Consider the following 144,179-nt stretch of genomic DNA (forward strand, 5'->3'; position numbering starts at 1 on the left):
GATCGAGAAATTTTAGAAGATTCATGGATCACACGAAAAGGAACACACATTTGGAAATGAAGCAAGAAGAGGACAAGGAAAAAGGAAAGGAAAAAACGAAAGGAAAAAAGAAGAAAGACAAGGCAGAGTCAAGCAAGAGTGCCAAAAAGAGCTCCAAAAAGTAGCACTTTTGACTATATTTGAAACATGTAAAAGAGAATGTATTTCCGATTACTGTTTCCCATCAATAATTGACAATCAAAAATCATGTAGCCAGTATACTTTCTTTATGATTTTCATTAAAAACAATGCTATAAATACTTTAATGGACTATGTATTATATATATTGTGTGATATGCGTGGATATGGAAATCATAATTTTATTGTTGGTGCTTCATTTAGATTGTGGAGAGAGATAGTAAATTGCTTTTTTTAGCTTTGATTGTATAACTTTATTGAAAGGTGCTTCATTTAGATTGTGGAGAGAGACAGTAAATTGCTTTCTATAACTTGGTTTTGTATAACTTATTCAAATTGAAGGGGTTTCGGAACAATCACCAATAATGTCGATGAAAAGGAGGTTGCAGGGACAATCTTTCCCTCTTCAAGGAGAGGGAAGTTCAATCAAGAAGGAGAGAATGTATAAAATCAAGCTAGCAAGTGTTCCAGGGATGTCTTTTGTAAAAACAACAGTCCTGTTGAAGGGGAAGACATTAAAATAAATGCAAAAGTCTGCAGATTTGTTACTTTTTTATTTCCTTGAGAAGTGTGATGTTCAGCAGGATTACCATTTGTTTTATGACATGTGGAATAAAAAGCTCGATTATGCTACAATTTTGGAGAGCCACATAGATTTTTTAGTAGATGAGCTAGCAGAATTTCAAAAAATTTCAGAGAAGCAGAAAGTAACCATATCTAGGAAGTCGTATGTCCATGCCAAGGAATTGATTATAGACAAAAAGCTTTAGATTCCCATCAATAGGAGGTTTGATAGCTTTCCCAAAACATACAAAGTGGTTTGTAATATTCATGGCGAAGGATGCAGGCTATTGGAGGTAAGCCTTGCTTTTGCTATGTTTTTAAATCTTTGTCATGAAGGTACAAAAGACATGCCAAAAGAGGCCATGGAAGATCCTGGGGAAGAACTTGATATTGAAGACAAAGGCAAAAATATAGAAGAGGCACAAGAACTATATGAGGAGGATATTAATCTTGAGGAAGAGAGCAAGGAGGTTGCAGCCTTAGATCTTGTAGCCTTAAAGTCACAAATAGTAAATGGAGCTATGCCTATTGAAGGATTGGATTTTGACACAAGTAGTCTAGCTATACCTATCCTTCCTTCATTCAATATTCAAGGTCAAGAGTATTATCTGCTCTCTGATATACGTGTCATCTTTGACCCCAGAGAAGATTATGCCTTGGCCCTAATTGCTCAAATATGTAGCATAGATAAGGATTTTGGAATTGAAGATGATGAATTCATGGTACTAGAAGATACATTTGATCCCAACGAGGCGCTCTCGATGTGCTTTAATATTACTGTGGATGAGGAGGATATGGATGATGAGACCTCTAACAAGATCAGAATGCAAAAGTTGGAGGAGCAAAAGGATATTCAGCCAAAGGTGAAGGAGCAAATAATTTCCCCCTCATCCTTCTTGATGTAGAGGGTGCTTTCACTTGGACTATTGCTGAAACCCTTGTTGGACAGAAAGGCATCTATCTTTGCATACCAAGCACGAGGAGCCTGTTTCAGCCCATATAAAGCTTTATTCACCTTACACACCTTACATGCATCATCTGATACCACAAAACCTGGAGGTGGTTTCACATACACCTCTTCAAACAAGTCTCCATTTAAAAATGCTATTTTTATGTCCAACTGATGGACTTTCCAGTCCAAATGTGCAGCCATGCCAATAACAGTTCTGATGGTTGTCATCCTGGATGTAGGAGCAAATGTCTCCTCATAATCAGTGCCCTTTTTCTGAGCATATCCTTTGGCAACTAGCCTTGCTTTGTACCTGTCAATGGACCCATCGGGGTTTCATTTGACCTTGAAAACCCATTTTGTACCGATGGCATGCTTACCTAGTGGCAAATCCACAACAACCCAAGTCTGGTTTTTCTCTATGGACTGCAACTCATTGTGCATGGCTTGCATCTAATGCACATTATCTGTTGCTTCTTCAAAAGAGTTAGGTTCCTCTTCATCAAGAAGAGTCCTTGCATAAGCTGTCTGAATTGAAAGAGCCCCCCCTGTGTGCCTTACTGCACTATGAGTCCTACCAAGCAATGGAGCCTCAAGCCCAACTCCCTGAGAGTTCGAAGCAACCACAATTCGGGACTATTTTGGTTGCGTGTATCTCTTGAATCTCTTTCCATACAACTTCATCCACACCCTGAGGTGGTACTAAATCAGTCGGTGGCTAAATCTGGACATGTGGATATGGAGGAGGTTGCTATAAATTCTGAGTTTCAATAGGGAAACCAAATGCTATAGGAAGCATCCCCTCAAAAACATCATTTGAAGAAGCTAGAATCTGAATTCAGCATGTGTATGTGCTGAATTTTCAGAGAATATAACATCTCTACTAACAAAAATCTTGCGTGTAGTAGGATTGTAGAGATGATAGCCTTTGCTTTGTGAACTCTATCCCATAAAAATGCATTTGAGTGCCTTATCTGACAACTTCTGTCTAAACTCCACAGGCACATGAGCATATGCAACACAACCAAAAACTCTAAAGTGGTCCACTGAAGGTTTTCTCCCATGCCATGCCTCATAGGGAGTGATTGTCTTCAAAGCCTTTATAGGAGCCCGATTCAAAATATAGTTGGCACACATGAGGCCTTCAAGCCAAAACCTGTGAGGCAACTTCTTACTTGTGAGCATGCATTTATCCATCTCCATGGCAGTGCGATTCTTCCACTTAGCATTAAATTCTGTTGAGGTGTAAGCCTCACTGTAAGATGATGCGTGATGGCTTTCTCCTTCAAAAATGCCTCAAATTCATGAGACATATACTCTCCCCCTCGATCCGTGCAAAGTGTCTGCACCTTGAGTCCTGTCTCAATCTCAACCATAGCCACAAAGTGTTTGAAATGCATAAACACTTCTGATTTTGCCTTGAGACCATAGACCCAAGTGTAGTTGGTGAAGTCATCTATGAATGTAACAAAATAGAGATAACCCCCAAAAGCAGGTGTCCTCATGGGACTACAAACATCACTGTGAATAAGCAGTAATTTTCGTGTAGCTTTCATTGCACCATCCTTCTTGAAAGGAAGTCTATGCATCTTGCCAAGGATGCAACCTTCACATGCATGAGGAGGAGGCGACTCCAAAGGAGGCAATGTATCAACCATATCATGCCTCTAAAGTGTCATTAAGCTGCCATAGCTCATGTGCCCATACCCACAATGCCATAACTCTGCATTTTGCATCGCAGCAGTGGGAGTGCTAAAATTGATAATGCAAGATCGGATCTTTTTTCATATAGATCAAGCTGAAAAATATCCCGATACAAAGTGCCAGACAACATCAAAGCATAGTCATTCTCTTTGTCTCTGACTGCACGCTTGTCATCATCAAAAACAACCTGAAATCCTCCTCTATTGAGTGAGGACACTGAAAGCAAATTCTTCTTTATCCATGACACATAGAGAACATCTGAAATTCTAAAATATGTGCCATCAGTGAATGTGAGAATAATGTCTCCCACTCCACATACTCAATAAGAAGAATTATTTGCACAAGTCACCTTCTTTTTAGTGGGTGGAGGATGCAGAGATACAAATAGACTCTTCTTGGAAGTGATGTGCTTTGAAGCACCACTGTCAAAATACCAAGTATGAAGTGTCTCATTGACACTAAGAGAGCATGCATCCTTTGAAGGATCATAATTGCAAGTCAAGAAAGCATATGGCTCATCATCATTAGTGGTTGTAGCATCTGAACTACCCACCGTAAATTCTAAAGTGCAAGACAGAAAGGCATAGTGCTCTTCCACAAAGTTGGCTGCAACATCTCCCCCATCATGAGAATGTGGACCTAATGCACCTGACACAGCCATATCGGAATCCCTTCTCTTCTCTTTGGCTATGCGCTTCTTGCATTCTCCAATATAATGACCTGGCTTCTTGCAATAATGATAGATGCCCTTCTTTTTCTACTTATTTGTATCACCCCTTTCCTTATTATAAGAGGGCTATCCTGAATCAACGTTATGCTGATTTGTGGGCTAATTAGCATGTGGCTTTTGCTGCCCTTTACCCTTGAGCTTGAACTTGGAAAGCATGGCATGCTCGCCAGCCCAGGTTGCCATATTTTTGCATGTCTGCTCCTCTTGCAACTGAAGTCCTACCAAATCGTGAAAAGAGAGAGGCTTGCTACCCCCCTCAATGACAAATTCAGTGAGGTGTGGAAACTGAGATAGGACTTAGGAAGAGAGTTCAGAGTGGTGGTGATCATCTCTGAATCTAGAATGACTTCATCATTATTCAACAATTGTTCCCTTAAGTCTTGAAGCTTTGTGAGGTGAGAATTCATGGAATCTCCCTCATCCATATGCGTATGGGAAAGCTCTTTCTTTAGAAAGGAAACTCTAGCATCATTTCTTGTTGCAAACATACTCTCTAGTATTTCCCAAGCTGCCATAGATGTCTTGCATGACCGAATATGAGGTATAATGAACCTCTTGACAAAAAGAGAAATTACTGAAAGAGCTTGTGCATCTCTAGAGTCCAATCTTTTCTGCTCTATTGTGGGAGCTCCTAGAGCGGTTTCTCCAACTACTTGTGTTGCATTTGCACCTCTACCCCTGCCTCTAGCTATAGGAGTGATAGGTGTAGCCGTTGTATCTGGTCTTGCTTCATCTCCATTGACATAATCCCAAAGATGTCTACCAACCAAGATATTGCGAACCATGAACCTCCACAAGGAGTAGTTGGTGCCATTCAACTTATCCTCATGTGTGAGAACTCCGAACACCTCATTGGGGTTGTTCTGAGCCATTTTCACTGGATAATCTCAAAAAATACAACAAACTGACCAAGTAAAATCCCTTCCTGGGATGTAAAATGCACAAGTAAAATTTGCAAATAAAAATATGCCCTTAGTGAGAAATACTATCACAGCCTATCAAAGGCTCAAAATGCTCTTCAATTATCCTACAAATACTCTCAATCTACGTGCAATGTCCCTCAAAATGAGTCCCAAATTGCCTGCAATACTCCCAAAATGCTTGTATACTGCCAAATTGCATCAGAATGCCAAAAGCCCCAATTTCTTCAAGGAAATTGCATCCAAATGAGGGCAAAAATGCAAGAAATTGCAGTGTAAAGCAAAAAGCCCTAAATTTTAGCAAGGGGCAAATTGTCTGAAAGCCCCAATTTGCAATTTATCTGCAAAAGATTCAAATTCTATAGCCAATGTGTGCAAATGAGCACACCCATAATCCCAAAATGCACCTGCTTGAATCCACAGCCAAACAATGGCTCATTGCACAAATGCCTGACAAAAGAAAAAAACACCTGCAAGATTCACCTACAATAAGAACTCTCTAAATGACCAAGGCACCCTTTTATAGAAAGACTAGAATAGCCCATACAATACGGAGTGTATGGCTGTACGGACAATTAACAAGAGCTGTATGGCCCAAATGTCAACGTAGGTACAATTGATCAGAATAGTACCGATGATCGTACTATTGTACGACCAAATATGCATTGATAGAGGAGCTGTTGCAGGTACGTACAGAAGGACTGTCAGAGCAGTACGGACAGCGCAAGGAATAAGTATATGGACTGATGTAGGTGTACAGTCAATTGTATGACGGTCTACTGTCAGTTGTACAGATGCACGCTCAAGTTTTATAGGCGGCTCTATGCAAGTTGTATGGATGGCTGACAGAAGTGTCCATACAATTGTACAGTATAGCTATATGGATTGCAGGGGTAGGTGGTATGGCACAAGACCACCGTACGTCTATATAGACAGAGACGCGAGTTGCTGGTTGGAGCATGTGGTACGGGGCAAGACCATCGTAGTCTTTACGGATAGCAACGTGAGTTGCTGGTCAACTTGCACTAACAGAGGCTTGTAGTTGATGCATAGGATTCCTGTAAGTATAGAGTGTTTGGGAGCTATGGGAGCTAATAGATGCAAGAGAGGAGATGGTTTAGGACTTCAAGCTGCTCTGATACCAAATGATGAAAATGGAGAGAGAGAGAGAGAGAGAGAGAGCAGGAAGCAAGAGAGTGTGAGAGCTGAACGTCGAATATGCAATAGAAGAGTGAGTGTAAAAACAATACAAAGAGGGGATCAGGTTTTGTCTAAGTGACAAACCTTATCCTTCACTAACCGTAGTTAGTAAACTAACTCTGGTAGGGGGAAAAACCTCTAAATGAGGGAAAAGTGCCCCTAACCCAATTATTGACTTTTCATTGGTCATTGCCTAGAATTTATCAATAATTCTAACACAAGGATGAGCTCACCGCAAGCAAATCCCTGGTGGCAAACACTCATGGACTAGGTCGACAAAGTAGAGTCCTGCCTCTGAACTACAGAAGAACAACAACCGCAAGCAAGAACTCAAGAGGGATATGACCACCAGATCCAAACTCTCTAGGATCTATTGGCATAAGAATGGGTGCTAACGCTATCAATGTAGGAAAAGAACGAGCGACTGCATACCCTTATCACCTTGAGGACTCCAAGTTGGAAGACCACGAGCAGTAAGAATTTCAAATGTACCGAGAGGTCTCCGCATAGTTAGCCACATACACGCTCACATCGCGTGAGAGGTTCTTTCCATGCTTTAGCCTACACCTCTTATTGGAATATGACCCAAGGACCTATGCTACACGTGAGCACCTATGCTACAATGAGCACAACATGATTATAGATGACCAACACCCTCATAACCTTGACTTGGGAGAGATAGTGACAACATTTGGCATAAATGGTGGTGAGGTTAGTGCCTAAAGCAAAAGTGGAGCACGAGTTTGACTGTGTAAAAAATAAACCCCCATATGCCATGTGGCATGCACCCCACCCACCGTCGCCCATGGCCCACCCACCACCTACTCGCTCTCATGTAGAGCGCCCCATGCTCCGACATCATGTCAAATTTGCCCTTACTCCAATGCTCCCACCTTGATCTACCTCCCTTCCACCTCGAAATGCCTCCTCCATGCGAACTGCATATGCGAAGATCCCCATGCAAAAGAGAGAAAGAAGAGAGAGAGACGTAGAGAGAGAAATGAGAGAGGAGAGGTAGAGAGAGAAGAGTGAGAGAGAGTAGGGAGCGGATAAGAACTAACCATAGTTTAGTTGGTGATCTAACCATAGTTTAGTTAGTGATCATAGGTGAGGTTAGGTTAGCTTAACCACTTTTCCAAAAAAGAGAGGATAACCCATAGGTTAGTCTATTAAACTATAGCTAGGGACATTAGGTTAGGTTAGATTAACCAATTCTCTTTTTTAAAAAAAGAAAAAAAAAGAGGAAGGGACTTTTATCAAAAGTTTCCCTTTCTTCGAGGGCCATATCTTGGTCAAGCTTCATTGCATGGTTCATCTCTGGACTGAAAAAGACCATTCACAAAGATACGAAAAAAGTCATAATCTATGTGCATTTCAGTGAGACGCTCATGAAGCCATGCAATTGAAATTTCAAGGACGACATGGCCTACTCAATGACAATAATAACTATAAATCAAGCCATCGCAATAAATCAAGTCTTCCAAGAAGGGAAGTACTTTGAAAAAGGATCGCACTATCGAGGACCGAGTGGAAGCCATGTCCTTAAGGGTGAATAAAGAAATGATGCATCCCATAGAGAAAATCTTGCATGTCTCTCAACCATCGCAGTACCCAAGAAAAGAGAATGTATGGGTCCCAAAACAAAGCATGGAAATGCTAAGCACATCCATCCCTAGTGCTCTTTAGAAACAAAGGAAGTCTACCCCAACACCAAAGTGGAGAAAGCTTGATATCAAGCCTTGAAGGAATGGGTAAGACATGAATAGGAGAAATTTGAGACAGACCAAAGAGCAATAGCCAAGGGTAGGGAGCAAAGACTGCATAGCATTGGCACAATGATTGAAGTCATCACCAACCCAAGGGTAATGGATCTACATGCTCATCCCTAACTAGATGGAGCCACCTAGCTAGCTTAATCAACTACCTTGTCATGATGCCAATTGGAACCTTATTGAGAAATTGTCCTACAATGTGGGAAATTTCAAGGGTTGGATAAAGGGTTGTTGAAAAGCTAAAGTAGATGCTTTAAAGTTGTGATGGGATGTTGTACGGGTTTGGATACCCTCTTTTCTCTCTCTTTGTCACTTAGAAACACCCATAATAGCTTAAAACTCTTACATGGGCTCAAAAAATGACATTTCTCAAACTAGGGAGGTAGAGAGATTGTGTTGATATACGCTTATGATTCTAAAATTTTTGCATAGGTACTAAAGAATAATAAGACATTGAGATGCAATTAGGAGGCAAGTTATTAGAAATTATGCCAATAACAAAGAGTCCTTACTCATTGATGCTATGTACAATGTGGTTAATGAGACGATGATGTTGGATCTATTAATGCTAATGTAAGTCACAATGAAGCTCCACAACCACAAGTAGATGCAGCATCCTCCTTGCATAATGTTCATGGGATTTTGAACCAAGGAGCAACTATAGACTTTGTTGAGGCATCTTGACAAACTTAAAGGAGAGTGAAAGTTAGTGCAAGTGAAAAACATAAGTTAGTCAAACCTATAATGGGAGTTTGCAATCAATGTGGATGACTATATTGAATGGAAATGAAAATATTGTAATGAGGTGAAATCTACAAGTGTCCCTCATATAAGGGATCACCTACATGGATATGTAAACAAATTTGGAGAGAGAGAGAGAGAGAGAGAGAGAGAGAGAGACAGAGACAGAGACAGACAGGGAGGAAGGGAGGGAGGGAGGGAGGGAGGAAGGGGGAGAGAGAGAGAGAGAGAGAGAGAGAGAGAGAGAGAGAGGGGGGGGGGGGAGAGAGAGAGGGAGGGAGGGAGGGAGGGAGGGGGGGGGGGGGAGAGAGAGAGAGAGAGAGAGAGAGAGAGAGAGAGTCTTCATCCATGCTTGGGTTGGGTAAGAAGAGAGAAACGGAGATTACAAAGGGATAAAGTGGCTCAACTCAAAGAAAAAATCTTATTCAAACCTAAGGATATTCAAGATGCTTGTGCTAGGTAAGAAGAGAGAAAGAGTGATTACAAATGGATAAAGTGGCCCAACTCAAAGAACTTATTTTATTAAAACCTAAGATATTCAAGATGCTCTGTGTGTGTGTGTGTGTGTAATCAACACATGCAATTAAAGTAGATCCTTTAGTAAACTTCACACATGAACTATGGATGAGGCAATAAAATAAAAGACCAAAAGCTCCACTAGATTATCTTAACTAAAGAATAGAGGTATGAGATAGATTATGGACCATGGTGCACCTCAACTTTGTGTTTTTGGCACTTGTAATGACCATCTTCAGCTACCGAAGACACAAAGGGTTGCTACTACATGATTCCAATAGCCTGACAACTATGCAAGACATGACACTTTGAAACATTGGCTCCCTTCAAAGAAGATTACGAGCTCATAGACCAACAATGGTGAAAGAGAGATGGAAAAATCATTGTCTATTGATTTTTTATCCACGTTGTGTCATGTAGGAAGTGGCAGCTCCACATGCATTGGATAGCCGATTCACATGCTAACATACTCCAACCTTGTACCTCACCCAATCACTCTTTGCAAGAAATAAAAGCTTCACATAGGTGACTAAACCAAAAACTCTGGACTTTTAAAGGCTCCAAACAACCCCCCATGAAGGATTTTAGAAAAAATTCCCCCCTAAAGCTAAATCAGGGGAGAGAAAACAAATTTACGACAAAAGTTACTAGCGACTATCGAATAAAATAACCCAAACACATTTTGAAAAAGTTCTAGAAAGATTAGATTTCTCACTAAGAGCCAAAGCAAACCCACGACAAGGCAGCTACTCACAAAGAGCCAAGTTTCCTCTCAGTGAACCCTTTTAACAGCGAGTCATGAAAAATGACAACGAGCATGAGTTGTCGTTTGCAACAGGCTATTATGATTTTTCACTAGTCTTAAATATTGATCAATTTTACAATCTTTTAGAGACATTAATGATAAATTTTTTCATAACTTTTACAAAATAAGCATAGTTTCAAACTTCTTTTGAAAAATGTACATATTGCTAATTGAAAGATGGAAAAGTTTCTACTTTTCACTTCAAATGAAAAATTGAAAAATAAAAAATAAGATCAATGATACGATCTAATATTCTTTGAAACTACTAATAATTCATGCATGTCTACGTAAAGTATAATACATTACTTACTTAGAATTACAAAAATGTGCTTTTTCTTCTACGAAAACTTCATCCCAATCATTGGAGTTCATCCTTATCATTGAATTAGAGAATATATGTGGTGTTAAGATAAGTAGGTATATGTCATCCATAGACAAAGAAGAGGCTTGTTGAAGAAAATATTTCGATAGATGTAGAAAGAAAATCAAATATCTGAATGGTCAAATTTTAGACCGTTTTGAGTAGTACAATTTAGTGGTCTACTTTAATTTGACCTAAATATGAATCATGAAGATGAAAACTGTTGTCCTTTTTAAAAATGATGTAAATCTAGATTTTGGAATCCACTTTGTTGTGATAAAGTTGAACGGATAAAAATTTCTGTCAATGAAACAAAATTTTCATCCAAAAAAATGAAAATTTCTAACATGAGTGAATGCAAATGTCATTCTAGTATAAGGAAAACATTTCATCATGTAAAACTTTCATTGACGAAAAATTTTTGTCGATGAAATTCTTTTCCATTGATGAATTTTGGGATTCCAAAATCCAGTGGGATTCTAGAATCCCAAATTTCATTGATGAGGATTTTTTTCTCCCCGTCGATGAAATTTGGGGGAAAAAATTTTTGATGAAATTTAGGGGAAAAAAATTTTCCGTCATGAAATTTGGGTTTCCAAAATCCCACTAGATTCTGGAATCCCAAAATTCATTAATGGGAAAAAATTTTGTCGACAGATTGAAATTTCCGTCAACGGGAAAAAATTTCTGCAGACGGAAATTTTTTGTCGATGAAAGTTTTACGTGATGAAGTTTTTCGAACGATATTTTTGTTCGTTCATAAATCAAAATTTATCTTTTTTCATATGAAATTTTTATTCTATTGACAAAATTTTACTTTTTTCAGACAAAAAAATCATTTACTTCACACTTGTCAACATAGTGGATTTCAGAATCCAAAACTTCATGAATTTTTCAAAAAGACAATTGCTAGCATACTCATGCTTCCAAATCTATCATTTTTAAACTAAAAGCTATATTTTTGCAAAGGCTAGAGCTGTGAATCGAACCAATAGACCGAAACACAGTAAATGATAAATTGTACTAATCAAGAGCATTTATAATTTTACCATTTGAGTCATTGAACTTTTATCTAAATCTAGAGACATAATTGCTTTGAATAAACCTCTTCTATGGTTGTGGACTCCATATATACCTACCCATCTTAATGTTAAAATATACTAAAATTCAACCATTTGATCAACTGTGTATAAAAAAGAAAAGTTGTTTTGTTAGACAATGCACTAAAAGTGTTTCACCAAATTGTATTAGATCTTAAAGTCACATCATTTTACAAATTCTCAATTTGTGGATAGCATCCTATGTACAACAACTATGTGTACTTATCCATGAGAGCAATGTTGTTACTTATCTGGAAGTCAATTCATAAAAAATTCTTTCAACCAATGGACTTTAGCGAACATATCATCTAGAGGTGCTTAAACAATGCGATAAAGGAAAAAAAAAAGGAATTCATCGATGTGTGGACATGCTTGATTTATAGGATGTAGAAATCCTTGTATATGGATTTGAGTTAAAAATATATGGGCACTTGCATGAAAAACAATTGGTATTTTAAAGCAAAAGCTCTAACCACTCTCTTAGTTGAATGAAGGAGTTTCTTCTTCTTTGTATTTTGTCGTGTTTTTCAAATTAAAGAAGAGCACATTTTTTTCAATTGATAATACTAGACATTTTTGGGTTTTAGAGTAAAATGTAGGTAATATTTTATGCATTCCTTTTTCATAAAAGTACTAGTTTGTTAAAATGTTTGACATGAAGTGTATATTTCATCCCTCTAATTTTGACAAAATGCACATTTTGGGGGATTTTTGCCAAAAATGGAGTTGACTTGTCGTTTGCATGATTTTGTTGTTGTTTTTTATGACTCAGTGTTTTTCTAGATTCTAAAAATCCCAATCATACTCATCCACATCTACTTTTTCTAGATGAGCCACCTTGTTCTCTTTCATAGAGTCTTCAAAGCACAAGCTTTCTCCTTTGAGGTCATAATTTGCTCATCCTTTTCCCTTTTGTAATAGTATCTTTCCATGTGCCCCTCCTTACTACAATAATAACAACAGGTTCTAGTGTCTTTGTTTCAATGTTCACAGTTTTTCTCTTATTGAAATTAAACCAATCATCCCCACTCTCATCCTTTGGGATGTGGCATGTTCACATCAGTGGATCCACAATAGTTGGGGAGACATTGTTGAAGGAATAAGCCTCTCAAGCTATGTGGAACCTTGTGTCCAAGAGAGGAACCATGTACAATGTGCCAAGCAAAGAGTCAACAAACTTGTGGAGAATCCCTAAGAAAATGGGTTCGCCTAGCCCAAAATGCTCGCCAATGTCAAGCCTTAATTTATTTGCCAATCAAAGAAGATCACGACACCTTGCTTCTCCACTAAAATAATCCTTCCACTAACTCTCATGAGGGAGGGAGGAATGGGACCCTATTACAATTGGTCACGAAGCAAGTCAGTTAATCCCAATGGCAACTTGAAATTGAACATGCTACATCCTAGAGGATCTCTAGTCCCAACTTCTTAGGCCCACCTAACCCCAAGTCACAATCCAAATGAGTAGTGGGTCAGGGCTTCAATTCCTAGATTTGTACAACCACCAAACACATGAAACCCTCCACCCTGACCACCAATGTACAGAGTAGGATTGCCATATACTTTGCAAATGGTACTTACCACAATGAGGCAATGAGGATCCTAGTACAAGCACTAGGAAGTTGTGCCACACCTCCAACAACTATGGGAAGAGACCAAAACCTTTCCAGAAGTGAATCCCTCACAATTTCCAAGTTAATCCGCAAAGTTCTTAGGGGGAGGAGACCCAGTCTTCCATGCAGAGTGTTTTGAACAATCTACGAGACATTTGGTGACATCAACAATTTTGACAATGTCAATTCTTTTGGCTTGAGTCTTGATGGCAAAGGGGATCAATGGTTTCGATCCTTGAACCTCAAGGAGAAGATCAATTGGGACACCTTGTGCAAGGCATTCATAGTAGGGTTTGACGCAAGTGGAACAAAATGGAATCCTATCAACCGGTTGTATGAGGTCAAGCAAAAGGAAAGAGAGTCTCATAGAGACTACATTGCTAGAATTATACATTTGAACTTGCTATGTGAATAAATGAGCGATGCTTAGCTATTGCCTTGTTTTCTCATAGGTATTTGGGATTTGAAACTGCATGACTATCTATTTGCAATGAATCCCATGTCATACAAGTTATGTCATAAGACAACAATTAGCCTAAGTCCACTTTTTTGGAAGCTAAGGAAGTGAGCATAAGACTAAAGGGAATGAGCATGGAGGAACTAGCTACCAATATACTAAATCAACTTGGCCAGTAGTGTAAGGAAGACTCCAACAATCCCCATATATTTACCCACCACGAAGAGATAATGTGTGGTGTGGGGTATGTACAGGAACCATGCCACCAATGAGTCCACCAATCTACCATGTCCACTATGCGCATTAGGGAAATCATGATACATTGCAATGCATTATCCTAACTAGAGGCAATTTAGGGCACATAATGTTTCATTACCCCCACTAGTGTTGGGACCTCAACCACCACCACAAGTCACTCCCATGATTCAAGTGCCCATCAAGTGTTGGTGGAAGAACTACCTAGTGATCATGGATGTTTTTATCGAAGCTATGCTTATTTATTAATATAAAATCTTGGCAAAAGTTTGTTGAGCCCATTTTTTTAGTTTCACAATATTGATAGGATGCAGTACACTCTTTATATATTGTCTTTTGAATTTTGAAGTAAAATTTGAAAATCATAGTGAGAATTTAAAATTTTTTGCATAAAAGGTTCAAATCCTTGCGAATCTTTCAGACTTTTATTTTTATTAGGATATTCAAACTTTCATTACCAATATAAAAGTTTAGCTTCTTAACAAAAGTAAGTTTAAAAAATCATCCATGCTAGTGATTGGAAAGACCATGGGAAAGAGCTCAGTTGAATCAACTACTCCCAATACAATGAGAATGCAAGCCATTCTAGCACCATAGTCATTATATGACTACTATATATGAGTTTAACACATGGCCCCTAGCTCTTATAAGGTGAGGGATATGAACACCTTGATAAGGATACCAATGATTCAATTCCATATCTGTCAAGGTCCTCAATGGAAAACAAGTATCCATACAAAGGAGTGGCTAATCTGCAAGCATCATGTTTTAAATGTCAAGTGTTGTATGTGGAGCTTGATCTTTTTCAGAGGCTGTTTTTTGGCCATACTTTGGACCCATGCATGCTTATACCCATTCCATGAAGGGGACTAGGGGGGCAATGCCACCCCTAGGACTATCGCTAAGGGGTTTGCAAGGGGGGCTAATGCCATACGTTAGGCCCCCCTTGGTAGAGATTCGCGGACAGTGACCCCAAAGTAAAAAATACATGAAAATTGGTGCATGAGTTGTGTGGTCAAATTTGTAAGATAAGGGGTGTGGTTCACATAGCAGGAGAGCAGTGGATATATTTCTTGTATCTTGTCTCTTCTCACTTGTTGGATATAAAAATACAAGACTAGCTATTTCTCCATGGATGTAGCTCAAACCACATATATCGGTGTGTCTCTTTCTCTTCCATTTTGTGCACTTTTTGCATTGTGTATTTTATGCATTCTTCTTATTGCATTGTTGATCTATTATCACATTGCTCCTAACATTAAGAACCTCATTCCCTGGAGTGTCCCCACAATGACGCCCCACCACACTAGTTGTGGTGTCCCCTTCAAACACATTAGCACCATTGTGCACTGGGTGTGGAGTTGACCGCCTCTATAAGGACTACTGGTGGATGTGAAGACCAGTAATGCTAGCTCTAGACCTAAGAGTGTGAGACTTAATCTATTCAGCATCATTGAGAGAGGCCAGGTGTCATCTGTATCATTGAATATACTTTCTAAGTTGCAGGCCAAAACCTTAAATAAAGAGTTGCGTAAGCAAGTGAAAAGAGACAAGGCTCAATAGAGTGTGCTCTAGTCACTCATTGTGCTGCAAGTGGTCTCTGCATCCCTCTCTTAGTAATTCAGACCAACAGCATGTCAGCTATCTCCTCCACCTCCATCTCGATGTGTCTTGGGAATGACTCAAATGCATAGAAGTCTGTGAGATGACACTATGCTCTATCAGCCTCTCTATCATGTGGCCTGATCACCTCCTGCTGCTGTTTGATTTGTCGTAGTAGGGTCTCCTTATGTCAATGCATCTCAAGTAAATATAGCCCAATGCATACCTGATCCTGGAAGTGGCTCAATCGTAAGAGTGGACCAAAGTGCTCCCCTTCTAATAGAGACAATGGTATCATCCCCTAATATGTTGGGCAGACACATAGGAAATGCTCCTCTGTCTCAGTCACTCCTAGTGTACAAAGCATGAATATTCGTTGCTCCTTGGGTATGCCTGCTGCTCTCCCCGTCTCGATCCTCAACAAATGAGATGAAACACATCTCTGTCAAATGGCAATCCTTACTGCATGCGAGACTCCTTTGTCCTCTAGATACGGGGATCTGATGATGAATCCCTCTTCTGATACTCTTAGGAAGTGGTTGTAGTAGAACTGGGACTTGAAGGGGAGCTCCTGGTCTCCCCCCCAAGTCCGAGATGTATGACGCTTGAAGGAGATCTAGGCATATGATAGGGTTGATCTTATATCACGATATCAATTCAGGGAGTGCGTCCATGTTGTACTGAAAAGGGGGGAGCCTATCCATCTGGATATTGTTCCTAGTATACCATGTGGATATCTATGCATACCATGTGTTTGCTCCGCTCTCTGCTAGTTGTCTAGATGATCGATAATCTACATCGAGGCAAGTCCCAGACCCTGTGGATGAAAGTCACAATCTGAAAGATGGCATCAATTTGTCTAGACGATCAATAATCTCCATCGAGGCAAGTCCCAGACTCTATGGATGAAAGTCACAATCTCATGGGATCAATTCAGGGAGTGCATCCATGTTGTACTAAAAAGGGGGGAGCTTATCCATCTGGATACTGTGCTTGGGAAACCAAGTGGATATCTGTGCATACCATGTGTTTGCTCTGCTCTCTACTAGTTGTCTGGATGATCGATAATCTCCATCGAGGCAAGTCCCAGACTCTGTAGATGAAAGTCAAAATCTGAAAGATGGCATCACTTTGTAGAAGAGTCATGGCAAACTCTGCCTATAATATCTCATGTGGAACTGAGGGCTTACTCCAAATCATGCTAGACCCCATAGTCACCTGTACCCGCTCAAATTTCCTCCACTCGATCTTCGATAAGTCACATCCCTAGAAGGGTGTTGCATACATGGCCATCGGTTGCACTAGTGTGTCGAAGAGCCAACTCTTCATTGGTGGGTCTTGAAAGTGTGTCTGGAAGAATTGTCTCTAGTCGGGCCAAAGCAACCCATCCTTGTGTGAGTAGTGCCTGAGCTGCATGTGTCATCATGAAGAGGGGTCCTACGAAGACTGCTCCCGAATGTGTAGGACTGCATTGTCTCCACTGGCTCGTCATCACAATAGATGAAACCAAGTCAACGAGTCACCACATGTGAGGTGTTAAAGGCCATAACCTTGGTCTTCCCTAGGTTTTGTGTGTGTGTGTGTGTGTGTGTGTGTGTGTGTGTGTGTGTGTGTGTGTGTGAGAGAGAGAGAGAGAGAAAGAAAGAAAGTTTATTAAAGTCTTCAAAAGACCGATGGGTCTATGAGACTGTGAAAAACCTAATACAATGAGCTATGGTAGTGGAGCTACTAAACGAGCATCCACACCAATGCAGAATGCAAAAAAGCAAAACGGTAGTACTAAATTCTAAGTACTCTAAGTACAACATAGTCATATCTCGACTGTATATATCCGATTAATCAAACTCAGCATCATCATTGACATCATCATAATCATAAAACCCCATAACTATCTCTGAAGAGGCAGTAGAAACGCCCTCGGATCTCATAGTAAACAGGACATCTGAATATGAAATGGTCCTCTGTCTCAACCTCCTGCATGTCACACAATGTGCAGATGCGCCCCTCCCTGGGTAACCGCTCTGCTTTGCCGCTCTCGATACGAAGTCTGTGAGAAGAGATTCAAAACTATCTAAGAGAGATTCTCAACAAGTGAGGTAGGTGAATTTGCGTGTATCCTAGTGGATCAATGAAACCCTCCTAGTGATCTCTGTAGAAGCCCAGCTTCACTAGAAGATCACTCGGGCCCAACCAAGTCCGGAATGTGTGTAGCTATAGTAGATCCTCACGGATAACCTGGTTGACCTCGTGTGATAGGAGGGGAGAGAAAGGAGCATCCATGCTGTACTGGAAAGGAGGTAGTCTGTCCATGTGGAGCCCTAGTCCTGCAAACCATCTGTCTATGCGTGCATACAAACACCTCTGGTCTCCCCCTACTACAAGTGCCATAGAAGAGGACAGTGCTAGCCATGGAATTAGCTGATATGGTGCTATGCCTTTAATGAGTTAGGAGATCTGTCCTTCTTGAACCTTCTTGAAGGTTTTGTCCAAGGGTAACCCGTTCTCCAGGTAGTGGCCTATTTAGGCTACCCATTCTGGAAGTATGTCAATGAGAAATAGGTGAGCATCTAGGAGGTCATCCTTGAATCTTGTTGGAGCTTCCCCATTGGGAATACTTATTTAAGAGGTAGTCAGCAAGAACGTGGGTCTTTCCTTTATGCGCCGCGACTGTGAAGTTGATCAAACTCTAGAAGGATGAGCATCCACTTTGTTATGCATCCCATCATGCAGGGCTTATTAACCAAATATAGTAATGCTTGATGATCAACAAAAAAGATGAACTTGTTGTCTAGCAAGTAATGCCTGAACTGCTTAATTGCGTAGACCATGGCCAGGCCTTCCCTCTCTATCGCAATATAATTAACCTCGGCATTATTTAATTGCCATCAACACTATCTCACCCATCCACAAGGCAGGGGATCCCATGAACCCAAAGAACTACATGACCATTATGATTGGACATATCATGTCTAAGATTTATGCATCAGTACTTGATTCTGAGGTCAACAGATTTGCAGAGTGTCAAGGACTCAGAGTAGCAGGACAAGATGGTTTCAGACGGGATCATGGGACCATGGACCATATTCTCACGCTCAAATGTATCATTGAGGAGGCGAGGGCACGAAAGCAGAGGGTTTACTATTGCTTTGTGAATTTTCGCAAGACATTTGACACTATTCTGAGAGCCCGCCTCATATCTCGCCTATAGGATTTGTATTATGACCAAGAGATCATTTGGACTATCATGGCACTCTATGAGCGAGTTTCAGGCAGAGTCTGGACAAGATCTAGATGGATAGACGATATCATGAGCACTATCGGGGTCAAACAAGGGTGCCCATTATCACCTACCTTGTTTGGCTTGTACATCAACGAGCTCGAGACAGTGATGTAGGCATAGGGTGGGACAGGTTGCTCTCGTAGGCACGCTGATCCAGATATTGCTTTACGTAGATCACATGGCTCTCTTGACTTTCTCAGTAGAGGGGCTCCAGAGACACCTTGACACACTACAGTCCTTTTGTGAGTCTCATGATTTGAAGGTCAACTTGAGTAAAACCAAGGTTATGATCTTCAACACATCTCGAGCCGTCATACGTGATGAGCATTGTGCATTTGATGGGTCCCCTGTTGAGGTAGTTTCGTCACACACCTATCTTGGGGTCATCTTTTTCGGACCCATCTTCACTATGAGACCCGCGATGCATGCACGCCTGAGCAGAGGATATGCTTCATTGGCTAGACTAGAGAGGCAGTGCTTTCGCTCTTACTTTCAAGATCCATGGACCATAGGGTTGCTTTTTGACTCCTTGCTCTGCCCAACAGGGATGTATGTAGGTAGCATATCCCCCTATCGGTGGGTAGCTAGGTACGTATGTACTTACAAAAGTATGAGGCTACATGTTAATGCACGAGAACGTGCATGCACATGTGTGCCAAGTAGGCAATACAACACACGAGAACGTGCATGCACGTGTGCCAAGTAGGCAATACAACATTTTGGAGTAGGACTTAAAATTTCGACAACATAGCGTACACATAACTATTTCCTTCCAATCTAACTTACAATGCCTAGGCATGCTGAACATAGCTCATCCTCATTTAATCCTTAATGCTGAAGTAAAGTTTACATATTATGCTGAAGTAAAGTTTACATATTATGCAAACAAAGGACTATATCATAAATAACACATGAAGCTACTTCATATTATAGATCTACTCCACAAAAACATCATGAAATGTGGGACAAAATCGTTTTGACATGTTTTAAGAAAACGATCACACCAAGTAATTTTTTCAAATTAGTGCTGTATTCAAAATCATGCAAAGTAAATATTAGCATTTGCATATTTTACCAGCAAATTTTCTATCCTGTACATTCATTTCTAAACGTTATGCAATAAAAACAATTCATGCTGCGATACTCACTGTCGTAAAGCCTTGGCAATTTATTATTAACTATTCTACTTTATATTGCTGTAAAGCTCTACATTCTGATGTCAAAGTTGGAATTACATGAAGATCTAGGACCCAGGTATCAAAGCCTCTTACACAACTCTAAAAAAACATGATCAACGAAGACTAAACGATATTATCTTTTTCAGAAGGGCAGAAATCAGCAAAGAAAAACCTGCCACACTCTCTATTGTGATGTCCTTGAAGCCCTTCACATTTCCTCCTTTATACATCTCACTATCTGCTCAGGAAAACTAAGCCTAAGTCGCATCAAATTCTTGGAGTCAAAAGGACGCTGATCCCTTCATGATGCCTCTGTCAGAGTTTGGTTCTTGGACGACTCTTTTTCAATCAAGAGAACTTCATAATAGGACGCAGTTAAGCAAAGAATAACTATGCCGGACAACAACAGCCGTAAAGGCAAGTACCTGGATAAAAAACAGTTGTTAGAATAGATTTGGATTTCTGTTCCAATACAGAGTAAATAAAGGTCCATCCTTGTCCAGGTCAAAGCAGCAGAGAGACAAGCCACAAAATATTAGGGATGGTTCCAGCTTACCATGGAGGAGTAAGCCCATGTCCAGAAAAGAAAATATCCACAGCTAGAGCCTACAAAGGCAAGAAATCAGCTATGTAAGCAATGAATAAATATTTTGTACCCCAAATATGCAGAAACCTTCTGCAACCAGCTGATTAATTTCTGCAAAAATTGAGCTCAAGCCTTCATGGACTCTCTCTCTCTCTCTCTCTCTCTATCTCTCTCTCTCTCACACACACACACACACACACAACCCCAAAAAGTTCTTTCAGAAATTGCATGGCAACAAGAGAGGAAAGCACAATGGGAAGACATGATACGATTTGTCAAAAGCCTGATGGGGAAGAAAAAGTCAATCACAAATAAGTCCCTCAAGAACTTACAGAGGCCACATACCGACTCTATGAGAAAGTTCTAGCAGGTTAGCACAGACAATCGTGGATGGATCGTGCTCCAAGGGGAAAGCTGTCATAAGTAGTGACATAGGGGTTAAGAAAGACTGCCCCCTCTAGCCAAAACTTTTCAGCCTCTTTATAGATGATTTGAAAAAATGGACGAGAATACACAGTAGGGAGGGTGTCCGGATTGCTGGATATGCTCTGCTACTGCTTATCTACGCAGATGATGTAGACAAAAGTAGCAGTGATCGGGACACGTAATAAACAATTTGATGTCATGTTTGAAGGAGAGTCCTTGGAAACAGTCAATATAAGTATCTAGGACTGGAATTCATGAACAACAAGGCTGGTGAGAGCAACCAAGATGTTTTATACATTAGGCTACACAATTGGGCTTATAAGCACGCTGCACGATAAATGAACCAGTGGTGGTAAGAGTTTCGGATTTGCGGTGACATTACAGGTAAGAACTAGAATAAAACAAGGCTGATGTGTTATGGTATGACTGTAGTAAATGCTAAGAGAAACTAACAAAACAATTGTTCTCATGCATATATGAATGTATGCCACGCATTGGTCGCTTTGGAGTTGATAAGCTCAAACAAAATAAAGGCCTAGGTTTGCCTTATACTAAACTGGCATAAGATGTCATTGTTCATCGAATATAGCCCCTCCCATCCATTTTTCAAATTAAGTCTCCCTCCCTTCTCTTGTTTCTCATTTTTAGCCTAGCTCCAGATCCCTTCTCTTGTTTCAATTCCTCCTTTCCTTAAGAAAGAACCAGAGCGCCAAGGAACAGTGGACTCACCAAACCGAATGAGCAAATAAGAAATTGAAGCTTTGGAATCGTGGACATCAGCAAAGCAGGCCAAGCAAGCAATGAAGGAACTACGCTCCAAACATACCTGTTCACAAAAGCAACATATGAGAATTTCCAGAAAGCGACACTCAATTTGCCAATTATCAATTAATGGTAGGTAAGTACATTCCATCGGCATCCAGACATATGGTATACCATTTGTGTAGCAAGACCTTAAAACCCAGCTACTCTCTGTAAAAATCATAATTGTTGCAAGGTGGAAAGGACACCACAACATACTCATCATATCTCTGTGAGACATGAATCGTTTTATCAGCAATTTTGAAATTTCATACTTCCATGAAAATGTCAGAACTTTTCGAGACTGCTTCATATAGAATTCCTTTTGATAAACAACTTGAATTTTTTCATCAACGACAAAAAGGGAGGTCCAAACGTGAGCCAATCATCTCAAGGTGTAGCTTTGCTCCTTTGAAAAGATGAGACAAGTAGCACATGGAAACCTTTTGAGTTTATGGTAATTTTAAGATTTTGGATAAAACCACAAGCTTCCATTCCCCATTGTTTTGGTGTTTGATAGGCACAACTCTTCTCTTTTACGATGCGACTTTACATCACTCGTTTTCTCAGAAGATCGAGGATGATCCTAACGTGTTGTTGATGGTCTTATATTGACTTCTTGTATGCTAGGATCTAGAAAGACTACAACAAAATTTCAAATAAATCAACATAGAAACGCCTCAAACAACAGCAATACAGCTCATAATCCAATTTCTAAAGCATTGTATTAATTTCCTCAAGCATTACAAGAGTACAAAAGTATAAGATAATCCATCTAAGGAGTCTTGCTCTTCTCAAAACCAAGGCATCCAAGAATGAGATCTGCCCAATCAAGATTCAATATGAAAAATGATTTCTCATAGTAGTGAAGCTCCAAACTTGGAACATTTAGCTTCAAACTTCAAACATCTCTATCCCAAATCTCCCTATGTACTCCCCTTGCCAAGTTAACCACACATTTGTGGTCACTTGCTGCTATTAGAAAAAAAAAGTCTCCATTCCAATCCCAAATTGCACCCCATTGCCTTCCAAGATCCAAATCTAGGTCATGAGATCCCTAACCTACAGACAAGAGCCTCACTCTTCTGATCAAAACTTACCAAGATCCCCGTTGTATTTCTTCCTTACATAGCCAATGCCCAAAAATGTCCAATCTCTCTAAAAGGCCAGCATGTCTACACTACCTTCAGCAACTTCTAGCACATCCTCAACGGTTCTAGAACAGGAGCACCTCCTCTAGCCCTTGTAGCCCCTACAACAATCAGCCACAACCTCTTCAACGGGGGACAATTACAACTGTGCTCTTTGAGCACTTGGTGATTACGAAAGCCACGAGTAATAAAGTAGATAGCTACCATCACTCAAGTCGTATACTATGGGCTAGTCCCTCCTCTAGCCCTTGTATCCCCTACAATAATCAGCCACAACCAAAAACATCAAATAGACAAAGAAGCAAAAACCCAAAGAATAAAAACAAAATTAAAACCCAAAACCCAAACACCCCCCCAAAAAGAAACCAATGGTAGCACAAGAGAACAACGATTAACCAATGCACATATAAGAAAACAAATGAAACACCGATGCCAACATAAGGAATCAATTATTATCATTATTTTTTTAATATTTAGTTATTTCTTTATTTATTTTCAATTCAAAAATAATAATAAATCATGAAATAAGGGAACGGAGAAAACCAAAACTAAACATATATGTAAGACCAAATGACCTTTAAAAATAGAACAAACCTAAGAACTAAAAAGAAAACAAGCTTTGAAGCTCCCCACTTTGGATTTTTATTGTACATTCAAGAAACCTAATCATTTCTGCGAAGTAATACGACTAATTTACTAAAGTGAAAGATGAAGACACTCTTACTTGGGCAAAACGAAGAGAAACTTCAGAATTGGGAAGTAATCACTCCATCTTTACCCATATCAGATATATTTGAGTCAATGTGAGGCATTCATACCATATTCAACACAACATACTCAGGTGGTTGTATTTTATCATAGATATTAACGTCTATATACCTAAAGAAGATTGAATAATGCTAAGATTCAAGGAACTACAATAGCTTCCACTAGCTATACAATTAAGTTCACAGAACTCTAGAGTATAATTCCTCCACCGAAATTTTTAAGTCTTAAAACGTCTGGTATAAATAAGTCATCTATGAATCTCCTAACGGGAATACCAATGCTTTATTGGAATAAAGAGTCTCCTAGAGTTATGAACGAATTATCTAGAAGAAAGTTTAACCAACAAAGGACATCTACAACTTTTGTGCACCTTTTCTTTTTCCAGTCAAGACCTTGCTTCTTAGATTTTATCCAACTAGAATCAGCTGATTTTTCAACTCTTAAAGCTTTACATCTATCTTTCTCATATCTATAATTAAAAACTGTAAAAAAGCTTTCCTATTCGTGACTTCAAATCCTCCAAATCTATTTTGGTGTGTGTAGTGTCATAAAATCATATGTTTCAAGAAAGATTCGAATATCCTTCTCTTCTACACTCCAAGAGGAGTTGAAAAACTTTATGAGTAGTATAACTCCCACTAAATCATTCAAAATTCAGCTTAAATCTATTGGGACATCAGCTCTCTTAATAGGTTTCTCGTGATCAATAGATTGCTCCAATAGTCTACATGGGTGTGTGATCAACATAATGGGTCTTATACGTATGTGCAAATGGTCTTGTTCAAGTTAGCACTCACACTTCCAATGTCAATTGACGGCATGGGCAACATAGTGAGAGAAAGATGTAGGCATCATATTTGTTGCATAACATGGTAGGTACTGTTGCAAAATTTTGTCATAGGCCCTTCTTGCCAAATCTTGTCACATGCTCTCCTCACAGATGCCCCTCTTAGCTCTTTCTCAACTCCTCCTGCCCTATGCGAGGGATCTCACACCTCTAGCATGTCTTCAACCTCTCACACTTTGATGTCTTCTTGGTCTTGTGGGGTTCCTATACCCTCCAAGATCAACAACTCCCTGTTGCCAATTCTCCCCAAAGAAAAAAGTTGACTAAAAAGTCAAACCATTGACTTTTTGCCTACCGCTCTTTGTCCTCACATAGCCCCCAAGAAGACACTGTTTGGAAGTGGAGACTAGTCCCTTCAAACAACTCTCTTCCCAAGGGTTTGGTCAAAATAATTGTGACATTCTCTTCGGTGTCACAAGTGTAATGCCATCCAAGAAGGAGTGCATTCAAACCAAGGAATGATGAACAACTCTCTACCAATTCACCCTTTCAACTTGATCTTGAGGAAAGGTGTTCAAGAGCAAGATCGTCTTTCCATTGTATAACAATCTGATATAAGGGAGCCCATCCAATCCTATGCTTTTCTAAAGATATACGTGCACAAGTAGGGCTGTGGTATGGGATGCATAGTCTTACCTAGCAGTATAGTGGGTCGGGGATTGCAGATCACGCAAGGATCTTCAGTTAGGTAGTGATGTACTAGTCTACAGTAGATGTGTCCCTGGTCTTGCAGCTTAGCTCGGAGCTATAGGTGGTCCTAGAATGTCCTAGTTAGTTCAAACTAGCCTTCTGAAGGGGGAAAGGGGGGGGGGGGAGGGGGCAGTTTATTTGGTATCAGAGAGCGGTCATTGATCTTCTTGGGATGATTTAAAACAAAGCAAAAAGTTATCGAGGCCTCGTACGACAACGTCAATGCTCTCTCTAAAGATGGAAGTTTCATATGTGTGCTTCGAGGGCTATTTGCCATTGGAAAGCGTGTGAGGCAATGGTTCTTGGAAGCTTCCCATGCATGCAATTGCATGTGTTGCAAGCGTGTGCATGCATGGGTGACACCTCTCCAGCACTCCTGAAACCTCTGATCTGCAAGCAAACACAAGAACACACCAACGTGAGGAAACTGAGCAGGCTGCTCTCCACCCAACCATGACATCTACGAGATGTGATCCCGAATCAGGAGATGTCCCCTCCGAGCCACGAGTTGAGCTACTGGCACAAACTCCCAGCCAGATCCTAACCAGCCTAGTGTCCCGTTGAAGCCTGGGATCTATTGTTGGGCCTTGGGCTACACTATGATGTAGGCGCGCGTCAGCGACTCAATCCAGGATCAAACCTAGCACCTGGGAACGAAACTTGCTCCCATCGGCTCTCTGAGAACTGAACCTCTGGGCCCCTTGTAGAGACTGGGGCCCCAAGAGCCAAAAATAGCGAAGACCTCTAACTGGTTCGTACCCTTGCCACTCAACCCGAGAATCAAGCCTGCCTAGCTCTAAGCCTCCCCAAGCTACCTGAGCTAGTCTTGTGTATCCAGTACACATCGGATACCAATCCGTGCACATGACATACTGCCCCTCCTCTAAGAACTCACTCCTGAGTTCGCTAAAAAACCCGAGAATGTCCTCTGGAGGTTCTATAATGTCTCCCATGTTGCATCCTCCTCAACACGATCCTTCCACTAGATCTTGTATTCCGTAATAGTTCTATTACGAATCTCTCTTTCACAAAATTCAAGAATACACTCAGGTTCATGTGGAATAAAAGTCAAATCTGTAACTTCTATTATTTCTTGAGGAGAAACAAGTTGATCATCCGCACCCAATACTTCTTTCAGTCTACTGACATGAAATACTGGATGTACTTTAACATCAGGAGGCAATTCTAGTCGATATGCAACTGGTCCAATTCTTTTAATGACCTTAAACGGACCATAGTATCTGGGGGATAACTTTGGAACCAAACCAGTACTTAGGCTCTTGAATTCCTTGGGAATTCACAAATATACCATCGTTCCTTCATAGAACTCTCTAGGTGAACGATGTCTATTAGCATAAAATATGTCCCGATCTTGGACACTTCTAATAGACTCCTTGGCAAACTGCAACATTTCCTGCATGTCTTGCAAGAAGGTCTTTGCAGCATCATTTTGGATTCCCTTTAACCCAACCATAACCCAATAATAAAATCCATGGAAATACTTTTCCATTTATTACCTGGAATTTGCAATGGCTGTAATAAACCCCCGCTTCTAAGGCGTTCTGCCTTAGTAACCTACCAAACCCGACAACCTACCACATAGTTTTCAATAAATGCACGCATTTTAGGCCAATAAAAGGTATGCTTCACAAGAGACAGAGTCCGATGTATACCCAGATGTCCAGCACTAGGAGCATCATGACACTCCCAGAGAATCTTGGATCGAAGTTCCAGAACATCTGGCACACAAATCTTTCCATTCCGGAACAACAAGCCGTTCCTAATCATCCACTGACCTCCCGCCACCTGTACCGTAGGGGGCACAATCCTCGAGTCTTGGTCAACCATGGAGCTCCCATCCTGGACTTTCTGCTAATAAGAACTGAAATGACTATCAGTTGCGCAAAGCCCTCTCGAGGATTGAAATAGGTCTGAGGATATTTCCGTAAATGACATAGCATTTACAAACTTGACTCGACTTAAGGCATCCGCCACACTATTCAACGAACCCTTGCAATAACGTATTTCGAAATCAAAATCTTGCATTAATTCTGCCCATCTAGCTTTCCGTCTCCTCAATTCAGACCCATCACACAAATACTTGATGGACTGATGATCGGTCAATACAAGAAACTTCGAACCATACAAGTAGTGTCTCCAAACCTTCAGGGCATACACTACTGCATAGAGTTCTTTTTCTAGTGCGGGCCAATGATATTGGGTGTCATCTAGCTTCTTACTCTCAAAAGCTACAGGTTTGCCCTCTTGGAATAAAGCTGCCCCGATCGCAAAATCACTCGCATCGGCCTCTAAAACATAAGGCCGGGTAGGATCGGGTAATGCAAGAACGGGTGCTTCCTTGACAGCAAACTTCAAGGCTTCAAAAGCCTTGTTCAATGCATCATTCCAAGAGATCGGCTAGGTAGACCTGCATCCACGACCTTTCAATATGTTTGTCAGGGGTGCCATCATGTGTGAATAATCACGCACAGACTTCCGTAGAAATACCGTAAATTCTAGGAAAGAACGAAGTTGTTTCACAGTCTGAGGGATAGGCCATTCTAAAACCTTCTAGATACGATCCGGATCAATGCTAATACCTTCTGAAAAAATCTTGTGTCCCAAGTAAATGATCTCCTTCATAAAGAAGTCACATTTACTCATCTTGGCATAGAGCTTATGCTGTCTTAGAATAACTAAGACAATCCGCAGGTGTCCTATGTGATTCTCTAGCGTTCGGCTATATACCAAGATGTCATCTAAGAACACTACAACAAATTTGCCTAGAAAAGCTCGGAACAAATCGTTCATCATTTGCTGGAAGGTGGCAAGAGCATTGGTCAAAACAAAAGGTAATACAAGAAACTCGTAGTGGCCATACCTAGTTCGGAATGTGATTCTATCTATGTGTTTAGCATAGATACGGATTTAGTGATAACCCGTACGCAAATCAATCTTAGTGAAATACTTCGCTCCGGCCAAACGGTCTATTAGATCATCGGAACGGGATAGAGGGTATCGATTCTTAATTGTCACTTTATTCAATCGTTTATAATCTATACACATTCTCCATGTAGAATCTTTCTTCTTTCTCAAGAGTACAGGTACTCCCCAAGGTGATTTACTTGGGCGAATATAGCCCATATTCAAATCATCCTGTAGCTGTGAAGCTAACTCATCCTCCTCAAGCTGGCTCATCCTATAAGGTGGAACACTAATAGGTTGAGCCCCAGGTACTAAGTCTATGCGATGATCTACTGCCCGTTGTGGAGGTAAACCTTCCGGCAGTTGAGAAAGAAATACATCCATGAAATCATCTTACAATGTTCTCAATTCACGGTGTTCAAACACACTTAAATCATTCTTGTTATTAACAGAGACAACAAATGAAGAAAGCGGAATCAAAACACACTGATAGACATCATAATGAGAAGTGTTTAATATATTCCGAAGCTGCATCGCAAATACAATAGTTCCTTGAGAAGAGGGAATATTATCACACCGAATACAAAATTGGGTGGCCTTATCCAAAAAAGAAAGAGTATGTTCCTTCCATCCAATCCGAATATCATGGGTTTTAAACCACTGTTACGCTCTAGCCGAGGTAGCATGACCTCGGAAGAATCAGTCGACATTTCCCTTATAGGATCTATCTTTGTAATATATGTGTTTGCGCTTTATGTAAATGATCGGGAGGGATTAATGTCAAGGTCCTAGGTGAGGGCTGATAGCACCAGACTGGATAGATCTGAGACCAAGGATGACATGTGGCATCTAGATCTATCTAGGGATTTGGGGTCTGCTAAGGCTAGTGAGAGAAGATAAGGATTGGATTTTTTACGTGATTTCGATTACAGATCTCTCTCTCTTGCTTGGAAGTCTTGGCAGAATAGGCTGGGAGGAAAAATCAGGGTGCTACTCCCGTGATAAGGAAGAAAAGGCTAGTATAGTAACAAGAAAGTTGACAGTTGGTATCAGAGCAGAAGGTTGGAAAGAGACGAATCAACGCTAGTCAGCGGTAAGAAAGAAACGAATCAGAAGGCTGGCTGGTCGACGAACAGTAACGGGCTAACGGCAGTAGAGAATCGTCGATCATACGGTGGTGCGTGAAGGTGCTACGTCGACGGACGGTAGCTGGTGACGGATCAACCGAGGATGACGACGAGGTCTGTGAGGAGCGGCACTCACGTGGACCTACGAACGGGCTGATGCAGCGATTCGACGAAGATAGCGTGGGGTTAGCTGGTAGGTTGGCGCAGAACGACGGAGCGTAGGATCGTTGGCGCAAGAGATTAGTCCGTGGGCTGGGAGATTTATCGACAGGAACGGAGAGCAAGGTTCCCGTAACCCTGACGGAACAGGGACCGTTGGAAGGCACGGCGCCGATCAGTTAACTCAGAGATTGCAAAGGCTTTGGCCAGAACTGTCGATGCACAGTCACAAGGCCTTGCTGGGCCACGGGTGGTGTTCAAGGAGTTTTACATAAGTGATTCGACGAGGAGCGCAGACTGGTCGTGAACGAACCGTGACGACGGTCGATAGGCAGGTTTAACGTGGTACGTAGGCTTGGTGACGCACAAGACCTCCATCTGACGGGTTGACCTGACGGAATACGGAATGGGGATCGATTCCTTTGGTAGATCGACGTACGCAAGCAGCTTGTGAACGGTGTGCAGGAGCAAATTGCTCGGGCTGCAAGCTGTGGGATTCGAAGTCCAGGGAGCACTCTATCTATTTTCCTTTTGGTTTTCGTTATTCCTGTTTTGTCGGAAGCAGTTAGACTTTTGTGGTTTTGGCAGAGGTCGCAGTTGATGATGCTATAGCAAGAACAAATTATGCTTGAGCAGATGCCTGGGTGCTTCAGTTAGAATTAGACTGCAGGAATTTCCCTAGTATAGGGAAAAGCGCCATCTGTGATATATGCCTGTATTAAATGCTTGATCAGTGTGAATGTGGGATTGCAGGAATTCCCTAGTATAGGGAATTGTGTTCAGAGTGTCAGTACACTGTAAATACAGTGTTCTAGGGGTGTTTTTTTTTTTTTAAAAAGCCCCAAAACAAAACACCTACTGAACTAAATGGAAGCAGAAGAAGGGGCTTCCAGGAGGGACCCTGGTGAATCAGGAGTCCGGCCGACCCAGCAGGGATCGCGCCCAGTAGCTCATACTTTATCTGGCAGGATTGCATTGCTGGAGGATGCCTTGCAACAGTTGTTAGCGCAGCAATTACAAGCCAACGAAAGGCAATCTGAACTTAGGAGAGTGCTACAGAGTATGTCTGCCAGACCTTCTCGAGAAGAGAAGGGAAAGGCTCTAATGGAACTGGAGTCTAGTGTTCATACGGTCGAGCCTAGGAAGGCTAAAGTGCCAAATATTGCTAATTACAGACCGGAAAAGTATTCTGGTCGGATGAACGACCGTAGCTCCGATGTCATTGAGACCTGGTTACACAAATGGGACGAGGCGTTCGCCATTTGTGAGATCAGAAATGACATCAAAAAGATCCGCGAGGCCACCCATATGTTTAGTGAGGCTGCGGATCGGTGGTGGATTAAACAACAAAAAGATGGCATAGCATCCACTACCTGGGAGGGGTTTAAAAGAGAGTTCAGGAAACACTTCTTACCTCCTGACGAGGCATCCCGAGCTTGGGATCAATATAGGAACCTTCGTCAGAGAAATTTATCAGTGGCAGAATACATTGATAAGTTTCGAGAGAGTGTAATGAAGGTTGACGAACCCCTGCCTCAATCAATCCAAGTGAAAGATTTCATATTTGGATTGAATGATCGAATAAAAATGGAAGTTCGGGCTAAGTACGCGAACACGCTAGATGATGCAATAGCTATAGCCCTGAACTACGAGGATGCCAAGGACAGCAAGCCAAGTGGGTTTGCACAGGTCGGAACCCAGTATGGGTATCCGAAGAAGTCTGGGTTTAAGAAGAAGTGGGCTAGTAGAGGGAGTGGTTCGCAGCCGAGTGGTCAAGCCAAGCAGGCGAGACCGGCTGAAACTCCTAAACCAAGTACCACCATTGGAGTGAAGAGGAAAGTAACCCCAATGGCAGCCCGGGCTTGGTCTAAATCTCCCTTGAACCCAGAACAGCGGGAAAAAGCGAGGAGAGAAGGCTTATGCTTTGGTTGCCTTCAACCTCATCAGTGGAGAGATTGTCCACGTAATAAAGATCGTCGGATGGCTGAGATGGTGATCTCAGAGTGCGATGTGGAGATGCAGGGAAGTCCCAGAGCGGAAGAGATGCAGATTCAGCTAGCGGGATCTTCTCAGAGGTTAGTACCTTGTTTGTTCTGTGTGTCTGTTACTAAGTTAGTGACGAGTGCACCTGATAACATCTTATCTAAGCCCGCAGCAACGGGGTATACAGCCTTCAATGATACGGAGTTAATCAAAATGAAAGGGCAAGTGGCCAGTCATGATGTCGTTGTGTTGTTTGACTCAGCGTCAACTCACAATGTGATTAACTCCAAGCTCGTGAAGAGGCTGAAATTAAAGACAAGTCCATCTGACTATGCGTACACAGTCAGGATGGCCGATGGAAGTTCAACTGAAGTATGGGACCAAAGGGTTACCCAGTTAGAGCTTCGGATTCAGGACTATGCTGAGAAGCTTGACTTTGAAATAACCAAGCTTGCTCATGCGGATATAGCCCTGGGAATGGCGTGGCATTCTAGGAAGAATCCAGCCATTGATTGGAAAAAGCACGTATATCAATTCAAGATGAATGATGTGCTTTATGTCTTGCGAGGTGAAAGAGATATACCTCAGGGACCGTTGGTTTCCGTGATGGAAATCAGAAAGGCTCGAGTAGAGTTTTTGTACCTTTGCACCGCATCGGTAGAGTCGGTGAATGATTCTTCGACTAGCACTGATGTTACGCAAAGTGGTGAGATGGCCAAGCTGGCTAATCTTATAACAGAGGAGTTCTCTGAATGTTTTAGGGATGAACTACCTTATGGGTTACCTCCAGAGCAGAAAGTTCAGCATAAGATTGAACTGATCCCGGGGGCAAAACCTGTAAATAGACCTCCCTATAGAATGAGTTTTACTGAAGAAGCGGAGGTGCGTAGGCAACTGGAAGAATACCTCAAGTTGGGGCAGATTCAACCAAGTTTCTCACCTTTTGCTTCACCAGTGATATTAAAGAGGAAAAAGGATGATACGTTTCGCCTCTGTATAGATTACAGAGCATTAAATAATATCACTGTTAAGCACAGGTATCCGATGGCTCGGATTGATGATTTGCTAGATGCATACATGGAGCCGTGATTTTCAGCAAGATAGATCTTAAGTGCGGCTATCATCAGATCCGGATTAGAGCCGAGGATGTGCATAAAACCGCTTTCAGGAGCAGGTTTGGTCATTATGAGTTTTTGGTAATGCCCTTCGGACTTACCAATGCTCCAGCGACCTTCGTCATGCTTATGAACGATTTACTACGTCGGAAAGTTCGTAGTACATTTCATTGACGATATCTTGATATTCAGTAAAAGTGTTATTGAGCATTGTGAACACTTAAGGATAGTGTTCAGTACTTTGAGGAAAGCCAATCTTTACGTGAATAAAAAGAAAACTATACTGTGTATGGTTAGGCTTGAGTACTTAGGGTTCATAATTACTCCACCGGGGGTAGAAATGGATCCGAAGAAAGTGGCTGCGATACTAACTTGGCCAATCCCTCAGAGTCTGACCGCGTTGCGATCATTCTTGGGATTTGTCCAATTTTATAGAAGGCATATCAAAGGATATTCCGAAATAGTATCGCCATTGACTGATCTGACCTCAGATAAAGTGCCTTTTATTTGGGGACAGAATCAACAGGAAAGTTTTAACACCATAAAACAAGTTGTGGTCTCAGGACCGGTGTTAAAAATAGTTGATCCCCAGAAACCGTTGTTCCTAGAAACCGATGCAAGTGGCATTGCGGTAGGAGCAGTCCTCCTTCAAGAGGGAAGGCTAGTAGCCTTTGAAAGCAAGAAGCTTTCTCCCTCTCAAAGGAATTGGCCAACTCATGAATTGGAGTTGTATGCTGTTATCCATGCTTTGAAAACATGGAGGCATTATTTGTATGGTTCAGAGTTTTATGTGGATGTAGATCATGATACTCTGAAACATTTTTGTAAACAGCCTGACTTGAGGGGCCGCCAAGCTAGGTGGGCAGAGCTCATGCAGGAGTTTAATCTAACGATTCGGTACCGAAGGGGAAAAGACAATAAGGTAGCTGATGCGTTGTCTCGCATTATGCACAACCTGAGTTTCACGGTATTAGAGAGTGCTCTAATGACCGAGATCAGAGAAACTCAAAAGGTGGACGAGTTTGTCCAGAGCTTATGGCCTAAGGCTCATGTGTTAAAACCCGGGGAAAGTGAAAAGGATGACCTGGCATCCAGAAAAGGCCAAACTTATGCAAGATATACCATAAGGGATGGTATGCTAGTTAGAAATGGCAAGGTTGTAGTACCTGGTCAGAATGATCTCAGGCAGAGAGTCATTCGACAGTGCCATGATAGCCCGTGTGCGGGACATCCAGGAGTCGAGAAGACATATGATCTCGTGAGGCGAGATTTCTTTTGGCCAAAGATGAAAAAGCATATTCATGAATATGTGACACGGTGTTTCTCGTGTCAGGTAAGTAAGGCCGAGCGGGTGAAGCCACCCGGACTTTTACAGCCCTTGGAAATACCACTAAGTAAGTGGGAGAGCATTTCCATGGATTTTATTGTAGGACTACCTACAACGCAAGGAGGGTATAATTCTATCCTTGTGGTGGTTGATCGTCTAACCAAGATGGCTCACTTCATTCCGACTAGAGAGTCTGTTAGTGCCCCGCAAGTAGCGGATTTGTTTATTAGACATATATTTCGTCTGCATGGATTGCCTAGATCCATAGTGTCAGACAGAGATGTCAGGTTTACCGGTCACTTTTGGACAGCGGTATTTGAGACACTAAGGACTGAGTTGGGAATGAGTAGTGGGGATCATCCTGAGACGGATGGTCAGACGGAGAGAGTCAACCAGACTTTAGAGGATATGCTGAGAGCATATGTGTCATTGAGGCAACATACATGGGACAAGTGGTTGCCATTGTTGGAGTTTGCCTACAATGATAGGAAACATTCATCTACTGGGTTCAGTCCGTTTGAGCTGAACTATGGTTATAGACCAGCCAATCCAACTATAGTTGGAGTACCTCAGAAAGTGCCTAGTGCCGCGAACTTTGTAGTTCAGATGCGGGAGATGCTAGCACTTGCGAGAGCTAATATCCGCCAGGCTATGGATAGAGCCAAGGTGTATGCGGATGAAAATCGGTCTATAAGAGTATTTGAAGAAGGAGAAAAAGTTTTTCTCAGAATTCCTTCGCACTCGAAGTCGTTGACTTCAGGAGAGTGTGCTAAGTTATCACCTCGATACTGTGGGCCGTGGTTAATTCTAAAGAGAATAGGCAGTGTAGCCTATAAATTAGAATTGCCACAGGGGTGTAAGGTGCACCCGGTTTTTCATGTTTCACGTTTAAAGAAATTTTTACATACTGGTGACTCACTAATCGAAGGTGTGGTTTTGTTTCAGGAGATAGGATATTGCAAGGCGCAAACCAACAAGAATCCTGGACCGAGGAACAATGCAAATACGAAATCGGAAGATACCCACGGTGTTGGTTGCATGGCATGGTCAGCCTCTATCCGAAGCTACCTGGGAATCCGTATATCAGTTGCGGAGAGTGTTCCCAGAGTTTATCATCGAGGACGCTGATGTCTGAAGAGGGAAGGAATGTTACGCTCTAGCCGAGGTAGCATGACCTCGGAAGAATCAGTCGACATTTCCCTTATAGGATCTATCTTTGTAATATATGTGTTTGCGCTTTATGTAAATGATCGGGAGGGATTAATGTCAAGGTCCCAGGTGAGGGCTGATAGCACCAGACTGGATAGATCTGAGACCAAGGGCCTAGTGCAAAGATTGTGCCTAGGGGCAAGGAATTAAATGCATCCCAAGAGAGGGGTGAAATGCTGCATTAGGAAGGCCCTATATGGATGACATGTGGCATCTAGATCTATCTAGGGATTTGGGGTCTGCTAAGGCTAGTGAGAGAAGATAAGGATTGGATTTTTTACGTGATTTCGATTACAGCTCTCTCTCTCTTGCTTGGAAGTCTTGGCAGAATAGGCTGGGAGGAAAAATCAGGGTGCTACTCCCGTGATAAGGAAGAAAAGGCTAGTATAGTGACAAGGAAGTTGACAACCACTCTATTCTAATTAACAAGTCCACATGCTCCAAGTGCATGACATAGCACGTAAGAGCCGCTGTGTATTCTTGAATCCGGATAGAAAGTGCTTCAATCTTGCGATCCCAAAACTGCTGTCCAGCTAGAAGCTGCACATCATAGGTGTGATCGCTGGGTATCGTGGACAGCCCCATCTTCTGCACAAGTTTGTAATTAACAAAGTTGTGAGAGCTGCCTGGGTCAAAGAGAATGTGAACTCTTTAGTCCCTAACTTCTCCATAAACTCGGAAAAGATCATGAGAACCAAATAACGAAGTATTAAAAGTGCAATTACAAGAAAGTGGATAGGTAATGACATTTACAGAAATACCTGTCATCGAAACTTGATTAGCTCCCTTAGCTTTGGTACCCAAACCCGCATGGAGCTCCCGACGCTTGCTTGTGGTTCTTGCACTTAGGACAATCATTCTTAGTGTGGCCCCGCTCCTCGCAAATGAAGCAACGTCCCTCTTTCTTTAGCTTCAAGATACGAAGGAAACAAGCACGACCATTCTTCGCCTGAGTCAAATGTTTCTTGGAGGCGTTGTCTATAGACTTCGACTCCCCGGTACCAATGGTAGACTAGAAGAACTTCCTCTTGTTCTTCCCACCCGTGTCGGCAACTGTGGTTCCCTTTGCACTGGCCATGGTATCATCATAAATACGCGCGTAATTCATGGCCTCTTGCAACGTGGTACACTTGTTGTTCTTGATCTGTAACTTGTAGGAGTCAGGCAAACCATCCACAAAGAAACCTAACAAGGTCACTGGATCCATCTTTGTAGCTCTGATGTGCAAATCCCGAAACCTCTAAAGATAAACCTCAAAATTCAAATTCAGCTTGGACATTTCGAGGGCTTTGAGCTTACCTACGATATCGTAATCTTCCTCCTTCTTCAGAAACTCTTTCCTGAAGACCCCTTCAAATTCAATCCATGTTGCAGGCTTGGGTTGGAGTTCCTTCCACCACAATAAAGCCTTTCCTGACATAAACCCGGCTGCAAGCTGTATTTTCTTGTCATCTGGATAAGGGTGAAACTGGAAGTGTACTTGCCACTTATGCAACCAAGTGTCAACAACCTCCTTGGTACGAGACTTTTGGTCTCCGGAAAAAGGATCGGGAGTGATGTTCAGACCTAACACTGAAGCCATGGCATCCACATGCGTGAGCACCTAAACAGTGCTAGTCAAAAGTGTGAGTGTAGTCTGAATCCCTTGGAGTTGCTGTGTCAACCCCATTTGATTCGTGTTAACTTGCTCAAACTTGCCATCAAGAGCAGTGGTGAATTCACTGAAGGCTTTTTTCGTAATCAGATCATTGTGTGAGGGGGAGTGAAGTGGAAGAGAGCAAGAGAGTGAGAGTAAGAGAGAGTGACACTCTAGTGCGGGTGTGAAGAATGATGAGCCACACCACAAACTCACTTATGTTTTATTAGGATTAGGTTTACCCTATGACTGTCTTAAGACAGTCATAGGTGTCCTATCTTTTAATGAAGGGTTGGCAATGTGCCTTTACCCCAACAACCTCCCACCTAAAGGCCAATGTGCCTAAAGGGGAGAAAAGAATAAAAAATTACAGCAATATATACAGTTACTGTATACAAGACCATTCTTATTTTATGGTCTTGTATACAGTTACAAGACCATTCTTATTTTATGGTCTTGTATACAGTTGTGAGGGGGAGTGAAGTGGAAGAGAGCAAGAGAGTGAGAGTAAGAGAGAGTGACACTCTAGTGCGGGTGTGAAGAATGATGAGCCACACCACAAACTCACTTATGTTTTATTAGGATTAGGTTTACCCTATGACTGTCTTAAGACAGTCATAGGTGTCCTATCTTTTAATGAAGGGTTGGCAATGTGCCTTTACCCCAACAACCTCCCACCTAAAGGCCAATGTGCCTAAAGGGGAGAAAAGAATAAAAAATTACAGCAATATACAGTTACTGTATACAAGACCATAAAATAAGAATGGTCTCATCCTAATCCCATGATGTGGCGGCAATGTGCAAACCGCTCTGTAGGCAAGCTCTTAGTGAGCAAATCTGCAGGATTATCATCAGTATGTACTTTCACAAGCTCAAGTCGCTTGTCTTCCAGTACCTCCCTGATGAAATGATATTTCACTTCTATGTGCTTGGTCTTCTGATGAAAGACCGGATTCTTTGCCAACATGATAGCACTCTGACTATCACAATGTAAAACTGGCATATCTCCCGTAATGCCCAGATCTCCCACCAGCCGAGTAAGCCATATTGCTTCCTTGCAAGCCTCAGTGGCTGCAACATATTCAGCTTCTGTGGTTGACAGTGCAACGCATTTCTGCAACCGAGACACCCATGATATAGCACCTCCTGCAAATGTGAAAATATAACCGGTAGTAGACTTCCGGTTATCTGCATTCCCTGCATAGTCTGAATCTGTAAAACCATGCACCAATGCATCCTGCCTACCATAGCATATGCACAAGTCTTTGGTACCTTTGAGATACCTCAAGACACCTTTCACTGCTTCCCAATGCCGCTTGCCTGGATTTGCCATATACATGCTGATGACTCCCACCGCAAAAGCAATATCCGGACGAGTGGCAACCATGGCATACATCAAAGATCCAACTGCAGATGCATACGGAACCTTGGCCATTTCAGCCTTATCATCATCTGATCTAGGGCTGTCCTTACTGCTGAGTTTTAAATGTGGAGGCAACGGGGTACTAATGGACTTCCCCCCCTCCATTTTAAACCTCTGCAGTACTTTGTCAATGTACTCTTTCTGTGACAAAAACAAAAGTCCCTTGGACCTGTCACGAGTAATACGCATGCCAAGAATATGATTTGCATCACCCAAGTCTTTCATGTCAAAAGACTTATGCAGTTGTCTCTTCAAAGCACTAATCTCATGCTGAGATTTACTGGCAATAAGCATGTCATCCACATATAGAATGAGTAGCATCAAAGTGCCATCCTTTGCCCGTTTGGTGTACAAGCAATGATCGGTCTCACACCGATGATACCCTTGGGACTGCATGAAGGCATCAAACTTTTTGTACCATTCCCTTGGCGCCTGCTTGAGTCCATATAAGCTCCTCTTGAGCTTACACACAAGCTGTTCTTTCCCTTTAACAGCATATCCCTCTGGCTGACTCATATAGGTTTCATCATGAAGATCTCCGTGAAGAAAAGCTGTCTTCACATCCATCTGACATAAATCCATGTCATCATGAGCAACAAGAGCTAACACTGCTCTCAAAGTAGTCATCTTGACTACAGGGGAAAAAATCTCATCAAAGTCAATGCCCTTTTCCTGCTTAAATCCCTTGGCAACCAATCTGGCCTTATACCGAGGTAAAGCATTTGAATCCACTTTGACTTTGTAAACCCACTTGCATGGCAAAACCTTTCTGCCTGCAGGTAACTGCACCAAGTCCCATGTATCATTCTGAAGTAGGGAGTCCATTTCTGACTGCATGGCTTTTTCCCACTTCTTTTTCTCTGTACTTCCCATAGCTTCCTTGAAGCTGGAAGGCTCACCACAATCTGTCAGGATGATAAAATCAGCCACATTATTGGCTCCTGGAACAAACCTGGCAGGAGGCCGTTGTGCACGGGTGCTCCTCCTAACAAAATGTTCCGGATTAGGCTGCTGTCCAGCCTGTTCTTCATGCATGACGGGTGGCTGTACCACCATATCTGGCTGTACTTCAGCCCCATCTGTTGGCACATCCAGTGGTGCATCATTGGCAAAATTATCTGGCTGATTTTCAGCCTGTATACCCTCTTGAACAGGGTGATCTGCAGCAGCCTGCTGCTGCATATAAATGGGCATTCTTTGCTGTCCAACATCATCATAAATAACCCTCCTGTATTCTACAGGTTGCACGGGTTCCTTGTGTACACTATCTTCTTTAAAGATGACATCATTGCTGTGTATAATCTTCCGTTTAACGGGATCCCATAACCTGTACCCCATTTCACCTTCGTCACCATAACCCAAAAAGATGCATCTGATAGACTTTGGATCCAGTTTGGTGCGTAGTTCTTTGCGTACATGAGCAAAGCACTCGCAGCCAAATACACGTAAGTGCTTATAAGAGGGTGGCTTGCCAGACCACACCTCCTCTGGCACTTTCAACTCCAAAGCCTTATTTGGTGACCTGTTAATAATGTGAACTGCTGTTTGCACGGCTTCTGCCCAAAAGCCATGGGGTAATGCAGCATAAGACAACATACATCGAACCTTCTCCTAAATAGTTCGATTCATCCGCTCACTTGCACCATTTTGAGATGCATTATGAGGGGCTGTGAGTTCCTGTTTGATGCCCTTAGCTTGGCAAAACTGCACAAAAGCATGTGACACATACTCACCCCCATTATCGGATCTGAGGCATTTCAGCCTACGACCTGTCCGATTCTCAACCTGAGCGACAAACTTCTTGAAAGCATCTAAGGCATCTCCCTTATGCTTCAAGAAATAGACCCACACCTTACGTGTGGCATCATCAATAAAAGTAATAAAATATTTTGCACCCCCTAGAGATAACTGTGGCATCTCACACAAATCAGTGTGCACTAGATCAAGTGGTGCTCTATTCTGGGGAGTTCTCCTCTTATGAGGAGTCACAGAATGCTTGCCAAAAATACAATGATCACAAGTAGGCAAATTTGAAAAAGAGAGAGGCGGCAAATAACCCAAACGTGACAGTTCTTGCATTCCTTTAACAGACATGTGTCCCAACCGGCTATGCCACAATGAAACCTTTGGCAGCTCGGTTATGGCAACAACATGATTACCCACACTGGAAACATAAAGAGGGTACAAGGTATCACTCTTAAAACCCTCAGCCACTACAGTCTGGCCATCAGTAATCACCCATTTGGAATCCCCAAATGTGGTGTGGTAACCACTGTCATCCAATAAGCCAGTGCTAATCAGATTTTTCTTGATTTGCGGCACATGGCGAACACCATCAAGCATAAATGACTGTCCATCAGAAAATACTATCTGTATACTGCCAATCCCTGCAATCTGACATGCATAGTTGTTCCCAAGATGAACAACTCCATGAGTACCTGTGTAGGAAGTAAACCACTCCCTATGAGGAGTAACATGAAAAGAGGCACCTGAATCCAAGAGCCAGGTGTGCATGTCATGGCCATCAATAACCAAAGCAGAGCATAAAACATCATGTATGTCACTGTCACTGTCCTCTGCTGCAACATTCACTACATCCAAGTCATCTGCCTTGGCCTTGCCTTTGCCTTTGCTTGCATTTCCTGCATCCTTTGTTTCAGCCTTCTTGGCTTTCTGATCCCGTATGAACTTGAAGCACTTCGACTTCACATGTCCCTTCTTGCCACAATAAAAGCATTCAATGTCCTTTTTGCCACGGGACTGACTGCGGGATTTGGACTTACTAGCAGATCTCCCCTTCTGCTGAGTCCTGCCTCTGTCCTGTACCTGCAAAGCATTTGAAGACTTGCTGCCCGCATTATTCTTCCTGCTCATCTCCTCCATAAGGAGAGAGCTCTCTACATCAGCATAAATAAGAGTGGCATTCGAGTTTGACAGGGTGGTCTTGAAAGTGTCCCAACTCTCGGGGAGGGTACACAGCAAGAAAGTAGCCTTGAACTCCTCATCAAGGTTCAACCCCTGTGCAATCAGCTGTGTAAAGATAGCATTGAACTCACTCAAGTGTGAGGTCATAGCTGTACCTTCCTTCATGCGAAGATCGACCAGCTTCTTCAGCCAATAAACCTTACTGGCTGAGCTCTTTTGGGCATACAATTCTTCTAGTCTTTGCCATAGACCATAAGAGGTCTTTTCAGCCTGTACATTGAACACAAGAGTGTCTGAAATAGTGAGCATGATAGCTGCCCTCGCGGACAAATCAAGCTCTTCCCAGTCATCAGCTGCCATATCAGATGGCTTGACACCCTTCACCCTTATGGGCTTAGCAATCTTCTTTAACAGAAGTACATTCAAGCATTGTTCTGCCCATAAAGCATAGTTGTGTGCTCCTTCCAGTTTCTTTATGTTCAGAATTGAAGAATCACCTCCCCCTGATGCCATATCAGATGAGGAAAGTACCTGACTCCCTGGAAGTAAAAAGACTGAATAAAAATTCTGATTTCTCAGAAAAAACCTGCTCTATTCAAGAGCCAGAAGCACTTTCAATGGTGCTGTTTTTACTGTCAGTAAAATCTGCAGCAAAACAGTAAATGACCCTGCAAATACTGTACCTTCTGACAAACTGTTTGAGCTCAAAGAGGCATAAAAACAGTAATTTCAGACTGCTGCTGCTGCTCAACAAGTGCTTAACAGTGCATAATCATCTGACAAAACCACCAACACTGCTGTAAACACTGCTGTACTGATCACTTCTCCCACCTCAGATGAGGTATTGCACTGAGTTAAATTGCAGAAACCACTTGACAAACACCCCAAAAACAGTAAATGATCCTTCAGCCTGTCACAAAACCTGCAACAGTAAATGGGATAAATCCCAAGCAATCACCCTTAGACCAAGGGGAGAAAATGCATCTGAAGATCTCTGTCGGTAACCCACAAGTGCTATCAAACAAAGTCTGGGCAAAAGCCCCTTGATCTGACCCCTGAATCAAGTGGAGAACACCTCAACACTGAGGTAACATGCAATATGAAAACTCTCTGACACTTGTACCTGACAATGTGCAATGCATAGACTGCCCCTGTGTACTCAGTAACAACACAAATCACAAAGTACAAACACCAAGAAGAAAATCTTTTGAGCACTGTCAACGATGGGCAATTAGGGACCGAGTAAACTCGATGCGCCCTGACCAAGCGTGGCTCAACTGAGATTTTCAAAGTGCGTACAAAGAATGTGACCTGCAACAAATGTCACCAAATGCACTGCGGAAACAGAGCAAATGTGTGCTCCCTGGCTACACACTGCCTCGAGGCATATACTGCAAACACATCCAGGCAAAAGCCCTTTGAAATGGTCACCCAAAACTGAGAATTGCACTTAGTAAATGCATAGAAGCTTCTGCAAAACAAGCATCTGACCTTCCTGAAAGACAAGTAACTGCGCAAACACCACCACTGTGGCACAAGTCACCTCAAGCGTGAGTGACACGAGAGTACCTGCTGTACCTCAACAAATGCACAGTATACAGCTGAAATGCTTCAGGAATGTATCAGAAATGCTTCATGTACTGCGCGTACATGCACAAAACAGAGTGCTTCAGCACTATTCCTCTTCCAACAAAAAAAAAAATGTGTCTGCTGTACTTTTCAGTACCTGCAAAGTACCTGCTGTACTTCTGTCCCTGCAGAGTACCTGTGTACTCTCTGTCCCTGTAGCAGGCACGCTTTCCCCCAAAAAATCGAGTCTTTGCAGCAAAAACTGTACCTCCAGGTGAGATACCAGAAGAAGACGCCCGTACACAGTTGTACGGCAGTCCGTACGACTGTACGGACAGTCCGTACGGCTGCCGTATGAGTAGCTGCACACAGCAGCTATGCAGCTGCCTGATGCAGCGTCGGAATGCTGCGTACAGCAGCTGCTGTACAGCTGCAACCTGACGACGCCCGCGCCCGCGATGTCGCCCTGCAACCCGCGCAAGAAACCCTGCAGCCCGCGCCTACGCCTTCACCCTGCAGCCCGCGAAAATGCGCCACCCTTGGAGCTGCCCTGCGAAAATGCACCGCCGCTTCCTGCGCAGGTCGAGCCCGTCCGTACGGTCGTACGGACGACGTACGGCCGTACGGATCTGCCCGTACGGAAGAGAGGGTAGGCAAGGGAGAAGGCTGGGCGGGAGAAGGGAGAGCTAGGTAGGCTCTGATACCAGTTGTGAGGGGGAGTGAAGTGGAAGAGAGCAAGAGAGTGAGAGTAAGAGAGAGTGACACTCTAGTGCGGGTGTGAAGAATGATGAGCCACACCACAAACTCACTTATGTTTTATTAGGATTAGGTTTACCCTATGACTGTCTTAAGACAGTCATAGGTGTCCTATCTTTTAATGAAGGGTTGGCAATGTGCCTTTACCCCAACACATTGTAGAGACCCTGTTCATCCTCCGCATGGTAGTTGATATCCTGGTCTCCCATCGCAAGCTCAAGGTCTACAGAATCAGCCATAACTGAATCGAATCTGATGAAGAAAATAGGCTGAGAGAAGAGAAGGGACAGGTGGGCTCGAAACTAGGAGACTGGAACAGAGAGAAAATCTGACGAAACAGAGGGGGATGAGAGAAAGAGACTGGCTGGTCGAAAGAAGAAGGGGCTAGCGGAGGCTGGCAATCCAGGAGCCAAGCTCCTTGCTGGCCACTCCCAACCAGATCCTAACCAGCCTGGTGTCCCATACCACTAGGTGGCACTGTGAAGCTTGGGATCTGCTGTTGGGCCTTGGGCTATGCTATGATGCAGGCGCGCGCCCACGACTCAATCCAGGATCAGACCTAGCGGGAACGAAACTTGCTCCCATCGGCTCTCTGAGAACTGAACCTCTGGGCCCCTTATATAGACTCAGGCCCCAAGTGCCAAAAATAGCGAAGACCTCTAACTGGTTCGTACCCTTGCCACTCAACCCGAGAATCAAGCCTGCCTAGCTCTAAGCCTCCCCAAGCTACCTGAGCTAGTCTTGTGTACCCAGTACACGTCGGATACCAATCCGTGCACATGACAATGGGCAGCTCCAAACACTTACCATTGCCTCACACGATCATCAATGGTGAACAGCCCTCGTTGCATGCATAGTGACATGCTTTCTAGAGATTGAATTAAGTTCTAAAGGCTAAATAGCATGAGTGCATCCAAGCAAGTGCGAGTGGTATTTGTACACTTGCACATCCACTAGTACTTACAACTCCTTTGTTTCCATTTCCAATGATTTCAGTCCAAAGGAAGGCCTTGTGTGTGGAAAGTAATCCATGTTGTCACTCAACCCTCGTATAGGAGAGTTGGGCCTAGTTAGGATATTTAGTCCATCCATTTGGGACTGTAGTCCTAGTTCACTTAGGACACTTAGTCCTAAGTTGAGTTTGGGTCTTATATAAGCCACCATTTGTACTTTCTCATTATCCATTTGCAAGTACACTTCAGTTCCTTCAGCTTGTTGTTTGCTCCCTTGCATTCCAACTCCCCACATCCAACAGTGGTATTAGAGCAGTGTCATATCTTCTAATTGCTATCCTTGTGCTTACATTCACCTCAGCTCAGCTCCCAGCCAGCATTTCGACCCGTACTTCAGCTCGTTTTTGCAGTTTCCAGCTCCTTTTTGAACTTGACCTTCGCTCCAAACCTTCAGCCAGCAGCACTGATTTTTCTTGGTTCATTGATAGTTGGGACAGCTTTGGAACAGCACAAGAAATTTGTGCCTGCTTCTGGAGCTGTAAAATAGTCCCGCAGTTGTTTTTCAAGGTTTTCTTGCTGATTTCATCGCCAAAACTTGCTGAAATTTTGCCAGGGCAGACGCAAACATCTGCCTAGAGATTGTAGGCTCAAGGAAGCAGGAGGAGGTACAAACGTGGAGCAGAACGCTGAAAGCCATCACATCAACTACTGTAGCATGCAACGGTTATCTGATCATGTAATTCACAGCAAGACCTTTAAACCTTTAGCGAGGAATGAGCGTTGTTTACCACAGACAGAGAAAGGAGATGAGGGTAGAGAGATCAAAATCAAAGGAAAGGATCTTGATAGCATGAAGGCACAGTATGCGCTGTGTGGCGACCTGCTCTTGTACAAGCCCCTTCCTCTGTACCGGGACTGTCGATAACAATCATCACTATACCTATCGTAGCTATGGCTACGACTGCGGCTCCTTCCCCGGCTTCTACTAGGGCTCCGACTGTGGCTGCAACTAAGGAACCTTGTCTCCAAGGTGAACGGCCTCTGTGTGGCGACCTGCTCTTGTACAAGCCCCTTCCTCTGTAAGGGAGCATTTCTCCAAGGTCACCATATCAAAGCCGTTCTCCACATAGCGCAAGGTTCCTTAGTCGCAGCCACAGTCGGAGCCCTAGTAGAAACCGGGGAAGGAGCCGCAGTCGCAGCCATAGCTATGATAGGTATAGTGATGATCGTTATCAACAGTCCCCATACAGAGGAAGGGGCTCGTACAAGAGCAGGTCGCCACACATATAAGGACATCATCAAGAAAGATGAACATGCACTTCCCAATATACTCTGCGAATACCCGGGACATCATCTTGTTGAATGTTGGTGGTGCATTCTTCAGACCAAAGGGCATGACGACGAACTCGTAATGAGCTCGCTCGGTTCAAAAAGCTATCTTTGGAATGTCAGCTTCAAAAATCCCGACTTGATGGTAGCCACTCTTGAGGTCAATCTTTGAAAAAAATCTTGCACAATTGAGTCTTTCCAAGATGTACTCGATGCGGGGCATAGGAAACTTGTTGCTTACCGTAAGCTTGTTAAGTGCTCTGTAGTCGACACATAGTCGTGCGGACTTATCCTTCTTTGCCACAAATAGAATGGGTGCAGCAAAAGGTGAAGAAGGACTAATAAACCCTGCGCGCAGTAATTGAGACAATTGCTGCTCTAACTCCCCCTTCATAGACTTTGAAAGTCGATGAGGGAACTTACTTGGAGGTGTCGAGTCCGGAAGTAGATGGATGAGATGGTCTTCCGATCGGTTGGGAGGTCGCTAGGGTGGCAGATCGTCCCAGAGCATGATGTCTTTGAACTCTTGGAGTAGATCCACCATTACTTGTCCCATCGGAGGAGCGGCTTGAACTGCAGTGATCTGGCACTGGACATAGACAAGTACACACATGGCACCCTTGCGGGCGGCACGACCTGCATGAATATGAGAGATTAATGGAATCCTTGGTATGCTCCGATCACCGCGTATCACGGCGGGCTCAGGTAAACCTCCCACAATCGTGAAGGTATCCTGCTGCCAATCAGGCGTCAGAACATGCTACGGAACCACTGAATCCCGAGGATCATGTTGCACCCCATCAAAGGAGTCAATATAAAATCCCGCATAAACATGGCCTTCTGAACTAAAAAAGTGAACTGGATGGCCTTATGCGTGATGTGTGCGCGCAAGCCGGGCGTGAATCCATCCACTGCAAGCTCGTGAGGCACCAAGGTGCACCCCACTGTCTTGGTAAGCTGAGGAGAGATGGCATCTCTTGAACTCCCCATATCAAACAGGACAATAAACTGATGCCCGTTACCCGTTAGCTGTGCCGTACGCTCGAATGAGCGCGTCTTTTGATCTAAAAAGTCGCTCTCCTCCTTATCTTGAAAGACCACCATGGGAACGACGTTCAAAGTAGGAAAGACGGCATTCGTAGCTGAGGATGGAGGCGGAGCTGGAAGAGCCAATACATTAGCGACGGAGGAAGTAGATGCTTTCGCAACCTTTTCGGCAAGCCACTTCGGAGAATCCTTCTTGCCATGTCCAGCGATGTGGTGGCAATGAAAGCAGCGATGTTCTTGGTGGTACCGCTTCTGCTCATCGGGCTGTAAATAGCCTCCCGTAATATCCGCTTTAGCCTTCTTATCCGGAGTCATCTTTGGCTTGGACTCCTTCTTTTGACCAGAAGCCTAGCCATCCTTCTTTTGGAACTGGTTGTCCTTCTAATCCTTACCCGCTGTGTTGTTTGACTGCTGCGGAGCTTTGGAATCTTTCTGAACCAGCTTGGGCTTTTCCCCGCTCAGCATCATCTCCTAATTCTGTGCGAGAGTCAACGCCCGCTCATAATCCGACGGGTCGAAGTTCTGAATGATAAAACGTATGTTCGTGTCCAAACCTCAAATAAATTGCTTCATCTTGGCGCTCTCTGTCACGCCCAACTATTGCGCCAGTGTGATAACCTTATTACTGTATGTTAACACAGGCAAACCATTCTGGGAGAGACAAGCGAACTCATCCTCCAAGTTAAGCATATATTGGGGTGGGAGAAAATGGACTTTGAGGTCGGCCACAAACGTTGCCCAAACGAAATTCGTCTTAAACGTGCCACCAAGTCATCGCCTCACCTGTAAGAAGAGGGGCTGCAAGGTGGACTTTATCTTGCTCATCTTAAATCCACGCTAACAGAAAATGAGCTACAAACTGATGAATAAATTTCAAAATTGCTGAATGGTCACACTTACCATCATACTTAACAAAATTTGGAGTGGACCGAGTGAGTGGTGTTACCTTTGTTGATGGTGAAGCTATGGCGGAGACGACCGCTGCGCTCAAACTTACCTGCATAGCAGCTAACATCTGTTTGTGTTGGAGAAGCATCGTGTCTCGATCTAGCTTTTGTTACCTCTCTGCCTGGGCGAGCTTTGCACGTCGCAATGCCTCCTCATTTTTACGTTCCTCACGCATCAACAAGAGCAGTTTTTCAAAATCTGTGATTCCTCTTTCTTCCAGCGGCTTTCTAGCTTCTTTTTCCTCCAGACGTCGTTTTGTCTGGTCCAACTGTCTTCTGCTTTCTTCCAGCTGGGATGAATGTTCTTCGAGTTGCTGCAACAGGACCCGATTTTGCTCTAGAAGGTTCGCCATCACTTCTTGAGCATTTGGCGGAAGCATATCTTATTGGTAGTCTTTCTCCTCTTCAAAGTCTTCACGGTTGAAATCTTTTCTTGACCCTTCCATGGCGCTTGATTGTGTGTCCTTTCCAGATCTTAGCACAACCATACACTCGTGGTAGTCAAGCTGGATATAGACCGAAGCTCTGATACCAATGTAGCATGCAACGGTTATCTAATCGTGTAATTCACAGCAAGACCTTCTTTAAACCTTTAGCCAAGAATGAGCGTTGTTTACCATAGAGAGAGAAAGGAGATGAGGATAGAGAGAGAGTAGAGTCAACCTCCAGAGGATAAAGGAGAAGCCTTGGAGGCAACTGCAGCCTTCAAGAACCAAGAAGAGAAGGTGTACCCCATCATCGGCAAGCTTCGGGTACACATCCAAGGGTATTTGGATCATCTACCCTTCATGGTGGCACCACTTCAAGGATCAGATGTAATTCTCGGCATGCCCTGGCATAAGCAAGTCAACCCCCGAATCGATTATGTGAAGAATGTTCTAACCCTCCAACATAAGGGTAGAGATGTGAGCATTACATCGGGAGTTTCAGGAAACACCATTCCTATGGTAAGTCATGCATGATCTCCCAATTTGCTTAAGAAAGGAGTATGTTCTATTCTAGTGTTTGTACGCGATAAGCAACCAAGTGAAGAAAAGTCAGATCCTCTCACAAAAGAAAGATTAGATTTCCTTCAGGAATTCTCTAGTTGCTTCTCTCAAGAACTTCCTAGTCACCTCCCTCCTGAGAGACCAGAGGATCACAAAATTGACATAGTTTCAGGGTCTTCACCTCCAAATAGACCCCCATATAGAGTTAGTCAATCTCAACAAGATGAAATCTTCAAGCAAGTCCAAGAACTCTTAGACAAGGGATTGATCCAACCCAGTAGTTCTTCTTTTTGCTCTCCTGTCTTACTAGTCCAAAAGAAGGATAAAACCTACAGGATGTGCATAGACTATAGAGCCTTAAACAAACAGACGGTTAAGAATCGTTTCCCGATTCCTCGTATATATGATATCTTTGATCGTTTAGAAGGATTTGAAATTTTCAGCCGCATAGATCTTAAGAGTGGCTACCATCAGGTACGAGTTGTACCTGAGGACATTCATAAAACAGCCTTCCGAACCACATTTGGGTTGTATGAATATATGGTAATGCCATTTGGCCTTACTAATGCCCCAGCCACGTTCAATCGGCTGATGGAACGGTTGTTCAGGAACTATAGACAGTTCACTGCCGTCTTCTTTGATGACATCCTCATTTTTAGCAAGAATGAGGAAGAGCATAAGGAAATCTAAAAATTGTATTTCAAATCTTAGCTGAAAATGCACTTCACATCAATGAGAAGAAAAGTGAGTTCTTTCTTCCTGAGATTCACTATCTTGGTCACATTATCTCACGAGAAGGTGTCCGTATGGACCCAGCCAAGATACAAACAATTGTAGAGTGGCCTGACTTGAAGAATGCCCATGAGGTAAGGTCTTTTCTAGGCCTATGCTCATATTACCGAAGGTTTATTTGGCATTTTGCTGAACTTGCAGCTCCTCTACATGATCTCACTAAGAAAAATCTGAAGTTCAGATGGACCCAAAAAGAAAAGGACTCTTTTAATGCTCTAAAGCATGCCCCGACTACAGCTCCTGTACCATTCCTAGTAGCAGCTGATGCCAATGGCGATTGCCTTGGGGCTTCTCTTACCCCGAATGGTCATGCTATGGCCTTTGAAAGCCAACGGCTAAGAGATGCTGAACTTCACTATGATATCTATGAAAAAGAACTCTTAGCTGTAATTCATGCTCTCAAACTTTGGAAACATTATCTTTTGGGGATAGATTTTCTTGTAAAAACTGATCATGAAAGTCTTAAATATTTTGTAACTGAACCTCTGATCAGAGAGAGACGTATGAAATGATCTACCTTTCTGCAATCATTTCATTTTCAGATACAATATACTCCTGGAAAAGAAAATGTAGTGGCTGATGCCCTTTCTCGTAGACCACGGCTTCACCATATTTCAGTTCCCTATCATGATGAGCTAACAGCTCTCAAAGAATTCTATGAGGGAGATGCTGATTTTGCTCAACCATGGGCACATTTGAAAGATGGAGGCACCCATCATGCCTACCACATCAGGGATGGCTATTTATTCATGGAAAACAAACTATGTATCACAAAGCAGCTTAGATCTAAAGTGATGGAGGAAAGCCATAACCCACCCTATGCTGGTCATAGGAGTATTGTGGCCACTTTTTCAGCCATGGATGAATTTTTCTACTGGCCTAACATGAAAAAGGACACTGCTGCCTACATTTCAGCTTGTCTCGCATGTCAAAAAGCTAAGTATGAGAGAGGAAAACCCAAGGGTTTACTTCAGCCCCTACCCATTCGTGACAGACCATGGGAACACATCACCATGGACTTCATTACAGGAATTCCCAGGACCAATCAAAATCATGACATGATTTGGGTGATAGTAGATCGATTCAGCAAGCAAGCCCACTTCATTCCTTGCAGAAAGAATCTCAAGGAACCTGAAGCTAGACACATCTTTAGACACCACGGCATGCCCAAGTATTTAGTATCAGATAGAGACTCAAAGTTCACTAGTAACTTCTGGCAGGCTTTGTTTGAGAACCTTGCAACTCTTCTAAGTTTCTCCTCAGCTTTTCATCCTCAAACGGATGGCCAAACTGAAGTTACGAATAGTACACTCTTGGATTTGCTGAAATTTTATGTGCATGACCAGCAAACCTTTTGGGAGAAATTCCATCCTCTTGTGGAGTTTGCTTATAACAACACAATTCATTCCTCCACTGAAAAAGCTCCTTTCGAAATTGTATATGGTAGATCTTTACCAACTCTACTCATGCAAACAAAAGAGAAAATCTTTGCCGTTGATCAATTCATGGAGGATTATGACTCTACTTATGCCACAGTTCGAGCAGCCATTCAAAAGGCACAGGAGAAACAAAGAGCAACTGCAAATAAAAGACGGAGGGCGTTTGCAATGAAAGAAGGCCAATGGGTCTTATTGAAATTTGAGAAAGCCCAGTTAAAAACCAAAGTGGGCAAAAAGCGCATCTACTTCAAGCTATCCTTTCGATATTATGGTCCTTTTCAAGTGTTGCAGGTAATAAATGATGTCTCAGTCCGATTGAGACTTCCAGAGCATTGGAAGATCCACAATGTCTTCCACGTAAGCTTAGTGAAACCCTTCATTGGGGAACCACCTCAAGAGCCCACACTGGACGATGCACCTGAAGTAGGACACTAAGATCTTGTTGATCCCAGAGCAAATTATTTTGCATAACTTCACTACGGGACGTCGAGGCACGACTCGCAAAATGTACCTTTTGAAGTTCAGAGGGCTCCCATCCACCGATGCCCAATGGGTGGACAGAGCTACATTTTAGGAGTGTCCTGAAATCCTGGATGCTTATGAGGAAGCATTTCAGTTGCGGACAGCCGAATGAAAGACGGAGGGAATGTCATCCTGCTTCAACATGTATCCACTTGCTTGGTACTATTTCTTTTTGTTTTTCAATAGTATGCTTATTAAGAAATGAAATGTTTTCCTACTGTTCAATTACGGACAAGGGGACTAGGTCTAGCATTTGAGGGTGGACCCCCTTGCTTGGGGTTATGGGCATTAGTAACCCACAAGAGTGATGGCCTCTCTTTGAGAGGGACATCTGGAAACCACACCCCACCTGAATACCCAAACATGGGACCAATCAAATGCACAGATTGCATACCGACCTAGAAACCATTCAAGAGAATGTTCCCTGAGCTTTGGGTGTGGGCCTGGCAGCATGCCAAGAGTAATGGAGATACAAGATAAGACGACAAACAAATGAGCTCAGTATGGCTCAATTATGACCTTAGAGTACGTCAATAGATAGTCTAAGCTGTTAAGAACGCGTGGGTGCGATCAGAATTGAATTCTGACAACTTTGAAATTTTAGGATTTTTGGGAGTGACACGTGGCAGACTGCCACATGGAATCTGAGCTGGCAGGTCAGTCCACCTGTCCCACACATGTGGCAGCATGCATGGCAAGTGGCAGGGCATGCATGCCAAGTGTTTGGCCCCAAATCTGGTAGATTTGGGGCAAGTTGTGGGCTGTCCTCTTTGGGACTGCAGCCCACCAAAAATCTGAGACAAGTGTCCACCTTCCACTCTAGGCCTGGGGGGGGGCTGAGCCTGTAAAAGAAGGCCTCTCCCCTTCATTCCTCACATGAAAAATTCGTCACTTTTCTTCTCCCTCCTTTTGGATGATGCAGCAGAACCTCTCCAGCTCCTTGGGTGCAGCCAGCTTCTCCCCAAGCCATTCTCTCACCTCCGCAGCACTTTCTCTCTACAACAGCACATTCTCTCTCTACAGTTCCAACCCCTCCTCTCCAGAAATCTGCCACCTCTCAGCTCTTCTGGAACAGCAGCAGCATCCTCTCTCCTTCTCCTAGCCTGGAGCAGCCACAGCTCCTTTCTCTCTCCTGCTGCAGTCTTTCTCTCTCTACTGCAAAATTTCTCTCTCTACTGTTCCAGCCCATTTCCCTTGCAGAAATCTGCCTTTCTGTGCACCTCTGGAACAGCAGCAGCTCCTCTCTTACATCCCCTCCCTTCGAATCAGCATTGGCACTCTCTCTCTACAGCTATCACTCCATAAAAGCTTTCTCTCTCTAGCCTACAGGCTGTTTTTCTAAGCTGTTCTCATTCCAGCCCCATTTCCACACTCTCCTCACCCAAGGTAGCTTCAGAGGCATCAAGGACTTCATCTACAAAAGGGTCAAGTCACGAAGGGAGCCTGTATTGTCAAGTTTATCTCATTTACAGCACTATTTCATGTTGTTTCTACTATCTTTCTAGAAACTAGTGCTTGTCTCTAATGTTGGATGTAAGTGGTGATTGTTGCAAGCTTCTTCCTTGTGGATTGGGCAAGCCAAGAGTTGAAACCTGAGCTTGAAGCCCTCCTTTTTGTTGTCTACCTTGCACATATGCTCGAGTCTTGTATCTAGGTCCTAGGTTTTCACTAAGTTCATCAGTTTGGAAGGTGCATTGCACCTTGGTCTTGTATCTCCATTTTGAAGAATAAAGTGAGCCTGGATAAGGGGGGGGGGGGGGCCGTCTTGGCCCCTCAATCATATTGCATTTTCCAATGATGTCACTTTGTGTTTAAGCTGTATAAGTCTTAATTCCAGCTTAATTGCAAACTCTTAAGTTCAAGTATATGTGTTTGGCAACTCGCAATCATCTCATTCAAACGCCTCTGCAAAATCCGTTGTCTGAATTGATAGAAAGCACCGAGTAGTTTATAGAGCAAATGTGAAAAAGCCCCAAATTAAGCTGCAACTTTGCAAATGTGACCAAATGTCCTGCAATTTCCTGTCAATTTCACTGAAAACCACCAATTTCAAATCAAAGCAAGTAAATGTCACTGCTATTTAAGCAAATGTGGCAAAATAACCTGCAAATCTGAGAATATACTGCAATCTGAATCAAACTGAGTGGAAAAGTGTCTGCAAATGTAAAGCCTAATTGAAGCCCAATGTGAAAAGCCCCAATTTCTAAAGGGCAAATTGCAACAAAAAAGGGCAGATTAAGAAAAAGGCCCAAAAAGTGTTGCAAATTGGCAATCTGACGTCAAATCACTCAAAAGCCCAAATTTCGGAGATGAAATTGAGCCAACAAAGGGCAAATACTTCAAAATCCCGAAATTGAGACCAGAGGAGCAAATGTCACTACACAAACCTACAAATGTGACACAAAAGCCTCCAAAGAGAATTTTGTACGGACGACGTGCAGTTGACTGTACGGAAGATGAACAAGTGATTTGTACGCTATGCAAAACGATCCAACTACGTACGTGCGTCAATGATACGTGATGACACCTCAGAGTAGAGTGCAGCGTACGGATGGCTACCTGCATGGTTGATTACAAAAGTAGCGACGTTGAGGCCTGTGTGACGCTGAGGCCTGTGCTAATCAAAGCTGGTAGCAGGATGGCACGCACTTTGGGAAGCGAATGCAATGCCAATGCTTGTGCCAGAATCAAACAACCCACTCTGATACCACTGTAGGCTCAAGGAAGCGGAAGGAGGTACAAACGTGGAGTAGAACGCTGAAAGCCGTCACATCAACTACTATGAAATGAAAGTACAAAGTACAAAATAAAGGGGAACCCTAGGACAGTGTCCTAGTGGTACCACTAGTACTAGGTGTCATAATACACTAAAAGTACTAGGTGACCTAAGTGCCAATAACTAAAGCTACATGGCACACACGAGGGCCTAGAGGGCATCAATACGACCAGGAGATGATGGCCTAGAGAGATGACATTAATTTTGTACTTCCAAGGAATCTAGTGGCTGATTGACATTATTTCAGGGGGTTTCAATGCTTCCATAATCGTGACCAAATTTTTCCTACATACAATCTTGTCATATATATATATATATATATATATATTGTACAGCCGTACAGATTCCCCAACTTTGCTCGTAATGTAGTGCATCCATTTGAGCCACTTTCTGCCAGTTTTTGCTCTGTTTCAAGTGGTATACAGGCTGTTTTCCAACTCCGTCTTGCTATTTGGGGCTTGCATTTGCAGGACAGTCAACTGATTTGATTTTGGGACTGTCAATCTATCACAAATTTTTGGGCTTCTAGCCAAAAGAGCAGAACAACTCCAAGACACCATACTCATGGTGCACAAATCAGGCAAGTAATTCTCATGTGAGCAACAGTGCAAAGAGCTTTAGCAAAGGATGCCATGTCACTTCTCATCACAAAATATACATCCAATTGCTTGGTAATTCATTTATTCATAGCTTTACATTAGGATGTTTGCCAAAAGAATGTATATATTTTCCTATTGTTCAATTAGTACTAGTTGGCTAGGGTCTAGCATTTGAAGGTGGACCTCCATTGAAGGGGTTATGGGCATTAGTGTCCCACAAGTTGTGACATATATCCATGAGAAAACATAAAGACCATAACCCACACAAGTATCCAAACATCGGACCAATCAAATGCATAGAATGTGGACCGACCTAATAACTATTAAATGGAATGTTTGCAGTAGCCTTGGGTGTGAGCCTGTCAACATGAAAGAGTCAAAGAGGTACTAGACAAGACGACAAACTAATACCTTATTCAAGAAGGCCAACCAAACCCAAACTAACCCTAGAATAGTTCGTTTTATAGAGCTGACCGCCAGAAAACTAAGGATGAAAACAAAAGTCAAATCGGAGTAGTATTGATCACCCAAACTGTATTTCCAATTAGGCAAATACAGAGTGGTTAACATAACCTTAGTCCACAACTTCAACATGACACGTGGCATGATGATGTGTCAGGATGACATGGCATGCTGAGGTGGGAGCATTGGAATGTGGCATGGGACGCATGGCAGCCTGTGGGGACATGTGGAGGGCCATGCATGAACCATGGCACCACTTGCCACTGTCGGAACTGCAGCTCGCATGCAGTCCACCAAAATCCAAGGGAGCCAGCCCGCATATCCCCAAATCCAATACACCCCTATAGCAGAAAATGTAGTGGCTGATGCACTTTCTCATAGGCCATACAGCATATCTCAGTGACATATCATGATGAGTTGACAACTCTTAAGGACGAGACTCGAGTATGGCCCTTTCAGAATCTTCGAGGTTGTTAATCAGGTTTGCAGTGGCCTTGGGTGTAGTCAAAGACATACAGGACAAGACGCCAAACTATTAGGCCTAATAGGCTATGTGAGTAGGCCAACCAAATTCAAACTAATCCTAGACTAGCCCTTTTTATAGAGCTAATTGCCAAAAACCTAAGGGTGAAAACAGAAGTAGTATTGATCACCCAAACCGAATGTTTAGTCAGGAAAATAAAGAGTGGTTAACCTTAGTCCAAAATTTCAGCATGTCACGTGGCATGATGATGTAGACAGTGGCATGATGACGTGGTATGATGATGTGGCATGCTCACTTGGCAAGCTGAGGTGGCATGCTGAGGTGGCAGCCTTGACATGTTGGCATGGGACACATGGCAACCTATGGGGTCATATGGAGGGCCACCCCCCGCAGCCCACTAAAATCCAAGGGAGCCAGCCCCACGCCAAATTGAGCACAAACTCCCACGTTTTTTATGCTGCCCTGTCCTACCATTATAAAAGAAACACTCCTTCCCCCTCATTTGCACGCATTCCCTCTCCCCCTCTTGATGGTGCATACTCTCCTGCCCCCTCTGCCACAGCAGCTCCTCCCCCACGCAGTCCAGCAACACCTCCTTCCTTTTCAGCAGCCCTTCTACAACAGCTCCTCCTGTTCCTTCTACAGCAACAGCAGCCCCTTCTTCCTCTGCAGCAGCTCCTACTCATTCTGCAGCAGCAGCAGCCCCTTCTGCTCCTCTCTACAGCTGTAGTCCTCCTGCAGCAACTCTTTCTCCTATAGCTCTACCTCCATGCAGCCCTGCTGGTGCAACTCCTCCTGCAGCTCCTCCCCACAGCCCTGCAGCAGCCTTTTTCCCATGCAGTCCTGCTCCCACTATTGATGCGGCTCTCACCCTATGCAATACTACTCCCACCCCACAACTATACTGGGAAAATCTGTAGCAACTTGCATTATTTCTGCATAGCTTTTGAAGTTGTATCAGTAAATTAGAAGTATTCAGTTATGCTGAATCAAGCTCTCTTTTTCAAAGTACTGTCTAAGTGTTACTGATGTGTGGAAGCAGTGGTAAATTGTGCAAGCATCTTCCCTCAGGATTTGAGAGCCCTTGTAGCCTTGAGCAACCTAGCTACGCTACCTTGAGATACTATCTATGTATATAGGCTTACTGCTCAGCCTTGAGATTCATTTTCATGTCTTCTACATAGCTCCGACTATAGTCTAAGTCCTTTCAGTTTGGTCTCATAAGATTTACTTCAACACCTTGGTCTTGTATCTCGTTGTAATAAAGAGCTTGGATAAGCGTGCATGTGTGTGTTGGGGGGGGGGGCTGTCTTGGCCACTCATCTTTTCTCAAGCAATATTGTACATCTCAGTTTCTGACTTGTAAATCTCTTAGGTAAAGTTATATTCTGCAATCTTATATGGAAGCAATCTTTCCCCTTCCCCTTTAAGAGAGCAGTGGAGCACTAAGAGGTTTCATGCTAAGACAACATTAAAAGGTAGGTGACTGCTGATAACATTAACGAAGCAATCTTCTCCCTTCCCCTTTAAGAGAGCACTACGAGGTTTCATGCTAAGACAACATTAAAAGGTAGGCCACTGCTGATAATAGCAATAAAATGTGTACGAAGCCGGTCAGGCATCAGCACAATATGGCTGCACACATTCTGCAGGAGGAATAATCATGAACAGCTTCCATAGCCATACCAAAGATCATTTCAGCGAGTCACAATAATAGGAAGAATAAGATAATGGTAAATGTAATTCTTTGTTTCAATAAGCAACAACTGCTATAACATTTTCACAAACAACATTATAAACTTGACTGCAAAGGATTCCCCTGATAGCTCACACTAAACATCCCCTTCTTTCCAGCTGCAGTTGCTTGCTAGTGTGAACTTTAGGATTGATGAATAAATATGTGTATGTACCACTCACCGCAATGAATTGCTGGCAACATTGAAAACTTTGTGGTTAGGAGATGCTGCACAAAAGGGAATTTTCAACCAAAAATAACTATCAGAGGATTCGGTGCAGCTTCCTTCCAAACAAACCGTAAGTAAAAATATAATTCAGCCCCAAACCACTGAATCCCCTCAAGACACATTAACCCAAAAGGATGGAATACTTGCAATAGTATCCAAAACGTAGAAGTCGTGAAAATTTTTACAAAGCACACCACATACAAACACAAAAATTCAACCTGGGAACAGGGTGGCATATAAAAAAATTCAGGAATCTTGGTTAATATCTACTAAACAATAATGCAAAAATAATAGGCAAAGGAATGACTTATTAATTAACTTAGATTCATTGAGTGTATCAAAGTAAATTGAATGACACTTCTTGTTAGAAATGATCCCAACAAGGGGTATCCCGCAGCGGAAGACTGATAAAGCGACCCACGAGTTATACATGGAAGCATTTAACTACAAAATCCAAAACTTCTTTACTTGTGTGTACTCCACAAACATGTGTGTGTGTGCGCGCGCGCACGCGCAAGTCAATAAATAGACAATGATCCAAGAGAGATATAGCACCACTAAAAATTATATTTCAGTCCTCAAATGGGCGCAATACAAAAGAAAGATCCAAAGTCCGACCAAACCGTGGTCCTTGTTAGAAACATGGTGAGAGAGAGAGAGAGAGAGAGAGGCTAGGGAGTAAAGAAATGGTAGACAAATGTAGAATCCATGAAGGCTTTCATTCATTCATCATCATTAAATGAGACAAGTGAAGTTGAAACCTTATACGCTAAACACACACACACACTTGCACCAAGTGCATATACGATCAGTCCTGTAGTGACACGTGGCACTCACACATTACACAGCATTCCTCAAATAATGTTCTTGTTGGTCTTCCACTTGCTTGTGGAAGCAAATGCTTGACCACCAGGAGAGGCAAGAGAGGCTTCCTTATTGCGACGGTCCTTCTCAATGAGGAGTGCCACCATATCGTCAAACGTGGTAGTGGCAAGGAGGAGGACTTTAACAGTTTGCTCAAAGCGAGAGATTCTATGCATACTCTTCATAAGGACAACTCAACTCATCACTCTCTTCCATTTTCAAATCATAAAATTTGAGCTTCAAGAAGACTTTAAAGTTGGTAATTTTATTACCATCTCGAGGCGATTCCAAATCTCCTTAGCTGTTGACTTAAAGTCCACATGATGAATAAGAGTGCCAGCAAGTCCCTTGGTCCTCCTGAATGTAGGCTCCAAGATAACTGTTCCACTGCTCCAACCTGCTTGTGAATGGCTGCTCCAGAAAATGATGATCTCAGCACCTTGCTGCCCTAGAAGACAGCCAAGGTCCAGCCTCTTCCTAGCTAAGTCTGCAGCACTTGTTGCACTCTCTCACCTCCTGTAGATAAGCCCAGAGAGTAGGCTTCCTGCTGCTCCTTTCTGCCCTGGAACTGCTGGCTATACTGGATGATTTGTGAGGCATCAAGCCTCTCCTTTTATAGGCCTAGGGGGCCTGTCAAAAAACCGACCAGCCTGCCCTAATCTGGCCGACCAGACTGTGGCTGGTCCAGCCCTTTAAGGGCTCACAACCCGGGGCCTTTTGGTCCACACTTCTAGGGCTTTTGGCCCTCCAATCTAGGCAAGGGCCCAGCTTATATAAAGCATGCCACTGCCCACTAGCAGCCTCATTTGCTGCTCCACCAGGCCCCAGCCATGTCAGCGCCTGTTCACCCTGCTGCTGCTGGTTTTGCCCTCTGCCAGGCTCTTCTCCAGCCATGTGTGCAGCACCGTACTGAACCGTACTGCTGCTGATGTCATCGCGCCCTGCCCGGTCAGATCTAGGGTTTATAAGTACCACCCCAACAGCAAAATCACTAGCATTTGTCTCAACCACGAATGGTTCATTGCGATCCACTACTTTTAAGAAAGGAGCTGCCACTATAGCTACCTTTAATTTTTCAAAACTTCTCTTTTGAGGTTCATCCCATATGAAGGTACTTCCCTTCCCCTTAAGCTGGTCCGTCATCAGAACAGCAATCCTAGTGTAATCTTGGATGAATCTCCTATAGAATCCTGACAAACCTAAGAATATCTGTAATTCTTCTAGATTTGTAGGATGTGGCCATTCCAATATGGCCCTTACTTTGTCAAGGTCCATACGAACCCCTTCTTGGGATATTATATGTCCCAAGTATTTCACTTCTTTTGCAAAGAATTCACATTTGGATTCTTTTGCAAAGAGTGAATTATCTCTAAGCAGTTGGAACACTTTTCGCAAATGTTTCTGCTCCTTCCACAGGTTCCGTCGTTTGCAGCCATGCTTGTCTCTGTGAGGTGCTGCCCATGTGGCAGCCCCCTCTCTTTCTTCTCTCTTGGGCACATCCTGCCCTAGGTCTCCCTCCCCCACGCTCTCCTCATTTAGGGGCTTACAGATGGGGAGGTGACCTTTCCAACACCCCCTCTCACCGACAAATCTAGGCCCAATGCCAACACGTCGATGACGATGCTCCAATAACTCCCTAGTCATAGTCCTCTGGAACACTTCGATGTCAAAATCTTTTCCTGGCTTTTCATCCAGTGGCTCTTGCTCCACCAGGTCTGGTTCCGCTTCCGCACACCATCCTGGTACACAGGTCCATCTCTGGTAGCACCACCTGGCACCACCTCCTTCAGTCACGTTCCCGCCTCTGAACTGGAGCAAACCAGCCTCTATGACCTTCCAATTGTCCCCCTCATAATGAGTGAACAACCTGGAGTCTTCCAGGCACCATGCTCTGAGGGTCTGTTTCAACCCGTCCGTCCTTTGGCAAGGTCTGCAACAAAAGTACATCTCCAGATAACATGGACCGCGAACTTTAAACGCCCCTGACTGAACCTGAGTCACCCTCCTTCTCGCAAGGGCACAATCCTCCAGTCGTCGAGTCGATTTCCTAGAGCTTCTGAATCAGGGTCGTCCTTCAGCAAGCCCCGTGCCTTCAGGCTCCCACACCTGTGAGCCTCCTACTTGGGCTCTGATACCATGTTAGAAATTACCCAACAGAGGGTACGCACAGCGGAAGGCTGATAGTAATGCCCAGGAGCTCACACACTGTGGTGTGGGGTGTGGAATCACAAACTTCTTAACTTATGTGCATAAAATAGATGTGCAGACTCATCACTAGACAATGAACCAGCCAGATAGATGCCTTTGGTGCAAGTTTACAAGTGCTGAGGTATCTAAAGGGTACTTGCACCTACGGGATCACCTACACCAAAGGCATCTATCTGGCTGGTTCATTGTCTATTGATGTATCTGCACATCTATTTTATGCACACAAGCTAAGAAGTTTGCGATTCCACACCCCACACCACACTGTGTGAGCTCCTGGGCATTACTATCAGTATTCCGCTGTGCGTATACCTAGATGAATCCAGGAACATTCCCAAACTCATCCTCTAAAAACAACATAGTGCAGTTTCGATCTCATGATAGTCACTCACAAGGTTGAAAACCATAAACTCCATCATGCATAGCAGGGACTAGCTACTATGACATCCCCACTGACGTCATCAGCGCCCAACAGTGGGTGTAGACCATAGTATAAAAATATGCTCTCACACATACAAATCCACACACCCACACATACTTGAGCATCCATTTATACAAAGTCTTCGTACTGAGTTTCTGTCGGCACTCCGGAGGTGAAGGGCAGACTCCGCTGTGCGTACCCTCTGTTGGGTAATTTCTAACACTTTTCTTGTATTTGGATGCCTTCTGAATAAATGATAAAGAAATACCAAAAGAGGCGCTAAGTTTAGGGAAAACCTGGTGTCTAGTGCAGGACGAGGGAAATCTAGCTCTTGAGTGTTGTGTTCGAAATTATTTTGGTTTGCTGTGGGAATTTCTAAATGGCTGAAAGTTAAGTATTTGTTGGTTATTACCTGTTCACTGCCCTTTGGAGTTTCCAAAAGCCAGTTTCAGTGGTTCCATTGCCGCGATATCACCATCTTCCTCAAAAGGGAGAGCCCGTCGTCCTGTTTCGGTCAGGACACTAATACTAGTTGCTGTAATTAATTTGCAGCCTAGAGAATTTTTCTGCCATGGCACATAGCACTAATGGAGAGGAGGAATCATAGTCTTTTGAATATAAGCCATGGTGGGAAGAAGAACAACAACAAGATGATGAGGAACAGCCCATTCAATCAAAACATGCCACTGAGGGTTCTCAGCATGAAGCATTGAGGATCCAAATGTTGATGCACAGTTCAGGGCACAGTTGCAAGGAACCACTCAAAGTTTTGCACAGTTGATGCAAGATCCACGCTTTGCAGAGTTTTTTAATGCCCCTTTGAAACCTAAGAAGAATAAAAAGAAATGGCAACAGCCTAGTGCGATGCCTCTTGCATCTGGTATGGGTGGAAATCCCCAAAAATCTTCCATTTTTCAATTTGGGACAACAGACTTTCCCCCCATCTTCTATGCATTCAGGTTATTTTGGAGGAGGTTCGGTATTCCAAGCTATGGTTGAGCAGTCTGAGCAAGGCACGAGGATGCCTGGAAATTTCCCTTTTGGATTTCAGCTTCGCATGCAAGGCTATCATGGACAGATGTTTGGCTATCATGGACAGATGTTTGGAGGTATGCCTGCTATGATGCCTAATATGATGTATGGTAACATTGGGATGCAGCCAAGGATGCAAGCTACTATGCCTAGTATGATGGGAATTTTTTTTGGAATGCCGGGAATGAATGCAATGGGACCAAGAATGGTCAATCCTGCTGCAAATAATGGGCGAGGGCAACTAACGTTGGTAATGTTATGCAGCCTCCGTATCTACAGCCACCTGCCTATGATAATCTCACAGCCAAAGGAAAGCATAAGGACTATAAAGAGGCTGGTTCAGCTGTAAAATTCCACACTTTTAATGGAAGTCAATACAAGCTGAAAGCTCTTACATTTATTCAGCAGTTTGATGCAGCCTACTTAGGTGGGAATTTCATGGAGTCATCAAAAGTTAGAAAAGCTGCATTCTTTAAGGGTAATGCTTTACAATGGTGGACAAATCTTCTTTTGACAGGGCATCTGCCACTTGGGTGGAGTTCAATCAAGTCTTTTCAGCTCAATGGTTGACTACTACGTTTGAAGTTGACATTATGACAGCTTGGCATAAATTGGATGCAAATAGTTGCCGCAATCTACAAGGATACAATAAGAAATTTTGGGAAGCATTGTTGCCAGTTAGTTCCTATCAACATGTTCCATTGTCTGAGCAAATAGAGAAATGTTGATGTGGATTGCCTAAGGAAATTCGGGATTTTTGCACAAAATCGAAGATGTCTAACATGTTTCAGCTAATAGAAAATGCCAATACCGCTTATGCTTTGCTGCAAGTGGCTTTGAGGGCAGCAAGAAGGAGGAGTTCAAAAAGATAGAGAAGTTCACTAAGCCTTCGAAGATGCAGGACGTCCGCTCCACGAATTTGATTGAAGAAGAGAAACAAGTCCTCAAAAAGCAAAATAAAAGTTTTTACCGCGGAGAAAGGACCATCAAGTGCATGAGCACCCGCATAAGAAGAAAAGAAAGCAGCCCATGGAGGAAAAGAATGAACAAAAAGGAGAACCGAAGACTAATCAATAAGGGAACAAGTAAAAACCATCTACTGGACTTGTGCCTAACATGATCAGTGAGAAGAAACAAGAGGATGACACGGAACTTTGTAGAGCATGGGGAAAAGTACGTGCCCAGACAGCTTTATTTTTCTCTGACCCAAGTGCTAAAGCAAATTTCATCTCTCCAGGGCTAGCAGAATTGGCCAGAAGAAATGGGGTCACTTGCAGAAGCAAACATGGCTACTACAAGGCTGACTACACCCATCACCCTGATTATTAGGAAGCTCCACCTTCATATTCAAAGCTATGCCAATACAGAAGAGTTTTACATTATGCCTTTGAATGGTTGTGATGTGATGTTGGTGTTATCGTCTTAGGGCAATCGTTGATGCATACAATAAGACAGTTACCTTGACTCATAGGAAAAAGAGAGAGAAGATATTCAGCCACCTTGGTTTGGATGAAGAGCGGACAGATTTCTTGTTTGAGTTTCAAGATTGTTTCTCTGAAACTTTACCAAAGAAAACTCCACCCGAGAGACCCGCACACCATGCCATAGATATTGTGCCGGGTAATGGCCTTCGGAACATACCACTGTATAGGGTCAATGCTGCCCAATGGAAAGAAATATTAAACCAGAAGGACGAGGGAAATCTTGTTTCTCCCCATACTGTTCACCAGTTCTTTTGTTGCAAAAGAAGGATGGATCTTGGAGAATGTGCATTGACTACCGTGCATTTAACAAGATCACAGTGAAGTGCGGGTTCCCTATTCCTAGAATTGATGACATCCTAGACACACTGGAGGGGTCTTCCATTTTCAGCCGCATTGATCTTTAGAGCAGGTTGTTAGAAATTACCCAACAAAGGGTACGCACAGCGGAAGACTGATAGTAATGCCCATGATCTCACACAGTGTGCGTGTGGGGTGTGGAATCACAATAATGTGCATAGATGTGCAAGCCAGTAAATAGACAATGCTCAGAGACAAATATAGAAGCAAGACTTTATATTTCCGTCCGTCCACAAAGTAGGACAGGATACAATACCAAAAGGTTCTCGTACTAGATGTCAAGCACTTCTAGATCTCTGAGCCCGCGTGCTCCACCTCGAGCAAATGTAGACTCTCTATCTTGAGTGTTCTTCTCCACCTTACTGCCTGTGAATCAGCCTAGGTGGGCAGCACCTTGCTAGATCAGTCTGCAGCTCTCTGTAGGTCTTCTTCACCTCCTGGGAGTAGGTCCAAGAATGCCTTAACTCTGTTCCTGTCTGCTGCAGGTTTGCTGCTCCAGAAGATATTGATGATCACAACACCGTGCTGCCCTAGAAGACAGCCAAGGTCCAGCCTCTAGGGAACTCAGTCTACAGCACACCTTCCACTCTCCTTCACCCCCAGTGTGAGGCCCAAGGGAGTGGCTTCAGGCTGCTCCTGTCTGCTCCTGTTCTTGCTGGATAGGTTGGATAATTTATGAGGCCCAGGGCCTCTCCTTTTATAGGCCCAAAGGCCTGCCCCAAAAACCAACCAGCAGCCTCAATCTGGCTGACCCAAAAAGGCCAACCAGGCTGCTGCAAAACCGCCCTAAACGGGCTCTCATAACCAGGGCCCCTGGCCCACACAACTAGGGCTTTTGGCCCTCACTTCAGGGGCTGATGCCCTCTTATATATGCAGGGTCCAGCCCCCTTCTGCCCTGCCATTTTCTAGGCATGGTAACCCCCCCCAATGTTGCACCTCTGCCAGGCCCTTCTCCAGCACCGTACAGTTCCATACACCCTGCTGATGTCATTGTGCCCTTCATAGGGCCCTGTTGCAGTCCGTACGCCTGCTTTGCAATTCCGTCTTGCCATGTCAAATCCAGGGCTTCATGCCCCCGCCATCACTCCTGCACAAGGTCTCTTGTGCTGTCCAAATGACAGCTCATGTGCTGCCCATGTGGCAGCCCCATTATCTCCAGGTCTACCTCCCCCATGCTCTCCTCATACGGGGGCTTACAGATGGGGAGGTGACCATTCCAACACAGGTATCACCAGATCCGCATGAGACCAAAAGATGTGCACAAGACCGCTTTCAGGACCACATTTGGGTTATATGAGTATCTTTCCCTCGTCCTGCACCAAACACCAAATTTGGTTCAGCTAGAATTTAGGGAGAATCTGGTGTCTGGTGCAGGACAAGGGAAATCTTGTTTCTCCCCATACTATTAACCAGTTCTATTGGTGCACAAGAAGGATGGATCTTGGAGCATGTGCATTGACTACCGTGCGTTTAACAAGATCACAGTGAAGTACGGGTTCCCTATTCCTAGAATTGATGAGATCCTAGACACACTTCAGGGGTCTTCCATTTTCAGCCGCATTGATCTTAAGAGCAGGTATCACCAGATCCGCATGAGACCACAAGACCGCTTTTAGGACCACATTTGGGTTATATGAGTATCTTGTGATGCCATTCAGGTTGACCAATGCTCCTGCCACTTTCAATCGTATGATGGACATGATTTTTCCAAAAAACGGGTCTTTTGTGTGAACATTCTTCGATGACATCATCTTGTTCTCTAAAAGTGAGGCAGAGCATCGAAAACATTTAGTGATAGCGTTTGAAGAAAACACAAGCTGGTCATTAATGCGAAGAAAAGTGAATTCTTCATGCCAAAAATTCACTTTCTTCACCAAAGATGGAGTTTGGATGGATCTTGCGAAGGTTGAAGCAATTAGAAATTGGCAAATTGGCCACCCCTCAGGAACATTCATGAAGTATGAAGCTTTCTTGACTTACGTCCGTACTACAAGAGTTTTATTTGTTACTTTGCTGATATTTCTTTTTGTCTGCATGCTTTACAAAAGAAAGGGGTATCCTTTCAAGTTTCAATGGACTACAAAGGAAGTTGCATCTTTTGAAGAGCTGAAAGAAAAGCTCTGCTCGGATCCTGTGTTAATCTTGCCGAATTTGCAAAAACCCTTTGTTGTCTAGTGTGTTGCCTGTGGGAACAACATTGGAGGAGTTTTTATGCAGAACGGAAGCGTAATTGCATATGAGAGCAAGGTGTTGCAGGCTGCTGAAATGAATTTTCAGATTTATGAAAAGGGAATGCTTGCTATATAATTCATGCCTTGTCACAATGGAAGCACTAGTTGTTGGGTGCTGATTTTTATGTTCAGACATATCATTCTTCGCTGCGGTATTTTCTCACACACAAAAAACATGCGCTGGGCAAATTTTCTCTCTATGTTTCATTTTCAGATTGTGCATGTGCCTAGAAATAAAAATGTAGTTGCTGACGCAATATCCAAGAGGCCAATGCCTGATGCCGTATCAAAGAAATCACAGGTTTCTACAATTTCTATTGCCTATCATGATGAATTGGATGCCATGAAAGAGCAATATGCTACAGATGACGACTTTGCAAGAATATATGATCAGATATCTGAAGGGAAAAGGAATGATCATTATGCCCTCAGAGATGGTTTTGTGTTGATGCATGGCCGTTTGTGTATTACAAAGCACTTGCGGGCCAAAGTTATAGCTGAAAGTCATGTTACAGCTTATGCAGGACACAAAGGAATAGATGCAACTCTGGAGGCCATTGAGCACTTCTTTTACTGGCCAGCTTTGCGCCGTGATGTTGACTCGTATGACACAACATGCATCATCTATTAGAAAGTTAAGTATGACAAGCAGAAAGCACCTGGACTGCTTCAACCACTCCCTATTCCAAATAGATCATGGCAAAGATTGCCATGGACTTTACTTTTTATCTTCCTCGTACGCCATCAGGTCATGACGGTATCTGGACCATTATTTGCAAGTTCAACAAATAGGCTCACTTTATTCTAGTGAGGAAGAAAATTACAGCAGACCAGATGGCAAGGCTTTTCATGTCTAATGTTTACAAATACCACGGAATGCCATAGTCTATTGTTAGTGATAGGGATCGCAGATGACAAATCTCTTCTGGAGAGGAGAATCTCTCCAGAGGACTCGAGAAAAGCACAAGAGAGCAGCCAACTGTCATCGTAGTGAATTGATATTCAAAGAAGACGATTGGGGAAGCACGGCTCAAAAATAAGAAGGGCAAGCTGTACGTTAAGCTTGTGATGAGATATTATGGTCCCTTTCAAATCTCAAAAAAGATCAATGATGTAGCTTACACGCTGAAGCTACCAGATCACTACAATCACAATGCGTTCCATGTGAGTCTTTTGAAATCATTTCAACGAGATGTGTCAAAAAATATGCCTCCTGATGAACATCCTGAAGTTGATGAAATCTTGGTTCCAGAAGAAATTCTGGCACACAAGGAACGCAAGGTAAGAGGTAGAGTTATCCGCAGCTATCTGGTTAAATCCAAAAATTATCCAGAATAAATGTGCAGTGGATGGAGGGTAAACTGGCAGATTCACCTCAATTGTTGCAGCTCTACCTAGAGGCTTTCAGCTTGAGCCGAGTTGGGGCTCGTTCAGGCTCAGCAGAGCATGTGTCTAGAGCTTAGCATAATGCTCAAGAGAAGGGTAGGACCTCCATTCCCTTGGTTCAAACCACTCCTGATATCTTGAGGTCCCTTGGTGAGACTATCGGTCTCACCCGAGGCACCGCATATCTGCCATTGGACTCCTGGATCAGTGTACTAGACATTGGGAGTTTTTCACTCAGTTGCAAAGGAACTTGGCCATTAACACGAAATATGGTTCAGCTCTGAATCCACTCCCTACTCCTGCTGGCAGGATCAGCATTCTTGCTCCTTCTCGTACATGCCTTTGCTTGACCCACTGCAAGCCATGTGGGGTATCATGCAACCATGCCGGTGAGCTACATAGTGGAGCTCAATATTGTTAGAGAATAGGAGGGAATGAATCACTCAAACCTCCACCCAAGATCTCTCCAACTCTTACAAACACTCAACTCAGATAGATGATCGCAGATGCAATAACCACTCACTCAAAAATAACTTGGACGGAGAGAGAGAGAGAGAGAGAGAGAGAGAGAGAGAGAGAGAGAGTATATTCATCCACCGGATGGTGGGCAGAAAAACAGCTCACAGGGAGTAATACAAAATACAGCAAAGTGCTGGAGAATACTGAAGGACTCTCTCTCACACAAACTGCTCCAGAACTGAGTGCACAGCACAGCCTTGGAAGGAGGCTTTCAGTCTTGCACTGGATGCTGGAAACAATGAAGGAGTGGGCCTTTATATGCACTGCCCAGGCCCCTGGGGTTGACCGACCAGCAGGGTCGGTACCCTGTCTGGTGGCCGACCAGGTGGCCCTAGAAAACCGACCAGGGTTGGCCTTGGTCGGTGGCCCTGGTTGGGCCGACTTGGCCTGCCACATGCCCCTATTTAAGGGTGCCCTGTGCAGCCAGTCTGCGCATATGCAGAAGCCTCCAAGTGAGGCCTAAGGCCCCTTAGTTGGCTTTGGACACTGTGCTCTTGGCTGCTGCTCATCAGCCTGCTTCTGGACTCCTTGCTGCGGCTTGGGCTGGTGCTATTGAAGTGGCCCCTTTATAGGCCAGCTAATTACATCTATATATACCTAGATGAATCCAAGAACATTCCCAAACTCATCCTCTAAAAACACAACATAGTGCAGTTTCAATCTCATGATAGTCACTCACAAGGTTAAAACCATAAACTCCATCATGCATAGCAGGGACAAGCTACTATGACATCATCAGACAAGTTGATTCTGACGGACCTAAATGACCTTATCCTATTGGTTACATCATCAGACAAGTTGATTCTAACAGACCTAAATGACCTTATCCTATTGGTTGCATTTTTGGGTGTTCAGATATAGGCAAAGAAAGGATGTTCAGTTTCTATGGATCTCCTCCAAACAAAGACCTAAAACTTAGGAGGGTTCCATTGCTGCAATGTGTGCAGTGTGTGTTTTATGGCGTTGCCCAAGGGGGCATACTACTGTTGCTTCCCTGGATTAGTGCCGGCACAGCAGCTTTGGTCATTAAACAAGTTACATGTAGGCACTGATCCCACTTCCAAACAGTAAGGCTAAGTCAAAGCATCAGAGAAAACAAAGAAAATACAACACTAAATGTTTCAACTTTATCAAATTCCAAATGCCTAGCTCTCTAAAATGATACACTAGGGAACACACTGACAAAAGCCATAGAATGATCAGACCAATAAGTACAGAGATATACCATGAATGCCAACCATCGCCAGCCCCCAATGAGGACCGCCCAAGAATGACAGAATAACTGCCCCATATAGTGCTTGTGCTTCTATAGGATTTGCAGACAAAGCCTCCTGAAACAGTCCTTCACATGCAAGGTTCACCTCTTTTAGCAAAGCCAGCAACATGTTTAGTTTTTATAGTTAGCATTGTTCAAAAAAGATAGCATCCACTTCGTATAGAAATCACTGGCACGCATAGATATATCAACATGCTACATTTAAGGTTTCTCCCTTTTCAATCTATTCACGCAAAAAGCAAGGGTTGAAGACAACTCACTGGCAACGGCAAGAAAGACGGAAACGGTGGTGTTAATGCAAGAAACGGTACAGCTCCAGCAATGCCCAGAATCATTGGCAATGAAGGGGCCGTTGCTACACTAGCCATAATTTCTCGGAAGGGAGTCGGTCTTAAGTCTTGATCCTTAATCGACTGTTCATTACTAGAGTTGCCCTGCAAAAAAATTCCACCGACGTTGGAATATAACGGATGGTAATTCGCACATGACCACCAGAAAGCGCATGCCTTAAATGATCCTGAAAGGCAAAGGTACCTCTGACGCTGAGCTAGGCGCAGACGTGCTAAGGAGTCTGCGTAACTTGAGAGAGGAAGGCTGGACGTTCGTTGCAATCTAGCAAATGATTCCAAGCTGGTCAGAAAAGTTTTCAAGTTTGGATATTTTTTTCCAAAGGATCTTCAAAATCCATAGTTGAAGATCTTGTGAAAGTTTTGCATTTCTAGAGACTGACTAGTAAGAAGTCGTACCTGGTGTTGAGCCATTCTGGCGAGGGAGACGACAGTGGTCCAAGAAAAGCTATAGGAATGCGGATCCGATGGATAGACATGGAAAGGGGGGCTGCTGGAGATGGAAGGAGATGATGCAACAGGGTGAGGAGGCAAAAAGGGAGGCAGCAAGCGAGGACGGAAACGAGGAATGCAGCGCTTAAGGGCAACTATTCTCGTCGCCATAGCCAAACCTACGGCGAGTGTTGAGGGTTGTTGGTTAAGTAGAACCAAGGCCTTGCTCACGTGTCATGCAGGGGTGCCCATTTTGCTCCACTTCACCGTTTAAAAGTGATTGTCTCTTCCTCGCACACGGACATCTCGTCCCCCGTCCAAGGGGTTGCCTCCTCTGTGGACACTCTCTCATCTCTCGATTTATGGTGGGCCCGACCGTCGAGACATATGGTTTACCGTCCGCCTAGGTGTGTATAGATCCCCATCTAGACGAGATTGCTCATGTTACACCAAAAGCGTATTGCAATTCTACACTCGATGAGCTATTGCACCAGAGAATTCATAAGACTCTAAACACTAATAATGAAATGGAAGTGCAAGTATCTATTGTTGCATGTAGAGGAGACAAACAACCAACGCCACCGCACTCCTACGACAACCTTATTAGTAAAACACTAGCTACAAACTTCACCGATCTCATAGCAACAATGAGCTATTATAGTAAAAGTCGGAGGAGTTGCAGTTGTCACACCAAGCTTGCCCATAATAGTGAGCTGATTTTTCCATGGAATCTGCAAGAGAATGAGTCATTATGGTCGTCTATCAACCTCTCCACCAGCTCTACATACATGGCTTCTTATGGCATCGCATGCTCAACCCAGGTGAGGTTTGCAGTCCTCCAACACCCCCCTCAAACTGAACAGGGGCAAAAGGCATGAACCATGATAGAAAACCACCAACACGAAGGCACACAAACACAAAGTGCTCCTTCAAAAACAAAGGTGTACAAAACCAAACCGAAACCGCACCCCCCTCGTTAGATAAGTGAAGGTGAGCAAAACAGTTTTCAGAGGTTGTTTTTTAGCCTTGCTTTGGACCCAGGCGTGTCTATATCCACTCTATGAAGGGGGGTTTAGGGGGGGGCAACGCCGCCCCTACTATCGCCAAGGAGTTCCAAGGGGGCTAGCAATACCTATTTAGAGCCCCCTTGGCGAGTATTCAAGGGCAATGCCTCGAAGCCAAAAATACATGAAAGTTAGTGCGTGAGTTGTGTGGTCAAGATTGTAAAATAAAGGTGTGGCTCATATAGCATGAGAGCAATGGTATCTTCTCACTAGCAGAATAAGAAAAATGCAGGACTAGCTATTTCTCTGTGGACCTAGCCAACACGGGGTGAACCACATATATGAGTCTCTCCTTCTCTTTCATTCTATGCGCTTTTTGTATTGTGTATTTTATGCATTCCGCTTCTCGCATTGTTGCTCTGTTATTGTATTGCTGCGAATACCAAACAGTTCGATATAGTCATCCAAATGCATCTAAGCGTAAACAAGCAATTCATTTGTGTTCTTCCAACTAGCATGTACAATTTTATTCATGGAGCCTTTGGGATGCCTAGTCTCTTCTTCTTTGTCTTGCACGTGTCCATGATCTCTCTTATCTCGAATGTCAAGTTCTTATGGCTACCTTAAAACTCTATCCTGTTTAATTTGTCGCCATCATCACCCTTCCAAGAGGAGTGGATGTACTGATTTTCTTTGGCTATTGTTGCCAAAAACTTCATCTCTCCAAGCATTGTCTCAAAAGAGTGGTGCACAGATCGGGATGACGTACAACAATGTTGCATATGTGTGCTAAATGCTCAAATCTATGATAGAGATAGGTGTCTTCCCCATAGAGAGGAGTCCCCATGCAATAGTGGGGTCCCCTCCTCTAAAAGATTGAATCAACTCATCCATCCTATGTGAGAGGAAAGATCCGCCTGTTATGGCATGTCAAGTGACATGAGATCCATTGTGCCTCGAGTGTTACTAGGTGTCCCAAAGCCCGGTAACATGCCACGTGGGATCCATCTGTTGGCACTCATCATCAAACTATGGGTTTTGAGGCATCTTCCTAGCTTGGGGGCAAGCTACAAAGTGAGTCAATCTGGTAGCGGCATCTTGAACCACTCATACTAGTGTGTCTAAAGTAATTGTGAAATATGCATCATCTCCAAGGGAGGTCAATAGGCCACAAGATAAATTTTATTAGTGGACACGGCTTCTCCATTGCACCAAGGATAATAAGTTATGCTAACTTAGTGCATCACCATGAACTTGATTATAAGTGATTGGAAAACTTCATTCATAAACTGTGTACCTTAATCATTGACAAACTCAATTGGAGGGCCATATCTGTAAATGAATGATTTACCAGGCAAATACCCTTGAAGCTGCTCTCTCTAACTCGACCCAACAATCGACTAGCTCCTTTGCTCCAAGCCTCACCGACATTCCATACAGTTAGTGGATCAGCGAGCCCAACTGACCCTCCACAAGCCCACAACACCCTCCTATGCAGCCAGCTCATGACCAAGGTGATCTAGCGCGACCCGACCACAACTCTCCACAACTCTAATCAATTGTGAGCTAGCTTGGCACCACGCTCCAACCTCAATCTATGCGCTCTATTAATCCTTGCCATCACCATTCAGAGCGCCACACCATATCCTGCATCGCCATTGACGTCGTTCTCCGTTTCTTTGCAGTTCCAAGGTCTCACCTTTGTAAAAAGCCAGTGGCAGGTAAGGTTTAATCGTGGTTCAGTTAACCCAATCTTAGTTAGCCAAGGTGTGGTCAATAGTATAAGTGATAGAGATGGCTGGTTGAGGTAACCCTAGTCAACAAGTGGATAGGGTTGGTCAAGCCAAACCTTGGTCAGGTTAACCCACAGCTGGGTTACCACAAAGAACTGTGGTCAATATTTTGACACGTGGCATCTTATCCTTATCTACCACATTAGCATCCCTAGGTCCCAAGCCACATCATCAATTGACTCATCATAGCCACATCATCTGTTGACCAGTCAAAGTGCCACATCATCCTTTGACCAATCAACCTACCACCTCAATAGTGCCACATGGCAGTCTCCTGCAAGCACACAGTCACTCTATAGGCACACTTTGCATTGCATGTAATCCTCTTGCCACCTCATCATTGCTCCACTGGCACATCCCTGCATGTGACCCTGAGTGCCACATCATCATTGAGCACTTTGCACCCTTTTTTGCCCCTCCACCTAGATCAAGCCGTATCTCTTGATCCAAGAAGAATTTGAGGATGCTCCAAAAAGAAAAATCGCTCGATTTTTTGTGATCTACGTGCTCATCACATCATCTGCACATTTTGATGCAAGTATCACTCACTTTTGAGCCTCGATATCAAATCCACTTCCTAGCCTCTACATCGATGCATCTGACCCATCACATAAAAAGGCTGGGTCAATCGATGATTTGATTTCACACACATATGCCATCATTGTAAAGCCTACTTAGCTATTTCAGGGCATTTTGCACTTTATTTCAAGCCTTGTAAAGCCTCTTGGTGCTATTTCTGACATCATTTGCAACAAGCCTTGTAATTCAGATCGGATTATATATTGTAGTTCTACCTTCACCAACACTTCAGATTTCACTTGATACAGTCAGTGTTTTTCAGTTGATTCAGACAATGATTTTCATGACACTTTGAGTACGTTTCTTACACCATGTCTAACCTCAATTTGGAGGCATCTGCTAAGCTAGACAACTCCAATTACGGCACATGGAAATACTGAATGGAGACCATTCTTCTCCTTCAGGACAAATGGGAGTATGTCGATGGATCTACACCTAGACCATTGATGGTCCGGCCAATTGTAGCTCTACTCCATATGTTGTCACGAGGTTGTCACAGCACCATCAACGGGATCTACAGCAGGATCTCCAGCTACACTAACAATTTCTGCACCTGTAGCAGATCCTACCATTGCCCAAGCATAGGCAGAATGGGATAAGAAAGACAAGTATGCATATCATCTGATCAAGCAGAATGTGCAAGATGTCATGCTAGGACAGCTCGACACCGTCAAGACAGTCAAAGAAGCATGGGATATGTTCGCAGCTCTTTGCGAGTCCAAGAACACTTCCAAGATTCTCACACTAAGAAACCAAATCAACCAGAGTTTCTACAACAATAGCAAAATCGGTCATGCTTATGTACTCAGAATCAAAGACTACAACAATCAACTCGCAGTAGTAGGAGAGACCATGAATCTAGCAGAAATGGTTAAAGTCATCCTGAATGGACTAGGAGAGGGATACGAGAATCTAGTCTAGAGTATTGCCATCCAACCGCAAATTTCGACACAAGAAGAACTTCAGTTAGTGTTACTTGGTGAAGAACTCAGGACATAAGCCATTCATGCACGCAAAGGTTATTCTAATGATTCGTAGCTTCAAATAGAAGCAGAGGTAGAGGCATTAGCAACAAAATCAGCATCAAAGTTAGAATCAACATCAGGATCATCCTCAGCAACATCAGAATCTGCAAAGAGGAAATCATTCCAATCGATAAAGATTCCAAGGATGAGGGAATGCATACACCAATGTGTCTAAACATTCAGTGCAATTACTGTCATAAGTTTGGACACTATGAAAGAGATTGCCACAAGAGGCAGTATGACCAATGCGGGCAAATCCAGTAGCAATTGATGGAATTTTCGCAGAAGAGAAAATAATCATGGTGGACATCCTAGTCACAATCATTATGCAAATGAACATGGGAATATGTTTCTTGCAAATGAGGAAATGCAGAAGACTGATACAGTGTATCTAGACACTAATTGCAATCCAAAAGAGGATTTCAACTATCAAGTTGACAAAACAGATCAAGATACTGGGTACATTAATAGTGGTGCATCATCTCATATGACAAATATGATTCACAGAGATGAAACCATTAGAAAATCAAAAGAATGTCATCTACACAGTAGATAATACACCGAATCCAGTTCAAGGGACATGCGTTATCTTTATGAACAATTTCACTGGTATGAAAGGATTGGTGAAAGATGTACTCTATGTTCCGAAGCTCAGCAATAACCTCTTGTCAGTAGCACAAATGACGGAACACAACTATCGAGTCATCTTTGACAGAGATGAATGCATTATCAGAGACAAATCTAGAAGATTTCAGAGTAGGAAAAGGAGTCAAGGAAGGACGCTTGTATAGAATGCTAGCTACAGTACCAGATATGCATGCCATGTTAGCTCAACTGCAATAGATGCCACTATCCACAAAATGGCACAAGAGATATGGTCATGTCAATTTCAAGAGCTTGCTAGATCTCAGGAATGAGAATATGGCAATTGGGATTCCTAAGCTATAGTTTCTTGGCAAAGTTTGCAAAGCATGCTGCTTTGGCAAACAAAAGTGAACCAACTTTGGCTGAAGCACCTCTTGAGCAAGAGGTATTCTTGATTTGATACATACACATGTATGGGGTTATGCCTAGACTCGCAGCATCAATGGTTCACTTTACTACTTGACTTTCATTGATGACTACAATAGATATTGTTGGGTCTACTCTCTAAAAGGTAAACTTGAAGTGTTTTTCAAATTTCAAGAATTTAAAGACATGGTAGAAAACCAGACAGGCAGAAAGATCAAAGTCATGAGATCAGACAGAGGACGTGAATACATGTCTTCAGCATTCATGAACTTTTGCAGAAGTCACAGCATTTGAAGACAATTCACTTGTGCGGATACTCCTCAACATAATGCAAGAGCTGAAAGGAAGAATGGTACTTTAGCAGACAGTGCTAGAGTAATGCTTAGTGAGAAGCATCTTCCGAATTAGTATTGGGTAGAAGCAATAGCCACGACAAACTATTTGCTTAATTGGCTTCCTACTGAACCGATTCAACGTATGACACCTTATGAAGCATTCACTGGACATAAGTCACACATTGGGCATCTCCGTATATTTGGTTGCATAGTATATGCCCACATACATGATGATCATCGCAGGAAATTGGATGCGAAGTCACATAAATGCATCATGGTTGGCTACAGTGATGAAAGCAAAGCATACAAGTTGTATGATCCCATCAACCACAAGGTCGTTATCTCTAGAGATGTAATCTTTGATGAGGAATTGGAATGGAAAACCTCCAATACATAGGAGATAGATGCACCGATTACTCACTCATCTACAAAAAAGGTTGATGAAGAAGAGCTAGAATTGCCAAAAATACCCAAAGTAGAGCCACAATAGCTTAGACGGTCCTCTAGGAAAGAAAACCACTAGCCAGATTGACATATGCCCAAAAAGGCAAAGCAATTTAGGTTGAAACCACAAACTATGCTCTTATGACTACCATCATGGCTACATAAGAGCTAGTGTACTTTGAAGACGTAGTAGACAAGCCAAAATGGCAAACTACTATGAATGAAGAAATGGATGCTTTGTACAAGAATAATACTTGGGAATTAGGTGACCTTCCACTAGGAAAGAAGGCCATAGCAAACAAATGGGTATACAAAGTGAAGTACAATCCAGATGGAAGTATTCAAAGATACAAATCCAGACTAGTTGCAAAAGGATTTGCACAAAAATATGGTCAAGGTTATGATGAGACTTATGCTCCAGTAGCAAAGATGGATTCCATACAGTTCTTGATATCACTAGCAACACTCACAGCAGATGGAATGTGTACCAGTTCAATGTCAAGCATGCATTTCTCAATGGTTATCTAGACGAGGAAGTCTACATGCAAAACCATCAGGTTATGTTGAACCAAGAAAGGAGAATCAGGTTTGCCATCTTAAGAAAAGTCTCTATGGCTTAAAGCAAGCACCCAGAAGTTGGTATAACAAAATCGACAAGTATTTTGCTGATCTGTGATACATGAAATCCAATGCAGGTCATACTCTCTACTTCAAAGTTCAAGGGGAAGACATTACTATTGCATTTTTGTACGTAGATGATCTGATTTTGTGACAAGAAGCAAGGATAGCTTCATCAAGAAATTGAAACAAGACTTATCTGCTGCAGAGTTCGACATGAAAGATCTTGGACTTATGCACTATTGTCTTGGTATTGAGTTCTGGAGAGATTCAAATGGCACCTTCATGAGTCAACTCAAATATGTTGATAGTCCTCTAAAGAAGTTTCATATGGCAGATTGCAAGATTGCAGCCACTCCCATGGAGTAGAGTTTGAAACTTACTAAAGATTCAAAAAAGCCTGCAGTCAATGATAGGTACTACAGGCAGCTCATTGAATCTCTTATATATATGACAATCACACAACCAGATATTTGTTGTGCAGTAAGTCCACTAGCATAGTTTATGGCAAATCCAATATAGTCTCATTGGAATGCAGCCAAAAGAGTCTTGAGATACATTAGAGATACAAGATAGTTTGGGATAGAATACAGAGGAAGTCATCCATGGTTGCATGGATACTGTGACAGTGACTATGCCGGAGATCATAAGACCAGGAGATCCACACAAGGATATTCATTTTTCCTTGGTCAAGGTGCTATATCATGGTTGTCAAACAAACAATCAACTGTTTCTTTGTCTTTGACTGAAGCAAAATATAGAGCTTTCACTACAGGTGCATGTGAGGCTATATGGCTCAGAAGAGTATTGTCAAAAACATAAAACTTTGATGAGTCAAAGCCAACAACAATATACTATGATAACCAATCGGCTCAAGTATTGGCCAAGAATCCAATATACCACTCTAGGACAAAGTACATTGATGTTAGAGAGCACTTCATCAGAGAAAGAGTGTTACTTGGTGACATCACACTGCAGCATTGTGATAGCAAAGAGAATGTTGCAGACATCTTTACCAAACCACTCGGTAAAGAGCTTTTCGAGAAACATCGACAAGCTCTTGGTTTGATGCAAAGGAAGGACTTTCCCATTAAAGAGGTGTGATGGAATGTAATGTTTAGTCCTTGTTCAATTCCCCATAATCATCATCTTGAGGGAAGGCCTACTTCATGATGTTGATTTTGAGGGAAGGTGTTGAGAGATCATGTTCGACATCATGTGATCATATGTGCATAGCATTAACCAATAGAGTGCTATAAAGGAAAGGGTTAGATGACCTAAACCCTAGCCCTAAATGCATTTGTATATATTCTACATTTTCAACCAAATCTAGTGTACAGTTAGTCATTTGTGGTGTCCTCTCTAGCTATGCCCTCTCTCCTCATGTCCACCCTTCTCCTCTCCCCTCTTCATATTTTGTCACTCTTGGCTTTCCCTCTCCTCTTGCGTGGTGATCTACCAAAATTTAAGAGCATAAGTTCTCTATGTAGTATGGGTCGTCTAGAATGTGGAAACTCCACAACAAGTTGACCAAGATGGACGGTTAGCTTTCATAACTACTGTTGTCACTCTTGATGGCATATGCACGTGTTTATATTTGATTGAGAGGAAATTCCAAGAGCTAGGAATGTCTTATTTCTTGCATATTGCTATTTATATGAGGGATTGTTAGGCTCTACCAATTTGTTAGTGTTTCTTTAGACTTTGAACCCTTCCTTGTATAGAGCTTTTGTTGTTTCCTCTTTTTCCATTTGGCTTTTAATGTACACTACAATTTTCAATCTTAAAAAAGAAACAAAACATGTGGTTTGTAGTACAATTAAAAAACCCAGATACAAAAACTAGCTAGCTATTGCTATGGGTAGGTTGCTCATGGCCTATGTGTAAAGCAGGGGACACTCGACTCATCAAACACTTACACACTATAAGTAACCGCTCACTAACCAACTTATCAAACTTGCTCATAACATCTAGGCTCCCAGGGTTAAACACCTTTTGATTACACATATCCCATATTGCTATGGTCATGGCCCTCGAAAGTATAGTTAACAAACAGCCAAAGAAGAAGAAAAACTAGTAGACAACGAGAAGCCAATGACACTTGTATATTAATCCTACTTTCTTGATAGCTCCCTCAATTTAAATTTAGAAATCTCACGTAATCAAGCATGACCACATTAAGTGCCTCACTTCTTTAGTCTCCTTTCATAGAGTAGGCACACTGGATTCAAAGCAATCCACTCGGACAATTTCCCCCTTGTTGGCAACCATTTAGGCATAGTCTTCCACATAAAAAGCTGGCTTTTTTTGCCTTACAACCTTTCCATATATCCCTTAGCTTGGCATGCCAACACCCAAGATGCATTGTAACCTCAATTTGGCATTCAAATATGCTTTGCTAGACTTTGGCAAGCCAATCTAGCATACACATTCTTTAAGTAGGATTCTTCCACTACCCTCGAATTAAATCTCTATTGGGAGGAAGCGATGCAGTTAGATGGCCACCCCTCCATAAGCCTTGCCTGAATCATCTTGACCAAACTGATCTCCCCTCATTAAGAGAAAATTGATCTTACACCACCAAGGGATATCTCCACTTTGCCTTTTTTGGATCCCAAAGCGGCCCCACGTCTGAAGCGTTTCTCATAAAGATTGTGAGAATGGACCACATCTAGTAGTTGACTCCCCCCACCAAATATTTTCAAATAATCTTGCACCCTTGTGCAAGGTACTCCTACCTTTCCCCTTCATGAGGTAACCATAGGACTTCCAGGCATCAATACGGCTAGCAACAAAATCTAATTCCAACACCTTTAGCACAAACCATGAGCAAATACTATCATACCATGACAAGTCTTTACACCTGCCCATTGTATGACTCTTACCATTCTCCACAAACCATTTCACAATATCATCCTTGGGGCTTGACCCTTTAAAAGATGTGAACACGATTTGGAAAGTAAAGAGATAGTGTGAATCCTTACATATGAGAGGCCAAGTCCTCCTTTTAACTTGGGAACCTTCATGGCATCCAAAGGAATGTAACATAGACATCTTTTGCCATCATCTTCCATGCATAAGAAATCTCTAAGTAGCTTTCACCTTCTAACCAATGACTATGCTTGAAATTCTAGATAGAAGAAACATAAACCACAACTATAGTTAGAATATGTTGCAACACCAAAACTCTGGCATTCCAACCCAAATCTATTCCATACAATCCTTGAATATTTTGCTAGAGTGTATCCTTAAACCAATCAAATCTTTATCTCAGTGACAACATCCAATTCTACATATGACATCAACCTACTCACATGAGACCTATCCCCATCTAGTTTAGTCATGTTCCAAACCCCCCCAAGTAATTTATTCCCTGTGGGATCTTTTCCAACATCAACAACTTCCAATACTCCCCTCTATCATAAGAATACTTCAGAGCATACACCCCAAATAAAAAATTATTGATAGAAATCTCAAACGCTTCAAGACAACCTACATTATCTTTGAACACCTCCCTAGCAATCTAGGAGTCTCTAACTAGCATTGCTGACCCTCCCCTCCATTAAACCAAAAGCAACAAACCAAAAACAATCTCCATCACCACACTTCAATTCTTGAAATAAGAGAAAATTTCAGGCTTTTTCTATATAAGATCACTAAGTAAGCCCTTTGCTTGATTTTAGCACAACCACATTAGACATTCCATGATGGAATAGACACCCCTACAAACACATAACTAAAACATTATTGGGAAATTACCTTATAGGCATCCCTAAGGTAGTTGAAATTGTTCTCTTTACCCTCATTTTGGGTTCCTTGCACCGTTGTTAATTCTCTTCGACATGCCGTGTCGTATCTAATGCTGAAAGTTTGCATTTTCCTCCATGAGCGAGGCTTTCTCCTTTTTTCCTCCTCTCATGCACCCTCTTCTTGTGATTAGCTTCTAATAGGACTTCGTCACTTACGTAAGGAAGAGGCTCCTCCATAACTTTCTTTTGAAGTACACCATTATCAAACCTAGATAATTGTGACTCCTTTTGAACTAGCTATGTGTAAACATCATTACTTTGCATGCATTGATCCACCTCCAACCTTGTCTCTCTTGACAATTTGATTCTTCTTCTCTGGCTCTTGAGGGGATTCCCTTCCTTGGCTCATCGCTCCTAGCTTTACTTCTTCTGTCCACAAGCTTCCAAACTTTGTATTTAGTAGCATCAACCATCTACTTAGAGTCACTCGGGAAGACACCCATCTTGAACAAGGTCTAGGAAGATGATTGAGTGTGCTTGTCACATGCACACAAAGGTATCTCCTTAGTTTTTGTATCATCTACATCATGAGTACCATCCTTCTTTGCACCGAGGTATTCTTTTCGTTGATGAGGTGCTTCCAAGCAAAATCACCATACTGATTACACACATAATAAGCATCCAAAGCATACTTACTAAGAAATAATAGTGCTATCACCAAGATCAACATTAACAAGCTTCAAAACATCTTGCACCTTGTCCAATAAAGTCCAAGCTTTTTTTGGCCCAAAGGGTAGCTTCGACACAAGAGGCACTAGAAGAACCCTACCCAAAGCTGACCCAACCTTTTTTAAAAGCCCCCAAGCTAGGAGGACAGATTAGGAAAGAACACCCAAACCAAACATTCGCTAAATAAATTTTTATCCACCAAGAAGGAAGGACTCCAAGGAATTGCCAAGACATCACCCGCAAACATGAATGAATGACCTAGCAGATCATTATGAATTGATTTGAAAAAACACTTGACCAAGAAAAAATCATTTTCCAAGAAAACGAGCCTATACCTATAAAATGAGAGATCACATTCCTAAACTAGGCATTGCTCCAACTCTACCAATGATGGGATTCGACCAGTGAAGTAAAGATAGACACCACCTTTGACCACATTCTCAAGCTCACATTTGATTGCATGCAAAAGAACAATACAAACCACAAAATGACTTTTTCTTGTGTTGTGCCAACCTTTGATATCTATCATTCTAGTCCTTCTCTCCACATCAACTTTAATGATCCTCCTCACCTCTCATCTTGCTTGAAACTTCCTTATGCATGCAAGCTTTCTGATCACTTTCCCTCACATTTCAAGCACTAATTCCACTTGTAAGACCTTCTTCAAACTTTGAGGCACTCAAGCACTCTTTTTTATAATGCTTAAGGCCACCACCACTCTCAGCCGTATCCCCAAATGGAAGCCAAACTCTTTGGAAACACTCCCCCAAGGTTGCACAACACCTTGGGAGATCATGCATAATGAGCTCTCTACTCCTATTAAGGCGTTCTTAGTTGCTAGTGTATCAATAGCTTTCAATACTTAAACAAAGATAAAGAATTTTGATTTAATTGGTCAACACTAGTGATATAGAGAGCATGCGGAGTCAATGTGGAAAATAGAATCAATTGCTAATTTGAACACCTAGGTTTGATCACAACAGGGTCATTGGCAACCCTACTCTTTCTTATTGGCCACCTTGAGTAATTTTTGAGGGGGAAGAGGGAGCACTCAGGAAGGGATAAGGAGACACCAAAAGTGGTGGAGCAGAAGCTACTCCAGCTTATTCCTCTATCATATATATATGAGTATACATGGGCATTGTACAAGTGGGTGGGCACACTGCCCTTTACCCCAACAACCTCCCACTTAAAGGCAGTGTGCCTCTAAGGGAGTATAGTACACATATAATAGTACACATATAATACAATCAGCCATAGCTGAAAAACAAGATGACCACACCATCATCCTATGCCCATCGGCACTTTACAATGTGCAAAGTGCATAGAGGATAAGCTGCTAGCAAACATCAGGTGTGTAGGATAGAAAATGACAAGCTGTAGATGCCTGTCAACCAAGATCTCATGCCAGATCTCACTGGGAGAGTGAACTCTCACCACCACGTGCTCCTGTGCTAAGTCCATAGCACTCGAACTGTCACTGTGCAAAGAAAATATCTCTGTACCACCTGTGACCATAAGCACATGCCCTACAATAGACCTCTGCTGGTCTACCCAACCTGCATCACATGCATGCTGCTCCTGGAAGCATAACGACCTGATGTCCACAACCGCTTCCCTACTGCCAAAATCTGCCATAATCATGCTACCAACTCCCACTGCAACGGAAGCAAGAACCGAAAGTGTAGCCCCAATGGCAAACATGTGAGAACCAAGTCTCAACACAGTCATGGATGCATGAAGTACTATGGCTGCCATATCAACTATAACTTGCTGCTCAACTGATCTATGATCATCAAACTTGCTGTGTTTCAAGTATGGAGCCAATACAGGCAATGGAGTACTCAGTAACTTCCCCCTCTCCATACTGAAACAACCAAGTATCTGACAAACATCATCAAGACCATGCAGCACCCACTGCAAAGCATCCCTGTCCATAAGGAACCATATGGCAAGTAACCTCAGAAGGATAGCAACCTCCTGAATACTGAGACCATAACCTGTCTCACTGCGCATCACATCTTGAGCTCTCATAACGGTATCAAACCTATGAAGCCAAGCTCGAGGGGATTGCTTCTGGCCATGGAGGCACTTACGAAGCAAACACATCAATGATTTCTGCCCATGCGCAATATGACCTGAGTCAATAACTACAGAAACCACATCTGTCCTGGCATAACTAGCCAATGGATCATACCGGGTATCATTAGTCAAGGTTTCCTCCTCACCATGCATAGCCTCATCCTCATCTGCAAGAGGCACTCCGCATCCTGGGAGTAAACAGTAACTGTCCACAGAAGATGCATCAACAATCTCCATAGGAGTATAAACCTGTGGAATACTCGAGACATCTGACCGTCTCTGACCAAAATCAGGAAGTAATCGTGGCTGTCCCAACTTTATAACCTGTTCACCGTGGGAAAAACCTCCCACTCCAAGGGATATGGGCTGCCCCTGCAAAGAATTCAGAGGTATCAGTGCACTTACACCCTCCTGGAACACCACTCTCCTGCTATCCATAGTCCTGGGCTGTCTAAACATAGCATCCTCTCTGAAATAGACATTATGGCTGCGTATCAACTCTCTAGTTGAAGAATCCCATAACCTGTAGTCCTCACTGGACTCACTGTATCCAAGGAAGATACACCTCCTCGATCAGGAACCATGAGCATAAGCCTCGTAGCCAAACACACGTAAATGCTCATAACATGGTGCCCTACCTGTCAAGAAGTCAAATGGCACTCTACCATTCAGAGATCTCCTGGGTGACCTGTTAAGCAAGTATGCAGTTGTCTTACATGCCTCAGCCCAATAGCATTCGGTAAGACCTGCATACAGTAGCATGCTACCAATCCTGTCCAATAGAATTCGATTTATGCCTTTTGCTAAGGCATCATGAGCAGAAAGATGAGGAGTGGTCAACACCCTCCTGATACCAAGTGTATCACATAGATGCTGAAATCTAGAAGAGGTAAACTCTGCATCACCATCAGTCATCAAGCTCAATAGCTTCTTTCCTGACTGATTTTCAGCATTACCCAAGAAGCGCTAAAATGTATCATATACATCATGCTTCTGCCGAATCGGATAGACCCATATGAACTTTGTAGCAGCATCAATAAATGTCACAAAGTAAGAGGCACCACCTAGTGAAACGGTAGGCATAGGCCCACAAACTGCACTATGAACCAACTGCAATGGCTCAAGATACCTCTCATTGATTGTCTTCCTCACAAAGGAGGATCCTGACTGCTGACCATCATCACAATCATGACATAAAATTTGAGAGACATCCATAACAGGAATGTATCTCAATGTTGTAAGGGCTTTCATACCTGCAGTAGACATATGTCCAAGTCTGGCATACCATAAACTAGCTGATGGCTGCTTACTAATCATAAGCATCTTATCCTGGACACCTGATACATGCAATGCATAAGAGAATCCAACCCGTGATCCCCTAGCCATAACCAGATTGCCTCTAGCAATCTTCCATGCATGATCACCCAAAGAGACGTGATAACCTGCCTCAACCAACTGTCCAGTACTGATCTTGCTCGTAGCAAGTCCTGGTATATGTGTAACCCTCTATAGAACAAGAATAGAGCCACTAGGCATAACAAGGTGGATATCCCCATAACCATAGACATCCATAGAATGATCAATGCCCATCAAACCACTCTCCACAATGCATTCCTGATATGCACTGAACCATGACCTATGAGGGGTCATATGACATGAAGCACATGGATCTAACATCCAATCACCAAGAATGGGTACATCAGTGGCCAAGAAGGAGGTGTTAGACATAGACAAAAGAATGCCTTCATCACTGCTACTGTCAGTGGAAACCCTGGCATCCACGCCTTGAAGCTCAACATGCTTCTTCTCCTTCTTCCTGTCATTCTTAACCTTGCTCTTCTTCTTGTATTTTCTCAGCCATTTCCAGCAATACTTTTTCATGTGGCCATACTTTCCACAATAGAAACATCTAACACAAGTCCAAGAGCTAGACTTGCTCCTAGAATTCCCCCTTGAGCATGACCTATTTCTACCAATTGATCGACCTTTGGAGTGCATATCAAGGCTGTATTTCAGCCCATCAGGACATTTCAGCCCATCATGCTGTAACATAACACTATCATGGTCATACATCCGGCATATACGAGTATAAAACTCATATGCATGGTAGTCTACACCCTGTACACCATCCTGTACCTGCAAGTAGACTGACTTCGAGAGTGATGACTGAATGATAGAGCACGCGTGAATGATAGAGCACGCTTGCTCATCCATGTCATCCCAATCACTCTGTTTAATACTATTAGGCTTGACACCTTTGGATTGAATGGGCTTATGCTGCCTCTTCTGCACTAACACATCATAAATCTGCTCTTTCCAATACTGAAAGTTTGATCCATCCAACCTCTCAATATCAAAGAGGGCACTACCAGCTATAGATGCCATATTTGTGGCACAATAGGTCACAACCAAAGAGCAGTATAGTGCAATAGGCAACCCAAATGACCAAAAAATATAGTGTTGTCCAGACCAATCAGGTCTCCAAATAAATTGGCTGATCCAATGCTCAAAAGCACTCAGCCATAAAGAGGCATAAACAAGAATATATGCAGCCCAGTAACCTGCCAATGCCTAGCAATCCAAGTAAGAAATGCACTGAACCAAATGAGCAATGCCTGCTCAACCAATGGCAATAGGAGCCCAGCTCAACTATCCATACACATCAGTGCGGCATCCACCAATGCAAATCCATAATGCATCGAAATGGCATTTACTGCAACACCAATGCATCACCTCAAGTGTGCAATCCTTTGGCAACAAAATCAAGCATTCACCACTTGCCAAATGTGCCAAAGTGATTTGCCAAAATGCCAATAATGCCCTTGGACTGAAGTGAGATCCCAATCACTTTCTGTAATTTACTGTGAGTTCCCAATTCACTGTTGTGCAAGAGAAATCCCTACAACAATACCTCACAGCCACTTTGGGCAAAATAACACGCTGTCCCTGTCTTTGAACAGTGATATCTTTTCACTGAAAGACTGGATGCCAAAGCTGTAAACAACAAAGTTGTAGCTTGTAGAAAAATCTACAACTTGTTAGTCAACCTCAAGAGCCAAATCCTTGTGGATTCTCAGATATTCTCACTTGAAAAACAGCTTCCTGCACATTGGTCACAAATAGACAGTAGACTACAACTTTTTGTGGTTTTGCAGAGGCTGTAACTCCTGCAGCTTATACCGGATCAATTTGCTTCCAAAAGCAAAGTTGTAGTATGTTCTGTGAGCTACAACTTTCCAGTTCGGCACAAAGTGCAATTCCGCACCAGGAAAGAGATATTCAGTCCTGAAAATGATTGTTTTGTTATAAAAATAGCAACAACAGCAATTGTAATGTCCTGACCAATGGCAAACACAATGCCATAAAATCAGCCCCGAATACGGTATCAAATCAGCCCCAAAATGCTGACAAACCAGCCTTGAAACAGCTCCAAACAATGCTAATCTGACAGGATCTCAATACATCACCGTACCACCGTATGTATCCAACATAGGCAAATAACCATGCATCCAACGAACTGTCAATGCATCTCAACTAGGCATGTACCACTGTCAAAAGCATGTGTCACTGCCACTGCCAAAGTGATGTACAGATCGAAAGCTCCTTGTGCAAGATTGCAAAATGGCATATGACTAGTCCCACAAAGTGTCCAAGCAACAGCCTCAAATCAGCGTGTCCTCAGCTCCAAGAGCATAAATGCAATCACCGGCAATCCCCCAGGCATTCAACTGCATCAAACATGCAATCCAGAGGCTCCCCAACAGCTCACAGATGAGCTAGAGACAATGGCAAAGAACTATGCCAAGACTGGAACCTGCAAGTGCCAAGAATGGCTATGGCTGAGTGTTTCTCATTGGAGAAAGGCTGAGTGTTTCTCATTCTAAAATAGTTCGCGAGAGAAAGACTAGGTCCTTTGTATCTCTGAGAGAGAGAAACTACTCGATGCCTCATACATCTCCAGAGACTGAGGCAGCTCTAGCTTCATCAATGTGCCTCCACAGGAATACATGCTCCAAGCGCCCTCTCGGCCCAGCCACGTTCAAGACGGTGACTCAATGGAGCAAACGGCTCTACAATGGCTCCTCAGCATCGTCAACTCTTCTCTCCATGCAGCTTGCATCGTCCAACACCATCTCATTTTTGGCACCCTGAAAGCAACCATGACTCACAATCGCCACGAATGGGCTCACAAGCCAAGCGAAGTCCCATGATCCAAGTAGCTCATTGAGCACAAGCCTCCTCCATCCGATGACTCCTTCAACGGCCTTCCTACAGAGTTGTAGGCTAGCGAATGATGCTCCAAATAGAACAAGCAATAACAGTGCCTCTCTGAGTCACAACACAATAGCCAGGCTCCCAACGACCGAGACACTTCAGCGCCTCAAACTTCAAACAAGCGCCCATGCGACTCAGTCGATCTCAAAGGAGTTTGCAGTAGCAGACATGCCTAGAGTAGCAACCAAGGCTTCAGCTTCTCCAACGAGCTGCAAGAAAGTAGCCGCCATGACGGTTCCTAAGCCGGCCTCTATGCAACAGTAGCTCCATTGATGGAACTACAACGAGCACCTAACGCAAGGCTCCCCGGCTCAACCCACAGTGCACCTTCAATGCCTTCATAGCATCTTCAATGTCAATGCTTCTCTACCATGACGAACAAGCTCCACGAGCTCCATGCCTCTAGCTGACCTGCAACGCACTTCCATTAATGAGTGGCCTCCAACGCCATAGCCCTGCAACTTGGCCTCCTCCCACAATGGACTACTCACGGCAACTCCAGCACCATCGCCACAAGCTCCGCCATCGCCATAGCCACCACTCGTCGCCAACAAATAGCTCCTTCCATGCCCGTGCTCGACGGCCATCAGCCTCCCGACAGCTCCATTGCCAAGCTCAAAGAGCTCCTCATAGATCGAACGCCGTGGGCTCTGATACCAGTTGAGGGGGAAGAGGGAGCACTCAGGAAGGGATAAGGAGACACCAAAAGTGGTGGAGCAAAAGCTACTCCAGCTTATTCCTCTATCATATATATATGAGTATACATGGGCACTGTACAAGTGGGTGGGCACACTGCCCTTTACCCCAACAATTTTAGGATGATATTTAAGCTGTAGCTTGTGATAGCCTCTTGATTATCTTAATTGTGCGTGCAATGAGTAGACGGCTAATGGCTCCCTCAAGGTCTCAATTATTGTGTAAGTGGATAGAGATGGATAGATACCCTCTCTTTTGTAAAGCTAAGGCATAAAGAGGCACTTAGAGTCTATCGAGGTTAGAAGAAGTAGCAAATATCATATTATTACAAGTTGTGCCGAATTAGTCTCTTACTTTGGTCATTAATTGATTCCTTGAAGAGAAGTTGGTAGAGGTAGCTCTCAGGCAACCTTTTGTGTTGCAAGGTGGAGTTTGTACTGAGATTCAAGGTATTCAATGCAGGACAAGGTTGCTAAGAGATTAAAGGTATTCAATGCCATCCCAATAATATTAGAGACACATTACAAGTGCTCATTTAGACAGGTGTGGTGTTGATTTCTGTGGATGAATGCGGATCATAAAGGTAAGGAAAATGATGTTCTGTTTAAGGATCCCCTCCTCTCTCTATGTAATATGCCCTGCATCTTTGCTATTTTTTGATTGCAATTGGCATTTTGTGGGCTATTGTATTAGGTTAGCTACATGCATAGCTCACCCCCCATTGCATAAGGAATTCACGGCATCATCCTTCCCCCCAAATTCATTCAAAAAGTGCAATTCACGTGTGTCACTCTCAACATTGCTCCATACTCTCCATACGCAAATGTTTTCAGCAAGTTGAGCTCTTTTTTAACCTAGCCATAAGCCCTCACTTGGTGAAGGCATCTCCATTACTGTTGTGGCTTCTGTAAGGAGTGACACAAAAATTGGCGTGCAACAAAAATTCATAAGCTGAGTGGAGACAATGCTTCTCTATGAATGAAAGAAAGGTTGAGGAAAGATAGGCTTTGGAGAAACATCTTCCATATACTATAGACTTTGGAATAACATCTCTGACTGTTTTGTATATACTGCAATTTCAAAATTGGCTTGCAATCATAAAAGGCGATAATAGATAAAGCATAAGCAACCAATCTGCAAGAGGTAACCATAGATTGTTCTCTCCTTCAGATATTTTTCCTTTGCCTCATCTTAGCATGCAACATCTTTTGATCAAAGTGCCTATGCTGTTTGAAAAGGCAACTAGAACCGAGCCTAAAAACTATGGTAGTTCTTCATTCTTCAAACTCTTTGTATTAACAAGAGAGAGCCCATCACTCTTCTATGGTTTCCATCTCTTCCTTGGACTTTTTCTAATGTTTTTTACCAATTAGAGCTTTAGAAACAAATCATGCATAGAACAAAGCTCTTAACTTGCATAGTTTGGGATATCATGACTGTGGTCTATGAAGATCTTGAATCGTGGAGCTTGACCATTCCTATGTAGCCATATCTCTCATTTTCAAAGAGAGACCTATGCTACTTTGGGCTATACAAATTTTGTAAATTGTTTAGCATCATACAAATTAGACTTGGGGTTAGTTTGAAAGGCAGGTGTAGTTGCCAACTCGGGGAGGTGGAGTGAAGGTGAGGGGAACAACTCGTAAGGAGAGGGGAGGGCAAGATGGAGCAAAGGAACATGAGAAGGGTTGGCAAGAGGCTAAGGGAGTTGGGATAGGAGAGAGAGATGAGAGGGTATACATGAGGATAGGGAAGATGAGGGTTTGAGGGAGTAGCCGCAAGGAGACGTGAGGTGAACGAGATGCCACAAGGAGAGTGGAGGTTAGCAGAGGCAAGGGGGCGGAGGGAGTAGTTGCATAAAGAGCCCCTGGAAGGGTGAGGTGGATCGAAGGTGAAGGTCTGAGAGAGCATGTTGCAAGGAGGGGGAGAAGGTCATGAAGTGGAAAGACTAAAGGGATGATATGGGGAAGTTGTGAGGCACACAGAGGAGGATAGCTAGGAAGAGAGGAGAGAAAGTAGAGAGGAGCCTAAGTACCATTTAAGTACCATTTTGTAGTGATGAGTTCTATGATGATCATGGATAGATAGAGTACACTTAACGCCATCTTTGATGAAGCTAAAGTCTGTAACTCACAAGGAAAGAATATGCATGGGGCCATAGCTTTAAGGTCAGAAAAAAGATGGTGATAAGAATCCTTTACCCATCTAAGGTCCCTATCCCATTGGAGATAGGTCATGGTACTCGTAGGAACGCATCCACTCGACTCCCGTGGCAGGACCCGATCCTTGAACTTTGAAGCCGATTGTGTCTTGAGCAATGAGACTTGCAACTCACGGGCATCTCTAGACTTTGTTGTTGATGAAGCCAATAGGGCAGATTCCAGAAGAGAGCTGATGAGGAAAAGCAGAGAAAGAGACTGACTCCTAAGAGAGAGTCTATGCCCGTTGTGCAGTGCCCAGGAAAATTTTGAACACACCGGCCAAGGCTATTAACTACCCACAACTTCCTTCATCATCAATTTGACACCTTGTAAATGATTTTCTAAATTCTGTAATTTCTTTAAAATAAATTTGAAGGTCAATAATAAGTTGGCCCTTCTTTTGAAGGTCTATAATAAGCATGCCCTTCTTTTGAAACATAAAAAAAATATTACCCGTCCATTATGAAGGATAACTTAAACATGATAATTTTATTTGAATGTTAAAAAAATTTCTCTCTTTCTATGTTGAAGGATAATTTCAAAAATCACCATTATTTTGAATGCCTTAAAAAAATTTACGAGTCTCTATAAGGGTAAAACCCCCTTGGAAGGGTGTTGCAAAATTTAAAATTAAAATTCTGTTAATGAATAATAAAATTGGGGTCTTCTAAAATTCATGGAGGCTACGAGTAATGTGCCTTGTAAGAATGATAAGACCTTTATTCTTCCTTTATTCTTCTTGTGAACCCATCCGATTATGACCCTAGAGGCGATAATATATTATTGGCCTACGCTGACAAGGTGGCAGCGTGTCAAAGTGATTTCGAATTCGTATAGCAACAACTTGCATCTGGACAACGAAAGAATCGCATATACATGACATTGTGGCACAAACGTAACCCTCACACTGCAATGCCCCAAGAAAAACGTGGCGTTTTTTACGCAGTTATATATTTGGGCTTGACTGCCTTGCAAGTATGCGAAGTTGCGAACCAGGACGCGGCACGATAGCTATTGGAGAACCACCTAGTAGCTACCAACTTCCAAAGCACAAAACATCACGCGAAGAATTGACATACTGTCACTCCAAAATTGACATTCCCAGGCCTGAAGGAAGCGATTGGGAGACTGATGCGAAACCCGAAAAGACGTCTCCGATTGGCATTGAATGTATAGGGGGGTTGAAATGGATCAGAGAACCAGACTAGCCGTATCAGAGACTCAGAGTCCGGAGTCCAGAGTCCAGACTGAGGGTTCTTTACCACAGAAAACTGGAGTTACTAGAGTCTAGAACCGTCTGTCACGAGGATGGAGCTTGAGCAATGAGCGGTACTCAAGGCAGAGGGTAGAGCCAAGAAGATTGTAGATGGCTCGTACAGCGGCCAGGCTTTCCAGGATTTGTTGAAGGGAGGAGTAGATACACCGGTCTGAGCATGACGAAGATGGGCGAAACAATTGGAAAAGAAGTTGAGGTGACAGAGAGAGACGAGAGATGCGATGATTCATGAATAATAACTTTTGAGGGCATTGAAAATGTGGCTTTTCGTCTCTCTTCTACTGGTCAGGGAACGGGGACACGTAGCTGGTTTGCATATCAGCAGGACGGTAGACGGACGTAGAAATGTGCAAACGAAATGTTGCATAATACATAACGTTTATTGACAAGTTTACAACAGGCAGAAGTTGCATGATACATAACATTATAGTGCGCTGCGATTCACGAGTGCATCATCATACAAAATGGATTGACAATAGAATTACAATCATACGACTCCGTTGTTGTTCAGATTGTTGGAGAGCTGCTTGCTTTTGGGCATCGATCAGAAGAATCACCACACAGAAATGTAGCCCGGTACAAAACAAAATCAACGAGGTGAGCACTCATAGATTTTGTAAATAAGTTGTAACATCCATGAGTCAGTCCGTGCTCCTGCACGAAATGCCAAGGTGTTTGTAAGGATGGATTTCATCACCCATGCAAAAAATGCACTATTTCAGGAATCCGATGCTCTACAACAAACGAACCGATCGTAAATTCGTAATGCAAAAGATGTATAATAATTAAGGAGAACGTAAGATACGACCGTCTTGAATTCCTGAACCTTAATCTGGCAGGCTGGTGCAATGATATCAAAAGGGCAGAATCAAAAAAGCATGGAGTCGGCGGCCGACAGCTTGGGCCCCTTCAAAAGAACCGCTTTTGTCATCACCGAATGCAACACGCTGTCTCTTTTAAATTAGAAAAGGATGTGAGATTTTCCTTTAAAGTGCAAATTCTTTCTATTTCTTCTCCAAGCAATCGACAACGACTACACCTCTCTTGCAAAATTATCATCATAAAAAAGAAACTCGTATTCTTGATTGGATGCCAAACTTCATTCCTTAAAAACCCAAAATGTGCTTTCCTTTTGGCCTCCCTCACTCACGAGTAGGGCTAGTGCACACAAGGCTTGAACTTGCGCCCTTTGCCCTTTGGTGTCACATTCAAGCTGCAGCTCTGCAATTAGTCGCGTGAAGACAATTTTGAGCACTTAATACATGTCAGGGAGCTCTCTGTGAGCTCAAAGAGCCTTTGTCAAGCCATTTCAGAGTTCTCTAAGTAGAGGGCAGAGGAAGATCCAAATTGGTGCAATGGTGCGATTTTCAGCACCTTCCAAAATCAACTTGTGATTTTGTCCTCCACCAACCTTTTGGGCAGGCCTTGTGAATGACTAAGTCATTTATCTTGTTTTTGAAAAAGCCTACTTTTATGGCACAATGACTTATGAAAGCTTCCAAGATTATCACCCTCGTAAAAGATTCCAAGATTATCAACATGAATGAAGCATCATCGTTAGCAATTTATTACATCCACTCCTTCAAGAGGAGTTTAACACGCTTTGCCCAATTAACTCTAGCATTCTCCGAAAATAGAGAGTCCACCACATTGAGATTCATTAGAGGATGGCATTGATTTTGCTTAGCAACCTAGAGCCCTTACAACAAAATTGACCGATAGATGTTAAGAATTGTCTTGCTCTCAACTGCCTTCAAATTCTACAAGACCACATTGAAATCCAACACTCCCTTATTCAAACCTTCTCCTCAAATGTTAGCCGGTTTCGCACACTCCATACAACCAACACACTCACACCCCTCAAGTACAACAAACATGCCACAACTATCAGCAGGACTAATAGGCATCCTCGATAAACACCGAGGTCCATAAAAACCTCAAAATCAAGCCTCCCTGCTAGATTGCCTCCTCCAGCCTCTTCCACAATCCTCTTAGCACCAAACATTCCTAAAATAAATACCTCGCACTTTCCACTGCACTCCTATACAGCACTCCTATACACTAGACACAATGTAGAAACATTAACCCCTTTTGCCAAGGACTAGCAACCATTGATGGAGCACTTTCTAGCAAAGAAACTAATCTTTAGAAAGCCAACTAACTCTCCTATAATTTGCTCCTCCACCATTTGGCATCCAATTTCTACAATCACCAATTATCATTTAGTTTAGCAATAAGAGAGCTACCCAACATCAAAGACTTGAAGACCACTCTAGTAGTAATTTTTGTCAACACATTGCCTTACAAGTCCCACCTGCCATTGATTCACACACCACCCTAGTTAGTTTACAATTCCTCTAAGCATTGGCAGGAAGAGCTATCACACAACATGGACCAAAAGGGAGGAAGTTTACAAAGTCTCATGTTATAGGCCTCTCACACAATACCCATCATAAGAAATCTGATTCCACACATTCTAGCCACATTGAAGGCAAGTAGCTTACTATGTATTATTCTGATTGAAGTTATCTAGTGTGCCTTCCTCAATTATGTTTTTGTGGACTAGATATGTACTCTTCTTCATGATATTCTAGTCACACACAAAAGCCATGGACCTTGTCCTACCAAAGTCGATATCTCTTCATACAAACTCATTGTGCAAAATTCCAAGTGAACTTCTCTAGCTTTCCTTCCTCAACTATGTTTTGTAGATGAGACATGGACTCTTCCTCACACACAAAAACCAGACTTTTCCTCACACACAAAAACCATAGATATTCTCCTATACAATGGACATCTCTTCTCTCTTACATATCATTCATGGCATGAATGGACATATCAAACAATGATACTAGCCCTTTTGGAATTCTTCTATAAGGACCCTACTAGCCTCATGTTGGAGGTTTATTAGGATCCTACTAGCCTTTAGCAGAGTTGTGGAGTGGGATTCGGGGGAGTGTACTTGGCTAGCTCTATCTGATTCAGTTCCTCCTTTGCACTTTTTTTAGTATCTGACGAGGACCAAATACAAGATCTAGCATAGAGGCACTCATCATAGACCCCACAGTTGTAGGCCTAGGTGATTTTATTGAGTAGCTTATGTCAAGGTTCTGGATCCACTTTTGGGTATTCGGTAGATCCAAGAAAGTTTCATAATTTCTTTGTCTTACCATTCATAGGAGTATCCCAATGGGCTCATGGTCATTGTAGATGGGTAGAGCCTCTTTTTCTATGAGCTGCCAGCTTGTAGAGGAATGCTGCAAGCATGGCTTGTGGAATTTTCACATTGCCATGGTAGTTTGGACCTATATTTTTGTATTTTCACCTCATTATTCACGCATTATACTGCATTTGCATCTTTCAAATGACATGGGGATAGCTCTTTGTGGAAAAGGGTTGGGTGCCTTTGCTTTATATGAGTATGAGGCTATTGACCATGCTCTCTTCAATGTGCAATTCCATCTAAGGCATGCTCCTATAGATTGAGCATAGATATTAGCATCATGGATCCATAGGATTTGGTTTTGATTCCTATCCCAATTGTGGGTACTCTGCCTTCCTCACTAGTAAGATTGGCTTGGGAGATGGTTTTTGGTATTACATTGTGGTGGATCTAGTGTTCGTGATGTGCACATGTTGCATCCATCCATCATGGTTGATATATAAGCTTCTATTTGGGCCAAATCTCATTTTCACTCATCAAGAGTCAATGGGAGAGATCTACAGTAGCAACTCAAGAGAGATTGATCTCATTCAAAAGGACTTGGGATTGCTCTCGATTTGTCCCTTTGACACCTCTTGGTATATCGTGGCACTATAGACCACCCCCTTCTGATTGCTCTAAATTTTTTTCACATCTTGGGATGTCATGGTGCTATAGACCGGGGTCCCCTTGGCTTTCTATCATATAATAGAGGCTAGGGATAGGAGTTCTTACTCTTCCACTTCTTCGATAATTTGATTTGAATAGAATAAATTACCACACTTCTTCGATAATTTGATTTGAATAGAATAAATTACCACATTTTGTACATTTTCCTTTGTACTCCAAGATTGATTAGATTCCTATCATACCAGGGAGATGGTGAGTATCTCATTTGCATCATGTTTGATGCTTTGAAACAATGAAGCATTTGGTGACTAGTAGTAGTTAATAGCTTTCGCATATTTGTACATGTTCTAAACAACTTTGTCACCACATAAAGATCTTAAACTAGAAAGCAAAGTGTATGTAAATTCCAATGTAAGGCTTCACAAATAGATGGGTAGGATAAGTATTTCCATGAATTAGTTTCAAATAATCCTTTTATGAGTAGAATAAGCTATTTTAAAAATTGATTAAATAATCTTTTATGTCCACGCAGGCTATGTTTTTTGTTTTGTTTCCGTCTCTCTATTTTTAGATAAAGGTGGAGCCTCATGATTTTAGATTCTTTGCCACCGCTGTCAATTTTGCATTCTCCGTGTTATGGTAAGAAGGCTTGAAGTTCCCATCTTTGTTGTTCAAAAAAGTAATTTCTTGCAAGAGGCATCAGGAAGATCCTTGAATCCTATTGTACCACTGGATAAGGGAGAGTATTTATTACTTTTATTCTCCTTCCATCATTGGTCTTGACAAAATCTCAATATATTCGATGGCAGTTTCTCTTTTTTCATTGACTTTCATAACATCCAAGGAGGGTTTTTGCGCTTGCCTTCTCTTTGCAAGAATTGTTTTGTTTGATTTCTACAAGCTTCCTTCCCTCACATGCCATTAAGTGTTTTTGAATTCATCTTTCTTTGGAGAACCTGTAGATGTGCTGATTACTTTCATTAGTCTCCAAATTCTCAGACTGAATCTCTTCGTTACCAATCCTTCTCAATTATATTTGAAGATTTAAAGGACAATTAAGTGCAAAATAGCTCCACAAATGTGCCTCTCCTAATTCGTTCCTTAGTCCTCAAAATTATTTTTTTCAAATTTCTTTGAAGCCTTGATGGAAAATTGTGCATAGTTTCACAAATGAAATGAACATTAAGAAAGCGACCAAAGTATACGTTCTATGTCTACAAATGATGTAGGCACCTTAGCATCAAATGTCTTATGAATTAACTCAAATGGCTTGGCATATTAACATCAAATGTCTTGGTCTCAAAGTGCCCTAGCCCTTTTTATAGATTTGAGGACTTAACAACATGAGTAGCATCCTTGAGCTAACAGGGTAGGCCTAAGAAGTATGTCCATTAGATATCAATTAATAAGGTCAATGTCTAAAGCAATATAGTCATGACCAGCTTTCTTCTAATAAATAAGGGTGTTTTTCCAATGATTTTTTCACATTGCTCTTTGCTTGAGAAAGCTATAATAGAAAGAAGATATGCTCTTGAAAGTCAATGGCTTCTAGTTACATTGAGCTCCATAATTGAAAGCTTGTCACCTTTTTGGTACTTCATATGTATTAGGGGAGAATATGTAGCCCAATCAAGACAAGTTAAGCCACCTCACTAATTGACCTATTTTCTAAGCCTTTCCCCCTTCTTCTCAACCATTTTTTCAATTCTTCTCTAGATGTCAACATAAAAATTTTCAAGATATTTGAGTTTGAGAGCAAGAAATTGTAAAACCCTAGGGGTGTACCACATGTCACCATGCGCACACTCAAAAGTGCAAGGTCCACATCCCCCTTACATGATCATAGAGCTTTATGTCGAAGATGCTTTAGAACCAACACACCTCCATATATATTAGGCATATTTAAGGGCACATTATCTCCCATATTGTATATGGACAATTAGTCTACCTCAATGCCACACGTAACCCTAGGAGGTGAACGAAATATCACCAATAACACCCCATGGGCCTAGCCACCAAAATCCCATGCCAAACCCACTCGAGGCCATCCAACCATCCACCCGCACGATGTATAGGTCAATTTTTGATCTAGTATAGATGTGGGTACATGAACCTGATCATTTTGATGTGGATATACGAACTTGATCATTTCTAACTATGTATTGTAACATGTTATTAGTCCCCAAAAGATGCTAAAAAAGGTATAATATTCTTGTTTAAAGTTTTTTGAATGAACTTGTTATTTAAAGAGGTCTAATGATTGAATTATACAAGTATTCTCCCAAAATGCTATGTATTTACAATTAATGTGACACAGGAAACTTAAAAAATTTAGCAAGACTTTAGATGTTCAAGCTTGGCCCATGCCCCTGATACCTTATTTCTATGCAAAAACTTTCTATATAGTTGATTTGCTCCTCAAAACTGTGCTAGTATTTGATGCAAATTGTGAGCAAGATAGTTAGTATGTTCCTTCACTTAATCATGTATGTAGAATGATCACAACCTCAAAGGATAGAAGGCTTATGCCACTAGTCTAAGTTCTAAAGAATAGTCATATTTTTCATACATACATTAGCTCACTCATGAGGCAATGATCATTGGGCATAAATCCCTATAGTAGACAGTAATTTTTTTCCCATTATAGTGGTCCACAAAAACCATATGTCCCCATAGCCTTATGCAGAATAATCCACTACTACAGATAGAGCTTCTGCTACTCTACTACATAAGGGTGAACCACATGACCACAAATATATGTAATACCCATATTGGGTACAAGGGTCCTACTCCATTTGATATCCATGCATGGCACTAAAGCACCCCAAAGATGCTAGGAGGATATGATCTAGATGCCGACACACCACAAATGTGCAAGGGCACATTAGGACAATTAGTCCCCTTTAATTTTCCACATGTCACCCTAGGAGAACCTAGGAGAGCCCAATTAACAATCCATTTGTTTCCCTTGCTTGCAAGAATTGGTGTTTCCACCCCTAAAAAAGCCTCAAGCTCATAGAGGGGCTATATCTTATCAAGTCACTTGCCCAATCTAATAGACACTCTTGATGGAGATTCCTTACACTAAGTGCACAGACCTTGCATTCATTTTCCCTGACATGTTACTTGATGCCCTACCTAAGACATAGCGATATTGAAAACTATGTAGATGAGAATGTGGCATTTAGCATACAAAGCCGAAGAGTTAATTTCACTCTTTGCCATGCAAGACTCCATGTTAGTTCCCCGAATAAGCACAGTTCCTTCTATCTCCACAACCATGGTGATGGGTAAACAATAACCAATTGGAGGAGCCAACGTGGCCTCAAGGAGGTGTAGAGAAATGATGAGCCCATGAACCAAGAGACAGACCACTAGGGTAGTCATGATTCATTGCCCTACATGGAGATGATGGCCAAAAAGCTTTTGGGTGGCTTCTTCCCATTGGAGGAGGATAAAACAAGGTAGATTTTGCACTCATAGGTGGCTCGTAGAGCCAAGGAAGTGGCTTAGAAAGGTTGGTTTGAGGCTGGATGGGAGGCATAGTTCCACCTGCAACCTTTAGTTGTCTGACATCAAACCTAAGCTTTTAATGTTTGGCAAGAGGGGGCATAGGGCCTATCCTTCATAGGCAGAGTACCCTCCCTAGATGAGCTTGACTAGCTTGCGACCTTCTAGCAAATGGCTACTCGGCAAGATTTCTCGGAAGAGGCTTCTTTCTACTTTGCTGCCTTTTTGAAACTTCACGTAACGACCTCTTCAAGTTCTCAGGTGCTTCCGTCTTGGTTATCCTATGGAGCTCTTACTTTAGCATAGATGAATTCCTTTATCATGAATGCTCGTTGTGGGTTGAGTTCGATAGTTTACCTCCCTCGGTGGGTGACTTTGTTGAAAAGCTTGTTGCTTACCTAGGGAAAGTCCTGTTTGTCTAGCCCCCCAACTCAGAAGCAAACAGGAAGAAGATGCACTTGGATCCTTTGGGACCAAGCATAGAAAACTCAAGACTTCATTGAAATCAATTTTTTGGGTGTTCATATGGCAGGTCCAATTTAGACCCTTTACATCTATGCCTGCTTCATTTGTAAGAAAGCTGGTCATTATGCGAGGGAGTGCCCGGAAAGGATGATGAACACTGCATTGGCAATCGGGGAGAGAACACCGATAGAGGAGGAACAAGTCAAGGACCAGGCGACTCCTTCCCAAGCCTCACTGGATGACCCTCCAATTCCTCAACTCTGCCTCTATCTCGCCTCTTTGACAAGCTAGAGGACGAGGCACACACAGAGCAATGGCTCCAAGTTGTTAAGAAGGGAAAGGCAAAACCTTGGGGTGCCAAGTCAATATGTAATATGTTACTACCCTCGTCCAAAATTCAAGGTATGGGGGGCCAAGGTCCATATATAATATGCATGGATTTCCTTAAAAAATTTCAAATATGCAAGGGAAAAATATGAAAATTTCATGTCCCCCCTCCCACAAAATATAAGGTATATACCTTGAAAAATATGCAAGATTTCTAGATTTGTACATACTTTCATAATATGTGAGGCCCAAGGGGGGGGGTTCTTTTGGATGAGCGAGGGGTGGGGGGGTAAAACAAAAAATACACTAAAATATGAAAACCCATTTCCTTTCAAATTAATGTAACTTTTTCAGGTGTTACCCAAATTTCAAGGGTTAAACACATATTTGAAGCTCTTTTAGTGTAGAACACAACCATGTTAATTTGAATAATTTCTTCTCATGGCATATTATTAAATTCATCTGATACTCAAGATTTTAATAGGTTTTCTTACTAAAGGGAGTTGGCGTCCTAGGGGCAAAACTTTAATCAAGTGAAGCCGTAGTCACGGCTACTGTTGTTAGTGATCAAGATCAGCTGAAGCAAGGTATCAACCCTAGTTTGGTTGAAAATCCTTCTCGACTAAAGGTGGACATTCAGGACATGCAGGATGAAAGCATGCCCAATGTGAATCACAAGAAAACGAGGCCCAGATGAGAGAAAGAGGGAGTCGAACCTCATGACTCCTTAGCCCTCACTTGCCAAGCCTGCGGAATCTTGAAGTTTGTGAAAAAGACTCAAGGATGTGCCCAAACAGGCTAGTGCGGGTAGGGAGAACCATTTTCATTTTATTAGGGATGCTTTTTGGGAAATCACAAAGTGATCCAAGGATAGTGCTGCAAGGAAATGGGAGACAAGTAGGGACTAGACTCCTTTCTTGGAACATTAGGGGGTGTTGTGATTGGGTTAAGCAGAATAGATGTTTGACTGTGATCAGAAAAGTTAGGCCACAGATTATAGTCCTTTAGGAGCTCAAGTGCGGAAGCGAGGATGCTTTTTCGTTTGCTTGTAAACAAATTGGGTTTGAGGTCTTTATGAGTTGCCATGTGAGAGGTAGAGGAGGTACCATAGTATTGGCTCTCAACTCCCTTTCATCCCGAAGTTTGTTTGTCCACGAAGAGGGTTGGTTCACAGCGGTGAGTAAGGGATTGCAGTTCGAGTTATTAGCATGCCATGCTCCAAATAGTACTCAGGAAAGGGCTAAGTGCTAGAAGGACCTTCAGTCTAAGATAGAAGGCCCCAATTGGATTTAAGCAAGGGATTGGAACTTCACGGAATTGTGGTAGGTAGCATGCATGCGAAGATTTAGATGCCATGGAATGAGAAGCTTGGGATGATCTTTGTCTCAAGCTAGGCCTTGTGATTGATAAACCAACCTCGATGGGTTTACCTAGAGCAATTGCAAGGTGGGTGAAGACTTCCAAGCGGCCAGGCTAGATAGAGTCTATGCGATGGCTAGGGATGGTAGATGAGCAGCCCCATGAAGGGAGACTACCTAAAGTCTAGCATTTCAAACCACACCTCGATTGAGTGGAGTTTCTCCTTGCCAAAGGTGAGCATGAAGGCGAGGGACATCCCATTCATTTTTGATAAACTCCTCAATTCAAGAATATTTCGCTTAGAGGCGGTGAATCTATGGAGAAGAGCAAGGGAGGAGCATGTAGTTCCCTGTGATAGATGGGAGAGCATTGTTAGGGCGGTAGTTTGTAGAGTGAAAGGGCTATAAAGATTAATACAAGTAGAGAGGAATGGTAGTCTAGTGGCCTTGACCCGAGTGAAACAAGCATTGTAGGCGATGTTCCACCTAGATCCATCAGACCCATTATTCTCCACATTGATGGTTGAGGCTAAAGTGGCCATGCAGAAGGAGGAGTACATGGATGCAAAAGCAGCACAGACTAAGAGTGGACTGCTGCGGCTTGAAGTGCAAGGCACCTCGTCCAAGATCTTGTTTCAAACCATTAAAAGAAAACATTAGAGAAGTTAATTGACAAAGTCAAAAACAGAGAAGGCTAGCTAATCACGGAATTTAGGCATGTTGCTGATACCTTTCGGTCTGAACTAAGTGCCATAATAGGAGACGAGCCCACCAAAGATGTTGTTTGGTCCCAAACCATGAACGACCTCATCTCGAGCATGGACTACAGAATCTCAGAGTACTAGAGAAAGGACCTATCCCACCCCTTCTCCAAATCTGAGTTAGGGGAGGCCCTAAAGCAGATGGAGAAAGGGATAGAGCCCCCGCCGATGGTCTTACCACAGAATTTCTTGAGGCTTTTTTGGATCTTGTAGTGTAGGACCTTATAGACATGGCCAATGTGGTAGTGCCTTATAGACATGGCCAATGCGGCCGCTACTAGAGGTAGTTTGTTTGAAGACACTAATGCAGGACTTATAAAGTTATTCCCCAAAAGGTAGAACCATCTCAAAGTTGGGGACCGTCGCCCGATAACAATTTGTTCAAACCTGACCTTGCTCCAAGTTAGGCCATGTAGTTTATTTTTTATGAGGTGCATAATTAGTTGTTCATTAGTGCAACTTTGGATCTTTGAACATAAGATGAGGATTATCATGCTACCTCATAGCTGGCTTTGACTAGTTGCTCTCTATCAACTTACTCATGCATTGCCAAGATGGGCAACACAAAGTGACTTTTGAATTGCAAAACTATAATGCACATCATGAGTAACATTGAAAACATTATGCTATTGAAATTGTACGTAAATCAAAATAGGGTTCTCTAGTCTAGCAATATGATACCATTTATAACTGAAGTTTACCTTTGGCCACACCTCTTTTGTTGCACGTGCAATAGCTCATTAACAATTATGAAAAAAAACCTCCACACTCATTTCCAAGGCTACCTTTGAATTTGCCTTCTCGGGGGCACTGCAAGGGCGTTTCACGCTACCGCTAGACCCTCCTCCATTCTCACAAATAAATTGTAGTAGTGATATGTGTGATGATGGAAACACCCATGTAAAGTGATGGACAAGTTGCAAATATCTCAATATTTGTAAAACCAATGTATCTTGGACTAATATCATTGGCATTGCACACATTCTCAGAAGGTATTCCTGAAGCATCAAATAACTAGCTTGCGATGTGAATGGGTTAATTGTTCTTTTGATGTATGTTGACTTTGATCCATGATAAGGTTGGCAATGTTGTTAGTCATAGCATAATATTGTTGAAGCAAGATGAAAGGTGGTGTGGCTTTGCTCTTAAAATGGGGATGACAAACCCACCACTCCTCAACCAATTAGTTGCAACACGAATATCACCAAGAACCTGGTTTCTGTTGGTCAAATGGTTGAGCAGGGCTTGCATGTTAGATTTAATCCTCATGGATGCTTTGTTGAGGATATAAAAAATAAAGGTCGCTTGATAGCAAAAGGAAAGAAGAAGGGCAGGATGTTTACGTTGGATGCGGACATGCCTGAATTGAGTGCAGCAATGTTTGCACATGGGACCGGTGTAGTTGCAGATATTGATATCTGCCATAAACGCATTGGTTATGTTAATGTACAGCGACTTAAATTAATGTAGGCCCAAAATATTGTTGCAGGATTGCCTAAGTTCAAGGTTGCAGAAATGCGTAAGGTATGTTAAGCCTGTCAATTTGGAAAATAGGCAAGAAAACCATTTCCTAGACATGTTCAAGAGAGTAAGAGGCCATTGGAATTAATCCACTCTGATGTGTGGACTACTAAAGCTGCATCACTCCCTACATGAAAAGTATACATTGTTTTGTGGAGAAAAAGAGAATTGTCGAGTGTGTTGCATAAAGGAGAAAGTAAAAGGCATTATTTTCTTGGGTGAAATTACCAACAACATAGTCCTTTTCATTACACTTTGTTTTTTAATTATGCTCACAATAGGTTAAGAGCAGGAATTAGTCACTATCATTGGAGGGTAGCTAAGAGTGGGTTGTTGGGAGACAAAGCCGTCTTGCCTAACAAAGTAGTTTTAATAAAGCAAAAGCCATGAGCCTAGCTACTTTTAGTAGGAGAAAGGGAAGCAAGGGTGAGCTTTACTAATTAATTTTAGAGAGCTATATTCATTAAATTTAGAGGTGGTGACAGCTTGAAAGCTAACAAGGGTACGACTTGGTGTCTAAAGAGAGGACAGAGGAGGGGGGTGTAACCATAAAGTGCCACAAACATGGTTGGAGGAGGTCACATGCAAATCAGAGTTGTTTTTAACAAAGGTGGGGGTGGTTGTTTTCTTTGTCTTAATCATTTATTCATATTAAACTGTCATAAGAAGACTGGCAATACTCTAGCAGTAGTCACAGATGAGTCTTACAATACTCCCTACCCTGATCTTCGTGCATTTTCGAAGTATGTAAGCACCCATTTTACTCTCTATTCCGAGATGCAACTGATTAAAAATCCTCCTCGCATTCCCACTTTCCCCTGATTACTAGACACCATGCTTCTCGCTGACCCTACACTGATTACTAGACCCTTTGCCTAGCCAATTTACAAACCTGTTTTTATTTTCCCAACCCTAGCTCCCCTCACACGATGCAACTTCCATGCAATTTTAACTCAATCAAGAGATGTCCCTTCACGTGCCACCTTAATTCTATTGCTCCAAGAATGCAATTTTTGAGTGTGTTCTACTCGGATCAGCTCACTTGGACAAAGAAAAAACGCAATTGTAAAATGAGACAACACGACTCAATTGGATCTATGCCATATGGAATGACTGCAAAATTATGTTTATTCAACGCAGATCAGCTGGCTGTGAGACAGAAAGAAATGGATTTGTGAATTGGGTCCAATCGCATTATGCCAACATCATTCTTGTTCGAGTAATCTAAGGTCTTGACTCTTTATCTTTGATCTCTGTTCAACACGACTGAATGGATTTATGGAATGGCTGCAAATTTGATGTTATTCAACGCAGGTCGCTGACCGTGACAGGAAGAAATGCAATAGTAAATTGGTCCAATCGCAAGAATGCCAACTCCATAATTCTAGTTCGATTGATCTTGATTCATCTTGATTCTTATATTTGGTCACTGTTTCAACAGTAGTCAGCTGATTTAGACCGAAAGACGTGCCCATTTGTATTATTATCGTAGTCAACCAGACGGATTTGATCACTGTTGTGACAGATTTTCGACCTGAAGAGGTGCAATTGTAAAATGGAATGGCAGACATTGAGGAGACAAGGCTCGGGCCTTGAGGATATCTCCCAGGGACGTGTTTGTCTCAGCAGAGTGGCAGGGGAATCTTGGGGCTCATAGGCAGGATCCAAGAAGGCTACGTCTCTTACGAGAGGTTCGTATAAAAAAGAGTGGGGGACGCAGGCTCCAGCAGCATCCGGATTGAATAATATGACAAGGTGGAGCCTTTTGTGAGACACATCTTGCGAGAGACGACATGGGCGCATTTACGCTCACGAATGGAAAAAATGGAAAAACTTCTCGAGAACAATCTAAGCAGTACACGTTGCAAGTTTTTTTACAATTCGGTGTGTCCGCCGGTAGACTTACGATCAAAATTTGATGACCACTATCAGCAAGATTCATGGCAATTTTGACAGTGAGTTCGCGGCTGGAAGATTTGTTTTTTGGTCATTTTCTGCTCACCCGTGCAAGCAAGGTTCTGCAGCGCTTAATGTGGAGTGTGGACTGGAGCTAAAAGCGACGAGGCAAGCCTCAAGGGGAGGCCCGACTCCCGAGGAATTTCTCTTCGTTGCGCTCGAATCTAGTTACTTTTAAACTCTTTTAAACGCAGAAGAGGCGATTGACAGATGGGTGGAGCACTGGAGGTCAATGAATTCGCAACCAAGGAGTGAAGGAGAGCAATTCTGGATTCGTGTACGGTGCATTGCATGCACAGATTAAGTAGGCCGGTTGCCGGATAAAGGAATAAGGATTCATCAATAGACGTCTACACTGAGAAAGGAATAAGGATTAATCAATAGACCTCTACACCGAGTCTACAGTAGCGGATCAAGCATGTGAATAGATTTCGCAGTAAAAAGCTGAGAAAAATTATTAAGGATTAGCGAAACTAGTTGGTAAAGTTACGAAAACACTGCGATGATTCTGCAATGTTCACAGAAAGCTGTAATGATGGAAGTAAGTATTCAATTTCGTGCGTCAGGACGTGACGGTGGATGATCCAGAGTCGGAAATCCGTTCCATGGGACGATGATGATTACGAATAGACTGAATGCTTGAGGTTAATTAATTTTGCTTGGGATGAGACAATTTTTGGAGGACATTCCTTGTTCTGGCTCTCAGTCGTTGAATCGACAAGTCAGAACTCGCGAGTTTGAACTTTGAAGTTTGGACTTTGGATCGCTTCGCTTGTTCCATTAAATTCAAAACTCACCGTAATAGCACTTTTCCGTAGGAGTAATAAGAAACACAGACTTTCAGATGAACGCATTTAATTAAAAGCTCGTAATGACTGCACAGGACCTTCCCGAATTCCGTGGCGTCGGATCTCTCGTTCTGGAACTGCAGCGGTGTTTAAATTCACCTCTTTTGGCATCGGAGATTGAGCTCTTAAAAATTGCACATTTAATTCACCGAGTCAGAGTACTGTGAGTGCTCACGGTTCACAAATGGCCAAACAAGGTTTTGTGACCGCAAACCCAAAAAAAAAACCAAAGCGCATGCGGCGTGTTTGTCAAAATTAAATTTACGGAATGAATTCATTTCAATCCAATTCAGAGAGTCTCGGGGAGTCTCACACTGTCTCAGCACTTCAATTTTGGAAGTCATGCTCTATGTAAAGAAACAGAGATCCTAGAGTCTGTACTATCAATGTAGGCCATTAATTAACAGAAATGAGAACGCGTTTGAGTTGGGATCTCGGATGCAAATCGCAAAATACATTCCTGAAGCACCGGCACGGGCAGCGTTTTGATTTGAGAGTGGATTTGTTGTTGGGCGGGCAACAGGATGAACATGTTACCCAACATGTTTCTGTAGTTGGATTCCGTTGTTGGGTGATTTAGTTGGTTCCTTTTTTCTTTTGGCAACGATAAGAGCAATTAATCATTTTTGTGCATAGGACTCTAGGAGTTGGGAAAGAAGGGCTCGTCGCAGGGCTGGGTTATGCAGGTGTGGGAGGTAATTTCAAAGAAGTGATTCAGCGAGGCCACGACATTGTTACCATGGTTGGAAGTTGGATGCTCAGCTCAGAGTCAGCTGGCATTGTAGAAACAGGTTTCCTATTTAAGAAAAGCTTGTGTGATTCTAAAGAAGGATGAATGAGACTCGACAATGATTTGGCAGGTTGTTTTACCCAACTTATGAGTCACATTGCTGGGGCATTACAATGTTGTGCTAGAAAGCTTTCAAGGAGACTTGTTGGGATGGCATGCAAACTTGCGGAAAGAAGAGGGTGCACTAGAGCAATTCAAAGTAGTTGCTCACAATTGAGTCCCCAGAGTCCCTATTATCAAAGGTTGCGGAGGTGTTCGGGATTCTGCCTTGAAAGAGTTTGTAAAGCTATTCCAACTCTTTTCTAACCCTATTAAAAAAAGAAAAAGAACAAAATTTAAAAAAATAATAATGGCAGAAAAAGAACAAAGCTAACTTTTAAGCAAGCAAGAAACCCAAAGCAGGCAGACATGTTGTACTAGACAGGAAATTGGAGGTTACATGTGAGTATGATGAGGGAGCATATTGTACAGCAAAAAGGGGCATCTAGATAGAAGCTACAGAAAGCCGTGAAAGGATGTGACAATGAAGAATTTCATCTTCTACAATGGATGAAAATTGGTGAGGTAGAAATGTAGGCAAGAGAGGATTGAACAAAAAAGCTAGAGCTTTTCATTAAAGAAGTGGAGTTGCAGAGCCATAAGCAAATGAGATTAATTCTCTTCTTTCTGAATTGTTCTTTAATAAAAGTTCATCTTCTTGAGCTCATATTCTTTGAGTTGCATCTTCTATTTTTCAATCACTCCCTCTTGAGCTTACCTTTCTTTGAAATAAAGTTCATCTTCTTCCTCCTGACCTTTCATTCTTGGAGTCCCATCATTTTAATCTCTCTCTCTCTCTCTCTCTTTGTGTTTAAATTTGATTTGGTCATCAAGCCTGAGCACTCTCTCTTCCTTCTTGCAACTCTTTATCTACACATTCCCATTCTGGGTCTTCCATCCTTGCAGCTTCCTACAAAGCCAGCTCCCTCCTCTTCTCTGAGCTCACTTCTCTGTGAGGATCTCTTCTTCTCTTTTCAATCACTCTCTCTAGAGCCCACCTTGCATTGAGTCCTGTGCAGTCTCTTCCTCCTGCAAACCATCATGCATGCCATTCTGGGTCTTCCAATCGTGGAATTCCATACAAAGCAAGCTATGTCCTTCTTCTCTCTCACAACAGAATTGAGGGGCAACGAGCTGGAAAGCTGAGCTGCAAAACTGTAATTGTAGGAGTGGCACACACAAATTCACAAACACAGACACACACACACAGAAAGAGGAAGATAGGCAAACACCCGAAACACACAGAAGCTCCACCTCCTTTCATCATCTTGCTCTCTTGGTCTGCGCTCCGCTCCCTTTGCTCCTCCCCAATTCAAAAAAAGCTTGCTCGCAGCTCCCTTCTTCCTGCTGCTTCGTACATTTGGCTCCAGCTTTGCCCCCCCTTTGGCTCCCTCCCCAACATCGTCTCCAACTTTGGGCGAGTCAGCGTTCCATGCCTTCCCCTTTCTCGTATGCTCGTACCTCTTGTTCCTGTAGCTGCAGCTACATGTGAGCTTTCTTCTTGGCTTCAGCATGACTGCCACCCTCCAGTCTACAGTCCACTCTCGCAGCACGTCCTGGGAAGCCTCACCCGAGCGCCAATTCAAGTTCAAAACACGCCTCATCCCTCACTAGCCTCCTCCTCCTCCTCCTCAGCCTCCTCTATAAGCTCCTTGAGCTTTTTTTATTGTTCTCAAGTAGTAAGACGCACGCGGCTACAGTGCCGCTAGTATATTCCGTGCTCTATCGACCACCCAATCTGTGTCCTCTCCAACGCATTCCTGTAGCCTTTCACTGTTCTAAAGCTCGACAATTCCAAAACTCGTGTATTTCTTATCTAGTAGGCTTCCTCCTGCAAGCAGAGATTGTAGGAAGCGGCTATGGATGATCAGACGAGCGTTTGGGCGTCCACGCCGTCCTTGGGACGAAAGCAAAACGCTAACATAGGTGCCGCTTGCATCGGGGTCTTTTCCCAGCTCTTTGATTGGAATCGTGTTCTTGGCAGCAAATCGTTTAATACGAGATATCTTGCACCCGGTGAGTGACGGACTGCTTATCTTCTTCTACAGTCTAAATTGAGCAAGGATGAAGCGCTACCCTCCGACTGTAGGCCTTTCTACTGCAACGAAGCGTTAAGAGATTAACGATTTTCAGTTTCTCATGCTCTGAATTCTGCGGTTTACAGATGTTCCGAATTCGCCACTTCACGGCGTTGATGCGAGCGACAAACGTGCCATCGCGAAGAAAATTCTGGTTTGTACTCTCAACCATTACTTAAGTATTTCAATCTCTGTGGATGAGGACGAGACAGAGAGGGATTGAAAGAACTTAGAATGCGATCTAAAGAGAACGATAATGTCGTCCTGTTTCAGCACAATCATGCAACCAATGCAGCCCATAACGAGCGGAAGGAGCAGATTGAAGGCTCCGTGAGTAAGTTGATTGGCCGAAATGCAATGGACGGGAGCATTTCTTCTCAAGTGGACGTGGACACACCCAAGGAACTCCGGCAACTTCTGCACGTCAAGCAAGGGCCTTTCGTACTGTGCGAAGTCTTGCAAGAGAAGCGGCAGCGGCCCAAAAGATCTGGTGCAGACGCCAAGACGAGGGCTTGCATGAAAGCTCACCAGGATGGGCAAGCAAAGAGGCCTCAATCTTCGAAGAGAATCAAAGTGAGCGATGGCAGAAAGCACCAAGCAGAAGCTCAACAGTCTGCGGAAAGCTCCTCACAGTCTACATCTTCGGCCCAGCGGATCAAGAGGGCTCCTGCTGACAGCATTGTAGCGACGCCTTCATCGCCACTGCGAAGCCAATTCGCAGCGAAATCAAGAACCAGCAAACCGGCAGCCTCGCCAGCGAAGAGCCCCTTGCGCAGCCCCAACAAGAAGGCTTTGTTGATGGAAGCCGCTGCCAAAATTCTTGAAGGTAGCAGCCGATCCCGCAAGCTGCAGACTACGGTGCGCTCTCTGCTGGTAGAGATGGAAATCAAGCAGGCACAAAGTGGTGCAAAGCATCCCAAGAAATCTTCGAAGTCGAAGCCCATGCAGAAAGTTTCGTCTGACAAACAATGTCATGCTCATCCCGTTCAACAAACGGAGAGACGATTCGAACAGAGGAACGGCAACAAGGAGAAGAAAAGCAGTGCGACTATCGTCACTAATATTACTCCCCCAACTGGATTGAAGGCCAAGCACACTTGCGCAATCTCCGAAAGTCCCGAGCTTAATCTGGGGACATCTGCTAGCAAGAGATTTGCGCAAAAGCCCGATAAGGATCTCTCCTCGCAAAGCAAGGTGTTCCCGTATGATAGGTCTCTGAATAGCTCTGGTAAGACGGTAGGAACTCTGGCTAGTCCGGGTCAATCCTTCCAAGAGAGCAATGCTTCGAATAGGCTGAAAGTGGGGGCTCATCTCTTCTATGGTCGCTTCTTCCGATCTGGAAAGGAAAGAAAAGATGGAGATGCAGTAGACACAAGCGATCTAGAAGTCAAAGCGAAAGAAAGGGCATTGCCGAGATCGTTTCTGCGCAGGAAAGCCACAACGCAAGATCCATCTACTGGTAGGATCCTCAGTAGAACTGCTGAAGGAAGGCAAACTGCTGCAATTGACCACGCTACTTGTGAAGAATTTGAATCTGCTAGAGATCATGTTGATATCCAAGATTTCGAATTCGTATCCTCTCCAACAGAAGATGTTGATAGTCAATGTTTCGAGCAAGACGCTTTTGGCAGCGCGTTGTCACGTTCAAGCCTTTGGGCTCAGGAGGATGTGAGTTCACGAGATGTGAACAAACATAGAGCCAATGTATTAGAAGCTCTAGAAGAAGAAATTTCTCAGCACGGACTCTTTGATTCTGATCAAAGTTCCGAAGCCAATTCCTTCCGCGTCTTCCCTTCCCAAGCCTTGGAAATGGAAGGTCGCATTTTGCTAACAGATCAGTTTGTTGATTCCACAATTGGTGAGACATTCTGTGAAGGCTCGATGCCTGAGAATGATGGCTTAGGGAGTGACTGTATGTACAAAAGTCCCTCTGAAGGAGTAGAGCTAGCTGCCCATGAAAGCTCAAGGGATTCTAATGAAGCATCAAATATTGAGGAGCACGATCGACGCCTGCTATGTGAAACTGAGAATCTGATAGTGGAACCACTACAAAATTGCAGTGACGAGAAATGCACGTCTACATTGGTAGGTTCATCTTTAAGTTCGGGCTTACCACTGGCTGCAGATTGTGACGAGTTGCCAAATCAGAATAGGGTAGATGAGCCAGGACGGCAGCATAATTTCAAAAAAATACCGAGCCTGTTGAAGCTATGTAACTTCAGTTGGTGGGATCAGGGAACCAACCACAACAGCTGTGTTGTAGGAGAGGAGGACCAGGAAGCTCCTTCAAGTCATCCTGATCAGGTAATCTTTCAAGTGTTTGCTTTTTGGAGCAATTGCACCTGCCTCAAGTTCATTCTTTCTTTTCTCCTTTTCAAATCTGTATGAAGTTGCAAATTGTAACTCAGACTTCTTGCTCATTGATGGTTTGTTGGAATTTTGACGGGCATAACTGACCTCCACTTGGATGTGCAGTTTCCACAAGTCCCTGAAGAAGACACTTCTCTCGAAACCGTCAAAAGTCCTCCTTTTCTCCTTAGAGTTTTTGGACAAGAAAGGGTTGAGACGATCCTTGAAGGAGAGCCTCCTACTTCTCCTGATTCCCTGTGTATGGATGAGTTCCAACAATCGAGTCCTGTGTCAGTTCTCGATGCAACGTTTGAGGAAGATTCTCCCGTTCATGACAAGTCCCTTGCCAGTTTTGAAGGTAACTAAAGACAAGTTTTGTTTTGTTTTGAGAGCTGGCTTTGCTGTGTAAAGACAAGCTTTCAGCAATCCTTCTGCCTAGCATTGAGGATTTATGACTGCTTAGACTCATTTGTTGCCAAAGAATAACAAATATAGCTTTGTCTCTGTTGCAGAAGCCAGACAACAGTTGCTTGACAATGTTAGACGATATGAACTGCTTGCACAAATGGATTTGGAAACCTTGATCAAGTACACTGAGGCTGATTCTTGTGCTGAAGAAGATGAAGACTATACATCAGAAGCACTTTGGGGGGAGGAAACAGATGCTGCTAACATCTCTGTTATGTCAAGTCAGCACCAAACTCAAATTTCTTCACTGTGTTCTCCTGATTTTGGTTGCTTTTGGAACGAAGGTGAGGAGGAAGGCACTGAAGGTGCTCGAGATGAGGGGGTAGGACATGGAGATGAATTGCCCTTTCCTCAATTTCAGGAATTCAAGCATATGTCCTTGTGTGATGAAGGCATTCAATCCTTGGAGGACACAGCAAGTATGGACTTGATAGAAAGGCTCAAGAAAGGGGAGAGGCTTAGTTGTAAGATATTTTTGGATTGTGTGACTGAAGCATTGGAACTCGATGCATTAGGAGCAGTAAGTTATGTCAAGGAGGCTCATGCATGGCTAAGAGTCCCCAGGAATCTCTTGCAGGAGATTAAAAAGATGGGGTTCTCATTGCCGTCGGGTCTGATGGATTCTTTATTACAGAGGGATATAGGATGCACGAGAAGCAGATGGAGAGATTTCAGCAAAGAAATTGAAGAGATAGGGACAGAAGTTGAGAGCACTCTTTGTGGACTGCTAATGCAAGAGCTTTTATCTGAACTCATGGAAGACATGTGAAACAAATGTTTGTACAGAGCATATATTTCTCAAATTTCCAAAGAGGACAGATTGAACATTTTTGCTGAATTGGGCAGTGGGAATATTAGAAAGCGAGCTAGAAATCTCATTTGGATCGAGAAATACACAAAGTATTGCCCTCACCATGAAATGTATTATTCAAATATATAGTAAACAGGAAATTCTCACAGGCTATACATTGTCAAAGATGCTGAACTTATCTTCTAATAATCTCTTTTTTTCAAATTCAAACAGCAAATGTTGGCACTTTTTAGTTCAAATGCTGAGGTTATCTTCTATTACTCCATGCTGGACTTGGAAATCCTGGAGTTCAAAACACACACCATTGTTGACAATTTGAAAAATTCTCACCTACCAAAAATTATACAGAACTTAGGAGCTCAAGAAAAAGGTCTCATGATGACAATTCTAACAAAGAGTGGCTCTTGCCAAACTTGTTCAGGTGAGGCGTTCTCTGATGTAGTGTTTCTAGAACAATAGACTTGTAAGAATTTTCGTTTGCAAGTGCAGGGTATACATGCAGCAGGAATCAATTGTGTATGTATTTATTTTAGCCCTAAGGCTTGAACTAATCTTTGCTGGGCCACCGAACACGAACCATGAATAAATCGTTTTTGGGATCCACGTAAGCAGCTTATTCACATCATAGCCCTTCCTGGATTCCTCATCTAGCAACAGCTAGTCTTAGGCTTAACAGCCCTAATTAAAGAGCGATGACTCTCTGTGAGCTAATACCCGATCATGGGTCTATTGACCCTATTGCATCATAGTATGTGATCTATATAATTATCGGCCAGCTAGTTTATTTTGATGCCTAATCAAGCATTATCCTTTAGCACTTTAGCGAGTGTCCACCTTCGTTGGAATCCAAGAGGCCATCCCTCACCAGTGCTTGTTTTGAATACATCCCAAGCTTTGTCACTCATATGAGCATAATACCTCAATCCATGATTTAATAACCCTAGAGTATGCATACATTAATTCCTCAGAGATCCCAATAGCCATCCCTTTTAGTGAGAGAAAATTATCTTTACAGTTATCATAAGTCTTAAATAGCCTTTTAGTATTGTTTAGATGCAAAATTTTCTCAGCATCACGTAGATCTAAACCTTGGGAACTTGTTTTGATAGAATGATTATTGCATCAATTGATGTAAACCTTGGAAACTTCTTGATACAATGAATTTTGCATCAATTGATATAAACCTTGAAAACTTCCAAATACTTTCCTATTCCCTTTAGTATTGATATTGTAGGTTGCTCTTGCTCTTTGATCTTTATATTATAGTGTGTAGTTTAACTGGTCTCTTCTTGCTTCAAGGATTCTTTTTAGCAGGTCCTCCAATTGCTTAAGCTTTAGCCAAGTACAACAACAATTAGATGCTTTGAATGGCTCACAGTAATAACTTCTTGGGATGCCTAACAATGGATTTTGACATTTTGCGAGTAATTTTTTTTGCGCGTTTGTGAGTTTTTCAAGTATTTTTATGTGTGAATTTTATAGCTAGTGGTTAGTTATAATTCTTGCATATCACCATGTAAGTATAAATAATAATAAATCCAGGCAATATATTTCATAAACATAATGGAAACCATGGAGCTAGTTCTCTAGGAGGACAAGATCTCATCATAAATACCTTGGATCAATAGATCACCGTTAAGCTATAAAGGCAAGCAAGCAGTAGCCAAGCATCATTGCATTCGTGGTAGAGCCAAGCATAAATAGCCGAAACAATAGCGCGCTAGCGAGCTATAAAGACATGGTGCCAACAACTTTTTTTCCAGATGGCATTTTGGGGTTTCATCTAAAGGTACCCATGTTTGTAGTTGTTTTCAAGGCTTTTGGGCCTTCTAAGCTCATTTCTAGTGTCAAAGAGGTCAAATTGTACATGCATCAAAAGTTTTGTTTCTTCTAAGGAATTTATACCCCTCTGGCAACATAGTTCAAGTTTTGTTTTGTTCCAAGGAATTTGTAGCAATGGAGCAGAGTAACGATGGTCATCCATAGGTCAAATATTTGTACATCTTTAATTTCTAGTTTTGTGGGAGATGTGTTTGTTTGTATTGGGTCCTTTGCATGTAAGAATACAAGTCGTGCATAAAACAATATTTTAAATTTCTTGCAATGCTAATTGCATAGTTCTGCTTAAATTTTCCCATTTAAAAAGATAATTATGGTTGAGTCAAATCAATCCTTGTAGTTAGAGATCAAGGTGGTTGTAAGAGTTCTACACCATACAATCTTTAATGGCATGCCATGAGCTATAGAAAAAATTCAATAAAAGCTCACAAAACTCGCAAAAACTTACTCGTAAAATGCCAAGCCCCCCTAACAACACCCCCCTCTAGTATACCATGCTCAATCATCATGGACATCCTCATGCCAACAAATTGTGCTGCCATTATTGTAGATATTTCTTTAGTAATGGCTAGCATTCCATTAATGATGGATATGGGCTTTTAGTTGTAAATCAAACTACTTCGCAATATCAAGCATCGGTATATTGCTATATTGCCTCTTGCCATGGCATGAATGTCCTTATGTACAAATAAATGATGAGTCATTCATATTTATGTAGGCTCTCTTGCAAATTGAAGCATCAAAGATGACTATCCATATGCTTGGTAATATTAAGGCATGAACATATTGTTAGATTGCTTGGGTGTTGCTTTAATCTTCTTGTGTACAAGTGCATGCCAGAAGAAGCTTGATACTAGCTTGTTCACACTCAAGGCACTAATACAAGTGATATCATGCCAAGTTGTCCAAAAATGTTCTACGTCCTTCCAAATTCAAAAAATGCCAATTGGGTGTAACAGTTCTTGGATACATGAGCTTTACATTTGAAATCCCAACAAGGTATCCACTCAAGTTACATCTGGTTGTACAACCCAAAGCAATAATATGGGTCATCATTTGCCCTTGGAGATAAATTTTGAACTTCATGAGTAGGTTATTCCATGTTCTTAACGTAATTCACTAATAGTAGCCATCTTTGGAATCCTTACAAGTTATCCCCTTCCATTAGGTAGTGATGTTGGCTTGGCTCCTCTAGCTCTTGAGCTAAGTCATAGCTATTATGGGATCAATAGATACTTTGTCAACTACATCTTGAAAGACATCTCCACTCACCAACACTTCTTTTCATCATAAAAGTTCGCCAATTGCTACACTGATCAAGTCCATAATGCTTTAGTTTTGAACCAGGAGGAAAGGTCAAGTTGGCAAGGCTTTGAGGTAGATTATAATCGATCATGTAGATTTTGAAAAAATCCATAATCCTTTAGTTGTCAACTAGGAGGAAAAGATCAAGGTGCCAAGGCTTTGAAGCAACTTATGAGATCTCTATCTGAAAAGAACAGGGGGCAAAGGCTTAAAAGTAGCTTATGAGACCTTTATCTAAAAATATATCATATGGATTTTGGATGATAGAAAATTAATAGACCTTAATAACTAGACCCATGTGTCTATTTGAATTATCATGTACATGTGCTAAATTAAACTCATTGAGAAGCTCATTTTCTTAAATAGCATTTGTAATCATGATCACACATACGTTCTTGTGATATGCATGGGTAGGGTCCATTATATCAAGTGCACATGGTATGCTTCCATTTACATTTTAATTGAACCATGTACATGATTTCGTTCACGGATAGGAATTCAACAATGACTTACCATTTTTAGAAGGAAAGACCTCACAAATGAAATTGAATTACCTCTCGCCTTACCTTTTTTTTTTAAAAAACACTTTACAAATACTGCTTCTTTAGCCCTTAGCTCAAGTTTGTCTCAATGGCATTTATAAGCTTATAGCTCTATATGCATTTTTTTGTTCACACTTGGGTCATGGCCACTCTGTACCCCTTTCGTAGGGTGTGGCCATTGGTGTCCGAACATGGATCATGCCTTACTTATGCAATGTCTTGTCCTAAGTCAACCGTATGGTTAACCAATAGTACTTGGGTACTATATGTACCAAGTACTTGTATTGTTTCGTTTAGATCATATAGAAGAGTTGAAGGCTCAACAATTAGCCCATATTATGTATTGCTCTTCTCGTTATCTATTTCTATTTAGAGTATATAAAAGAGGTGTAAGTATAACCAATATACCCTTTAGAATACCATATCATGGCAATAGGTTCCTCATGATATGTACATCATATAGTGCTTGTCATGGCACTTGATGGCTTCACATGGTCTATGCCAATCATCAAGTACCCATCATAACCCTTCATGACAACATTCATCCAGACATAGATCCTCATTGTGAGTGTCATAGACATCCAAACTAAGGCTTTTGGTCATTTACTATTCGTTGACATACTACAAGAGACTTAAAAAATAGGAAGTGCATCCACTCATAAAATAAAGTCAAATTTATCATTAAGGAAAGAAATGAACATAAATAAAAAAAGAAAAGGAAGAAACCAGTAAGAGTGAGAAACTCCAAAGAGAGGTAAAGGTAAACCGTAAAGCAAAAGAAAGTATCAGCTACATAAAGAGTATGATTATAGTAACCAATGACCATGCCTAAGCTCTAGTAAGGATCACTTTAAGCGTTAGGGTTACCCATGTACTTGGTACTCATATGCAAATATTGATCATGGGTTAGGAGTAGTGTAATACAAATATTGTCAAGCAATCCATTAATCATTGACAATCCATTGAGTTGCTAGTATGGTATTCAACTAATGGATATTGTAGTGTGCCAAGATCCAAGTACATGAGACGAGAGAGTGAAGTTGTCGAACTATTGAAGATGGTGAGCAAGGCCTTGGAACATGCAAAGAATAAGGAGGTCAAAGAAGACTTTAATATTCAAATTGTAGAATGTGTTTGATGTCTTCATGCATTTAATGTCAAGAGATATACTTAACTGGGTCTTTTAATGACTTTGAAAATGTTTATTAAATCAAATCACTTGCAATATTGCATGTCATAACTCTCAATGATCCTTGAGAAATGGAAATGAATCCTTCTCTTGATATAGTCTTCATAGCATTAAGTTTTCAAATGCATCGTTTGGAACAACACTTGAGATCAAAAAATGACATATGAATTCTACAATATTGAAACATGAAGTGCAAGCATAACTTAAAACCAAAGTTTAAAAAAAAGATGGCAAACCCATGGATATTTTATTATATTCCATGAAGATTACATCTAAATGGTCCTTAAGCCAAATGAAGATAATCTATAATGTACAAGAAGGGTCCGATCGAAGGTCCATTTATGTCAAGATAGGCATCCTGCTCCCCACCAGGCAAAAAAAGAGCATGGGTACTCTTAGACAGAACCTAGGATACCCCACATATTGTGCAAGTCTAATTCCCTGAAGGTTCCCCGTTGGCACTGCACGTCAAATTCGGGGTACCCAGATGCATGTTTTGCATGCAAAGGTTTGGGTCATTTTGCACGCAACTACCCGCTCAAGCCTGCCAACTTAGGACTGCTAAAGGGATGGGAATTGTTGAAGAAGGGTTCTAGAGAAGGGGCAGCCAGCCTAAGGGACAGAGGAAGGATTCATCGAGAAGCTCCCCCCCAGAGATCGAAGGACGACAAGCCAATTGGAAAGGATGCCCAAATACATGCGACCATCCATGGGAGCTCTCTACCCAAGGTCCGGCCCAATTCGGATGCCCATGACTAGTCCGAACAATGGATGGTGGTGGGACGGAAAGGCAGGCCGCTCTTTCAAGCACTGGTGGGCCCTAGCCGGTGCGAGATGCTGATCATCCTAGGAGTGTTCATCAGGAAGAGCTTTGCAACTCTAATGGTGAAGAGGCAGAAGTGGTTTCCCAGGTCGACGAAACCCAATGTTTCCCAAATGAAGACATGCTCGAAGCTAATAAAAAAAAGCACATGCACGAGGAAAAGCCTAAAGAAGCGGTTGCAGAAGACACTAGAAAGGAACACTCGTCTCCCCATCGTAGCCTGTTGAAAAGAATCAAAGAAGTGGCTAGACGAAGCAAAGAGAACAGATTTAATTTTTTTAAGGATGCATACAAAGCTATCACCAACTAGGTTAGGAGGAAGGGGGCGGAACGGGTTTCAATTATGTCATGGAATGTGAGGGGGTGTTGTAATCCGACTAAAGAGAGAGGGTGCATAGCAATTATCCTTCGTGTTAACCCAAAAGTAGTGTTGCTCCAAGAATTCAAGTGTGGTAATGAGGATAATATGTGGTTTTCCCTTAAGCAGTTAGGTTACGAAGTGTTCGTCAATGGTCCATCGAGGGGAGGGGGCAGTCGTGGCAGTCTTGGGTTCGTTGAGCCCGAGAGAGCATTTCAGAGACTCTCAAGGGTGGTCAATAGGGGTAGGTCTAGTAGTTGAAGGCTGCGAGTTCGGGGTGGTCAATGTGTATGCCCCCAACAAAGCAATCGAGAGGAGGACCTGTTGGAGCCAGCTAAGTGCACAATTAGAAGGCCGCCACTGGGTGCTGGGAGGAGACTAGAATTTCAATGAGAAGATCTCCAACTGCACTCATACGAGTGCTATGCCTTGGGGGGCAGAATGATATAAATGGGATGAATTCTGCCTTCACCATGGACTAGTGGATGCGATCGAAATAGATGAAGATGACCTAAAGGGGTTCTCTTGGAAAATAGATGGAAGGGAGCAGGGTTCAGGGTGGCTCACCTCGATCAGTTCTACATGACGGAGGAAGGCTAGTGGATGCGGGCTCCGGCAATCGGGCACTACATAACCAAGACCTCAATTTTTGACCACACGCCGGTAGTGTGGAAGTTCTGCATCTCGTGTCAAATAGGAAAATCGTGCAACATCCCCCTCAAGCTTAACCTCGCAGTACCGAAGTCTAGAACGTTATGCCGCACCGTCAAAAGGACGTGGTGCGAAGATACGGGTAAGGCGAGTGACTCAAACATGCTTACTGATATAGAAGACTTGTGTTAAGAATAATAAGATGGGACCACAAAGAAAGATCCAATAGTTAAGTGGGACGCGTCGATTCATAGGGTGATGCAAACCACCAGAGAAGCCGACAAAAACCTGAAGGCTAGATGAAAGGTAAGCCATGAAGCCCTCATAAAGATCAGGGAATCATTGCAGCAGGAAATCCAAGATCTCCCCATAGGTCATTAGGGAGCCACTCTCCTGATAGAGGCAGAAGTTGTTGAGATATCGAGCTCCACTCGTGATATGCCAGGGTGACCGTTGTGCATTTATGTCACCGACTTGTTAGCTGCAGATGCGGTTGGTACACCGCCCATGAATAATAGTTGGATGACAGCTATCCTTATGTACTCTAGTTTGTGGCTCAGTTAGTATGCCACCTTAGTTAGCTGAGTTTGGTTTGAGACCCACATATAGGGTTCTCCTATTTATTTGTACTAGAGTTCTTTTGGCTTTCACAACTAAGAAGAGGAAAATTGTTTTCAGCCTCCATCTTTGTGTGTATTCCCCCATTGTGTATGTGAGAAAGCCGCAGTGAGACTCCTTCCCTCTCTCCCACATTCTTCACCCTGGTGATGAACTTCTCTGCCGCTTCAGACTCGGATAATTTCTCGTTCGCGAGTTGAGTCTCTAGATTCTGAATCTACGTCTGATTCGTGATCTCGTACTGATTTTTCAAGACCGTCCATGCCTCCTCCACTGTAGTGACATATTGAATTAACGTCATGACAGAATCACTTACACTGCAGACAATAGAACACAGCGCATCTGCATTTCTTCTTGTCCACGCGAGAATCTCATCCGCAGTTGGTACTATATGTTGTCCTACATTGGCTGAATCCAGTCTCGCAACTGGCCTCTCCACCCCAGTAGCAGTGTCCCAAAGCTCATATGCGCTTAGAATGGTCTTTATCTTGAACTTCCAGAGTGGATAGTTAGAGCCGTCCAACTTTTCGCTTTCGCCGAACGGTGGGATTCGCAGTCTTGCAGGCTAGGCCATCTCTCACAATCTGCTCGCAAACAGAAACACACTACCAAATCTTCTTGCTAGAGTCCAAGCTCTGATACCATGTAAGAAAATAATACAACGTCTGTGCTCAACAGATAACAAGATCTCGTACACAAGAGAGAAAACAGATAGTATGGAGAATCAAAATTTTAATTACTGTAGGACTGATACAATAGATGACGCTGCCTCCCAACCGTGCGCTCCTGTGAAAGAAGCTTCGATGGCGAGCAAGAAACAATAGAAGACGAAGGCTGGATGCTAAGGAATCAGGGTTGCTGTAGCCAGTGATGAAATGGGCTTCACGAGCTTGCTCTTATATAGCCACCAGTCGTAGTCGGTTAGGCTCAATTGAGTGACCGATCCAGTCTGCCCAAAACGATCGATTGGGGATCGGTCCCAAAATAGGTCACCGACCACACGATAGAGCCGGTATGCAAAACCAAGCAACTGACCTACGGTCACCGTTCGACCCAGAGCCATCCGAGATCATCTGAGGCTACAAACGGACCCCGCAACCCGAGAGTGGGTTGTCCCGAAAAATGCTCTGTCTACCCTCAATGCGGTCAATCATGGGATGCCTTCCCGCACTTGCATGTAGCCTAGTTGGCAGTGTGCCAACTCTATCTGAAGCCGTCCAACCATCAGGCCACACATGACCCCCATCTGGTGTCCAAACCAGGACCTACCGAATAACCGAGCTACTCAAATGTCTTCTCATATGGGGGGCTTATAAGTAGAGTTAGCTGATTCCCGCGTAGTTATACGAGACTGGAGCATTAATATCTAACACATAGTACTTGTACCTAGACCTAGGACTAAGTGTCCTATGTGTCACATAGAACTAAGTGTCCTAGGTGGCATAAAAGGCACACAATAAACTAAGTGCCTATACCAATGCCTACAAGGCACATACCAAAGCCTATAGGGCATCACTAGAACTGGGAGAAGATAGCCTACAAACCCCCCTCATGATCAACAACTTCTTCGAGCTTGGGCCTTGGCGAGTTGGCGAGGATCTCAAGCTCCATCACAATCCAGCTCCCTGGAATCGCCTCTTCGGATTGCTCTTCCTCGATAATCCTGTCGTTTCTAGCTTCAGCATTGCCCCCTCCCTCCTCAACATCCCCACCGATCAAGCCCATGTCACTCGTGACATCTACACTGCCCTCTAGGCCTTCTTCGACCTCTTTCCCTCCCTCCGTGATCACCCCTTCTTCATCACAGTGAAAGCTACGCAGGGAAGTATGTCCCCTCCGTTGGTGCCTACATCCTCAACAAACAGGACGAACAACAGATCGCCCTGCTCAGCAGGCAGGATCCACATATTTCTATCCAACATGGTATCAGAGCCTGGTTCGTGGTAAGGAGCTCAAGAAAGCAAACCAAGTTCGCGGTGTCCTGGTAAGAGGACCAGTGTTGCTTTCCTTTTTCGAGTTTGGGAGCAAAACGTAGCATAGCTGGAAGTGCAAGAGTGCACTGTCTCAGATTGAGACGCCCTTCGTGGTGTGGCGAGAGGGCAGTATATGCTGTGGGACGAGGCGAAGCCCTCGGTGACTTTATTTTTTTGATTCGAGGCCATTTTGGGGCCCATTTTGGTGGCGGAAAATTTCCATAGGCACTGAGAAAAAGGCCCTGTTTTTGCTGTGCGACCATTGCTGCGCTGCAGGTTGGTCAAAAGTTGCCACAGAAATTGCATTGTATGCCTGTGCGCAGAGATACTGGGAGTTACAGAATCATCCTTATAGATGCAAAATGGTCACTAGGAAGTGACTGTGTGGTCAAATACCACTTTCGTCAGTTTTGCAGATTTGCCCGTGTGAGGCAGAAGTTGTGTTTTTTGTAGTGACATAATATTTTGCAGTGTTCTATAATGGCGTCTGATTCTCTTTCACAGATTGTCACTGAAAAGCTTGACAAGAACAACTTCCAAGCATGGGAGTTTAGAATGACGAATTTCCTTATGGGAAAAGGCTATTGGGAGTTCATTACAGGAAATGAAGAAGAACCAGTTCTTCCTAATGTTCCCAATCAACAGGAAATGCAGGCATTTAAAGGATGGCATGAGAGAGCCAGAAAAGTTATGTATTGGCTGTCTATTAGTATTTCAGATTCTATGATTGTGCATATTCAGGATGCAAGTATGCCAAAGGAGGGGACTGAATGAGACTGAGGCGGAGCCGCCTCCAAACCATGAGGAGGCTACGAACGAGTGGGGAGTGGGGCTGAGTGAGCGGGGCGGAAGTGAAGATCCACCTGAGGGACGGAAGCCACTCTCCACCTCGGCGCGGGACACAAGAACCGACCCCCTGCTGAAGTAGCATCTTCCACGTCTGCCCCCCCGGGGTCAAACCGCGGATGACTAGCTTGCCTAACAGGGCCTGACTCTAAAGCTCTGGATCGATGACCCCCAGGCCACCCTCAGCCTGTGGAAGAATGACTGTCTGCCAAGCAACCCTGGCTCTGGTATCTCTGAGGCCATCCTCCCCAGACCAAAGGAAGTTTCGAACCAACCTCCTAAGCTGTGCCACGTTGGATCTCGAGAAACACCAACAGGAAGCCACATACCAAGCCATGGCCAGGAGGACCTGGTTGACTACCAGGGCACGACCTGCAAGGGAGAGCTTAGCAGTGCTCCAGAAAGCCAGCTTCCGTCGGATGGAATCTAGCACCGGGAGAAACTGCTGAGCTGGCGTGATATCCAGGCTGACCTGAAAACCAAGATATCTAGCTGTCTGTCCCCGCGGGATCTACCTGAAACCCAAAAACCTCCCCCACTGAGAGCACGCCCCGGGGTCTGTGAGAAAACCAACTGATTTGTTCCAGTTGATTTTTGCACCAGCAGTCGAACAGAAGGCCTCCAGGGCCATCCTCACCCTCTCCAGCATCATCTCATCGTCCTGGACATACAGGGCTGTGTCATCCGCGTACTCCGAGTCCAGGAGCTCCGTGTCCTCCCGGAGTGGAAGGCGAACACCCCTGATCCCAGTAGACCTCGCCCGAAGGTAGTATGTCATAGCCTCAGTGAAGAAGAGAAACAGGTAAGGAGCAAGGGGGCAGCCCTGACGCACTGATCTCTCCAGACTAAAACGCTCACCCATCCTGGTATCTAGTGATTGATAGTGAGGTTGAGAGGTAGAAACAAGATCAAAGAAAGGATGTTGACTATGAAAGGTGCATGTTTGAGAAGGGAAGTTTGAATGAGAAGGCAAAAACATACTCCAGATATAGAGACATTGGACTATGATGGAATAATTTCTTTAAAGACCAAGCCCTCATCCTTGATTGTTTTAAGAGTAACACTACAACTTTGTGAAATCCTTTTGCATGGCCAACATCTTCTCCTTCTTCAAAGTAGTGTGTATAACCTCAGAGTGAATTGCTTGAGGTAGAAGCCTTAATCGATGTACATACACAAGAGATAAACTTGGGTGATGACAATAAGCTTTAGTCAAGGTATCTACATGAGAGACGTACCTAGGTGCATGATGATCTAGCCAAAGTTGAGAGGAGATCATTTGAATGTGGGCTTGTTCCATAGAGAGCTAAGATTGGATCCATGATTGCTCAAGAGGACCCTCTTGAACATCCATTCTAGATTGCAAAAGTAGTAGAAATTCCAAAGTATATGCAAGGCAAGTGACTTCCATTATTTGCAATAGTTTAGGGCTACATTGCTAATCCATTGAAAGTGAAATATGTCCTACATTAGTTGTATGTCCAAAAAAGAAAAGGGCAAGAAGGGCCACCAAAAAACAAATACATTTGGGTGTTTTTTATCTTGTTTATGATTTTTAACTTACAAATGATGGATGTCTAAGGAAGAAGACAATTGATAAGGTTCCATCCTATTCCAAACATATTGTTAGCTCCTCTAGACTGATCCAATTACAAATGAAAGGAGCATTAGGTCTTCATAGGGATGAAGGGAATGTTCTTATTGATAGTACCAGATCTCCACTTCTGAATAGTCATGAGTTATAAGGATGACCTTGATCTTGATGAAGTTTTTAGTGTTGATACAAAAGAGGATGCACTTATAGAGTGAGAGATTACATGTGCACTTATAAAGTGAGAGATTTTATCTACACATTCATGTTGTGCAGCTCTTCCAAAATTTCATCTTTTTTGGAATATCATTGTACCAAAAATTGCCCACCTTTTCAATACCTTTGACGATGTTAGAAAATTATAAGGAATATGTCGTGTTTTTTAGAATTACAGAAGTGTCAACAATTTTTTAAAAATGCTATGAAAGTTTTAGTTTAGGCCTCCTTTTTGCATGAATTTCCCCCCATATTGATACTATGCAATAATGTTTTATGTATGATTTAAAAAGTCTCAAATTTGTAGTTTTAAAAGGGATAATCCATTTAAGACTTGTTTGTACATAATGTTACCCACTTGATGTGCAATAGTGTTGTACCTTTAACATATTGGGAGTCCATTAGCATGGACTTGATCTCAGGCCTTCCCTCAGCTTGGAGACAACATGATTATATTACAATTGTTGTTGACATATTTTCCAAAATGGCCATCTTCATTTCAATTAAAAAAACATGTTCAGAATCTCAAAGGTTAGCCAAGATTTTTCACCCAAGGCTGGACTAGTTTTGGGCATGCTTCATCCATTAGTAGTGATTATTTCAAAATTTATTTTGAATAACTTTATGTCTAGCCATGGTCACTTGTCTCAAGCATTCGTGTACATGGCAACCTCAAATGGATGGTGAAATAGATTAAAGTTGTGAATTGTATATAGTCATGTTTCACACTCTTTTGCAATAAAGAAGAGTCGTTTTGAGAGTTGCAAGGTTATCAACTAACTTAGAGTATCAACTAACTCTTCCTCTGAGTTTGACCATCCATGGACCCATCTTCAAAGCTATCGCTTCCAAGGCTACCAAAGATATCTCAAAGCAAAGATTTTCTCCAAGTATTCATGTGACATTCATCAATTGGTGCATAATACTAAAGAGATAACATGAGCCAACTATAGACAACAAACATAAACAAAGTGTTCTCTATGATGTGGGTGATATGGATTATCTCCATCATCCCAAAGGATGATTCCACCCCTAAGATATTTACCGTTTAAGATAATGAAGGATGTCTCAAAGACTACTTATCTTTGGTATCTATCACCTAGCCTCTTGCTCCATCTTGTTTTCAATGTTCCCCCTCTTCTCTTAGATGGTCTCAGCCCCATTCAATCTTCTTTATCCCCTAACATTATTCAAAATTTTCAACAAGGATACTTTGCTGGACTATAAAGTTAGGACCACTAGAATTGGGCCGAGACATCTACTTTGTAGGCAAGAAGGCAAGTTTCCTTCAAAGAAGTTTTGCTAGCATGGATACACTTTCTACGGAGTTTACCAGGTACCTAAGTGCTCCATTAGATTGACTTTGCTGCATAGCAGTAGTATGAATCTAGTTCATGTAGTATGCATTGGGTTTGTCAATGCATAATCAACTATATAGCATTGAAGTATATGCATTAGGCCTGAATAAGTGTGTTGCATTAAGCATCAAGTCATTCCATCATAAGCATCCCCAACATTTTAGGGTTGGAAACCTCCTAACACATACAAGAAGGCATGACATACCCCACTTGGAGGCCTTACCACACGAACATCGTAATGAATCAATCACTCTCACTTAGTCTCGGGTAGAAGTTTGAAAACAATGAAAATAATGGTTTTGAATGTTTTGTCCTCCACCTAGGTACAATTGCAAAAGGACAGTTAAGAGGAAGATAACTAAGTGTGCAGACGTTCATGAACATTGAACAAATTTAAGGATAGGGTACAAAGATTTTGAACCATTACAAACGTCAATAGAATACAAAGAGAAACTACAAAAGAACATGTTTGTGATTATACGACAGCTTGGCCCCCCCATGTTCTTTGTTATATTCTCTTGTGCTAAAAGATGTTGGCCAAAGATGTGAAAGAATAGGGGTACAAATCATTGAAACCTCACACACGTAGCAGAATGTATAAATTCTATCCAATCACTCAAAGATGATCTCATTGATGCAAACCTCACTCATGAACATAAGTGGCAAATAGAATAAGAAGAGAGAGCTCAAACTTTATCCTTGTAAAACAGGCTCAAAGGTGAGCACAAGAATCATCTAGTAAAGGGGCTAGGAACTAACATTGATGAGAACTCTCCTCTCATAAAACACTTCACTATATAGTGTACTACCTATTGTTGAGGCTTAAATTAAAAATGGATGAGTGTGTAGAGGCTTGGGGGGGTTTATATAGGCTAAAACCAACCCCCATCCATGACCCAGGCTACTACTACACTGACCAAACTTTCATGTTACCATCAACCAGATGTGTAGACCCAATTGGCTACCTACCTAGGCCTTGGTTTAATCCATGGTTAATTCATGAGTACAGGTAGCACCTCCTGCCATGCCAATTTATTTGGAGACCTGATTGGTCTGGACAACACTATATTTTTTGGTCATTTGGGTTGCCTATTGCACTATACTCATTTAACAAAAGCTGACACAACCACAACAAAAGCATTTAAAGAAGCCTTTGACTACAACCTTAGCACAATTGATTATTTGTGAAGTATTGGCAACACAATGATAAACACTCAAGAACTAAGCTCGCAACATGTTGCTTTTATTGCACTGATGTTGCCACTAACAAGCTCTTGAAGGTAATTTATCTTTATTTAATACAACCTTCCTAGAAGATATGCCACTCCTACCAAAAAAGAAAAGAATCTTACAGTCTTTAGAAGATCATGAAACCAATGTATTCTTTGAAGACATCATTTAAAAGTATTGTAACCACCAATGCAAAACATTTTCTTGGCTGAGAACATAAGTACATACAAAACAATAAGTGGCAAGCAAATAAAACTAAAAAAAGAACAAATTATATGATTTGTGCACTTCAATCAACACACAACCCAATGTTGTTCTACTATGAGAACTTCCTACTCTATGTTCCCTTCAAAGACTGTGAGGATACAATATTAAGAAGAAATGGAACATGGTCAGATGATATTGGGCTAGATATAACACAATCAAAAAGTAAACTAGCCCGTAATAATTCCTTCTATTGAACGTACAAAGTAATGCCAAATATAGAGTACCACAATGCCATTAGAAACATAAACGACAAGCACCGACTTTTGCATGATGACATTATAATACTTAAATGACTACATCACATGAAATCTATCCACCTCTTTCTAACTGGGAGCATTGGCATGGGAAAAACATTTACACTACGTGCGATAGTCCAAGGATTGATTTGACACGATGTACAAACAATCGAAACGGATGCCAACTTGCAAATATCTCTGTTAATGGCATACATGGGCAAAGATACAATCAACATAGGGGGGGCAACAATACACTCAGCACTACACCTCCCATTCATGACACATACTCCAACAAATCTAATAGGAGAAAACCTTGGCACCTCAGTGCACAATACAAAAATTGCTTGTTGTCTTTTGACAAAGATATGTAATTGGGAAACTCATGCTAAAATTAATCAACACTCATTTTTGCTCAATCAAGCATGCTCATACAAAAGGGTTTGGTAGTCTAGATGTCATTTTTCCATGGTGACTTTGTCAAGCAAGCCCTGGTAGAGATAATTGGATCTTTATAAACCTAAAGCACTCAACTAGTCTCATTTAACAATCATACCGTCAAGAAAAAATAAGACATTCAAGATTCCTATGCTCTGGTGAAGAATAAAAATGAGAATTTTGATAAGAATGGTAAAAATTAAAAAAGCATGTCTGGTAACAGGGATGAAAAATCAAATGCCAATGAAGAATATAAAAATGAATGAGCCAAAACAAATAGTGGTTTGATAGTTAACTCCTCTATAAAATGGCCTAAATTCCTTTTGTGGCTTATTTGGGGATACCTTATTGAAATTGTGTTTTGCGATACCAGATATTTGGTATTGTGGGCAATTCCATGTTTATCCTGATGTCACTTGTGTTGTTGGTCTTATGTTTGATTATTGTATGTTGAGTGCAATTATATTGGAAGTAATTGATTTCGATCAATCATTCAATTTATTGTTACTAATGTGATTTCACCTTGAGTACAAGTGACAGAGTTTATGATAAGAATTGGAGATGTGCAGGGGTACCAAATGAGATGCCACATAGTGCAAAATCATGTATTCATAGGCTAGATTTTGTATCACATTAATATTGTCTACCATGGGTAATATTTTTTTAATTGAGAAATCAAGCCCTAAGTGGCTATGTACAATCATCCCTTATTTTTGTGAGAAAATAGATAATTTTGGCTTATTGTGGATAAATGAAAGATCTTAGATACTCAAGATGAGAAAGGGTGAGCTACTCATTTGGGGGGTGGGGGAATGATAAAGTGTGGAGAGAGAGAGAGAGAGAACTGCACATGATATAGCTACCTGTACACTATGTTGTATTGAACATAATCATGAATATATACATGACAACTCCTTAGGGTTAGGGTTAGGGCTTGCCCCTAATGCTCCGAAGTTATATTGCAATATATACCATCCTCAACACCCCCTCTTAAATTGCACTAGGTAAGTAGAGGTTGCATGTACAAGACCTTTTTGTGGATTTCCTTTGGTGCATATGATAGCATCCAAAACTGAAAAGAATCGAAGTAGTATGTGCATGTGTGAGGATAGTGACTCGTAGCGGAAACATGTATAATGAGTACAACTTATGATCTTGTACATAAATGTGCATTTCCCCCTCTTAAGTTGTATGTCATCCTTCACCTTTGGAACAAAGCCAAAAAATAAGCTGATGGAGAAAGAATCTAGTAGGTTGTGACAAACAAGGATGTCACCAACCTGAGAGGACTGGCAACAATATGTGAGGACTGGCTACATTGCTGATGGTAACTGGGTGCAAAGATATGATGTGCTCCATGTCAGAGGTGAAAGCATCAGTGATGGATGCTGGAATGGAATCACCTAAAGAGCTGAATCCACTATGGCATGTATCACTGCATGTTGCTAGAGATGTGAGTGCCTCACCCTACGGACTTACCTACTGAAATATTGCATGATCATAACTAAACTCGTGTTTTGTATATGCATCTGATGTGATAGTATATGGAGTCGAATCCATGCATGAATGTGATGGTAGTTGTACATCACTAGAATTAGATAGTGTTGATGTAGATGGGAGTGCCTCATGTTGAGGGCTTACCATCAAATGTGCCTCGTGCAGAGGGCTTATCGACAAATGTGCATGATCGGATGATCCATGCTAACATGTGGAATATCTATGTCCAATCTCTGAAGACCAATGATGCTCAAGTTTGCATTATAAACTGGTACCCCTATGGAAATGAATGGTCGAAGTAGGTTCTCTTCCCCTCACGAATTTTATTTGAAGTCATGACTGGTATATCATCAACTATCTGATGTGAATAACTCCATGTTGGAGGCGGTCTGGTGCTCTGTGCTAGAGGCTTACTTGTGTGTCGACGAGAGTATCTACCCATGAGAACACTATGTGAAGGCTGCCACCGGGATCTTATGCTTGAACCAAGTCATGGTGGAATAAATTTGTATGCTAAAGATCAAGCCTATAGTAAAGTGATGGCAACTATGTTTCGAGAGAGTAGCCAAGAGGCTTGTAGGAGACAATGCCAAAAAATAGTCAACAATGTGGCATGTGTGTGCAAGATGTGTGCAACAATCCTGAATCCAAGAGGAATATGACTCTGCCAAGTGTCACAATGTTGTGCTAAACTGTCAAATGCCAAGAGTACTGAACTGGTGTCATATGTGTGAATGGGTATACCGATGATAGAACTGAATGGACTGATGCCAACGGGAATTGATTGGGTCAAATGGCAATGGCTTACTTGGCTTGGTGGAGTTTAATCCATCTATGGATGTGCTAGTCTATAGCTAGACTACACGTCAAAGTGCAAAATGCAATAAAAGAATTTTACCTTGATCCATCTATGGATGTGCTAGTCTCAGCTAGACTACACGTCAAAGTGCAAAATGCAATAATAGAATTTTACCTTGATACATTTTATGTGCTGGGTGGCTACAATGGATCAGGAGGTGGTTCCGATGATGAGGTTTCAGTAAATACTGCAAAGTGGAAATCTCAAATGTGAAATTTGAGGTGACAAGTGCACAGAGCATGAGTTGCCAAGCAATTTTGCTTTTGGAGCTCCTCCAAATTCCACCTGGATCAAAAGTTTTGGCTCCCAAAAAAATGGATCCCTAGAGAGAGGCAAAATGTGGCATTGTGGGTCATCACATGCAGAGGACAATAGTGCGCTATGAAGAGAACTATGCTTAGGTGGCAACAGGGTGCACATGGAAGGTGCCAACTATGCTTGTGGAGAGGCAACTGTGCCTACAAATAGGCTGTGTGCCACATGGCATTTATGCAATGGCAAGTGACATGGCAGTGCTGATGTGTCAATCTAATGTTGTAGCCGATGTGGACAAATGATGTGGCATTGGCCCACGATGGGACATGGCAAAAGATGATGTGGTTGCCTATGTGGCATGACTGATGTGGATGTGCCACATGTATCGTTGCTGTTGCACCACTACTGACATGGCAGCAGTGGATAAGGTGTGCTGGCATTGGTGATGATGTGGCTTGATGATTGGACCTATTGTTGGCATTGAGGTGATGACATGGTAGTGTGTGCTAACATGTCAATGCTTTTGTGGCAGTACTGACATGGCACAAGGGATGACGTGGTTCTGGGATGACATGGCACCTTAGATGGGATTGCCACATGTCAAGAGACTAACCAACCCCAGGATGATAGCGTTACCCTCACCCTATCAACCATGTGGTGTTGAATGGTGCATCGGGATCATAAAGATTCAGACAAAATCTTAGAAAGATTATGTTGACTTGCAAGAATTCCCTTGATGGGTCGGTCTTCATCCAGTTGTGTTGGAGCTTGTTGTGCCTTTGGTTGCACCCTTGGAGCCCCGTAGGTAGGTTGTAGACACTATGGAGTGCTGCTGCTTTGTTCGTATGGCATTTGAAGTTGTGAGTTCGCTGCATGGCGCTGACGAGCATAGGCACTATGCCAGTCACTTTGCTTGGGCGCTTTAGTTATGGTAATCAAAATAATTGATGACCATCTTGGTAGTTGAATTAGATGTGTTAATAGTTTAGTTTTTGGGTTGTTTTAGGTCATACACAGCCTGGCTTGGACTGTGATCTTGATTTTCCTAGGTCGGGTTTCAGTTTTTGTAAAGTTTGTTTAGTTACCTCTACAAGCCTTTCTTAGGCTAGCTTACAAATTCTTTCATCTGGAAGGCTGGACTGTCAGCCACTTCTCTGACAGGTAATATCATTTATTCAAAAAAAAAAAAAAAAGTCCAGCTACTATCATGGCTGTTCAACTCCAGACACAAATACCATAAGAACACAACGTTGAGTCAACGGACATGACTAAGCCCTCGTGCAGAAAAATTGGATATAAGATGTGTCCAGAAAATCAATATATTCAATTATACAAAGGTACACCATGAGCATATAGTATATACAGTATGGTTTGGAGTATTCCCCGCCAATGGGGTCCAAGTTGCAAATGTGCTGCTAATGCTATCACCCCGTTTATGAAACACTTATGTCTTTTGATGGGGATTAGAACAGCTAAGGCAGTGCTGCTACAAACTTTGACTGCTCTTCATTGGGAAACTCACATGTGCAATCCCCAAATGGGGTTGGACAAAAGATTTTGTAAGTACCATGATACTTGTATAAAGTGTCAAGCACCAGCAAGTCATGTTGCTATTCACGACCCATCACAGAATAAGGCGTAAAGCATCAACGTAATGCCAAACTGGGGACTCGTCCTCAGAACACGCATAAGGCCACCCTTGAAAAGACCTCTTGGACCTTCGCGTTGCAACAAAACCCTAAAACAGTGCCAAGCATTCCTATAAGGTTCCTCTCCGGCAGGGGTCTCCATCTGTAAAAACAAGATAAACCAAGTTAATGATGTTAGATCTTTGAGCCCCCTCTGTACGAACAATGTTATTGCTCTATCTATGCTGAGGCAACACGTTTAAACATGTGACATGAGTTCATCCTAATGGCATGATCTATCCACACCAACGTCTACAAAACCCCCAACATATTTCAATCATAAAAGTGACGTTACGGGAGCGAGAGAGAGAGAGAGAGAGAGAGAGAGAGAGAGAGAGAGAGAGAGAGGGAGTTGTTAGGAGGGGCACACTACAAAAGAAAGGTCAGAAAAACAACTTGGAAGGGTAGGTTTAGAATCTGAGTTCTTTGAGACTGTACAACATTCTCAAGTTGTGACACACTTCAGGCTCTGTATCTATGAGCATGCACAACATACTCTTTAAATAAAAGAGAGAGAGAGAGAGAGAGAGAGAGAGAGAGAGAGAGAGAGAGAGAGAGAAGACCTTGAGAAAAGGCACACAACAGTGAAATAGACACATTCGTAATTAAATTATCTCATCAGTACCCAGGCATAGGGTGCCATGTCCTATGGAGTGTTCCTTAAAACTGAAACATCATCCAATTGTTCTCGACTTCACAACCCAGTATTGTGAAAAAGTAAAGACAGGCGCTCAGGTCAGAAGCAAAACACACCTGAAGCCGGGTCTTGATCACATCAAAAGGGGTACCAAGAATGGTTGCTGGAATGGCAGCTAAAAACCCTGCCCAGAATCTTTGTTCAGGATACAGTTGGCTGAGAAGAGCATAGGAAGCAAAGAAAATGCTGGAGCTTGGAACATCACGAATCAGAGTGATGCCAGATCCAGAATACAATCCCTGGAAACCAAGCTCTTTCACTACTTGCCACAGCCCCTTGGATGCAACAACCTTCGATTGAATCTGCAGCCGCAATTTTACTATCTCCATGGGATTTGTCACTAATATTTGTGAAAATCCTCCCCCTCCACCAGCAATTAACTCAAGAGCCCACAGCCTTGCTCCCGGTAGAAGCTGCTCCAGCATTTCTAGCAGAACCTCATTCACCGTGAGCTTCAGTGCCTAAAACAATGGAAGAAACCACACGGTAAGTATCAAATTGCTTTAAGTTTTACCCCAAAAAGTACAACTATCAGAAGAACGTACCTTCTCTGGGGCTATACCAAGTAGCTGAGGAACCAATCCACTGTATAAAGAAGATGCACCTTCCTCGTGAAGCAACTGTCTTAGACAATCAAACTCATCTTTGTATTGGGGTTTCTCACCGTCCTTCTGAAAGCCACACAAAACAGTGTGTTAGGCTTGAGCGGTTATCTAGCTTATTGGAGGTTATTCAGTAAGACCTGGAAGCACAATCTTTGTTCCAATAATAATCATAGCTCAAGCAAAGACCAATACAAAATCCACTGAAATTCGAAATCCCAACAAGGTCAAGAGATGAGTCTACGAGATACTTACAGAAGATTGAGCCTGCATCCGAGATTTGATTGTGTCAAGGGGAAACACCACAGATGCTCCAACTGCTCCAGCTACACCGCCTCCTCCCAGGTGCTGCAGGACCCTAGCCAGCAACTGTGCACCAGGGACGGCGACGGCATGTTGCAAGGAGCCACTCGACTGAGTAAGAGCATTACCTGCCAGAGACGCAGCAGATGCTACGGATCCAACCGCTGCTACAGCCAAGAGGTCGGAAGAAGCGCAACTTGCAGGTATCACACCTGCCGTCGTAGTTGCTGCACCTACAATACTATCTTGACTAAGTCGATCCGGTACCTCTCTGGTGCCCTCCAAAGATGGAGCTTTTATGACCGTACTTAAAACGATCATTCCAGACTCATCCTCCCTTACAATAAGCCCATGGGAATCGGCCATCAAATTCGACCCATCTTTTCCCTTTTGCTTGACGGAGCTACCTAGACCGTTCGGAGTCATCCCAAAAGTTTGAAGCTCAGCGTTCAAAGCCAACCTTTGTTCGGCGCTTAGCTGAACCTCGACATCATCCGTAATGTTAGCAGACTCAAGGAATGATACCCGCGACTGAGACATGGTAGAAGTATCGGCAATAGCAGGGTTGGCCACAGAGAGAAACAACCCAAACGACGCAGCAGCAGCGACTGTTGCAATGGCTGCCCTGTCTCTCTCTTCCAAACAAACAGATTTCACAGCCTTACATGCCAAGCTACATGTGACACCTAGGGCAACGGCAGGCTCCAAAGGAGAGTTCAAGCCTCCATAAGAACTCGTTCTAGGCTGAAGAATGTGACACTGAGTTCCTCTCATCAATCTTCTTTTGAACGTTGGAACACGCACTCTGAGCGGCGGCTTTCCACGGCTCTCACACATGCCAACGATACCATCTTGGCTCGAGGAGACTCTACACTGCATCTCCCAATCCCTACAGAAAAGAGGCTCAGCTGCTGGAGAAAACCTGAATGGCGAATCGAGGGCGGCTTCGGCCACAGGCCTCCCGAAAACGGACTCCATTAGGCCTCAGACGCAGCAGGAACCCGGGAAATTTATAAGCACTCTCCGTCAGTCTTCAGGTATGAGCTACCTTACGTGTAAGCAGCAAAACAAGATGGATCACGGACGGGAGCTGCTGCTCCACAAAGCAATGGAGGATATTTGGGGAGCCAATCTGCTGCAAAAGCTGAACCTAACCGCTTTGGAACGAAAAAATCCCTTCGGCTGCGTCAATATCGAAGCCTTGATGCTAGCGCAGAGCATGTGAAGCGGAATCCAAAGATGAAGATGATGGATGCGGGTGCGGATTTTCACGAGAATCACTTTCTCTCTGGGATGTGAAGCAGGAAGCGTTCCTGGCCGCTTGTTGTGAAGCTTTCGAGAAGCAAGACAATATCTGCGAAAGATACAAAGAAGCTTGGAGTTTGAAGATTTCTCTGGGAAGCTTGCGGCGAGGCAAAAAACTGCGATGGACAACAAGCTCAGAAGGTAAACAGGTCAATGCAAAAAACGGAGATCTAGTGGAAAAAGACGATAAGAAGAAGAAGATGAAAACACTGTAGATATTTTGTTGCCACGTTTGCCTTTGCCACGTCGACTTTCCTCCACGTCGGCCTCCTTTCCTTTTGTCCCCCCCCTTTTTTTTTTCATTTGCCACCTCTCCATGCCTCACCAAAATGCCAAATGGCCTTTCTTGCGACACCGATGCCAAATGGCCTATGACTTGCCAACATCATAAGAGCAATGTGCTCGGCTAGCATATTTTGCCAACCTTCTTGGCCAGGAGCGGCGTGGTGTGTGGCATCGACAGCCTAGCGTGCTTCGAAAAAAAGCTGTAAAGAATGCACCAGATTGGTTCAAATCTACGTAGCTCCAAAATTCTAGGGTGGAGAGCCCATCTCTCCATCTCCAATAGAGTACCTATAGCACTAGTAAGTAGCCAATCTGAGCAGCCTAAGTAACGGCGGGGAAGCTGGCATAGCATAGAGGCATATGGTGGCATCTTGTGGCATAATATTGAGCATCAAAAAGCACTCCAACATCCCCAGCAAGCCACTACCAAACACAAAACAAAACGTCAAGAAATTAACCACTCTCTAATGGCCTCTCTAAAAGGGTGGTACACATCACCAAAGGGCAGCCCAAAGGTGCCCACCAACCTTTGGGTAGCCAAAACGTGTCCTGGGGAGCCTTCAATGGGTAGGTACTAGGGGGTTTACACACCGCCCAAGCAAGAATCTTTATAAAAAGGTAGAATTTAATGGGGAGTGATCCTCTACTTGAATTTGATTGGTTTGGGCAACGGGTGCCCAAGCTTGGGTAGCCAAGGTTGCCTGCCCAAGAAATCTCTTATAATGGGCGTAAGGTGGCAACTAACTTAGCTTTTGGAATCACCTAAATTTTTGCTATGTGTAAAGGGGGGTGCGCCTATCCACTCTAGTTGGAGCATCTTGATTGGTTCCCCCCCATTAATCATGGGTGGGGAGTCCTTTGTCTGTAAGGGTCTAAATCCCTAATGACATGCTGGAATTATGGGAAAAGCTCATTCCCCATGTTAAATGTCATAATGTTTGATGACATTTTTTATGTCATTTTTAACCTTTAAATGCTTAGAAAGCGCTCACTAGTTTTGTCGGAAATAAATGGGAACAAGGTGGGGATCCCACTATGGCCCTGTCTTTTAGAGTGTCATTATAAGTCCAAGTGTAAGTAGCTCAATAAGTATTTCGAATCACTTGTGAAGGGAAACTATAGGTGTAAATTGGAAGAAAAGGAAAAGAGAAAAAGCAAGTGAAGGTGAAGGAATATTGGGAAAGGTACATGACTAAAACAGAGGAGAGAAAAGAGGTGAAAAGGTGTATGTGTGTGTGTGTGTGGTGGATGGGCCATTAAATAAAAGTGGGGACGAGTGCCTATTTTGGCAAAAGTAATATAAATATTGGTGTCATACAAGAGACACAGAGAGCCTCCATATTTAGAGAGAGATACCTAACAAAAGACAAAAGCTCTAGGATAAAAGACAAAAACCTCCACAAGCAAACAAAAACCTTAAACCCTAAACAGATTAGAAGCCCTTAAACTTCTACTAACCCACATTTAAGCCTCATACTAACCATAATTTGCAAGGTCAAATTGACCAAATGAACTAACTTCAAAACTATGGCCCTGATTAGCAACTCACTAACCAAGTCATCCCTTAGGACCCTTGCAGGGCCAAAAAAGGTGGGGGAATTTCCCATTCCCCCCCATGAATCTAACCCTAACCTCCCAAAGGCAGCGATGAGATTGATGGGAGGTTCTCTCGCTCTCACTGCAAGACTGAGGTCTCTTAGGTTCACTGCGACTAGCTTGTGTGTAGCATAGGCCCAGTACAGGCTGCATGTAGCTTAGGCCTGAGATGCCGCTTGTCCACAGTAGGCTAATTTTTGTGTAAAGGTATGTTTTTTGGGGCTGACCACCCCCATAATACAATCGGCTTTTTTTTAATTTATTTAACAAAAAAAATCCCCATTTCCCACAAAACTACCAGAATGTCATGAGCCTTAACTAGCAAAATGTAAGGAGTTCACCACTCTCCACCACTCCACAATCTAAGGAGTAGTATCCTCGCATCATGACAGCCACTAGCAAAGGCAAACTAATTGGAGGAGCTCACCACTCTCCACCTCCCACACACAACAATAGGAGATTCATTTTTTTCTTGGGGAGTAGTGCATAGTGTGGTTTTCAAGTAGTTGACGTATGATAAACTCAAATACTATATTTTTAAATGGGACAATATACCATATAGAAGGGATTTGTTGAGTTCCAACCACACATTTGACAAGTGCCCCAGCTAGGAGAGGACAAGAGGGGGGTCCGGGGGGTCACTCATTCACACACTCACATAGATTTTTAATCTTTGATAGATGTCCCAAAAGTACCTACAATAAGGCTAAATATAGGAATATTCCTTCCTCCGCAAAAGAGAAAGTTGGTGAGGAACTAAGCTCAACTAGTTGTGCTGGCCTACTACCTCATGCTTATGGATGGTAGTTGCATTCCACGCACCTTTTGTTCTACTATTGGAAAAGTAAGAGATTACATGTAGCCTCTTGCCACACCTACTCTCACCTCAAAGATCTAGCAAAAACTATAAAAGAGAAGCGGAGTATGCCATTGATGAGCTAGAGGCTCCTTTATTATATATAGACAAGGCTAAGGCATTGATTGTTGTTGGTTTGCATTCGATGGATTCTATTTAAGTAATGCACTACTAGAAAAACCTACCAGTAAGAGAAAAAAAGCAATGACAAAGGTTGACATATATTCAACAAATGCAAAGCTATTCAAATGGAAAGCATCAATTATGCACTAATGACAACAATCATGCAACTAGACAAGCCAATATATTTGAAGGTGTAGTTCAAAAGCCAAAATGGGAGGTAGCTACAAATGAAGAAATTCAATTTTCCTGGCATAATGACCTGTTTTAGTAGTCATTCAATCTCAATGGAATTGTTATATTCTTGAAAAACTATGAAGTGCTTATCATGGGTGTTTTTATAGAAGATACAACTATACATTAATATAAACTACTGGTAAAAGTTTGTCGAGCTAGTTTTTTACTTTCACAAAATTGAAAAAAACATAGAAAGATTTCATATGTTTTCTTTCAAATTTCAAATTTGGAAATAGCACAACAAATTTGGAAATAGCACAAAACATGCTTCATTATATTGGAAAGCCAAGAACATATCAAGACCATAGAGGACAAAATGGGCCATTTTACCCCCACTCAATTTCTACTTACAACCAAGGAACCAATGGCTCACATCAAGACCCTGAGTTGAATACGTGACATGCCTAGCAGGAATGTCAACCTCTAGGTTCAATTCCCAAGATTCGTCTCGAATTGAAGTACAATGACTCCATGCTAGATTTTGATGTAGTATGAATTTAAGTACAAGGACTCAACCTGGATTATGATGGCTTCTCAAATGGGTCTGGCATTATTTAGCCTTCATCCTTTGAATCCTTAAAAGCTCGATAATGTTCCATTGACTGATCAAGGTTTAAAAATTCTTAAGTTAAAAAAAATAAAGGCATAAAAATGTAGGACCCATAAATAGTACCGCATGAACACACATTTTATGAAGACAATTCACATTTGCAGACACACCTCAACAAAATGCAACTGTAGAAAGAAAGAACAAAACATTGGTTAAAAGTGCTAGATCCATGTTATTTGTAAAAAATTGATCAAATCAGTATTGGGTCGAAGCAATAAGCACTAACAACTACTTGTGAATAGGCTAATAATTGAACGAATTTAAGGTCTCACACCCTTGAAGCCTTTACAAGGTATACACTAAAGATTGCTCACCTCAAAATTTTTGGTTGCATAGCATATGCACATATACAATGATGAAACTTGATGTCAAATCAAGAAAGTGCATTATGGTTGGATACGATGAGCATAGTAAAGCATACAAACTATATGATCCAATCAAGAAAAAGTTTTATCTCAAGAGATGTAGAGTTTGATCAAGATTAAAGTGGAAACATCAAATACATAGGCGATAACTGTGTGAACAAGTGCAAAGCACATAGAGTCAGATATTGAAAAGCAAGAAGAAGAATATGAAGAACTATAAGATCTCAGAATGTCAATAAGAGAAAGAAAGCAACCACAAAAGTTGACACATATTAAAAAATGTAAAGCTATTCAAGTGGAACTATGCACTAATGACAATAATGATGCAAATAGAAGAGCCAATGTGTTTTGAAGATACAATTTCAAAAGCCCAAATGGCAAACAACTATGAATGAAGACATTGAATTTGCGTCACATAATGATCTTTTCTAGTCATCATTCAATCTCATATGCAATAGACAAATTCTTGAAAAACTATCAATTGCTTATTTTACACACATCTATTCTTCTAGAAGCTGGAGGAAGGCAAATCTAATGGTATTACACACGGCTATTCTTCTAGAAGTAGGAGATAAGCAAATCTAATGATATTTGCAAACGGTGCCAGAACCCGCCAGAACTTACTTGGAAATTTGTTTAAAGATTTTTTTTGACATTTTTGTTGACTGTGCTCCTATAATTAGAAAGTGATATCTACAAGACTAAGAGGGGCATGTCATCAAAAGTTACTTTTGTAGCATGGTTCTCCAAGAAAAAGAGCTCCTAAGGTCAACTTTGCACAAATCTCAGAAGAAGACAAAAAATCTAGTTAGGATCTACATCTTCAATGCTCTCTCTTCTAGGAGTTAATAGTCTACCACTTTCTACATTATCACAGAATCACTAAACTTTTTTGCTTTTATTGCTATGTTACCATGTTGGGAGAGATATTGGTAGAGAGATGGTAGAACTATCAACAATGTAATATCCTTTCTCATATGCTAAGATAAATAACAACTTTTTCTCCAAAATAAAAAAACTTACAAGTTTGCATGAAATGCTCAATTAACAGCCTTAACTAGTGTTGCCTAACTAGTAGTCGGAACAAGCCCTAAATATGCTATGTCACACACCTACCTTATGATGCCTTGTATTTGTTAATCTTTTGTTTTTCTCAAAGAGTACCACTAAAAAATCTTGGCAAGGTCATGTGTGATAGCAGTGGGCACAATGGAAATAGAAGACAAATGCACATGATAAGAAATTAGGAAAAGATAGAGAAAGTTGGAGGCAAAGTAGGGAATGGATGAAAGTTGGAAGTAGCATGTTTGAGCACAATGCACATGCTTCATTATACTGAAAAGAAAAGTACATATCAAGAATATAAAGGAAAAAAAGGCCATTAGGTTATGGAAATTGGTACTAAGTTAGACTACTATACCAATTGATAGATAACCCTATGATGTTGAGTGACTCTTTTCTTCCAAAATTTGGTCATAGAAAGCACTGCTCATTGGCATAGGTGAGGGCATAGGAGGTAGCATAAACAACTCTTAAAGAAGCTAGGCATCAAATGGACGTGAAGTCAACTTTTGTCAATGAAGATCTTCAAAAAGGGTATACATGTAAAAGCCACCATGTCTTCAAGTAGAAGAAAAAGAGCATAGGGTGTGCAAAATTGAGGAAAGCACTTTATGGTTTAAAATAGAACCAAGACCTTGGTACAATGAAATTAATGCATACTACAAGTCTAAAGGATTTGTTAGAAGTGAAGAATATATCAGGTTATACACTTGAAATTATGGAAATTCAATACTTACTGTAGTTTATATGTATGATCTAATTATTGCATGCAATAGCATGGACATGATCAATCAGGTGAAGGCATACTTTGTAAGCAATTTGCCATAAAATATTTGTCAAACTGCTTTACATTTTGTGAATTGAGGAGAAGAGGAAGTCTTTCAAAACTAAATATGAGTCAAAGTGCTTTACATTTGGAAATTGAGGTGGAGGAAGTCTTTGAGATAAAACTTCTAAAATATTCAAATAGAAACTTGTTAGGACTCCAGTTGAAATAGGTCATATTACCTTTAAGACTAGAGAGTGATTAGAGATGTTAGTCATATCAACAAGCAATTGGCAAACTAATTATCTAATCACAACAAACACACCAAATATTATTTGTAGGCTTGGTCAATAGTTAATGGAAAACCAATGTGAGCATAATTGGAGATTGGTACAGAGGATCTACAAGTACCTCAAAGATACAATGGAACATGAAGTGTAATATTTGAAGGATATATCCCAAAAACCCCAACTCCTAGAATTCAGCAATGTAGCTTGGGAAGGATGTAAAGAGGCAAAATCAACAACTAGTTTTACATTCTTGCCAATAATGTTGCACAATATGGTCAATAGAGAAGCAAGACGTGATTTACTTGTTGACAATAGAGGCAAACTATTTTGATTTATCCTAGTGTGCTTCTAAAGCAATATGGCTATGAAGTGTTTAGGTGAACCTTGTTCAGTCTAACAAGAAATGAAAGGTGATCTATGCAAGTGTGACTGCTATAGCAAAGAATCCAAAAGATCATCAAAACTCAAAGGACATCAAGATTTCCCATCATTCCCTTTAGATCAAATTAAAGAAGGAGAAATTAAACTATCCACACTATTTCCCTAACAATTAGCTGGTAAACCTATTCACCAAGGCACTGCCAAGGTCACAACTTGAAATTTTTAAATAAATTATATGTATTATATAAATCAAGCCTTCAACAAAAGGGGAAGTGTTAGATTATGATCTCATGATGTATATTAGATGCATATGTTAGTAAGTTGGTAGAGTTGTATAGCATTAAACCCATCCGCCTAAGCATTGTATATAATCCACATCCATAATTGAGAGGGTAGAGTTTTATAGCATTAGTAAGGGAATCAAACCCATCCACCTAATAATTGTATATAATCCAGATCCATTATGTTAGATGTATATTTATATTGTCCCATCGTAATTTACCCTTTACTTTCTCTCTAGGTGTGGTGCAAATTGCCATTTCTAGCTAGGTGATGATTTGCTTTGCAATGAACGAGTGTGAGGGGATGTAATGTACAAAAGAAGTGTACGAGGGTGAGGGGAAGATCTCAACTTAGAAACAAACTGCAAACAAACACAGATAGAAAATTTCTTCATTTCTTTGGCAATGGACACTCAAGATACAACTGACACTACAACTATGCTCTATGCACATGAGTTGCTCTAGAAACAAGAAGACCCTAGCTTATAGGACTCTAGGACCTTATATATAAGATTCTCTAACATGTATGGTCGGTAATACCCAAACACATTTCCAATCCTTCACACCTACCCCATTATTTAAAACAACCCTAGCACTTTTGACTTCATAGATCCTATATGGTTGCTCACAAATTCTTAGATTTGGATGAGTAAATATCATGGCTCTCTTGTTCTTGCATACTCTAGCAATAGCCACAACTCTGATGCACACAAAATGTCCTGACAGTTGCATCCTCCATCATGCCACCTTCTCATCAAGCACAACGGCTAGCCTAGATTTGATGCAGTGAAGACCCATATTGACTTGTAGGAAGGGGTGGGCCCCCACGTCATGGTGCTCTATAATTGTTCACTTATTACTCCCTGTCCATTCGTTCTTGGCCTTAGGTTCATCCTTGAGACATCGACTTCAGGATTCAACATTTGGCCTAACTGTCAAAATCAAGCTATATCTTTGTGGCTTGGATCTCTCATTGCTACCCCATGAGTTGCCTATAGGTGTTTGCTATACATCTCTTGATACTAGTGGCTTGCTACATTCACGTAGGAGTTGAAATATATTTGTAGTCTTGAGATAGGATACTGGGTGCATCTTATAGTATTGCTCTTTCCTAGCTTGAGGAAGAAGATGACCTTGTGGGTCCTATGTGCTTCTTGGAATGGCAAAATTGTATCTAGCAACAAGTTTTGGTGAATCGCCACTGCCACCTTTGTAATTTTCTTTTCCTTTTACATGCATAGCTTAATCACCCTTTGCCATGCCTCCTCGGTGTACAATAGCATGGTGAAGAAGATTGGTGAGACTAGTCCGCTCATCTGGACTTCGCTCTATCCCAGTTGGTGTATAATGACTAGCATTTTGCTGACGAATTCTTAGTGTTGTCAAGATGGATGGTCGTTTGAACTCAATTGGCTCCTCCTTTGGGGACGCCCAATGTTGCTCTTGCCCTTGGAGCTCTTGTACTCTATGTTGCTCCATTACTAGGCCTGCCTTAGTCTCTTGCCTTTGTTA

At 42.5% G+C, this 144,179-nt stretch overlaps 3 protein-coding genes across 4 annotated transcripts; 1 reads left to right on the top strand and 2 right to left on the bottom strand.

Annotated features, from left to right (window-relative positions):
• Positions 1-19,934: 19,934 nt before the first annotated feature.
• On the bottom strand, positions 19,935-70,457 carry LOC147900152 (uncharacterized). Its single transcript, XM_087377455.1, has 8 exons — positions 70,173-70,457; positions 69,961-70,038; positions 69,687-69,860; positions 69,376-69,481; positions 57,604-57,649; positions 21,666-21,762; positions 20,481-20,530; positions 19,935-20,349 (listed from the first exon to the last, which is right to left on the bottom strand). The coding sequence occupies exons 1-8, from the start codon at positions 70,374-70,376 to the stop codon at positions 20,226-20,228; spliced, it is 879 nt and encodes a 292-aa protein (XP_087233581.1). The 5' UTR covers positions 70,377-70,457; the 3' UTR covers positions 19,935-20,225.
• A 37,795-nt stretch (positions 70,458-108,252) lies between these two features.
• LOC147900153 (uncharacterized) lies at positions 108,253-113,387 on the top strand. Of its 2 annotated transcripts, none has more exons than XM_087377318.1 (5): positions 108,253-109,445; positions 109,594-109,661; positions 109,781-111,811; positions 111,983-112,214; positions 112,369-113,387. In XM_087377318.1, exons 1-5 carry the CDS (start codon positions 109,289-109,291, stop codon positions 113,091-113,093), a joined length of 3,213 nt encoding a protein of 1,070 aa, XP_087233444.1. In that variant the 5' UTR covers positions 108,253-109,288; the 3' UTR covers positions 113,094-113,387. The 2 variants fall into 2 exon arrangements, with proteins under 2 accessions (XP_087233444.1, XP_087233445.1); XM_087377319.1 differs by having other exon boundaries at positions 109,781-111,592.
• An 18,879-nt stretch (positions 113,388-132,266) lies between these two features.
• Positions 132,267-135,997, bottom strand: LOC147900154 (uncharacterized). Its single transcript, XM_087377203.1, has 4 exons — positions 134,466-135,997; positions 134,154-134,279; positions 133,665-134,069; positions 132,267-133,014 (listed from the first exon to the last, which is right to left on the bottom strand). Exons 1-4 carry the CDS (start codon positions 135,489-135,491, stop codon positions 132,838-132,840), a joined length of 1,734 nt encoding a protein of 577 aa, XP_087233329.1. The 5' UTR covers positions 135,492-135,997; the 3' UTR covers positions 132,267-132,837.
• Positions 135,998-144,179: the final 8,182 nt, after the last annotated feature.

The sequence above is a fragment of the Dipteris shenzhenensis genome, chromosome 7 (assembly GCF_047967505.1).
Source record: "Dipteris shenzhenensis isolate YYH24624 ecotype China chromosome 7, Dip_SZ_1.0, whole genome shotgun sequence".
NCBI classification, from domain to species: Eukaryota; Viridiplantae; Streptophyta; class Polypodiopsida; order Gleicheniales; family Dipteridaceae; genus Dipteris; species Dipteris shenzhenensis.

Excerpts from the sequence above, each read along its gene's own strand:
- LOC147900153 (XM_087377318.1), top strand. The coding sequence starts at position 109,289 with ATGGATGATCAGACGAGCGTTTGGGCGTCCACGCCGTCCTTGGGACGA. Across the intron at positions 109,446-109,593 it reads TACGAGATATCTTGCACCCG|ATGTTCCGAATTCGCCACTT; the intron begins GTGAGTGACGGA and ends TGCGGTTTACAG. Across the intron at positions 111,812-111,982 it reads CTTCAAGTCATCCTGATCAG|TTTCCACAAGTCCCTGAAGA; the intron begins GTAATCTTTCAA and ends TTGGATGTGCAG.
- LOC147900154 (XM_087377203.1), bottom strand. The coding sequence starts at position 135,491 with ATGGAGTCCGTTTTCGGGAGGCCTGTGGCCGAAGCCGCCCTCGATTCG. Across the intron at positions 134,280-134,465 it reads GGATGCAGGCTCAATCTTCT|AAGGACGGTGAGAAACCCCA; the intron begins GTAAGTATCTCG and ends TGTGGCTTTCAG. Across the intron at positions 134,070-134,153 it reads TTGGTATAGCCCCAGAGAAG|GCACTGAAGCTCACGGTGAA; the intron begins GTACGTTCTTCT and ends CCATTGTTTTAG.
- LOC147900152 (XM_087377455.1), bottom strand. The coding sequence starts at position 70,376 with ATGGCGACGAGAATAGTTGCCCTTAAGCGCTGCATTCCTCGTTTCCGT. Across the intron at positions 69,482-69,686 it reads CGTCTTTCTTGCCGTTGCCA|GAGGCTTTGTCTGCAAATCC; the intron begins GTGAGTTGTCTT and ends GGACTGTTTCAG. Across the intron at positions 57,650-69,375 it reads GGCGATGGTTGGCATTCATG|CATCTCCTAACCACAAAGTT; the intron begins GTATATCTCTGT and ends CCTTTTGTGCAG.